Source organism: Xenopus tropicalis, chromosome 3 (genome assembly GCF_000004195.4).
Source record: "Xenopus tropicalis strain Nigerian chromosome 3, UCB_Xtro_10.0, whole genome shotgun sequence".
NCBI lineage: Eukaryota > Metazoa > Chordata > Amphibia > Anura > Pipidae > Xenopus > Xenopus tropicalis.
The window spans coordinates 59,760,802-59,888,050 of record NC_030679.2 but is presented as its reverse complement, the minus strand read 5'-3'; the positions used below and the strand labels follow the sequence as shown (position 1 = coordinate 59,888,050).

Sequence of the window (127,249 nt, the reverse complement as noted above, 5' to 3'; positions counted from 1 at the left end):
AGTTCTTCCCAGAGAAGAAGGGCCACTCACTCATTATGCTCATTCATATTTCCCAGTATGGCTGCCCACAACAAGAGTATGACCCAGCAGAAAATCAAGGCAAAACCCTGGTTGGTAACTCTTCCAAGAAATGGAAGCCTGCATCTCCAGTAGGGAAACTAGAGATGCAGTTAGAAGTGGCAGTTAGAGGTGGACATACCTCTAATACTTAAAACTCCAAGGCCCAAGCATTTTAAGTGCATAATTAGACATGTGTAAAATACATACACTATGCCATTTTGAAGAGCCAGATTTTCAATAATAGTATAAAAAAAAGTAAGTAGTAGAGGCCTCAAGTGGGATGTCCCTTAAAGCTCCAACATACAGATGCAGCCAAGTGCCTTTACCACATTGTTGCTTTATGCCTATTCCAGTTAACATGGGGATGAAAAAAATACCAAAATGCACCACCAGGTGGCGCATGGTCTATGGTGTTTTCTATTATGTTTTGATAGCAACTCTTTGCACTCTAGCACCATCTAGAAGCAGGGAATAACACTGAAAAAATGTTGTCTGGGCATGGTGAGATAAAATGTGAAAACTCGCTGGCTGCATCTGTACCACCAAATTCAAAACAAAACAAAAAAACAAAGTAACATACAACCATTCCTTAAGAAGAGGCCATACAAGAACTATTACAGATGTCTTTAAAATGCAGGAAGTTTAGGATTATTCTGGCATTTGCTATTGTTCTTCTTCACATTTTTCTTCCTAAAGCTTTAATTATGGCTACTTTATTATTTCTCTGTATTATGTATCAAATAATTTGAGACTGTAGCTGGCAGTGTCACCCCTTTCCTTTGCCTTTTCCTGATTATAATGTAGCGAGAAAAATGTGCTAAATTACAACAATAGAAATGTGGCTGCCATCAGAACAGACTTTCTACAGGCTAGGTAGGTCATTGTTAAGGAACGTCTTAATTTGAATTATGCTACATCTGCATTGGATCAGTTGGATTTACATGCTACATAGCTACTATGGCCCATGAGCTAAAGTAATCCCACCAAGATTATAATGATTTCAATCATTTGCTTTCTTCTTGAAGTTTGAAGACATTTGTAACTGTGGTGGATGAAACAAGATTATTTGCAGATCAGAGTATATTTTAAAATATTATTCTTGCTAAATCAATACAGCAACATCTGCTGCAAAAAACAAAAGCAGGCTAAACAGAAAAATAAATCTCAAAATTAAGAAGAGACTTTACATTTTAATGTATATATAATTATTTGTTTTAAGGTGGCCTTTTTAGTATAAACATTACTTGCTTTATAAGAATGTTATTGTATGCGCTGTGCAATGGGTTCTTTGTGCAAAGGAAATATTGTTTGGATTGCTCATCTTTTTCTTCAACAACTCTTATTCTTTTCACCCAGCAGACCATTAAAATTTCTATATAGAAAAATGAAAGAAACTCCCAACATCAAGTAATCCAGGATACTGGCTTCTGTAAACTTCCTATAAAGGGACACCTATAATATATATATATTTCCATTATATATTACTCCCCTATTTTCTTGGATATTATTTAAAAATGTTGCACAAGAGATGAGCATCTTTGCAAATCATTTGAATGAGTAAATCATACAAATTACTGCATGACTCTTGTAGGATCAAAAGATCTCTGAAAATTTCAGAACGTTTGCTGCCTTTCTGGTGATGTCAGTATATTGATATCATAGCCACTCCTAATGCACAAGTGCTGCCCATATGGAAGTCTATACTGATGTCATCAAGGCAAGGCCCCACCCCTGCTGGTATGCACTGGGCTGATGTTAGAGCTGGATCTAGAATGGAACTAGACCCATAGGCCTGTAATGTTGAGGACTGGCTTCTGATTCAAACCATTGGCAGTTCAATCAACTATTTGTAGATGTACTTCAACATTTCAACACAAATTTGCTCTAATCTTGCCTTAGGTTTAATCCTTTCATCTTCTATGGGATTTCTAAATGTTAAGGACTGATTCAAGTGCATGAACTGCCTCACCTCTTTGGGAACTGTGCAGTTTGCATGCCTGCAGGGGTGAGTCACTCTGTACCCAATTACCACAAGCTAAGTTTAGGGAAATTATATTTTCCCTTTTCCACTTTTGGTTACTTAAATGCTTTTATTTCTCTTCCTCAGCTCCTAAATACTCTGGGGGCAATGTGTGAAATACTGCCTTTGGAAAATGTTAGTATTTCAGTCATTATGGTTGCTCTTTAAGTAATTGGTATTGCCTGCTTTCTGTCTTTTCAGTAAAGTCATAAAGTCATGAAATGGGAAAATTGAACTCTGGGGGATCATCTATTAAGGACAAATTGCATCTTCTAGTTGCAATGGATCACTGTAAATTCTAGTGGCTTTTTTGCGTAGGCACAGAAATATCCTTTATTTACCAGAACTGTATTGACAAGATAGTGGGTGCATTAACTATGCTTGTGCAAAAACTATTGAAATGGGGTGGGGTTTGGCCAAAGTTAAGGTTGGCAGATTCCCTAAATGCCTTTAAGACTGGAATAGTTAGCTTTGTTGATATAAGCTGAATGTTGAGCACTGACATCTTTAACAAAAACAGAATAGTCGCAATTACATTTTATTGCAGTAAAAAACTTACACAGAGATAAAAATCACAGTCTTCCAATCATTTTCAATAAGACAAAAAGTCTCAACTGTTTTAATACACTGGATAAAAATAAACTTAAATAAAAATAAAGAAAGGTGCTTGAAATCTGCAGAGATAATTTCCTTTGATTTCTATAGAAACTTGGTAATTGTTTTTTCATGCAAATGTTGACTTTTTTTGCCTGTGGTACCCCTTTTATGATATGGCACCTACACAGGTCATATACACAAAAGGCATTGAATCCAGTAGGCCCATTTGCTATTATCCTCCAAAATTGCTGTGCTGTTGAGGTTATTTTATTGTTTGCACTTCTACTAAAATTAGATGTTTTATTTTTCAAGACAATGAAAATCAATTCAGTGTGGGTGGAAAGGGAGATCTTTTATTCATAATCTCCCTCCTAGTCCCAGGACAGATAATGAACTCTGTATAAGAAGTATTACTCTTTTCTTCCCTCCTGCCTGTGCTCTCCAATTCTTATTATACAGAGTTAAATAAAGTGCAAGAAAAAGAGCAGGGTGCTCATTTTCCAGGATCTAAGTGGATGACATATGGACATATGTTAACCTGTTCAGGTATAGAACCCATTATCCAGAATGCTTGGGACCTTGGGTTTTCAGATAAGGGGTTGTTCCATAATTTGGATCTTAATACATTAACTCTGCTAATAATCATTATAACATTTATTAAAACCAGTAGGATTGTTTTGCCTCCAATAAAGATTAATTATATCCTAGATTGGGTCAAATACAAGATGCTGTCTTATTATTAGAGAAAAAAAGGAAATTAATTTTAAAAATCTTAATTATTTGGTTAAAATGGAGTCTTTACATTACATTACCATTTATTTATAAAGCGCCAACATATTCCACAGCGCTGTACAATAAGTGGGTTTCATACATTGGACATACAGAGTAACATATAAATCAATAACCGATACAAGAGGTGAAGAGAGCCCTGCCCAAAAGAGCTTACAATCTACAAGGAGAAAAGGTTGAGACACAAGGTGTGTGTCTTAGATGGGTTTCCAGATAACGGATCTCATACCTGTATTTATATCACCTCCTCTGTCTCCCAGAAACCAGTAAGTTAGGCCTTTTTTCACATATTTAATTTGAAATCATATTAATAATAATGTCATCAAGCATGTTTTTAGTCTAACTGTTCCATAAAAATAATATATAGTGTAAGGCTTTAGCCTTTTGTCCTGAAAAATAATAATACATATTGATACAGTGAGACACCTGGAGGTAATTATATATAATAAATGGGAAAAATAATTTAAATAGGCAACAATGAATCAGAAGTATGTGTTGGTTACACGAACAGACCCTCAGAGAAGGCATGCTTATGTAAATGCAATCTATAAGCAAAGAGATTTATGTCACTTATACTATATGTTTTTAATAGCAGTATCTCACTGTATTTAAACTGAACTTGTAGAACACTGACAGCATTTGAGATGCACTTTGCTTGTTTTGAACCAATTTCTACATTTTGACCCAACTTTACTCAAGCTGTGTAATAAAAGTCAATCATAAGGTAGACCTGGCCTATGTAGCCTATGGGCCTAAGAAAATACAGTTCTTATTTGCAGCTGTTGCTTATTCAGCATGGTGGTGCATTGGTTAGTATTACTGCATTGCTGGATCCTGGGTTTAATAACGATCAGGGCACTACCTGCATTGAGTTTGTATAACTTTCTGATTAAATTAAACAGTATAGTGCACTGGGGCAGGCTCTGATTTGAATGATACTATACAAATAAAGCATAATAATTCTAGATCTTTGTCTATTTTAGGATATTTTCATGTTGCTACTACAATTAGTGCTTTGCCCAGATCATTGTAGGCCTTCAAGCCACCTTTTGGCTTTTGAGCCACTCCAGTATGTTTGGCTTTATGTTTGATTTGCAGAAAGATTCATTTTTGCCCAAAGCTTTAGTTCTTTTTTTGCAGAGGAAAACAAATTGTGTTGCAGTATTTCCATGTACTGAACATCAGTTTTTTGTCTATTTTAACTGTAAGTTTAAGTGTTCAGTCCCTAATGATGATTGACAGCCTCATAGCACAATGTTATTACTGCTTTCCTACAATATTGGTTTGAGTTTATCGAGGTGATGGCAGTATTAGATTTACACCACAAACAAGTTGCTTTGAACTTCAACCATAAAGCTTGATCTTGCTCTGATCCAATTACAAAACCATTTCCCAAATCATAATTGGGTTATATTTTCTCCCATGCACTATTATGCATTACTCTAAATATGGCTGAGCCATACTTACAAAGAAGTAGGTGGCACCATGCACCCAAAAGCCATATTAAAAAAACTACGATGACCTTTTGGCCACCATAGAACAGTAGAGAAAAGTATATGGAGAAAACAGTGAGAAAGGATGGGAATGAAACAAAGATGATTAAAGCTAGAAGAAAAGAAAGAAGGGTAAAAAAAGGACGAGTAGAAATGATAAATTAATGAAACAACAGGCAATATATACTTAAGAGACAGAAACAAAGAAGGGGAAGACAAAATTATATAAAGCTGAAAAAAAGCAAGGGCAGAGAAGTTTTCTTAGGGAAGATGGATAAAGAGAATATTTGTGCATATGAGGTACATGTGAAACACACCTCTAACAAAGTTCATTCATCTTATTAATATTACTTTCAAAATAAATGACAGCCTTTTTGTACAAGCTACAACAAACCAGGGAAAGCAAAGTGAATTTCATGCTTCAAGTTAATTCTCATCATTTTTTAACACAAGTTTGCCTCGGGCAAGAATCAGTGACAAGGTACGCTATGATAATTAACTTTTTGATATTAGATCCCATCTTCTCAAAGACAAAACAAAGAAAATTGCTATTTATGCTTTAACGCTGAGTGCTTTTTTCCTGTTTTGGGGTAAATCTCAGTGACAGGCTTTATATACATTTACAATGTTCCCTGTTTCATCATTTCAAAAAGGGAATGCCCTGTATGTGCCCTTGCTCAAGCCTTTTCATTATTGCAGGTTTATATCTAACACTACTGCCGTTCAGAATTTGATATTTTGAACTTGTATTAGGAAACTGATTTATACTTTAAAGTCCTAAATATACTTTAAGGCACTTCATTTTAGGTTTACATAAAAAAAAATACATTTATCAAATAAGCTGAAAAAAGGAAAATGCATGAATGCATTAAAATAAAGCATCAACCCCATACTATAAAAAGTCTGCAAGTATTTAAAGCCATACAAATAGGTTCCAATGAAACTTGCTAATTAGGGACAGGGAACCCAATATTATTAACAGTGATATTACTAAAAAGCTCAAATTTATTGGGTGCCTGTACAGAGCATGTTAGCTATGTTCTCATGGTAGGATGTTTGGCTCTCGTGTAGGATGATTAGTAAAGTGACTAATATAGCAATGCTGCAAGCAAGTCAATCATAGTTTTAATTGTATTTTATTAAATAAATAAATATATATATATATATATATATATACAAGTAAATAGGTAGTGATGGGCGAAATGTTTCGCCAGGCATGGATTCACGGCGACTTTCTGCGTTTTGCCATTAGCGGATTGTTTCGCAAAATGGATGAAAAAATTTGCCGCGGAAAAATTCGCTGCACATCCAAAAATTGTCGCGGGCGTCAAAAGAATAGCTGCGTGACGAAATAATAGCCGTGGGCAACAAAAGAATAGCCGCGGGCGAAAAATAATAGCCGTGCGACAGAATAATAGCTGCGGGCGACAAAAGAATAGCTGCGGGTGACAAATATTTTTGCCGCACGGCATTTTTGCCGTTTCCTGGATCTTTTGAAAGATTTGCAAATTTTTCAGCGAAGCGAAACGGAACATCGCTCATCACTACAAATAGGAGACATCATTACATCAGATGGTTAGATTCACTGAAATCTCTGCTGTACCACCACATAAAGGCCTGTTTTTAAAGCTGTGTGATAATTTGCAAATGTTTGTGTTCAATATCTAATGTTTTTAGAAAGCTCCCTTGTAATCTTTACTGTGACTTAATGCCATGCTTTGTTATTATGGAACTCATCCATTGCAAAGAGCAAATCGCTGTATTCCTAGAGATGTATTTAGTTTATGCCAGACTAAGCATCACTCCTTATGATTGCACAGAAGTCAAAAAAGTCTTCCATGGTTCTTCTTTTTAGTAAATTAATTTCTATATGCATGCTGTCTAATGCAGTTCTTTTCATTTAACCCACTTATAGAAACAAATGTAAGTAATTCCACATTTTAATATGCAAATACAACATCAAAAAGTAAGGTATAGTGGTCCCTTAAGTGGACAAGCAACTCTTGGTCAAAAGGAGGAAAGAGAGAGCCAAGATTGTCATTAGGCCATTGCTGAGTGTTATCCAGTGCTGAGTATTTCACATAAGGTCATAGTTTCTACTTTCTTTGTGACCCATTTTACCACTACCTGGAGGACACCATCACTTCTAAATGTCGGTAGAGTCTGTTCCACTGATTAATGTTATACCAGTGAAAGGCATTTCTCAAATAGGTAATTATTATTTAAGCATTAGAAATCAGTATTCTTGTTGATTCCCATTATTGGGCCATCATTGCCTAATTTAATTCCAGATTTCCCCATAGACATGAAAGTTTTCTCATCAAACTGAATCTGCCCCATTATTTGAAAAGTATCTCTTACACTACAGTATCTACAGCTTTGTGTAGGTTGCTTAACTGAAAGCATATGGGTAGATATAAAACATAAGGAACACAACTTCAGAATTGCTTTGTTTATATCCTAACTTAATCTTTTTGAACTTTCTAAAAGATTTCAGTGTGTTGCCAGCCCAGGCATTGCTTCTATTCAAAATTTTGTTTGTAAATTTAAAGGACAATTGATAGGTTGAATTATTGCATTCTTTATTGATTTCCCTTAAGTATACACCAGAGCAAATATTTTAGGTCATAAACATAATATTTGTGTATTACAAAGAATTACGTCTTTTCAGCAATTCCAAATAATTTGGGGATAAATGCAGAAAATATACATCTAAGCCAACCCAAAATTCAGGGCGCGGTACCTAAAAATTGGTTGGGGATCACCAGTCTTAAGTCGTCATCTCTGGTGTCGGTGAATCTGTTCATGTAAACAAAAGAAAGCCTGAAGCAATTAAGCACTCACTTTAATCATTATTTGTCAATCATTTCTGTTGTTACATTACAGCAATGTCATGACATCCAGATGTGTGTGTGTGTGATGTCATCAGTGTGAACCATTATATAATGTGTTTTTTTTTTATTTTATTTTCTGTACTGTGTCAACCATTGTCATGCCCTGGTGGAGAATAATCAAGAGCTCCCATGGCTGGTTAGTCAGCTGTACACCACATGATGGTCAGCTGGCAAAATTGTTTGTAAATGAAACAAGGGGAAGTAGTTGCTTTTGTTTTCCAAAATACCTTTATATCATACTCTAGCCCTACCAACATCCTTATGAGTTAAAGCAATAGTAAACTTTTATACAATAGGTATAGAACACATACAAGTAATTTGATCTATAGCTGTTACAAAGCAGTGTGAAGAGAATTCATTACTTTCATGAGACAGACACTGCCATTTTTCTCCCCTTTGTTGATATTGACTTTCACTGGCCAGTGAGCTTACAAACTAACATTTTCCCATGCAATAGAATTTCATGTTAAAAATGAACAACCATGGTGATGGTAAGGAGAATGTACCAATGCATACAGCCTCACATTGTCTCAGATGGCATTTTGTTAGCACGTCAGCTTATTATTGTATCTCCTTTGCTCCTCTCTCAACAGGCCATGTTAGAGAATTCTGATACCTGTATCCATCAATATCTAGATTTGTGTTCTAGTGTTATTTGGCTATTGTGCCCTGTAACTTTTAGACGGTCTATACATTTTCCTGGCTGCTTAGCCCTGGGCTCTGGACCCTACCTTCCCAACAGAAGCTCAAAAATCCTTAACTGTACAGCCATTTCTATTCCTTGCCTTCCCCTGCGGAAGCATACCATATCAGCCTATTCATTGGGGAGCAGCACAGTGTATTGAGAATAAAAAGACTGCATTAAAACAGCTATTCTGTTGCTACACTTACAAATATTTTCCTGTGCTTTAAGGTCTGCAAATCAAACATGAAACATGCCTAATTTGCCTTAAGCCAGTGCTCAGTAAAGCTGGCCATACCTGAACCGGTAAAATCATACAAAACATAGTTTTGTGTGACTTTTGGACCACATGTGGACCCTGAATTATTGTCCAGATAATTTTTGTACCATGCCGATTGCTCGTTTAGTTGATCAGCCAGGTTAGAAAATTTCAGTCAGCCAACAGAAAAAACCTGCACATGTTTTGTATATCGGACGATATCCTTGGGGTACCTACAATGGTACGATTAGTGTCTACCAACTGTTTCATAGTTGGCAAACATCAATTTGTATTTAATTGCTTTATCCTACATTCAGTCTGAATGTTAATTTCAAATTGTTGCATTTAAACATCTGACTGACATCTAAACATTTGCCAGAAGAAGACTAAAATCGCATATGAGGTGTACTCATAAGAACAGATAAAGGAAAGAACGTATTTATATAAAAATGTATATTTTATAAAATGACTTGGGGCTTAAAAAAATTCCCCTGCACGTGGTAGAATTTTATGAAATATATATGTAGAAATAAAAAATCTGTTTTGTGAGATTTTGGAAATAAAACCACTATACAAAGCTTTACATAGGTGGTAAGTATTTAGTTGTACTCTAACTTCTTTCTGGAAAACAAAAACTAAACCAGCAGCATGCTTCATGGCTGGGATTCTTCATACAAATTAACAAGAGTCCTGGAAGTAGGATGAGCCTTTATCTATTGTCTACAGTCGACTGGATGCCCTGCATGTCAGTGTATACTAAAGATAGGTAGAAAGCCAGTGACATCATTTATATTTGCTTTTCTCAACAAATGGACGGTTTTTAGTGCTATTACATATTTTTGTTGGTTATAGATATCTCTCCTCCTAATGAGCATAAATACTACTGACACGATCAATAAACATTAATATGACTTTACCCAAAGCCCTAAATATAGAGTACAGATATTAAGATGATCTTGTAGGAGTCAGGAAGAAAACTCAATATTTCATCAGAGATTTTATTATAAATTGCATATATTTGTTGTATTCAATAAAAAAAGCAAGCAAGCATATCACCTATGTACAGCTACTAGACATATATATATACAACATATACACATAAGCACCTCAAGAAGAATGACTGAACAGAGAACACATTTTGAAGATATCAGTTCAATGTGTGTCTTTTTATGTTATTGTACCTTTATTAAAGTAATAAATACAGTTCTATATTTACAAATTCCATAAAAAAATTCTGACGTTTTCATTTTTGTTATAACATCTAATCACAATATTTCAAACATGCTTATAAAAATAAAACCTTAGAGTATCTATTTATATGAATAGAGCTTAAAGTGTGGTATGACTTTAAGTGATTTACATGTTTCTACAAAAAAATAAATCTGTTTACATGGTGTAAAACGTTAAATGACTCCTCAGCATGGGATTGTATAGAATCATATGGCAAATCCTCTAGTAGTACCATGCCTCTATTTATTTGGGTTCCAAGTTTCCTTGCAATCTCCGTATTTTGATGGAAATGGGCAATATTTAACCTGCATGCACAACAGAGCTAGCTTTGTCCTATACCAATGCAGAATAAGTATTATAAGCATGCTATAAGTTCTCTGTGAGCACTAGCACACTTATTTCAATGCAATATTATAAAGTAGATAGCCCATTGTTGCTGACATTGGAAAATAATTAAACTTGCTCTAAAATACAGCAATGTCTACAATTCCAACCAAGCAGGACATGCCAGATGGCCACAATAATTTCAAAATAATATTGAATGTCCCACCACCATCCAATAACTGTAGCTTACAGAGTGACAGTAAACAATGACAATTACATTCTGTTTATAGAAACAGTAAAATACTTCTGGTTAAAGGCAATTTACTAACATTACCAAGGACAGACATTCCATGAGTCAAAAGGGGGTTTTGACATAAAATGTTCAATAAAAAGTGGTTTTGGAAAATATTTAGTAGGGCCCATGAGATAAAACAGGAATAAAAAGCTTTCTCACATTGGTGAGTATTCTTAAATGCTGGAATTATGCTACATGATTAAAACTACAAAGTGCAGTTATATGTTGCTTTAAATCTAAAGTAAATCTTAAGCCATCACTGTCATGAGCATAAGATCAGATCACTGGTGATTAGAACCTCAAGGCATGACTTCATAACTACATTGGATGTTACTACCAGTGAACAGTTTAACAATTCCAAAGTTGTACAAACCCCCCTTCCCCCCCCAAATTCTAATATTAACTGGAAGTACAGGCAATCATCAAGGAGAAGCCTTGGCATCTACTATGTAACTACATATGAGGCTGTACATGTCATCTTTCTGACTGGTGGAGCCAATATTTGGTATTTCATATGTTAATAATTAACCAGTGAAGATTAATTAGCTACATAACAAATCAGATTGCTCACATTTCTTTCTGGGCAAATATCTAAACAATTAAATAAAATTGTTGAAACATTCTGTAAATATTCTACAGATTAAAGAGTCTGAAATCCGAGGCGCCCATTTTCAAAAGCCGAAACTGTTGTTACTTTAATCCTACTTCAAAACATTTATGAAATGCACTTTTTTGCGGTAAACACACCTTATTAACGAGGAATGTGAATATGATCATGCCGCATTCCTTATTATTTATACAAATATGAAACATTTGAAATATGTGGCTGAAAAGGAACTTATCACATATTAAACAGATGGACCATGTTAAAATAAAACTAAACAAACACAGCAATGCGTCCGTGCAGTGATCTGGTGAGTCCACTCTTTACCCAGAATTCTTTCTAGAAGCTTGTTTAGTAAGGCACAGAAAGTTCTCGTAGATACTGCTTATGGAAAAATGTATTTCAATAACCAAAACGTAAAGGGATTTAAGACTCTTATGTATTTTTAAAATCCATAACGTTTTAGTTAAATAACTTTAATGAATATTATTTTCCAATGTTTCAGTACACTCAGCCTATGCAGCAACTTAATTAATACCTTATTAATAACTTGAATTTTTATCTTACTTTTCTTTTAAATTGAAGTCTAAAGTTAAACGTCACCTTGAAGACTTTTTGTCTTAATAAATGTGACAATTAGGGTGAAAAAGAGTGTGGTGTAGTGACATTTTACAGCTCTCTGTTCATTTGTGTAGGATCTAACAAAAGAGAGTTTGCTCTATTTTCCACCTGTCACAAATATGCCCCTGGAAAGTTGATTTTAAATTAAATTAGAGAGCTGTAAAATTTCCCTAAGCTGCTATATAGGTTATGGTTAGGCAGAAGACTTCTATTATTAATATTCTTAGGTGAGTTTTGCCAAATGCAAAAGCTTTTAAGCAGGCAGTAACTACAGTGTTCCAGCACTTCCTCCATGGTTCCGTGCTAGTCTAGCATAAAACAAAATACTTGAGTTTCATGTGTTCTTTGTGAGGAACACCTGTAAATCTTATTTATGAACCTCAGGCCCATAAATGTGAAAGGAGCAACCAGAAATCTGTTATTTCAACCTGTTCCAAGTTAGGTGGCTTCCATGCACTCAACAGGCAACTTACCAAACTGTCCCTGGCTACAGCATTTGGCAGTTTTATTTAGATACAGAAGTGGAGTACCCAACTGTACTGGGTCTACACAGTAATGCCAAGTATATGAAAGGGCTGTGCTTTCATCTTATTTGTTTCAAATTTCAGAAAATGATTTAACTTCTCTGACACTTAGAGATGTGGCATAGGATTCAGGAAGGCGTGTATTTTCCTAAATAACTGGCAAAACAACCAGCCGCTGTGCTTTGTAATGTGCTATAATGTTTAGCAGGGACTGGAAGAGATTTAATGCAATCCATTCTGAATATTTGTATCTCTCTAATTAAAAGAAAATCACCAGGAAAAAATAATTTTACTGTAAATTGAAATGTTTTTTTTATTACTCCTAAGTAATAAATGTTGCTGCAGAATTACATTTGGAGTAAATAACTCCCGCAGTGTTTATAAAACAAACTGAGACAGTTATTACTCACTTAACTTTGAACTCTTGAGTTTTTACAAGCGTGGATGCTATTAATTTCAGCCAATAGATTTTGTTTTATTATTTTTTTGTATTATTCTGGAGTCCTGTCTGCCTAGCTGGATGGAAACTATGTAAAGCAATAGTAATTTTCTAAATGTTTAGCTTATTTATTTTATATTATAAAAGGTCTACACAAAGGTCTGGTCTGGAGAATATGCAGGTGTACAAAACACTGGAGAACAGAACTGAATATGTTCTATTCATTTTCTGGAGTTCATTTTGGTTTGCTTTCCATAATAAATGGCATGGTGAAATGCAAGCTATGCTGAAAAAATCAGATCGAGAACCAATTTTGCCGATGACTGACAGAAGGAGTAAGAGAGATTTGATATTTTCTCCCAAATGGTATTAACAGGCACTTTTCTGCTTGCATGTCATTATACTTAGCATCAGCACCTAGGAAACAAGTATTCTTGAATTTCACAAATGATTTTAGTGACAAGGAACAAATGCCACTGCTGAAAGTTTATAGTTGTTAGTCATCTGATAGGATGATGAGGAGCTGGTTGCTGGCAAATCATATGATATGCTGGAGTTTGCAAAGGTTACAAGGGCTTGTGTAGAATCACAGGACTGCTTTTCAGCATCTTCAGAACTGACTGAGGCCAAACTCGTTTGTCTAGATCTACTCCACAGGATATCTCCGTTTTTCAGACTTCCGATATCTTCTTTGAAATGTGGATTAAAAAGGATGTATAGCAGAGGGTTTAAACATGCAGGGAGTGGAATGATCAACAAGAGTATTGACTTATTCACTTCAGGGCTGATGAATGTTAGATTTAACAGTGAGGAAAAAGACAGAAAGGCTACAGGGCAGTATAGGATGCAGTTTGTGAAGAGCAGCAAGGCAATATGTTTCACCATTGAGCAGTCCCATATATTTTCCAATTCGCCTTTTTCTAGAGAGCAGTAGAGTTTTGTATAGGCAATAGTCATTACAAGAAAGCATAATGAGTTTAGAAGAACCAAAGCTACCATAAAGCCCATAGAGGAGGGATCCCCAAAAAGCAGGGGAAAGCACAACGGAGAAGTCCCATAGGTACTACCACTCAGCAAAGGTGAAACTGCAATAACAATGGATAGAAGGAAGCAAAAGACAATGGAAAGTTTGACATTTATAAATGAAGACTTTGTTTCAAATTTTGTAGTACATTTAATGGAGAACCCCCGCTCTAATGCAGCAACAGTAAGGAGAAAGATTGAGGTCTCCGCTGCAAAAACTGACAGAAACCCAGTTATCTGGCAACCTACACCACTTTCCCACCAGGCACCATACTGAGCAAAGTTGCCAAAGGTTAAGGCATCAACAGTCGCTAGCACACCACTGGACAAGCCCATCAGTGTATTCATAATGGCTATTAGGCCAATGAGAAGCTTTATGGAAGGGACATATGACAGAGGTCGGAAGACTGTTGCAATCACCAAAGCATTACAAACAAAAGATAGGAGGACTATAAGCCACACTCCAGTTCTGGTCAGCCAACTTCCAAAAAGGTGATCACAAGGCTTGAAAGGTCCTAGGGAGAAAAGGAAATAATTAACTTTAGGAAGCCTTTAATTATCTAGGGGTAGTAACAATATTTGTTAGAATATTCTTACATAGTATAGGATCTATTACTTGGAATGCTTGTGACCTGGGTTATGGGATCCTTCTCTAGTTTGGATCACTACACCTTACAGCTGCTTAAATGTATCTTAACGTTAAATAAATCCAATAGGATTTGTTTGCCACTAATATGGATTCATATTACCATCAAGCTTAGTTGCCATCAAGAACAGAAATAAATAATAAATATAAAAATTAAGATGCAGTATAGTGATCGCTCACCAGTAGGAACATTAGGTGTTTAAACAAAGTATCTTTATTCAATTTACATGTCCATAATTAGCCTCATGCATTGTAGGCTGCAAGGCACTTACAGGCTGTGAGTAAGTGCTTTGTGGCACAAAATGGGTAAGGCTGATTATGGATATGTAACTTGAATAAATATACTTTTTTTTTATATTGATGGCCAGCTTGTTGGACTTTTTTGGAGTGCCAGCCCACATTATTTTGGCAACTGTTTTATTATTATAGAAAAAAGGGGAATTATATTAAAGAATTAGAATTATTTGCTTATAATGAACTCTATGGGAGATAACCTTCCCATATTTCAAAGTTTTACAGTTAAGGGGTTTCTGGAAAGAAGATCTCATACCTATATTTATATTTTTGTCATAAATAATATAGAAGTCTCAGAATTAGTAATTTTGCAAGTCAAAAAAGTTTTTATTAGTCCACATCTACTGTAATATATATGATTTCAAATTACTTTTTTTATTTTTTACATTTAATAAATGGAACTTTTATTTAGTGCTAGGAAACCACTTGTGTACAACAACTGTATCGATCATGCTTAAAATGATCTCTTCTGATCAGTATCCTTGTTTTTTTATTGAAGGAAATGTCATAAAAGGTACAAGGTGCATGATTTGTGAGAATGCTATGAGTTGTATGGGAAAACTACTATAGTCTACTCATTCTGCTGCTGCTGCTGCTGAAGCAAGCAAAACTTTTGTTAGCCTGACACTGTAAAAATTGAAAGTAGCTTTTACTGTTTTAACATTATCACAAACGTTTCAACTTTCTACCAATGCAAATGCATTCCTACCTACACCGTTAACTTTGTAAGAGCACAGTTTTTATATTTCAGATGTGGAGTTTACCTGCTGATGGTGTACACTGTACTGAATGCAGCACTTTTACATCTTCTTCAAAATCAAGCAAAAAATCTTCAAAGTCTCTGTCATCTGAAAAGACAGAAATGTTGCCCTTTACTTACTCTTCCTTGAAGTTTCAAAAGACTTTAATGCAGTCCCTGACCTGAAACCCAATGCAGGTTCATCGAAAGAAAAGATTCCCAACTGAGTATATAAATAAAACCAGACCTGTGACAGTTTTACAGTATAATGCCTAGAGAGCTGAAATGAACATATAATATTCTCAGAAAATCAAGTCTGGCAGTATTAAGCTGTGGACAATTTTACAGTTACAGGATGCAGGTACAGTATTTATGTAATTGCTATAGTTTAAAAAAAACTGTATGGATAACGTGCCAAGGCCTAAAATGAACATATTGTACATATTTACTGAGAATGATAGATGAAAAAGTGAGAGTCCAGAGCAATATGTATTATCACATCACAGCATTCTGCAGCCATTCATTCTGACACCTCAGTCATTTACTAGATTGCAGTGCAAATAGCAGTGACAAATTGCATTGCATGACCTTACATACTTGTTCAAATACATAATGGAAAACACCTTCAAATTTGCATTGTAAACTAAAATTGTTTGCAGGTATTGTCTATACAGTAACCAATGACAATATATTCTTACACCCATATTGCTCATCTCAGAAAATATGTTTGATTGCTGAGCAGCTGCAAATGGTCATAACAATGATGGTGTCACACAGACTTAGGGGTAGATTTATTATGCTGGGTAAAAAACAGCATCAAAATCCTCCACACCGCCAGGCTTCGCCACATAGAATAAAACAATGTACCGTATATACTCGAGTATAAAAAAATGTGCTTAAAAAGTAAGCATCGGCTTATACTCGAGTATATACGGTAAAACTCGGATATATGCGCTCAAACTACAGGCAATACAGTAGTTGCTCGTGGCCGGCCGTAAGCGGCATGTATACGCGGCGCGATGCACATCGCTGCACATAGGGAGCGGCCATGAGGAGCACCCCGGGGCCCCCTCCTCCCTGGACGACCGTGGCACAGCACATCGCTGCACATAGGGAGCGGCCATGAGGAGCACCCCGGGCCCCCCCTCCCTGGACGACCGTGGCACAGCGCATCGCGTCGCTACACATAGGGAGCGGCCATGAGGAGCACCCCGGAGCCCCCCCCCTCCCTGGACGACCGTGGCAGGAATAAGCAGCATGTGTAGTCACTGGTAACATTCACAGGGACAACTTGCTTATATCTGTGGTTTGAGTAGTGTGTGACACTTGCATAGCATTCATCTGTACCATACATAATTAATATAATACTAAGCCTAAGCCTAGACTGGGTTCTTCATACATTATTGGACACAGTGAGTGGTGCGGTCACAGTGTGTTAAAAAAGAAGCCTTTCTGTCTCTCTCTAAAGATTACTTTCCTTGGCAGGACTGTGATGTTTTATTATGGATAAAGACTAAAAACATAAGCATGTAGCCATTAGAGTCCTGCTGGGCTCCAACATTTGTGGTGTCCCAACTGGGGAAAAGAATCTCTCTAACAAGTGTACCTGCTGTATTTATGAATAGTAAAAAAAAGTACAAAGTGGCCCTGCAAATGAAATTGATGTCTTTGACACAAGAGGCCCCTCTGAAGCTCTTTATGCACATGCAGTTCTTCTCAGGCTTATGTACAGTCACAAATGAAAAAATAAAAAAGAGAGAGAGATGTACTGGTCTCTATATTATGAGAGGTTTACATAACTTGCTAAGCTTTATGGCTAGTGGCACAGTAGTTGTTTTATCAAATTTATATAGAATAATTTTGTATTCATTGAAGTGACATCCAGAACAGCAATTTACTCTATTTAAAGAATACAGAAATGCCATATTTAGTTATGGGATTAAAGATTTTGTATACCGGTATATGGATGCTTTTCATGCTGCACCATTGAGGGGCTTATACTCGAGTCAATACGTTTTTCCAGTTTTCTTAGGTAAAATTAGGTACCTCAGCTTATATTCGGATCGGCTTATACTCGAGTATATACGGTAAGATTGAGGTGCAGAACACAGAGCAGAGAGCAGTGCTAGCAGAAGCCTGTACTTACTACCTGCCATGTACTGGGTTATGGCAGGAATAACTATAGGGTTGGTTCGTGCCTGTCAAATGACTGTTAATACTAAGTTGATTCAGTAACTGGTCTGATTGCCCTTTTGCAGTCAGGAAGGAGGATTTTTCCCCCAGAGGCAATCTGAAGATTTTTTTTTTCATTTCCTCTGGATCAACTAGCAGTTGGGCAGGTTTCACTTAGATAAAAAAGGTCAACTTGATTAATGTGTGTCTTTTTAATTAACCTCATCTACTATGTTAATATGTTAGGTTTAAAGCTTACCTTGAAGGTGCAGCAGCCCTATGTCTTTGCGATAGAAATCATCAGCACTACTGTTTTCATCTTTGTTCATCTGGCCTGAATGCTTAAGATTGTCACAAACCGCAAAGGCACAACACTGGTAGGCATAGGGCATCTCCATGACCCTGTTAATATAATGATTGGCAATTAGTTTGACTATGCAAGGGAAGAAACAGACCTGAATAAAATCAGTTACAAACAGTGGGCTTTATGAATGGTTTAACTATCAATGCAAATTTAGCTTTCCTCATGGGTAATGGAATGTTTTTTTCCCAATACGGCTTTCCCTGAGATAAGACATTGTGCCAAACTTCTGGAAATTGTTACGGATTCCTCATATTCTCATCAGCAGAAATAATAGCATGTGTATAATGGGTAGTTCCATGACCATATAAAAGCAACATGCCAAAGATCAAATGCTTTTACACAGACATCTAATAACCTTACAGTATATATATATATATATATATATATATATAAATATATATATATATACACACAAAACAGGCATAGATATCACACCATATTGTGCCTTTTGGGCCATTTCATCTGACTACACAGGATCACATTAATAAGAACAACAGTAGGTTGGCTTATTTCAGAGGACTAAGTTAGCCTTATGATGATTTTCTTGGGGGTATGTTATTCTGCCATTTGGGCACAAGAGTGGATTTCCAAATTGCATAGCCCCATTTTACTGCTTATATGGGCCTCACTGACCAATTTGTTTTTTGATTTTTAAACAATAATCTATATTGTGGTCACACCTAACTGCAAGAGTTTAGCTCACCTTTGCAGTGCAGGATGGGGGATACAAGCAGACCAACTGGAGAAGAATAGGCAGCATGCTTAATCCCCTTTACCAGTTCTTGATTTGCTTTGATGCCATTTATTATCATTTTAAACATTTTTAATGTAAAAAAGTGTTATAAATAGACAAATTACAGGGTAAATGCTTTTGTTAAACAGTAAATGGCCAGAAAATGCTTTCTGCTGGTTGCTACAAGTTCCAAGACAAATACCAAACTATGCACTTTTTATTAAATAACACCCTAGTATATTGCTGAAGTATACATACAATGAAGTATTCTGTTTTCCTACTCCTTCTGATGGTTTTGTTACGGTGGTTCAGAATATGATATATTTAAAATAAATAGACATAGGGAATGTATAGACCCCTCTATTTCCCAAGTTTTTTGCAATAGAATATTTGAAGCCTTTCCTTTGATTTTCTTTTTTTTTTAACCGAGTGACTTCCATATGCCCTTTTTAATTGCAGCTATTTTATGTAATCTTTAGGTTTAAAGAGCTGTAATAACTACTATTCCGGTTTCAGGCTCTTATAAATCTCTCTACTATCTTTTACATGTTTTCAGCAAGTGGCTGATTTACTGTACCATCATTTACTTAAATGTACAAAGCCACAGAAAGAATGTGTCACTCTTGCTGCATTCCTCTTCTGAATTATGGGTCAGATCAGATAATTGCAATGAATGGACACAGGAAGCAATTATTCTGATTTTACAAGCCCTCCCTCTCCTACTGATGTTATTTTTACAGTGTTACCATTATTTATAAGCTGCGGGACTATCATACATGATTCAGACAGGACTTATCTTTTACCAGAAGAAGCAAGAACAGTTTGCTATTCAGTAGATGAACCACATCATTGCAAATACTTTTCTCTAGTAACAGAACATTTTAATCATTGAAATTTCAAAGGTTGCCTTAATAAAGTGTTATTTTCATTATCTGGGCGCATTACCCCTTTAACTGTTTCATGGTAATGTAACTTTCTCTTCAACCAATGTCTGCATAATTTTGTCACAAATAATTATTTGTGTATGCTACAAACTTTTCCATTTACTAGCAACAGGTCAATGGGATGTTCAGCCACATGTCACATGTGCCTGGCCCCACAGAATGCTACCAATCACAGTTTGGCTCACTAGTCCAAGGTTTCCCCATGCATTATTCTAAATCTGAAAGATTTTAAGGTTAATGTTTAAGAAGTTTGAGATTGTGTATTTTGGTGTCATTTGTTGGAAAAAAGGGCTGCCAAGGACAGTAATGGTCAGGGATAGTATGCCATGGCATAATAACCATTTATTGCACCTAAGGGTACATTCAGTTTTAAAGTATAAAACATATTTTTTTCCATCAGTTTTTAAAATATTATTATTTGTATTGCGGTGTGCAGTGATCTGTTCAGGCTGAACAAAAAAAATCCTACTTTTATGTGGGTCACATTCCACTCCCTTATATTTGTTTTGATCTCATCAATGCTGGAAGCAGAACAAACTGGAGTGGATTTCCTAAAAAAAAAAACCCCAAACACTGAAGTGAAAAATTAAATGGAGTTTCATTTTACCTAATTCATCTGGTTTTTGGGTCCAATGAAATCAGACTGAGTAAACCGCCAATGTGAGCACACCCTAAGGGCTGAAGTTACAGATGAAATTTGTGACTGCCTAATTAATGTTTAAAATCCGGCGCCAAGAATTTATCTTTTCTTTTGTGCTTTGTGTTTAGACAATTACTTTTTATTAAGGAAGTATATTTTAGAATGAGACTATAAATAAACAGGTGACAGCTCTATGAAAAGAATATGTTATCAAAAAAACATTCTAACGGCGCACTACAAATCATATTATGAAAACCCATTCAAGCCTATAGTTTTTGGCTTTTCTTCTTTTTGGAATAGTTCCACTCTATTGTTTATATTATAGAAACAAGCCAGGTAGACTACATAACTAGGTTGATCCATTGTACTAGGTGCACCACAAATTTATCACCTTCATAATATAAGGCTACATAATTCATGATTGATGTGCTCCAGCTTACAATTTTATATTATTCCTGTGAAGAATCTACAGCACCATACACTATACTCACCAAATATTCTGAAAAATAGAAACTACAATACTCAGTTGTAGTATTTAAAGGGATATGTAGCTAAATGCTTTTCCTATTGAAAGGGGTGGTTCACCTTTAAGTTAACTTTCACCCCAATATGTAATAAAGGCACTACGTTTGCCCAGTAGCATGTGTGTGACATAGGGGAGAGGTCGATGCGACTTAACTGCCTATGTCACACGCATACGTATAATGAACAAGTTGTGGCACTCTCTCATTGTGCGCATGTGAGTGCCACAGCATGGCTGCCCGAACGGCGAGCTCCTTCCTGGTGTGGGCAGTATAGCACTGTAGGGGGCTATTTTTTTTTAATTTTTTTTTTTAAATGACTATTGTTTCCCCCAACCAGAGTGCAGGCTCTATTAGCCCACAAATGGTGGGGGAAGCAATATTAGGGTGATAAGTGCCCTTTAAATAGTATGACATAAACTATTTTTCTTTTCTCATTTAAGGAATCATTGTGGGTTAGAGGGCATGATACAGTATTTTAAGGTAAGTTTTCCATGAATTTAGAGGTAAAGCTGTCCTAAGTAATAAAAGACAATCACCCCTACATAATGTATTTCCCTTTCCACTACCTTTGTTTTAAACAAGATTTCTATAACATTAAACTAACCTGAGCTTTGGGAAATGTTCAGATGGGATCAGATCCTGAAGGGCTGAGTTTCCTGTTAGCTTTAGATGAGTTAAACCATGAAGGCCGGTCACAGGGAATGAGGTCAAATGATTGGATGACAGATCCCTATGTAGAAAGAGAAATAGAACAACCTTGTTAAAGACATAGTACTACCTATATATAAACTTTTTCAGCTGTGTGACATTTTCCCCTTGAATTCTTAACGGTTTAGTAACAGGAGAGACTCTGGGAGCCTACCTTGTGCCTAACAGACCTCATGACTTGTGATGCTTGGAACACAGTTAGTAATGGCTGACATTTTGCTATGCTTAACCAGCAAGCTTGTGTTTCACATAGATTATTTCCATGCTTACAGAATTTCATCCCCAATTTATAAGGTCAGTTTCAGTTTTGAAAACTGATCCAGGCTATTATTTTTCATTGAAATTTCCCAGGTTTTAAAACTTGATAATTGCACTGAAGTATTTGATACACTTTTGCCCAAAGGCAATTCTCACGTCTACCCCCTTTCTAGTATCTATATTCTTTTGTATGTCTGTAAGAGAGTTATGGATTTGGGTTGGTGAGAGACAATAAATTATTATGTGCATGAGAGAGAGAGAGGATGCTTTTTTTCTGTCTGTTGCAAAAATGAATTTTTTTGTGCATTATTTTGCTTAGGTGAAGAATTGCTCCATGGGCGGATGCACTAGTGTGTCTGGCGATTGTTACCTGGAAATGCAGTGGTCAGTCTGTCAACTGCCTGTTGCAAGATTGCAGTTCAAATTAATGCAAAGGGATTCCAATCTTTTTATCTTTGTAAATGGAGATATTACAACTCTCAGACTTGGAATTTCAACTGCCATTTACTTGGTAGGGCCACCCTACCCACCATGTAGAAGTTGGGGAATCAATAAAAAACTATATTAAATCAATAATAAAATTTTTTTTTTAAAAGTTTCTTAGAAAGGTTTGCCTATAACATATTAAAAGTTAAAAAAGGTGAAAAGTCAATGGATTATTCATAATAGGATCTGTCTTCTCGTGCATGTTGAATAGTTCTTTTACAATAATTTCTGAAGAGAAAACAGGAAAAGGAGAAACCAAATCAAAGCACAATTATAAGACTGCAATATTGCAGAAATAAAACATGATTACTCACAATTTGATTAAGGAAGGCAAAGAAGAAAAAGAGTTAGGATGGATGACAGCAATCTTGTTCCATGCCAAGTCTCTGAGGATCAAAAAAAAAAGCGATTGTAAATTCTTGCAGATTAAATGGGTGCAACCAAATACATTGCAAGCAGTCTAACTTGGGCAAGAGGAAAACTATATATTTACTGCTATGCAAGTTGTCAGTAATAAGCTCAGTAAAAAGTATATGGTACTGGTGGCCTGTATTCTATAAAGCTTTGGTGAAGCAGACCCAATATATAGGATAAGAGCTGCACTTGTAATCCTGTAAGGTCCACAAACTAGTAGCACTTTAGGTCAGAAAATAATCTTCACCTCCATGTTCTCTGTGACTCTCTCAAAGGAGAAGGAAAGTTACAGTCACTGGGGGGGGGGGGGGGGGGGGCAAAATGTTGAAACCCCCAGCCAGTGCTCCTGTTACAACTAAAATTGCACCAGGCAGGGTGTATGCAAGAAAGTGATCCTCTTCCTTCTTTGGTCTTTGCACATGCAAAGTGGAGAAAGCCAAACTTTCAGCTCAACTGTGCATGCGTGGGCCTTACAAGAAGGAAAAGGAAGAAAGAGAATCGCTCGCCTACATTAACCCCTGGCCAGTGCAGTTTTCTCCTAACAGGAGCACCAGCCAGGTGTTTTTAGGTAAGCAATTGCAATCCCTGGCACCCCCAGTGCAAGGCAGAATTACTGTATTGCCCAGTTATGATGACATGCATTCATTCTAATGAGGTTACAGAACCTTATGTGGCAAAGAGAAAGCTGTGCTGTACTAAGAGGAGGAGGATATTCAACTACAGGAGTCTCATTAGGATGCCTGCTGGACCTAACTGAGGTGCAGTTTCCCTTCTGTTATGACAAAAAGACAGCATTTTTAGATGCAGAAAATATAGAGTAGGTCATACCTTTTACAAGCTAACTAAGTAGATTAAAAAACATGAGCTTACTTAGGTCTCTGCTTCAGGCATGCCCATAGATTTTAATTTACTTAGTTGGCCAATAAAAAGTATCACCTAATCTATAATTTCTGGTTTTATTCTATGGCTCACATGGTAGATGCAGGCTGGAAAGAAGCAAATGCAAATGTATCAAAGGCCATACAAATAAAAACCCAAGACCATTTAAAAAGTGAGTGTAAAATGCTAAGATTCTGAACACATGATTGTTTTATCGTAGGATAAAACCTTTATTGCTATTCCTCTTTAGACTGTTTTGTCAAATCGTTTTAAAAAGAAAATAGACAGGGATTGCTTTAGTTACTGATAGTTAGCACTATTAGTAAAATAAAAAGGCATAGCTCACTATGTGCACAGAAACTTTCTTCTCTTTCCTTATCTGTAAATGGGATCATTTACATTTGGCAAAACAGCATTGCAGCACAAGGTGCAGGTGCAAGAAACACAACAACAGACACAAGCTGCCCAGTTTTGTCACATTTTGCACCCTGCCTCGTGGTCAGTGTCTGTGGGCACAGGTCCTTGTGCACCAAGTACATATAGTGTTGCCTGAATTTGGTAGTGCTGTGTTCTCAAGTGGCAGGCTCATGGATGCACATAGGTGTGCACTATACTGGCCCCTGCTTGCCCCCTAACTTTATACATAAATGTTAAAAGTGCTGGTAGAAACAGGGTGCAAAGGAGCTCTGGGTCACCACTACTGCACTCTGCATCTTGTGCTGCAATGGCTCGGATGTCTGGGTTATTAGTGAATCACTTGTACTGTATTATCAGTCCATTCTCTTGTTACAGACACCAATATCACAATCTCGTAATTTTACTTTATCATTTAAAGAAAATGTCTTTACATATATTGTTAATAAAAGCAATGTGTATTTTACGCAGAAAAATTCTTGGAGTTGTACAATGAGAAGAACTGTGTTTACAAGGCAAATGAAGCATAATACCTTTGTACTAGCGCTTGGAATATTTAATGATAGTGTTTAGGAGACAGGAGCGATAGTAGGATCAAAGAACTCAGGATTAGTAGAGCACTTACAGAGAACGAAGGCCAACCAGCTGCTGAAAGGTGGTGGATCTAATTTCATAGACTTCGTTATGACGCAGATCTCTGAATAGACAGAAACATTATGAAAGATTTCAAATTGCATGAAGTTCTGTGGCTTTTAAAGAGCAAAACAATCCTTTTGTTTTTAACCATCATATAATTTGACCCCAGACAAAGGCCCACCATGTGCAAGTCTCTGATGTCCTAAAAACCCCATCAAAATGGAAGCAATTTAAAGATTTAATTACCAAAGCCATTTGGCAGAAAATACTTAAAATGGCTGAAATCTCTATATAAATAAAACACCTGCACATTTATGTAATACTTACATTTTCTGCAGTCGCTGACAACCGGAGAAGCTTGGCAAATCCTTGATGTGATTATATGACAAGTCCCTAAAACAAGAGAGAGATGTTAAGAATAGCAAGATGGATTCATTCATTATAATGTACATAGAACATAGTGCCTGCACAACAAAATGGCATTACTAACGCCAATGAACGGGTAACTTTATATGTGCTCTGGGCAAAAAAAGAGAATCTGTAGTCACAAAAGGAGAGTCACACTTGTGCTTTATATCAAAAACACACTGTACAAAATTATTATATCCAGTAAAATTTAGCATTTCCAAATTTAGTTTATACAATATTTATTAGTACTATTAGCTAAAGGGAATAATTATGCCTTTTACTGTAACGCCATTTAATTGTTTATACAAGTTTTTATAGTGTTTATTTTGTCACATTAGGGGTTCAGATTTATTATATTAATACACTTTGAAAAGAAGTTCAAATATTTAGTTTACTTTGACTGAGATAAACCTCTTCATATTCACTCATTATTCATTCATTGTTAAGAGCTATGACACAAAGAACTACTTGTAGCCAGCTACTTGCTGTGGCTACAAAATAGACAATACTGATAACTGTCTCTATGTGTGTTTTAGCAAAGACAATTCTCAGTATTGTCTATGACAGGGTATTTTCTGGTGTTTTGTAGCCACAAGTAGCACTATGTGTCATAGCTCTAAACCATCCACAGGTACCTCCACGCTGTATTGTAGCAAATAGTATTGAACCAATCAATGTGAATACTGTTGCTTTGTCTTATGGGATGCTGCCTTTCATTCTGAGATGGATTCCGTAAACTAGATAGGATAGGACATATAATGATTATATCCAGTAAAATTTTGCATTTAGTATTGATTTCTGCAACTTGTGGATCATATTGCCACTACTCACCCCCACTCATATGAATGTGATGCACTATGGGTCCTCAGCACCCACTTTTAGAAAAACACACCAGTGAGATGAAGTAAGCTGCCAGACCACTTTTAAAGTAGAAAGCTTGAAGCCCCCATGGTAACAGTAGTAACCAGTTGTCAGAATTATGGGTAATTTATTAAATAAGCATATTTGGTTTAGTACTTGAGAAACCTCCATAATAAAACAGTGGGCCAGCCTCGAAATTTAAAATAGGAGTTACCCTGCTTCTCCTTCTCAGTATTGTTTATCGTGCTTCATATGTATATAATTTCTATAAAGAAAACAACAACAGTGTACTTTATGGAATATCTTGAAAAATATAACATCAGCAGAATGGCTTAGTGGTTGTTGGGGTCCTGACTTTGATTCTGTCAGGGGTTCTATCTGCGAGGACTTTGTATGTTCTCCCTGTGTGGTTTTCCTCTGGGTACTTTGGTTTCCTTCCATAATCTCAAAACATAAAGGCAGGTTGACTGAATGAATGAATTAGACCCTTATGTGTTATATGTGAATGTGGTAGGAAGCTTATATTGTAAGCACCACTGGGGCAGGGGCTGATGTGAATGAACAGTGTCTACAAAGCACTGCTTAACATGTTTGCGCTATATAAATAAAGGATAATAATAAAATAATAATAACATCTTACAATAACAACTAACACAAATGGAAATATGCTGGCATAGGTTCAAACTGTTATCCTTAAGTGCTCAGGTTTTATATTTTTAGTACTATATTACTTTATATTGTTTTAATAAAAAAAAAGACACAGCCTTTTCAGATTAGACAATTTACGACTTCTACACCGATTTATTTTAGTTTTTAAGAACTTGATTCTGCATGATCTTACGTTACCAGGAATATTCTGTGTATGCTGTTAACTCTTAATCAAATAATACATTTCTACTTCAGTGACAGATTGTTTTAGGTTTATAAGTGAAATGTGTTATGCATGTGTTATCCATATGGGCTTTATAGACAAGGAGGCTATATTCTTAAGAAAATTACACTTTTCCTCTCCTAGCTATGAGCTGTTCAACCTCTTTCCCTCCAACTCACACTGAACTACAGCTTTACCTTTGTACCCAGAGTCAGTCTTTCAGTCTTTCTTTTAGATATTAAGTAACAGCAATGGAAAGTCATTATCCTAATGAATATATAGCAAATCATAACTTTCCAAAGCAATTCATATTATAGAAAAACTGGTCAGACATGTAGTTTAACAAATTATAGAGACATCTGGACTCCATTAAAGGGAAAATGCTCAATAGTTAATTACTAAAATTGTATGTTTCTGAATATAATTACAATTGTGATTTTCATGTAATATCATGTATGAATTAAAATACATTGCATGTGTAATGCCACATTAAAAGTTCCACACTTTAGTGTCCAGTGTATACATGGTAACTTTTCTTCATGGGGTCACATGGCTGATTACTGCCATGAAGAATAACAGCTGTTGATCTCATCTGGGTCAAAATATCAGATTAAATGCATCACTTCATAAAAAAACACATGTTGTAAAGCTCCTGAAGCTTGTTTAAGCAAGAAATCTGCCATTCTTCAAATTATAGCAGCTAAAATATAACTTCTATGTAACTAGAATAATATGTGATCAACTTAAATAATTTGAAAACAAATGACTGCCTAATTATTAATCAATTGTAAATCACAATACCGCCATATTTAACAGTAGGAAGTGTTCTATAACATAACTTAAAATTAAGGTTTGGCCGAAACCTGACAGAATAGACAGCAGGTAGAAGGCAATTAACATTGACAAATACTAAGACATATACACAAACATACCAGCTGTAAAAAACAATATGATAATTTATAGAAAGGATAGATTTTGATAGATAAAAACAGAAATTTCTATACAATATGGGGAAACTGGACACAAGGGGGCTGATTTACTAAGACACGATTTCGAATCCGAATTGGAAAAATTCCAATTGTAAACGAACATTTTGCGACTTTTTCGTATTTTTTGCGATTTTTTCGGCGTCTTTACAATTTTTGTGTAAAAACGCGAGTTTTTCGTAGCCATTACGAAAGTTGCGCAAAGTCGCGATTTTTTCGTAGCGTTAACACTTGCACGCAAAGTCGCGCCTTTTTTGTAGCGTTAAAATTTAAAAGGTGCGACGTTTCGCGCAAGTTTTAACGCTACGAAAAAAATCACAAAAATCGTAAAGACGCCGAAAAACTCGCGTTTTTACGCAAAAATCGTAAAGACGCCGAAAAACTCGCGTTTTTACGCAAAAATCGTAAAGACGCCGAAAAAATCGCAAAATTACCGATCATTACGAAAAAAACGCAATCGGACGCATTCGGCCCGTTCGTGGGTTAGTAAATGTGCCCCAAGGGCTGATTTACGAGAGACCTGCATTTTTATGGTGCTGTCATGTTTAAGAAGTTCTACTTCCCGCTGTAAAAATAATGAAATAGCAGTGTTAAGAAAGAAGCTATGGTGAAGCTAGCCATGCACAAGAAGTCCTGCTAGCTTTTTCAAAGTTGGCCCAAGTGGTGGGCTATTCCAATTATTGGCTGATCACATAGGAAGGCAATTCAGGCTCATCAGGAGAGGATTACATCCACAGTCCAATGTGGTCCTGGCCGAGTGGGATTTTCAAGCCTTCCTACATCATAACTGAATATATATTGAATAAAGTACCCCCTACTGTAAAATATAAGGATATTTTAATTTACAGAGGAGTTCCATGGCCATATAAAAACTTTATATAGGTATGGAACTCAGAAGGGGACTTCTAACAAAAGATACTTCCAGCAAGAGCTACTTCATTTATTATAATACAAAAGTTCAAGTGAGTCGTGTGACGGAAATTACATCACTAAGCACCGATACACCAATAAGGATACAGTTTACAGGATATTTATGGCTCTTGCGAATTGTATATATATATTTATATATCACATTTATACACTAAATTCATACAAAATAAAATGCTTTCCATTTTTGGCACTAGCCAAGTGTGCCATAAATGGATATGGTTTAGCACTGTGGGGTAAAATCTCTATTAGGGTTACCCAACTCTGACCAGCTATTTTTGACGTACAGTTCCTACCTCTCTACACAGGGTATTCCAATATACTATGGTAAATACTATTCAACAACTGAAACAACCAAATTAAAAGCAGCAGTGTTTTGTATAATTATCATAAGCACAAACTTGACCCAGTCTGGTGATCCCTTACTCATCAGTAATAAACTTTGATCAGCTTACAGTGCTGAGAGCAAACTATCTTGCTTGTTATAGGTCACTGGACTAGGAAACATTTTTGCCGATGTTATTACATACGTCTAACACAAATCTGCTGTAACATATCATTGTCTGTATATGGTATATGCACGGCATATAGTTACATAGTTACATAGGGTTGAAAAAAGACCATTGTCCATCAAGTTCAACCCATCTGAGTAAACCTGTCGGTATATGGTATATGCACAAAATATCACTGCTAATGAAAACAAGAAAACTTGATCTGCCAGGAAATGCAAAAATGAATAATAAAAGGCATCAGTAATAAAAACCTTATTTAAAAGGAGAGCTAGACAATAAAATTATAAAGCAGGGCTATGATCTCCTCCCAACTATTCCCAGTTTTGTGAACGTTCCACACTTCTAACTGGTGCTATTCATCTAATTTTACAGTTTTATTTACAAAGTTTGTTTTTGATTTGGGCTATGGGATTTAAAAGAGACATCTTGCATTATGTACAGATACAAGTGGAAGACAAAGAAAACACTGCCAATCTATAAATAAGAGTTTCTTATAAACATGGTATGGTATATTAGTGGAAAGTTTTTACAACATTCCCATTGGTCATAAAGCAATAAATTGTAATCAAGTGTTAATATACTGAGAGCTAAGTAAAGAAATACCTCATCCATCTGCTATGATCTAATAGTTGCTGTTCTAAATTACAATTTTTATTTTTAAAGAGCAAATAAGCCATAACTCTTGGTGTTTTTAAATGGGATGTCAAAGCTTTAGTCATGCATGTCTAATTCTTATCAAACGTCATTTGTACTTAAATATCCAAGTACATTGTGTACTCAGTTCCTATCTTTTCCCAAATTCAGGTCAACAGAGAAGGATTCTTGTATTTAAATTTACATACATGCAGGTTATCTGTTGATATTAGGCAAAATTATTATTTTAATTTGTGGTATATCTGTGGAAAAATGTGATTCTAACTACAAGCCTTCAGGACTATAGCTGGCCATAAACATAACTCCCTTTCTACAATTTTCAGCGTGTGTATGATGGCCCACTACTGCCAACTGATATTCATGTACTGTGGTTTGTATTAGTTGGTTTGAGTATCAGGCATGCTGGGCTTATTTATCAAAATTTGACCATACTTGAATGTTTGCTTATTTATTAAAAAATTTAACAAAATAAACCATGAAAAAACTTGAATATAACTCACTTAAATGTATCCAAGGCTTGTTTATAGATAAATTCTGGGAACCCTAATTCAAATTTGTGAGTTTTAGTGTAAAAATACATAAATGGCAGAAAAAATTCCAATTTGAACATTGATAAATCAGCTTCTTAATCTGCTGATGCCCCATATCTGTAAGTGTATGGTGTATCAGCAGATGAGCAAGTAAAGTGGAGCGGCAACTGCTCTTCGATTTCTGCTGTTCCAAGTTTTTGGGATGTCTACACAAATGATCAGTGCTGTAAAAATGTGGTCATATTTTGTATATTATGTATTTGTTCAGTTTGTACACTGTACACAATGTACACTGTTAGCCACTGTATAGCTACCTTAAAGGGATAGTATACACCTAAAATATGCACATTAAATAGGACATGTGTTGAAATTACATTCTGCCTATTGTTTCAATTTAAATTAAAAAAAAATCCATATTTTCCTATTTTGCCATTATAAAGCACTAAGTTGGGCTATGTTCACTGAACTCACCTTCCCCTTTATAAAGAGGGCAATTTGTTCAAAGCTTTCTAGTAAACTCACTTATTTAAGCATCTCATTATCAGGGGCTTCTCAGTTGACTGATAATTAGTTTTATCAGCTGCTTTAAATTTCTGTGATACTAGAAGTGACGGGAAGTACTACATTAAAACTGGCTTCATATTCTAGATTAGTAGTACAATTAACAGAGACCATAGGTATTTCTTAATTAAAACAATAGATAAAGTATGTTCAGTAATCCATCCCTTTAAGGTTTTAGGTCCCTTCTTCAAGCCGTGTATTAGTTTTATTTTATGTATGTTGTGCTTTTAGCATTTTACCAATGGCAAAAATGGTAAAAACTTTTCTTTCATTTAAGATATGTACCAGACTGATGTGTTTTTATTGATGAGTATGTGCTCTCTAATTAACAAATCATCTTTAAAATAGTTTAATTTTCTTATTTCAGGTATAAAAACACTGTTAAGTGTTAAGTCTTGTGCTTTCATGTTCAACTTTTATATGGGCATACATTCATTAAATTCCCTTAGACTGCGATTAAAATCTTAAGCCCTCATGCATATATGTCTTTCCTTCTGCTTCTGTTGTCTTACTATTGAAGTCTGGGACAGAGCCATAATCTACACAATTACTCAGTGCTTATTAAAAGGACTAAAACCTGACAGATAAACTACTTTCATCATCTTTCACTAGTGCTGCACTAGTCATCACAATGAGGCAGCGTAACTCAGTGGTGCAATTTCTTTCATTTTAGATGTCAAATCATTGGTTACTATCTAGCAATAGTCACACAAGCACATAATAAATAAAACACAGATGTCTTATAAAGTTATTGCATAAGAAATGTATTAAACTGTTTCAGCTATTTTTTTTCAACAGTTCTTGTGATGTTTTTGTAGGGACAATAAATAACAGAAGCAAAATGTGCTCATCAGATAATAAGGCTCACTAACAGCCACAGTCACAGTTGTGGTCACGCAAAGATGGACACATGTCACACTGCACACTTGCACCAATCTGTTTAGGTGAATCTCGCACAAGTGTGCCAACTGGCGCAGGGGGAACACAGGAGCTTATGGTGGATGCATCAGAATTTTGCTAAAAAAATCATGCAGAGTTGCCATTTTAATGCTCAGTGTCAGAAATGACACAATCTTGAATATTGGCACCCACACAATAAGCTTATATGAATATATATATACTCCATTGTCCTTTCCCTTGAGAAAGCTTGCTAAGAGTGACTGAAAGCCTTTCTAATTTTGTTTAGCAAAAGTCCTGGTTGTGTTGAGTCATATTGAGTTATAATCTGTGTTTAGCAATGTCTCTAGTGCAATAACATATTAAAACTTAAAAGTATGATATGCAAATAATATTCTGCCTATTGATAAATATAAGCATATTGATTAATCAATCCCAGAACTCCATGACCCCCATGTAAGGCATTAAGTTTGCCCAGGTGCATTTCATCATAGCAACCAATAAGATGTTTGCTTTTAAGGAGGTGACCAGTAAATTCTACTTGCTAATTGGTTGCTATGGGTTACTGCACCTGGGCAAACGAAGTGTTTTTTATTACATAACCCCACTTGTGCATAATAATGGTCCTGAACATTCATCATGGAGGACCTTCAGATATCCTTATAATTACAAATAGCTGGTAAAATTCCCATCATAATCAATAGGCCAGGGCTAGTTTGATGTTAGCAAACTTGCTAAAGCATACTAGTTAATTAGGGATAAATATATTTATATGTATAGTGAAGCTGGAAAGCTGCATCTCCAGAGAATTTTAATTGCTGCATAAGAATAACAAATTTCACCATGGAACAAGTTACAAAAAGAAAACTTTATGATGTGGAGAAAGCACAGTAACAGTCAATGATTTTCATACACAATGCTCTTTAGCACACAATATGTCTCCAGTAAATGAGCTACTCAGTGCTCTGTATCCTGTGCTACTAATTTTCTTCCTTTTAATTGCTTGGAAGAAAGAACAAGTTATGTCCTTTCATAGCTGCTCTCAACATTTCTTGGCCCATTCATTGCCTTTGAACCGTATCTTAACAAGCACAGACAGATTCCATAAAAAGATTTCCCTGCTCCACTGAGACATTGCATGCATGTAGTAGGGCTTAGCATTTAATGTAGGGCAGATATTCTATAAAACTTCATCACTGCAACTCAAAGACAACCTGCACCCAAGACGGATTCCCCACTCTTTGTGTAGCCCACATGCCAAATTCAGATTGCCAAAAATGGGATTTCACATCAAACCATTTGTCAAATAAATTGAAAAGGATGATTTTTTTTTACATTTTTATCAGGTAGCAAAGATTTTACTGTGTAAAACAAGCCCTTAATTTTTATGAGAAGCGCAGGCAACTCATTGCTAGAATATACTTAGAGACTACTTTTACTATTCATTAATCCCCAAATTGACTCCAGGTTTGCACAAAATCTGGAATAAAATAGCACTGAAAACATGGGGCTCATTTTCGTATCCATTATTTAGCTCACTGGCGAAGGTTCTATCAGGGAAACTTACAGCACTTGGAGGTTGGGCAGCTGAGTGCAGACAGCGCTGGGAAGGTACACAAGCTGCGCTCCTGTAAGAGTCCTGTTGAAAGACAGTAAATACAATCTAAATGACTTATTACCACTTTATTTTCCCTTTTGTTTATACGACATAAAGAAATAGTAACGTACAAACTCTCCAGGCTTGTAGTTCCAGTTAGATCAGGAAATTCTGTGATTTGTGAAGCCCCATTAAGAATCCTTAATACGAAAAAAAAGCAGACGATTAAAGGAAAGCAAAAACATTTTTCTTCAATTAAAGAAGGAATAATTATTGTTGTGTTAATAATAGGCAAGTGGGCCTAATGAATTCAAATTGAAACACATGTGGAAAGTACATGTCCATTTAGCAATACTATTAAAAACGTCTCAAAAAAACTTGTTGGCGTGGTGCTGCCAACCGCTCCGCCTCTACCCCATGTGCACTGTGGCTGGTGCATTTGTTATAAGAGACAAGACCTAAGGGACCACCTATCTCCACACTCTCTGACAAGAGGGATAGTAGTTAAATGTGGATTCAATGTTAATTTATACCACACACCCTGTTGGGCACAAGGTAAGGAGCCGGCAGTCATGACCCCAAGGTTAAAAATGGGTGTGATAGACCCTAAATTGATTCTTTATTTATGTGTAACAGTACAATGTAAAAGAAAACTTATCCAGTTGCTTTAAATTAATATCTCTTAAAATACTACACACAGGAATGGCCCATTAGGTTCTTCTTACATCTAAGGCCCATGTGATTCACTTGTGAGTAGAAGAGTAAATGGAACATGTCTGCCACTGAAAGCTCCCACAGTTCTCTATGAAAGGCTGTGGAAACATCAAAATGCTTGCATTCAATGTGCCCTAATTTTTTTTTTTAGTTAATTAGGCCAGCGTTTTTCAACCACTGAGATGTGGCCTGGTGTGCCGTAGGCAGGGCCGCAATTTTTACTTTAAAAAAAAAATCCGGGCCCTGTCATTGGTTGCGCCCTGTGTGTACGGGTGATGTCAGTACGCACGGGGCGCAACGTTATAAAAGGGCCTGTGTGCGGTCGCGTGTAGGCAGAAGTGCAGAGGCGGCGCGCGTGAGGGGAAGATGCTGCTGAAGCCACCGAAGAGTAAAATGCTGCTGGGCACCAATGTATTAGGGGGGCCACGGGGCACACTGACTTATGGGGGCACTGCTGCTGGGCACCAATGTACTAGGGGGTCTGGCTCTTGGCACCAATGTACTGGGGGGCACTGCTGCTGGGCACCAATGTACTAGGGGGGCACTGCTCTTGGCACCAATATACTAGGGGGGCACTGCTGCTGGGCACCAATGTACTAGGGGGGCACTGCTCTTGGCACCAATATACTAGGGGGGCACTGCTGCTGGGCACCAATGTACTAGGGGGGCACTGCTCTTGGCACCAATGTACTAGGGGGGCACTGCTGCTGGGCACCAGTGTACTAGGGGGGCACTGCTCTTGGCACCAATGTACTAGGGGGGCACTGCTCTTGGCACCAATGTACTAGGGGGGCACTGCTCTTGGCACCAATGTACTAGGGGGGCACTGCTCTTGGCACCAATGTACTAGGGGGGCACTGCTCTTGGCACCAATGTACTAGGGGGGCACTGCTGCTGGGCACCAATGTACTAGGGGGGCACTGCTCTTGGCACCAATGTACTAGGGGGGCACTGCTGCTGGGCACCAGTGTACTAGGGGGGCACTGCTGCTGGGCACAGAGTTAAATTTTTTAACATTTTCTAATGGTGGTGTGCCTCGTGATTTTTTTCATGAAACAAGTGTGCCTTTGCCCAAAAAAGGTTGAAAAACACTGAATTAGGCAACAACAAATGGGCATCCTGATTATCATTTATAGCACCTTGGGGCTTTACGCACATAATGAATTTATTTAATAAAGCACAATATAAAAAGTGTTAACTCTTCATTAGCAAATGTTATGTTTTAGAATAATAACTCACAAAGTTCTAAGCTCAGGCAAATGTTGAAAGGCTGATCTTCCCACATGTTGAATAGGGTTGTCATAAAAGTGACTGTAAAAAAAAATGATTTTAATATTAAAAGGGTACGGTTGGTTACGATGGTTTCAGTAAAGGCTTTTAACGAAATGATTAGCAATTCATGAGCTTTATTACAATATTTATGACTGACAAATTAGTATTTAGTAGCTAACAGCGCTTTCTAGAATGTACATTGTGTCCAACCCACACCTTGTTTTCCTTGAATGGGAGCAGAACATTCTTCTGTACTTCATGTATGTTATGGCTGACTATGGGTGAACTATATCAGGAAGAGCATAACATGTAAAGCTTACAAGACAAAAGAGAGAACGTTGGATATGATATGATAACAGTTTGAAAAGGCAGTATTTCCAGAATGAGAAAAATGCCAAAAACCAAGAGATATAACATTATGTTGGAGGGATAATTACTAAAAGGTACTATTAAAGGGGTTGTGCCCCATAATTTTGCTACAGAAGTTGTCGAAAAATATAATTATAGATTAAAGAAAATTTACCAAAAACCCCATTAGAAATGCAAGAAAAGTGACCAATGAGAACACTGATTCCAAGCATTATGTCAGGCATCTTGCTGTTATCTTACATATAGAGATAATTATGTCATTTTTCCCTTCATTATATGACACTGAAATCAGACATGGGGATAAGGACAGACTTGTTTAGTGCTGGGAAACTGTGTTTAATGCTTCCAACTCCAATTGAAGGAACAAAAACAGGGAGCTAGATTTATACAAATCAGCTGGGATTCTCATTGGACAATTTTTTGCATTTTAATGCAGCCACTGGCCATGGAGATTTGGTAGAACATTTTGGAAAAGTTCTATTTTGCAATATTGCTTTAAGAATACTGGTTTGTAGTCCAGCAACAGTTGAGTAAAGCAGTGCAGTGCAGCAGGGTTTAGGAAGTAAAAAGGAAGAGAAGGTAAACTGCTTACAGATGATGCATATAGAGCAACTTTAAACACTTAAAACTGGATTAAAATAACCAACTGCTTTCTTTATGCTTCCAAATTTTCGATGGTTTGTAATAAACTCAACTGTTCAATGGATATATATGTTTAAAAAAAAAAAAAAAAAAAAAAATATATATATATATAATAACATATACTGTATACATATTTATTATATGTACATATTTTTGCTTCTTTATTTTTGTAGACTTATTACATTTGAGAATTGATATCAGCACATGCATAACATCTCCAACTGGGAATGTTTTTTTAAGACAGGGTGCAGAGAGAAATGACAGCTGTAGCATGACAGGAATGCTGCTATTTGATAACTCTCAGGTGATGGAATTTGCCAATGTGGGAGTCCCAATTTTTGATGGTCTATGTCATTTTACAAAATATGAGGCTTTATTAACTATTTTAAACCAGTACAGTGTGTAAAAAAATAAAATGTAATATCGAGTCTAATTATGCTTTAGTTATCTAGAAGTTGAAACAGAAACAAACTCTGCTTTTGTGGATAAAGCCTTATATGCCAAAAATCCAATCTGATACAGTTAGGGATGGTTAAGTTTAATTGGCTGATCCAAGTCACATGGACATGTTATGGTAATCTTTACAGGCTTCTTATGTGCAAAATATACCCCTCCAGATGACTCTAAGTGCACTACACTGACTGCTAAGTGGGCTAATATATTGGGCTCATATACTGTGCCAATATTTCAGGTTTTTCTCCATTTTAGCTAATTTACTAGGGTGCTCAATTTTCACTTATTTATTGGCAGGAATGCCTTTTCTTTTTATCATCTTGTTCAGTTTCACATTTCTATATTTGCAGTTGGAACAAATAGGTAAATATATTGATTTATATACTACTGTTCCAATTGCCCAATAGGAAAGTTTTGTATTTGAAGTTGAAAGCATTAAGCGGAGATAGCAAAATAAGGCACCAGCACTCCAAAGCAATTCAAATAGGGGACGGGACCTTGCGTTTATTAAATCAATGCAAAATAAGGCCACCGATGAAGGGTCATGCCCTGGATTGGCTTAATAAATGAGGGTCTTGTCCCCCTGTCTGAATCGCCTTGGAGGGACATTGCCTTATTTTGAAAGCATTTTGTGGGGAGTGCGGTCTCCCAAGGATTGGGCACCAAGCGGTAACACTGAATGTGAATTCAGTGTTCTAACATTTAACGGAACAGCATGCTGCAATCTCTGGGTATATTTATGTTAAAATCAATAGCAGCCCTTGTATTGATGGGTTAAAATGTTTTTGACTTTACATTTGGGTGTTCTGACCTTGGGGTTATGCTTTTCAACATCGTGTGCTGTTTAGCATCTGAATTACAATTGTCTTCTTTGATTTACCAGTATTGTGAACTGTTTTATGTCTTGCTCAATTGTCTAATCATTCCAGTGTGGAATGTGGTTTTGGTTATAGGATTATCCAGCCACACTAAGGCAAATTTGTTGTTTTTTTTTTTCTCTTGGTTTCTGTCTCAGTCCCTCAGTTGTGCTCATGAATAATGCAAAGCATGTATTTATTGTCATTAATACTAAATATGCCATTTGTATTTCCTATTTGTATTGTATGCCAATTGCATTCTTATTTAACCCCTTTCTATGCCTAAAATCACCCTAAAATATTTAAAACTTTGTATGGTTAATTACATACAGACAATAGTAGACTCAATCAGGTGCCCTGTAAGTGTGATCAACCTATGGAAGATGCTAGGGGTGAGGGTAATGTCCCATGGGGCGCTGCTACCGTAGGCGACTAATCTCTCTATAAAACCTTTCCAGGGAATTGACATTGGAAATACAAGGAGTGCATTTTCATGCAAGTACCATTAATGCAAGTGGTTTTATGCATTATAAACATAAAAGATTGCATAGATGCAAACTACACAATATGTGTATTTAGTTTACATATTGTATTATAGTATACTCTATTTTACTTACATTGTGATTAGAGAAGGGTTGCCAATGAATGCTTGCTCAGGGATCGATTTGATGTTGTTACTATGAAATCCCCTAGAAAAAAAAGGATGGATGGTAAATAATGGTCTGCAATGCTGTTTTATTTCTGTTTGCTATGCTATTTCTTGGTAGCAATGAGAACAAGCCCTGTGTTCCATATTACAGTTTGTTTAGCAATTTACACTTACAATTCTTTAAGGTTCTTTAGGGTTTTTATGGCAGCAGGAAATTCATCTAAATTATTGTAGTTCAAGTCCCTAAAATAAAGAGAAACAGCATAATTAGCATAAATCAAGTCATATTTTAATGCTGAAGAGGTTTTTTTTTTTTTTTACAAACAGTATATTAGCTCAATAAAACAAGCAGTTAGTAAAGTTCAAACCCATCCTTTGCTGACAAGGCAATATATTTTACAGTTACTGACTGTTGCTGCGTAGATTTATGTTCCATCTTACATGCAAATCACAATAAAGTACTTGCAGCTTTTTGATAATTAACCCTAATTTGGAAGGGCTCCAAGGTAAAGCAGGCCTGTGAAAGGTAAGTTCTTTCTATGGGCGTGATCTTTCAGTCCATCTGCTTCCTATATCTGTAGATTAGCCCTAAGTGCAAGGGCCATGAAGGTTCCAAACATTATTGTATGAGTGCTGAACTAAGTAATGCCACAAGTAAGGAGGGGCTGGGGGGCAGCACTAGACAGTGTACCCATAGTAAAACCTGAAGGGCAGTACGTTGACTTTCATAGATAGGTTTAATCAATATGATAAATCCTAATAAAGTTTTATATATTTAATGCACAATACTGGTAACTTTTTTGAATAGTCCCCACATCATTTTTGAATGCCTGTAGATATGCTCTCCAGAATGAATACACAGAAGGTAGTTCCAGGATGTCAAACTTATCAGTATCTTATCAGTTTTAATTCCTAAAATTGAGTGCAAATCTGTGGACCTAAGCTTATTGCTGTTTCATGAAGTACTTATAGGTGTATTTCAATGGTGTACCATTCTGTTATCTTTTTTTTATAATGAACAAACATACGCTGGAGTGCTGAAACTGTTTGCCTAAAAATCAATAAAGCTTTTAAAATAAATATATGGGTATAAGATTTGTGGGGTATTGTTGCATTGTTTATAGAATAAAGGATGAAGCTGCAAGTGAATGATCATTACACTGTTTTTCCCTGCTTCGGCTAATTTTAGGTTAGAAACTTGAAGTCTCTAATATTACATAAAGCCTTCCCGTTGTACAGCGAGCGTACCATATGCTCCATAAGGAGACTGAAGACCAAAACTAACCCTATAATTTTTTTTTCCTTCTCTTCTGGCTGGCTTCATATTTTTACTACACAGGAAAACACTAGTCATCTCTGGATTTAACAAACATATTATTACAAACATGGTTAGAAAAAAATTACTTTTCAAAGTCTTTCAGAGGCTGTGAAAACCCGTCAGAGGTTTTTTTACATGCAGAATTCTCCTCAGAAAATATGTGACAACTGAGGACAAGTTGCCAAATAAACAAAATATGTACTTTCTGTTAAAGCTTTCTAAGCTTACTGGTGCCAGTTTGGAAGACAGACCAATTATGAGTATAGATATTAAATGTATCCCACTTCTACATGTTTATTTTGCCATGCGATTGAAGAACTGTGCTCATATCTTAAATGCTAAATCTCAATTAAACTCCCAGATTTTACAGTGTCTCTACATCCCATGCACACAAACTGTATTTTTTTTTCTTTCCTGAATTTTACATTTACAGATTTTACAGAGTTTACTCTGTTTTGACACTTTGACGACTTTCCCCTGCCCACCGGTGTCCCTCCCCTTAAGTGTGCTCAGGGGAGGATGTCGGGTGGGTGGCAAGCACCCCTGCAGGGGGGTGCGTTGGGGCCCCTATGGGGGAGCGGGGGACACTGCCAGCAGGGATACCTTGGTGGGGTGCGTGGCCCCTGGGGCGACAGCCTTGGTGGGCCCTACACCCTCCAGTCCGACCCTTTCTTAAAGCTATATAGAGAAAACCATTTTTTCTCTTTTTAAACAGAAGTCCTGTTGTACTGCCTAGGAGTTGAAAAAAAAACTAAAAATAATTTAAATAAGGGAAATTGCGGCAGTCTTAGGGGCACATTTACAAAAGCACAAACGCTCGAGCGTTAATGCGAACGCTCCGAGTGTATTTTTGGCGATTTTTTCGGGCGTCCGCACGACTTTTTCGTACGGCGCACTACTTTTTCGTACAGCGCACGACTTTTTCGGACGTTTGTACGAAAAAATCGGAAAGGTTTTACCGCTGTTTACAATTGTTCGGTACGAAAATTTCGTGATTTTCGGATCGCCAATACGATATTATCGTGACTAATACGATTTTTTCGTTAGCATTTTCGTGATATTTGCGATCTTCCGAAATTTTTGTTTCCAATACGATTTTTTCCCATTCATGATTCGCATTCGTGGATTAGTAAATGTGCCCCTTAGGCTAGCACTGAAGACATGCCAGACAAGAAGGGGTGAGGAAATTATAAGTAACATTGCAAACTGAATTGAGTGTACCTGCACACCCGCTACTCATGTGTATGTGAATTCCACATGCCCATTAGGCCCATGGCACACAGGGTGTATTCTACATAAGTGTTTTTCATCTAGAGAAGAAGTGCTCGCACATGATCATGCAACCTGTGATTTGCTTCTATGGAATCCACCAGTCACTAGCAGCAAAAACCAGAAAATGCTCATGATTCCATTCATGTATACAGGATTTTGAACTGTCACGTTTGGGCTGTGTGCCATGTGCTACTAAAAAACTGATAGTTGATGGATACTTTAGAGCAGTGCTGTCCAACTTCGGCGGTGCCGAGGGCCGGAATTTCTCTCACATACATGGTGGAGGGCCGCTAATGGAAGCCAGTTTTGGCCACTCCCCCATTTTAAACCACACCCACTTCAAACCACACCCATTTTATCACAATGGTCGCTGCAGGGATATCTACCATCATTCATATGTTTAAGAATGATATTATGCCATATTAAGACACACCCTTAAATCCATATGCCGCCTCCTCCTCCCCTGTGGATAGCACAGCAACCCCCAGCATATAATTACACACTTTAGGGACCATTTAATGGCTATTTCCAACTGCTAACAAACTCCCAGACCAAACCCCTGACAAGTTCACCTCCCACAGGCAGCAGAGGGTAGGCAGAATATGGCACACACAGGCAGCATTCTGCCTTTCCTATGCTGCCTGTGTGTGCCATACTCTGCCTGCCCTATGCTGCCTATGTGCCATACTCTGCCAACCCTATGCTGCCTATACACAGGCAGCATAGGCCAGGCAGTACATACAATGTCTGAGGTGTGAATAGGTGAACAATGTGAGTGATTACAGCCTGAGCCTGAGGTGTGAACACTGCAGGGGGTGAACAATGCAGAGATTAAAAGGTGTGAACAACACAGGGGATTACATTTTTAGACAATACAGAGGGATTACAGCCTGAATCTGAGGTGATAACTATGCATGGGTCCAGTTAAGGTTAGTACTGATACCATTTAAAGTTTACACAAAGTTAAGCCATCAAAGCAGCCAGACAGGTGGGGGGCCACACAGAGGGGGGTCGAGGGCCGCCAGTTGGGCAGCACTGCTTTAGAGTATATTAATCAAAAAAAATTTTGTGGAAGCTTGATAGTTGGAGCTTCCTTTTTCATATTCTAGTATCACTTGTAGCAGATGTAGACTGCTGCTCTACCTGCTCTGAATTGTAAAAAAATAATCCAAATGATAAGTTATCACTGTTGCATTTGTGCAATTGTAGTTAGACTCATGTGCAGATTTGGGAGTTATTTTTACAGCTAAAAAAGTATATAATAACGGAAATTTCAGTCAAAATATATCCCAGAATAAACAGGAGCCCCTCCAGCACTACACATTGAGGAATATATATCAAAGAGAAAAAGTAAAGCCCACTACCATTCGCCAAAAGGAAACTGCACAGTTCTCTGTTCACCTAGGATTATAGGGTTTTTAGCAGCATATTTTTCAAAGGGTAAAAAAGAGTGAATTCTCTTTTTAGATAAATAAGCCCTGAAAAATCCTATACAGGTGTACAGAGAGCTGGGCAGTTCCCTCTGGTGAAATGTGCTGAACTATATTTTCACTCTGATAAATATGCCCCAGGCAATTAACAAAAAATACACACAGATGATTTCAGAAACTGAAAATCAATATTACTTACATAAATACTGGCAGAGAGCATTTAATGTGGGTCCCTTCATCTTTTTCAGTGCACACAGCAACGTTTCGGGCATAAACCAGCCCTTTATCAAGAGGCTTGATAAAGGGCTGGTTTATGCCCGAAACGTTGCTGTGTGCACTTGAGTAAAGTCACTTTTTTCTACAACATTTCCGGAGTGCTGCTGTTTTTTCATTTTATCCTGGATATTGTTTTACCCTGGCTGAGGGTTCAGCTTGCACCTGGGGCTACAATTAGCTGGTTTGTCCATTGTGTAGCACACCTTAATCAATTTGTTCATCTTTTTCAGTATAACAAATGGTTTTATACACATTATTAAAAAGTTCATGAAGTTATAGTCTAACATATCTAACACATAATCTAATTTATAGCATAACTTAACCCCTAAATACTCAATTACATAACCATATATTAAGCCCTTGTTGTTCTTTATTTGATGAGAAACAGGCAAATACTGTTACAGTCATACATTTTAGTTTATTTTCCCTGAATTCCAGCACCTCATTGAAGTATACAAATACAGTGTACTGTTTCTACTTCTGCCTTGATAAACCTTTGGAGAAATCATCATATCATTAACCGTAGTAAGAATAAAGCATTGTCATTGACTGGTTAACTTTTTGAAACATAAGCCTCTAATGGAATTAGAAACATAGACAACTAGTGTATTGACTTTCCCATTAGTCACACACCATGGGGCTAATAGGTAAAAGAGTACTAACATGTAACGTACTCTTCGTTTACACCAGCAGAAAAGGCAATTAGGTGGAAATGTATATAGTTGTATGTGGGTTTTTGTTGCACTAATGGACCTTTTTTAGTATGAATAATGGTTCAGATGGCTACAGAAGGCATAACTCAGAGGTACTGTGAATAGGTACAGGATTTGTTTTATACAGTCATCATATGAACAATCATACCAAACACTTGGCAATTAGGCAAGCCAGAAAGCACATTTGCCTTTTGAGCTATTTTTTATTCTTTTTTGAATATCAATGAAAACAGTGAAAAGGTTGAAACAAATAAGAGGTCAACTCACAAAGTCTCCAGACTGTGGAGCCCGTCAAAGCATTTCTTTCCCAGGGAGTAGATTCTATTGTTATGGAGATGGCTGCAGGGGAACATTAAAAGCACAGTCAGAAAGCATGCTGCGCACGGTGAACCTATGCAAACGTCCTCAATGGGCGCTTCTAAAGAAACGTGTTTTCAAGCATGCACTTATTGTATACAAGTCAAGCACTGCCAAAGAATTTATTGGAGGGCATGCACCTCAGGCTTTCACGTTCCTCCCGCAAGAAGATTGGCAGCTGTTTTATGGTTCAGGAATTAATGCATAAGATGCCTTTAATGTCTTCTGTTTTTCACCCAGTTCTGTAATAAAGAGGTAACCTTGCATGCTGTGTTGAAGCAGAAGGCAGATAACCACGAGAACACTGAAATCAGGATACTAGTGAGCGCACATTATAGGCTGCATGAGTTCCTACTGTTTTGTCTACATTGCGATCTGTCTGTTTATACAAAATTTAACATGAGCAATGCAGAAGAGGTTAGACCTACTAAACAGAAGACATTCGCTTATTTTTATAAATATTGTGGCTGCATAAGTTACTCTGCCAAAACTATTATACAAAAAAGCACTTTAGCTAAATGATTCCTCCCTTGAATATACATTTTTAAATAGCAAAAACCCAGCACTTAGAGAAAAGACAAGCTCATTCACTTCATTAATGATCCAACACTGTGTCTGGTTTTCACATCTCAACCTCTTTTATTAAGAACTTATTAAAGTCAAGTGTTAAAATACTCTGTTATGTTATTTGGACACAGAGAGGAAATGTTGTTATTCCATGTTAAAAAGCTACACAGACTTATTATGTGCCTCGTGGGACTCACTACAACAAGACATATTGGGAATTTATATGAGAAAGGAGATGAAAAAAAAATCCAAATGTAATATTTGCCTGCGGCACATTTTACATGGTGGACTATTTCCGCCATTGAGAGATGGAAATTCCTGCTAGGCATACAATTTCCTGAAAACTGAGAAATGCTTTTGTATTTAAAATAAAGCAGAATATTCCGCAAGCCAACATGTTCTACACAGGACAGTTTGAAGGTGCAGTTTCATTTCATTGGTCAAAGCAGCAATGTTTTCATTATCTTAAGATTGTCAGTGGTTTCCTTGGAATTCCCTCCTTGCCAGTAAATGTTCAAGATTTAATCGAATGAGAAATTGGATTTCTTTCCAGACCCTTATGGTGAACTACTTTATGTAAACTAATTTTATTTGTATTTTGCCTGTATAATAATCATGTTAGTCCTTGTGGGAAACCTATTGCACTATATATGTAGATTATTTATATGCGCCAAATGGTGCACTGCTGCCATATAGTGTGGTAAAGCCTTAATGTGCTCATAATGAAAAAAACCTTGACCACACGTCAGTCCTGTACAACAATAAAGAATATGCTATGATAAGTGCATCTGAGAAACCAGCCTTAAAGTCATGTTGTCAACCTTGGCAAATGCCCTGCAACAGGGCTTAAATTTTGTGTAGATAAACTAATAATAATTATAATCACATTTTGCATTGTTAAGCAAAGACCTGATGAGTACTCAAGTTATTTTCCTGGAGATCCTGTACTTCAAATAACACTAACACAATTTGGAAACTTCTGCTGTACCTTTTCCAGGGCCCAATACCTTGGGGATGCAGCATTTTTGTTCAAATGTTTAGGATGCCCTATAAATGTTTTGGTCTAATTCACTACAGAGCACACAAATCCCCCCCCCCCAAAAAAAAATGGGTGAACCCTAGAATACTGAGGTGTCATGAAATGATACAATCTTAAAATGGACCATCGAAGGAAGGAATAATTGACTCTTAAGCCTATATAACTAATCTGTTTGGGGTCTGCACAGTGTTGACTACAGCTGTCATATTTTCCACAAGGACCTATGAATATCTCTACCAATCAGAAGGGCTGGATTAATAATAATGTTGGCCACATGGTTTGCAATATTTGCAAAGGCAGTATTTACCCTAGTAAATAGGCATAGGCATCTTTACTCAGACAAAAGACAGACACAAGGTAGGAGAGTTTGTGGTGGTGAATATGGCACCTTGTATAAACTATACACTGCACCTTTTTTTCTGTTATATTTTAATGGTTTGTGGGGAAGCCAGGAGCATTCTACTTACTGACCCCGCTATAATTATTTTGTGGCTTTTGTACAGGACAGGTGACTATTACTGATCTGGCTGATTCTGAGAAAGATGAAATACTATGCATAAATAGTTAAAGGAAGCTATGCTAAAACATATCTTCACATAATAATTTATCTGTAAGTAAGAAATATAAAACTACATAAAAGGTGTTTCTTCATTTGTATCCTTGTTTTGGGGCCTTGTCATTATGGGAGATAAAATATATTCAAATGGCAATGACCATGGGAAGAAGAATGATCCCTTTAAGCAGGCATAATTTATAAGTGTCATATGGGCGCCATAAATATTAGAAGTCATTGTATTATTATTGCTATATAAAGCTAAACATTTCATTCATGCATCTGTAATGGGTACGGTTCATATAATTCACCAAACTACACTCGCTACATTTTCCTAAAACAAAAGTGATATTCTGAAGCAAACAATTCAATTTGCATATAAACAACTGCAAACCCAATTTAGACTTACAGAACTACCAGACTTGAAAGGTTTCTGAAGGCATAATCTGGTATATGATGAATCTTGTTTAGTGCCAAGGTCATAGCCTGTAATGCAGACAAGCTTTCAAGTGCTCTCACGGGAATCTCAGTCAAAGAATTGTCATCAAGCCAGAGGTGACGGAGGGAAAATAAACCATTGAAAGAGCTTGGTGGAACATAGCTGATATGGTTTGCATCCAAGCGCCTAATAAAAAATACATATAACATTAGTATTGCTAATGAGCTTGAAGAACTTGTTCTGCTTACATTTTTTCCACATTGATTGGCTTTTGATAACTGTATGAAGTGTAACCATTAATGTGCCATATTTATATATATATATACATTTTTCCTATACCTAAGGAACATCATCCAAGACAGTCCTGGCTCACATAAGGCTGGAAAGGTAGAAAGGTAATTCTGGTGGCAAGCCAAACACCTCACTATGACTATGACATACCCATTAAGCGGAGAGGGAATTCATAAACAACCGAGTTATGCTATTACTCCTGACAAGGAAGTAGATAAGAATATGTGTCATGGATCTGTCTTAACATGAATATTAGACATGAATACTTAAAAGTGTGGAAAAAAAAGTTTTTGGCTAAAGCATAGTCAGAGCATGCTATCTTTCATATCAAAGAGTCACTTTATCATGGGATTCTTCTGTTTCTTTATGCTTAGTAAAGGGGATCTATACTGTCACAGTTTTAAGAATGCTTTCTGTATAGTCTAAAGAATTTTTTTGAGTTCATTCTTTTTCCCTGTACATTTTTAAATCAGTATCTCAGGCATCTGTGATTTGTCCAGCCAGTGGGGGTGGGGATATAAGACTAGAATAGTCCATATTGTCCATGTATGGGAGGTGGTTTAGAGCTCACAGAGAGAGAAACTAATGTTATTCTGCAAAACTTTTTAAGAAACAAAGTTCAGGTGCTATAACCAATAACTTAGCTTAAAGTTAAGTTAAATGTACAGTTTTACAGGTTATTTATGACTTTCCTGTATTGCAAAAAAATCTGTTTAATGATATCTCCCTTCTTGTGGATTATGTAGGACACAAGCACTGCTACAAACTGCCTGTTGCATTTGTTACTAGGCTACAGAAGAAGGTGAGCAAAACAAAATGAAATAGCACTAGGTTAACTAAGCAATTCTATTTTTTAGGAAGTCTGTGTTTTAAGAACACACAGCTGGCCATACAGATAATCTAACACCGTATTGCCGGAAAGCTCACAAGGTCTCGCCAGCAGTTATAATGTAGGCGTCAAAATTCTGACACTGTTTGCAATGAAAATGCAGATTATAAATCTAAACAAGTCAAAGTTCTATCAGCAAACAGAAAGCCTGAAATGTTTACAGTACATGCTTCCATGAGACTAACCCTGAGGTAAAGACAATATTCATTTGAGGTAATGGCTTTTGCATGATGTTTTGGACCCACTGTTAGTAGGTTGGTATACATGTATTCTAAACAATGAATATGAGCAAGCTAATTAAGCTCACATTTTACCTGAATGTTTAAGGGGCCGATGGGCTCAAACGGGTATAATGTAGACAGAGCTGTTTACTGATTAAAATAAGAAGAATTCCATTCCTGGAAGATGCCATTCACAAATGTATTGTGCCCAAGGCGACCTAAACACTGTAGCTCAAGTTTACTCTTTTTTCTCTGTTGTTGCTGGACTACAAAACCAGAGCACCTGACGTTAACATATTTTTAGTCTAGTGACATTACGGATATATTCCTAAAGCAGTGTTGTTCAATAAAGCTTTTTCCCAGCTCCCCAGAACTGGTGGCTAAATTATAGTTCAAAATAATCTTCCAATGAGAATCTCACCTAATTTGTAAAAATCTGGCTCCATGCTCTTTGCTCAAGCATTAAATGGTTTTCCTAGCAACACACACTTATGTCCTTCTTTCTCATGATTACAGTGTAATATCACAAAACCAAAGTATCATAATAATATAATATAATATTATAATATAAAAGCATAATTCTGCTTATATAAGGCAAGGGAAGATGACCGACAAACTGCTGGTAAGCAGTCGTCTCATTGGTGAATTATCTTGAATCAGTTTTTGGCCAGCAGATTTCTCATTGGTCAATAAAGTAAATAGGCAATCGTTGTCCATACTGACAAATCACTCTTTGTCAGTTAGTTCTCTTCTTTTGCCATATGATTCTCATGATTCTTTCTTTTAAAGTAAGTGTTTGATTCATTATCTTTTTGCCATTTTTCATTTTGAAATGTAAATAAAGAATAATAATAATAATAATAAATGAAGTACTTTAGAATATGCCAGTCATTTTATAACAGACAAAAGTAATAAAATGCCAAAAAAACGATCATGGTTTTAAAATAGTGACTACAGACAGCAACTTGCTTCAACTTGATTGAGTTGGCCACAATCAATCGTTATCATGTTAAGAGGCTCAGAACTTCTTTCCTCCTTCCCTCCATAAAGGAGAACAGTTTCAAGCAATTTTAGTTTCTTAATGGCAGACAAGATAGTGGCTGTGGCAAGGTAATAACTATTATCGGCATTTCCCATTTAACAGCTGCTCTTTCCTTTTTAAAGAAAGTTACCTGATCTCCATGTATCCTAATTCACAATGGACACAAAACATTACCAACTTCAAATGCTGATGGGAACAAAAGGTTCCATTTGGGTGAAAGCTTTGTGAAAGTTACTTTGTTGCCTTAAAGCCCTTAACCCCATCCACTGTCTTCCTAATTGTTTAACTTGTTTCAGAAATGCATTCCGTGTGTAAATCAGAAATGCAGGAGACACCTGGTGAACAGAAAATTGCTAGACGGCATGAAACAGGAAACTAAAATTCAGCACACCTTTATCTGAAGGGCACAGTGCGGCTCAAATGAACAAAGAAATCCTAGTTTTCTTTTGCTCAAAGACATCATTTGTACCAGTGGTGTTTGCCTGGTCATAGTGCCTTCTCTGTCTTGCTGCTTATCATCCCATCTCATGTCTGATTCCCAGTCATTAAAGGCAACCATTTAGAGCTGTCATGCTTCTTATGTACTTAATAGCTATTTTTTTTAACTCTACTGACTAGTAACTAAAAGGATTTCTTCTCCTCTGTTTCATTAAGTGAACCATACAGGAAGACAAGATATCTTCATATTTAGGGCACAGGGACTCAGGTAAAAACTAAATAAAAGCCAACTTTCACTATCACTTGCTTTTGTTTGGCAAATGCTTGGGATGAGTACATTTCCAGCTAGAGAAGATTAGCTTCCAAAAAGATATTGTGTAGGTTATTATAGAGATATTATAATAATATTCAGTTTTGTCATATGATTACCCTGAAAGATACACAGTGCTGCTAACTGTGCAAATTTTGGTTTTGAAAATAAGGGCTAACCACTCATTCCCAGGACAGAATTATTTTCTGTTTATTGATGGAAAGTACACTTAGATGATTGTGTTCAAGGAACAATACCTGTACCAGGCCACACATAATGGGCAATAGTGCAGCAAATTTTGATCGGACTGGCCTGGCATCAAAAGGACATTCTCAGTTGGACATGTCTACTTGTTGAAGAGAATCTAAGCACAGTTGAACAACCTCACTTCCATTAATTATTGCTGCTGTAGCGGCATGTATAAGGCAGAATATACTATCTGGGAGACACCACAAGCACATATGACTGGAGATAATATACTACTGAGGTCAATGGAGACTATCTTAGCTGAGGCAATCTTTAATAACACAGTATATTTTCATTTGTATGAGCACAGACATGCTTTTTCTATGCTTAAAATAGCATTCTACAGTAGCCTTGACAAGTATTGCACTTACAGAGACTGAAGGCTGCGCAGGTTGTGAAGAGCTTCACTCGGTACCTGCCTTAACAGGTTGTTCTGTAGCATTCTAACAAAGAAAAGAGCAAGGAATAAAGATCAAAGAGGATTATTTCTATTTTTGTGACATGACTAAACATTAAAACACCTCAGCAGAGAATGTAATTTTATTATTTTGCAACAAAAGGCAAGGGAGAATCTTTACATACAGTGTAAACAGAGAGAGGTCTAGTGTTGTAAGTACCATAGAACACATAAATACACAAAAAGAGGTTGTGGGAGCACTCCAAGGCTAAATAAAGTATACAAATACAAGCCCTCTGATTCAAACCAGCCCCCAGGTCAAGAATGGCAATAGTGCACGGGAGTGCCAGCCTTTGAAAAATATGACCAGAGGTAAATAGATAGGGCCACCATACGGGGTTTACCTTGATGTGGTATGGTGGCTTACCAATCTTATGATCATAATTTTGTAACTAAAAACCCCTGTTTCTTGTCAATATACTGTATGCACTAGCATGAAACTAATAGACAATTTACTTATGAAACAGGGGACCAGGGAATGTGCATTGATCAATCCCTTTTGTCTTTCTGTATGTTTACCATAGAACACACACTGCAACCCCATGCCCAGTCTTCTGGGTGGTTCCACTCCCTCAACAGCTAAGGGCACAGATGGGGACCCATTTTTTGCAGGGAGGAGTGGTGTCATGATCATTTTCACAGACCCCTCAATAACTTCATAAATAAGAGCAACAAATAAATTACACTAGGGTACATTTGAAAAATTAGTTTTGATTCTGAACAGTTTGAAATATAATTGCCAGTTCTGCAGACGTGGTAAGGCATGCTTTGACAATAAGTCAATGCATAGTAAGAAAAATCACAAATATACTAGAGAACTTTTTTACTGAATAATATCATGTTACATTTCTTCTACTGATGTTTTGATGTTCGCTGAGCAATTTCAGGCTATAATCTACTTTTTGAGTGCAATGGCAGGAAGTTGATCACAGTGGAGCAGTATTGGACAAAGCACCAAGTAAGACAGTAGCCTAAAGTATGAAAGACCTCTGTGTTATGAGATGCTTTATATTTATATGGCTGACTTTTAGTGAAAGGTTTCAAAGTCTGCTGTATGTATGTATGTATTACAGGAGCAAGCCTTCCTCTGGCTTACCTGCATATTAAGTGGGTCCAGTAAACATTTACTATGAAAGTTTTTTAACCATGGGAATATATTCCACTGTACTGTTACTGCAAGTTCCAATAATTTATGGTCTAAATAATATTTTAGCTGTTGGAAACAGCTTGTTTCGGTGATAACATTTACAGTTCTTCATTAGTACAAAGGGTGTTCTACAGTAATAATAGTAATAGTCAAAGTTATATGTATTAATCTTGTTTTATATAAAGGCACTTTCACTATGTTGTCCCTGTTGGAGACAAGTAATACTGGACACACAAACTGCACATTTTCTAAAGCTTTCATTGGCTACAGATCTTTAGCTATTCCCTTCAATATTTTCTCCCTTGTGAGAATTACACTGTAATATAATAGAGTCAGCATTTCACAATATCCTCTATAAAGTAGGATAACAGCAAGATGACTAACAAAGTGCTAGTAGGCACCATTCTCACTGGTGTTTTCTCTTGCATCTGTAATTAAGGTTTTGTCAACCTTCTCAGAGAGCTAAGGGGGCACAGTGGGATATTTTTATAGAGGGGTTAGATCCCCTTTAGAGAAAATATATCATCACAAATCTTATGGACGCATTCTTAGAAGGATGAAAAGAGCTACATTGTGCAGCCCCTGGGTGAGCCAAAGTGAACAGCCATCTGCTATGTGATAAAGGTCAATGAAACTTCAGAACTGTGCATCAGTGGGCACCCATTCTACTTTATTGGCTCCTTGTATGTCTTTACTTATCATGATTGGAGATCCGTCAGATACTGAAAGCAACAGCCGAGCACCCAAACAAAAACAAAAAAAATAAATAAAGTCCAATTCACCCCAAATGGATGCATTTAGCATTAATATTATTTAGAAGTCAATGCTTTACATTGAAAAAGTTACTATTACACGTATAGTTCTATTTTCTTCCCCAAAAACAGTTTAATTAATGGCCTAAGGAATTGAGAACAGTAAATGGAAATATAGACAACAAATGCTTAGTATACTTACAAAACTTTTAGGCTGCCGAGCCCAGCAAAAGCTCCCTTGGGGATGTATGTCAAGTCATTTCCTGCAAGACGTCTGCAAGGTTGAATTAAGAAAAATAGTCAATACATTTCTCATCATGTGGAACTCATTTAAACAAGATTCATCTCAATATAGCATGACTATATACTGACCAAACATGCCAGGGGTTATTGTTTAACCGTCTTGTTTTGTTACTTTTAAAAAGGAGAGACGTAAATAAATAAATAAAAAATTGTACCGCTAGCTAAGCAGTTGTCTAAGAAATGTAAATGTTTCAGGCTTCCTGTAATTCTGGGACTCTGTGTAGCAACATGCAGCCTTTTAATGTGTGCCAGGAAAAGAAGTCTGTTTCACTCAGCTAGAACTGGCAATGCAGCAGACAGCGAGTATTTCAAGGATGAGTGATTGGCAATAGCCTTCCAAATTTTCAAATTCTTTTGTAGCATTTACAAGTGGTGCTAAATTGTGAAATAAATGAGTGGTTTTATCCTAAATTCCAAGGTACTGGTAACTGAGTGTACAGCATATTGTTACTTGGGATGTCATGATTAGGAGAGTGGCACAGGCACAAATTGAAAGCTATATATATATATATATAAAATGCATTTTGTGTACAGTATGAATTTGATCTTTTAATATACCTTTTGCACTTTAAAGTGTGTGCTGTCCATTCTTGAACTTATTGTATATGCAAGGATATCGGAACCTGTTGGGGACGTGCACCACGTTTTGTTCTATTGCAGGGTGCTGTACTATTACATAAAACAAGTGTTTATATATATATATATATATATATATATATATATATATATATATATATATATAAATACAGTATAAAGAGTTTTAACATTTTAAAGTACTTTATGATAATATAACCCTCAAGCATGTAGTATAAGAATAATCGTATAGGATCCCTATCTAGATAGTCAATCCTCAGCTAAAAAAATTTTAATGTTCATTTAGATATATAGTAAATTACTACTTGATATATCCTCAAATCACAAGTCAACTGCACCCCTCGCTTGGAGTAGAATAAATTCCTTTCTAATCTCAATAAGGAAAACAAATTTCTTCTTTGATCTATATTCTTTAATACCTTTAGTAACTAGAAAGTATTTACAAACTGCCTAAACAAGGATGTCAACAACATTTAAATAACTTTTAATAGAGGCCACTGGCCCAGCCACCCAGTTCCATACTGAATGATCTGGATAAAACTGGATGGACTGAATTTGAATTCAGATGTCTCAAACCGATGGCACCTTGCTGTTGTATTGGTTTAAATCTTTCTGTTTATGCAAAACAATGTATCTATCTTTCTCTCTGTTTTTTTTTAATCTATTTATCTGTCTTGTGAGAGAGATAACCTGCACAAAAACTTTACACTACCTGTGAACCCATCTGTGGGACCTAATGCCTTAGCTGGCTATCACTTTACCTCTGGCAATCCTTACAATAGTACATTAGGTTCTGCTTGGGGGCTAAAGTGCACTGGGTGTGTGAAGGCAGGTGTTGGGATACAACATCTCCTCTCCTTAAGAAACACAATAGGGATGTTTTGTTTTACTTTGGCTCACTGCTCAAGCAATACAACCTCTATTTCCCTGACAATCAAACATTAACCAGAATACTGCAGCTTTTACAATCACTACATTAACATTTCTAGCCTACATTCTCTAAAGCATATCATTTATATAAATTTATATATAAATATATGTATGTACACAAACACTACAGTATATATATATATGCCATACAAGGTTTATTCCTACTCCATGTTCGTTCTTCTTGCTTTTACTTAATGGTTTTATCTAATAACAAACAGTAATGCTTGCTTCATGTTCACTGAATGAGCCTGAAAGCTTTAAACCTCAGTAGCCCGGAAAACAGAGCTCATTTTGCCTATACTCATGAGTCTGAATGGGCTGTTGATTTCCACTGAAAGAAAACAGACTTTGATTTGCCGTATCATATTATAAGAGTAAATGTTTGAAAAGATTTCAAATAGACCGAAGTGCAGAAACGTTTACACCTTCCAAAACCTGATGTGACAAAGATGAAAGGAAAATGATCGTGTAAAGCCCCATTTAACATTTCAATCACCTATGACTCTTTTTAATCTTGTATTGACAGCCAGAGGATAGCAAAGCAGGTGCATGTGCATGACTAGTGTACACAAGATAACACGAAGTGTGTATATAAAAAATATACTTTTTTCATTAAGGGCTCACATTGAGTTTTTTTCCTTAGGTAGTTGGTAAATTCTGAAGGCATAGATTAATTTGTTTAAATGAAACTGAACGTTTGTATTCATATGCTGGTGAATGTCTAATATTGCAACCTACAGAGAGTATCCTAGCTGACTGTGACACTATGGCAATCACCACTCTTCTTCTTTGAAAAGGCATATAAATAGAATATAAATAGAATATAACCATGGCACCCTTTCACAGTATCTTCTTAAATGTAATTACATATCTTAGTTTCCTGTTAAAATACACCAGCAGTTTAAATGTTTCAGTCTAATTGTGTATTAAATGGACTCTATGAACCTTATACAAATAAATTTTCCTAGGAACATCATTGTTAAAATCTAATGGTACAGACATTTTACATTTTTCTTGGTTTTAAAAAAAGCTTAAATTACAACAGAGAATATGGCATTAATTACCGATGGAATAATAAACGTCCAGGGAAAACTACATTGCCTTTCATGCTACATACAAAAATGGATACGCTATTCCAGGAAGGTTCTCCCAGGCTATCTTGTTAAATACCAAAACGATTTCACAAGTGTTTCGCTTTCTCTAGACACAATTCAGCACAGTGTGCAGCCAGCACTCATTGGCTAATTTCTACGGAACTTTCTGGGAGTTTCGCAGGTCAGTTATTGACGTGTATTGTCGGAGCTGTGTGGGAAAACTCTGTTAAGGGCTGCCCGTGTTGTTACTTGAGTGATTTCAGTATTCCACATACTTTATCACTTTTTTTAAACCCCACTTCATCACTTTCACAGAGCTGTAGAATTTCAAAATGGTTTTGTTTGAAGATTATAAAAGCAAACTTGTTTTGTGCCACATGGTCTTTCAAAATTCTAGCGATTTTTGACACTGGGCAAAAGAGTCCAAACTTGGAACAAGACCAAGCATATTGTTTTTCACAACCTAACATGACCTCAGCTAATAGAGAGACTGGGTGAAACAGCTGCTAATTCAAATGCAGAACACTTTAGCAACTAAAAGTATACTGTATTTAATAAACTGACCTAAGAATCTTTCAGATAATACGTTTCAGCCACTAGCCACTGAATCTAGAGAACCACAACTGGCTTATAGTGGAAATCAAGTTTCCTCCTTCATAAGTCAAATGTTCATTCATCTTTGTCAGGTCAAATCAGTAAGTTCAGTTATGTGTATGATATATATATATATATATATATATATATGATCAGGTCACATTCAGATTTATTGATCATATCAAGATGACTACAAAAGCCCTTAAGGGCTCTGGCACACAGGGAGATTAGTCGCCTGTGATAAATCTCCCTTTTCGCGGGCGACTAATCTCCCCGAATTGCCATCCCATCGGCGAAAATGTAATTTGCCGGTGGGATGGCATACGCGGCGCCGAGATTTCAACTAAATTGTGGAAGTTTCCTCTCAAGGCAACTTCCGCGATTGCGCCGCGTATGCCATCCCACCGGCGATTTACATTTTCGCTGGTGGGATAACATTTTCACGGGATTAGTCGCCAGTGAAAAGGGAGATTTGTCACGGGCGACTAATCTCCCCGTATGCCAGAGCCCTAAATAGTAAAGTGAAAATGTTTCAAAAACTGTAGGCTTGTAAGATCAATATGTATTGTTTATTCTTTTGTCTGTTTCACACTAAATCCAATCTAGTTTGGAATCCAGTTAAATAGCTGTTTTTTTTAATTCAACCAAACTATATTAGAACAACATAACTGGGTTGGAAAACAAATGTTTTGAAACTATGATAATAGTGGTTAAATTAGTTATGGCAATTGGGCTAAAGCTATAATATGCAAATAAAGTTTAGTGAATGACAAATGTAAAATAATAAAAAGGGTATGTTATTATTATCTTGGTTCCATAACATTAAAGCCATTATGGTGTATTGTACTTGTGCTTTGGGTCGTATGACTGGATCGCATGTGAACTGGCCACACAAAGTTGGTTGTATGGCATGCTTCCAGTTCTGGGGTAATCACAGCAGAGGTTCATTTGCCAATGTGATTGTTCAGAGGGCAACCCACAATGTCATACAGCTCTGTTAGTAATTGAATGAACTTTATAAGAATTTCTCAACACAAAACATTTTTCATCACACTTCCACAGAATTTTTTCTTGTGGAACTGTTGGTTAGCCTTTGTGGTAGCCAGTAACCACCTACAAGCCCCGAATGGGTCAGCTGTGGGATGGATTTTGCTATCATTTTGGATGCAACCACATCAGGTTTTGATTATTCAAAATGGTCAATCGGTGACCACTCCCCACACACAGCGAAACTTATTTGGTTGACCTGCATGTCCTGTGTGTGGTTTTCTTAAATAATGATTCCTCGAAGAGAAGAGGATGGAGAGGCATGCTGGAGACCAAAGCACTCTAATGACCCCAGACTCCAGTGTTTTTCCTCCAGTTTGTACAGAACTGAGCCTATAGCACACATTCATCAGGAACCACTAGAAGCATGTGATTATAACTAATACCTATGTGCATTTTTAAAAGATAATGAAGCCCATGTTTGTTGCCTGCTGATTCCCACTAATTAACAAAGGCTGTCAATGACAGGAATCCTCTATTATATTATATTATAATCATTATGGCTAACTGTAACTTGTCACACTAGGGGGCACATTTACTAACCCACGAGCTGGCCGAATGCGTCCGATTGCGTTTTTTTCGTAATGATCGGTATTTTGCGATTTTTTCGGAAAATTGTTGCGACTTTTTCGTTACTAATACGATTTGTGCGAAAAAACGCGAGTTTTTCGTAGCCATTCCGAAAGTTGCGCAAAATCTGGCGATTTTTCGTAGCGTTAAAACTTGCGCAAAAAAGTTGCGATTTTTTCGTAGCGTTAAAACTTGCACGAAACGTCGCACCTTTTAAGTTTTAACGCTACGAAAAAGGCACAACTTTTCGCGCAAGTTTTAACGCTACGAAAAAATCGCCAGATTTTGCGCAACTTTCGGAATGGCTACGAAAAACTCGCGTTTTTTCGCGCAAATCGTATTGGTAACGAAAAAGTCGCGACAATTTCCGAAAAGTCGTAAAGACGCCGAAAAAAATCGCAAAAAATACGAAAAAGTCGCAAAATGTTCGTTTTCAAATCGGAATTTTTCCAATTCGGTTCAGATTCGTGTCTTAGTAAATGTGCCCCTTGGGGTGAGGGTCACAATGCGCAATATTTTTTACTGAACCCTGGTTATGGCAAAAAAAAATCTAGCATTTTAGATATAACCATTTGTTTTCTGCACTCAAAAAATCGACTGTGCAGCAGGGCTTGGCATTTCAGCAATAACATTATCTGCTTGAAAAAAATGCATCCGTTTGTTAATCACTGCTGAGAATCCCTATGAATTTATCTGTAGAAATGATAGTAAATTATATCAATGTTTGTTCACCATTTCTTTTTAACACTTCACTAATTCAGCACTTTCCAACCAATTTAATGCATAAACAACAAATTCCATTAAAATATATAAATCCACTGACATTACGTGCCTACAACAATAAGCACAAACACAATGGGAGGAAAATGACCTGGTCACTTTTAAATTGAGGTTTGTGTAAAGAATCTCTCTGATTCCCTGGAAATGGTTTCCACTTGAGCGCTTAACAAAGACAGCTGTAAAATATCAAAGTGAAAAAAATCTGGGAAAAATGTATCTGTAGTATTAAATTTAAATCTTTCCTGAGAATGAAACCTGGTTTGGCATACTGCAGTAATCTACAAGTGTGAGCTGCAAATGATTGAATTGTAAAAGGCATATTGTTCCTGGTTTGTTTTATGGCGGAAGGGAATTGTTTCTTTACACAGTTGAGCTTTATTATGTCTGGTTACAATGTGCCTACAACTTTACAATCATATTGAACTTGTGAAATTTAACCTCTTTCATACCGTGTCACTAGTGGCTGGGAAAGAAAATCAAATTATATGCAAAAAAAAAAAGAAAGGGGGATAGAATAAATATCTCTTGAAAACCTAGAACTCATAAAATGCAGAATTAGGTAGCATATGTTTTTCCAGCAATGGTATATTAACTATAATGATTACCAATTATAGATTATACAGTATATATACTGAATACTGGTTTATATTTTTTAACTTGTGTAAACCATAATAGTAATAGTACCCAATGACTGTTACCATAACCACGGCATGAGTGCTACAATATAAAATGTTTGCTTATTTTTTTAAAAATCCAAATATGAGAAACTCATCAAATAAATTCCTACAAATTTGTAAGTTTACAAGCTCTAATAAAACCCTCTTAAAACTTGAAAATTTTGAATAAAAAAATGGTTTTGAATTAGAAGAATGGAGTTTTACATTCAGGTTCTTTGCACTTAATAAATATCGAACGTTTGAGTTTTTGAACCATAATTCAAACACTGGGAGTTTTATCGCAAAAAAATGTAAATTATGAACAAAAAATTGTATGCAAATGTTGATAAACCACCCCCTTAGTGTACGTAATACATTTGAGTAAAAATAAATTTACCGCGTTTGAAGGCCATTTAAGTTGGACAATATAACAAGGTAGTTTTCAGATGTTTTGCCATTAAACATTTATGATACATCTATCAAACCCTAAAGTTTGGACAAAGTATCATGTGAGGCGTGTAAATTTTTGTGTGCTAAAACTTCCAAAATTTGAGTTATGGTTCAAAAACTCTAATTATTGGTATTTATTGTAAATAAAGTTCAATAATAACATTTTTAAACTTGAAAATTCGAAGTATTCACCTTTTTTTTATTTGAACGAGTTTTCTATATTAATAAATCAGAAAGCATTCAAATTTTTTGAAAATGCAAGTTTATTGGCATTAGAAAAAAACTGTCAAATTCACAAAGTCGAAAACTGATAAATAAACCCATAAGTCTGACCGTATAGAAAATCTGATCTACCAACCAGCCATTATAAATAGTGAGTCAGAATATTTAAAAAGATTTGTTTATTTTTTTTGGACAGACAACTGTGGCTTTTCAGCGCTATAACTCCCAGTGATAGCTGGTAGATTCTGCACGTTATTCTGTAAGTTGCAGTTTAACCATGAATCAAAAACCAAGGCCTCAGCTGAGCCCATTCATCACAAATATATGGTCACCTTTCTGATATTAATCCTATATAATCAATATTGATACCCCAATACCAACTATCATCGTACAGCGCACAACACTACACATTATTTCTACTACTAATGTTTACATTGTCCAAAACTATTATTATTAGCACTGTGTCAGTCATCTTCCATACAGAGATTATTGTAAAACATAATTACACCATAACCATAAACATCGGGATGGAACACATACTGCAGGTTTTGCTGTTCTGTGATAGAAACAACAGTTGAGTTCAAAACTTTCATAGCAGAAGTCTAGAGCTGGCTATCAAACCTGTAATATGTTAACTAATTAATTAATTATTCAGTGAAAGATTCAGTAAAAATCCCAGCAGTATTTATTTATATGGCCCCATTGGTTAGAAATATGTGCTCAGTAGTTCTATTCATTAAGAACTTATTGTATAAGGAGACTATACATGTCCACTGCCTTTAAGCTTTACACTCCTAACTCTAAGCTGATGCACTGCAGATAAAAAATAATAATGTCTGGTGGCTGCCCATGCGTCAAAAGTCTTTCATTGAGAGGCATTTTACATGACATATTCTGTTTCTGTGCGAGATGCTAGATGGTAACTCCAGCCTATGCTAATTGGCAGACATAGTATGGGATGATTTATGAATACAAAGGTTAGCATTTTCTTTTATGAGTGGGTGGTTAACTGAACAATAACTGTCTTGTTCTTCTAGCAAGGGATTTTGTGTGTATCTTGTCTGTTTAAAAAGTAAGTTGTGGGGCACTGCCTTGCATTATCGCAAAATTCTGTCTGATGATGAAAGAATTTACAATGTGTGTCTGGCTCTATGCCTGCAGCATGATATCGCCTAGCATGTACACTGTCAAGGCATGCCAAAAGTATGGCTCAAATACAGAAGAGCAACATATAAGCATGGCAGTTTGTATCTGGAAGAGAAATTGCTATTATGTTTTTCAGCTTGTTTCTCCACACAGATGTACAACACTAACTAGAAATTAAGCAGACCGGTTCTGCCTTTATGTTACATGCATGCAATGCTAAAGAAGTGATTCAGTCTATTGAAGCATTCACTCATTTCTTAAACAATGTAGAGCATATGCACCTATAATTTCTTTCTCTTTCATACTACCACTTAGGGAAAAGAACATGTTTTAAACAGCTTTTAGTTTCTGCCTTGGCTGAAAAGAGTCAACTATTCCTTGGTTCCACATCCTTCTCAGTTCCACTCTTACGCACTTGGTAAAAGGTACTTGAGGTCATAGGCTGAAATGAAGCAACAAGTAGTAAAACACAGAAGGAATTATACATGCAGCTCTGCCTATTCCTGCTAATACCAATCAATTGTATTATGCACATCCATCCTTCAGTGTCTTTTAACATGTGCCACTGAATCTTTGCTACTGTGTATATGCATTCATAATTTTCACAATGTCAGTCCCCCTGTGTTTGTACTACTACTACTATATTTTAACAATTAAGAACTATAATTTAAGATTTTAAAAAAAGTGCTTGGATACACAGTGGCTTACTTGTTCTTAACCTTGGGTCCTCTGACTTTGCTGGAATCCTTCAATATATAATTAAGCAAATGATAATATTATGAGGGTTTTCTTATAGCACTATTATACAGACAGATATAAAAGGAAAAAGATAAAAATGAAGTTGCATGCAGCTGGATAAATCTAAAGACATTTTAATGAAACACTTATCATCACAACAAGCAAAGATACTATCTGCTCATTCTTCACTGGACCTAACAGATGAGGTCATCTGCTGGAGTCCAATATACTGTATTTACCTTCCAGAAATGATCTGGAACCTATTCATTATCCTTCAACAGCTCCACAAGCATTCTGAAATGTAACCCTTGATTTGTTTTTAATTGGATTCTGGCCTGACTCGCTAAGACGCCAAATGTATATTTCCTTTCTTTAGGGCACTGACAGGACACACATATCAAAACACACAACAAATGAAGAAAACGGATTTTAAAAGGCAAAATATGTTTATCTCTCGAAATATTTGTTGTAAGAAGTATTGTACAGTTTTCAGTTTTATATATTTTTCTATTGAAGTTAGATATTCCTATTCATTAGTATCTCAGTAACATCTTTATTTAAAGGATGATCATACAGGATACCCCCAAGCTCAGTAAGCAGAAACAAATGTGAACACTTTCCTTGCTATTTCATAAAAAAGTTTAATTTTGACTAAGAAAGCAGAGCGGATAAATCTCTGTATATAGTTTGGTTAATCAGAAAAATGCTTCATTGTTTTTCTCTGCTAACTGATTTTTTAAAAATTAAAGTAATATGAATGCATAAAATAAAAATATTAAGGGAAAGAAAAAACATAGGCATATTATTGTGTCAAGTCTGTATGGTTTACATTTACGTCAAATAAGATGCTAAAAAGTACTGTTGGGAAGTGCTAATTTACACTTTCCCTGAACACACAACCCTGTGACTTTAAATCTGGGACAACCAAAAACATGGCTGCTGACTGTACTGCAAAGTGACAGATCCCAGTCACAGCCTGGCCCAATCAGCAGGAGGGATTTGCTTCTGACCTTGTGACCCTGCTGAAAGAGGTTTGGAGCCAAAAAGATATGAAAGTGAGGTAGCTCTTGTCCAAGAGAGGAGAAGGAAAGCATGGACTCTGCACAGTAATACTGGGAGCTGCCTAAGATTTCTCCATCTTTCCTGTGAGTGTTCCTGTGATCTGTACAAGTAGGGAGCTAGGGTTCCACCTGTAGAACAACTATCTACAGTATATAGGGAACCCCATAATCAGAGCATAGGGAGTTAGTTAACCCTTCCCATTCAGCCCTTTAATGAATGGGATTACTGCAGCAGGCCTGAGCTATTGTTAGGGCAGTAATCCCTGTAGGATAGTTAGGACTTCAGCCCTGTAGTGAGTTGCCAGCGTGTACACTGGATCTGGATGTGGGATTACCCATCAGCCTCCATGACATCTGCAGTGAATCTCCATCAGGATCCCAAGAAGCCTTTCTCTTCCCCAGCATCTCAAGCTCAGCGAGGATTAAAGCTGCCAGACTGCTCCCTGCCTCTGCTCTGCCCCACAGGATCTATTCCCCTTTTATTGCCACCGGGAGTTTGGTGAGATTTTACAGTTACACAACCCAGGGTGCTGCAACACATAACTCTGCTACCACTACCTTCATACAAGGAGTTAACTTGCGCAGACAAATAGTGTGCACACTCAAGGTTCTTAAAGTGACAGTGGACATATCTTACACAAAGGGGAATATTGTCAAATATTATATGTGTTATGTTGAAACTGTTATTCACTGTTTTCATTTCATTGCATCTTGCATATATATACAATTTATTTCATATCTATCAATTGTGTGGTTTATTTCCTTTACATTTGGTATATTAATCACTGCTGTTGCAGTTCCCAGGGAGTTGTTGCCCACTGGTATATGGTTTAGCCCTGGGTGGAGGCACATAAACTTTCCAAACCCCGCAAATCTCCCACTTAGCGGAGGCTTGGGATTTTTCCTGTTTGTGCCCAGGTGTGGCCCTGGATATCAGTGCCAAGAAAGGGTTACAGTACTACTACCTCCTACCTGCTCTTTTTTATTTCCAGCTGTTTTCTGTTGCACTTGCCTCAAAGTAATTGGAACAGAACTCCTTGTTTGCTAGGTCACACCCTGCTGGCTTCTTAAAGGAAGGATCATCACACTATAGCTGGACTACAGGAGGAGGTAAAGATATTTCTGGCAAGCAGTCAAGGCAGAATCTGCAAGCCAGTAACAAAGATATTGGAGATAATGATATGAGTAATATGAAATTAAAATGTTATATGTTTGAAACTTGTGTGTTTCTATGAGAGATTGTCATACCTTCTGATTGTGCCTATTTAGGTGATACAATTCCAATTCATGTACCTTCACTTCTAAGGATGAGGCTTAGCTAAAGAGTGGGTAGATTTTTGGGCGGATCAGGGACTAAATATGTGTGGCTTCGGTGGTTTAGGGTACAGCCTAAAACACCTCAACCTTTTTATCAACTAGAGCCTATTCATAATATATAACTGATGAATCCACTGAAGAACAACATGGCAGCTCCTATCTATATGACTAAACGCTCATATAAAAACTTTTTTACTACAGCATACAATACAATAAATGAAATTCCATGCTTAGTAGCAAATTTCTCTGTAAAGTGTGGGGACAACCATATTAAGCTCCTAATGGAAGTAATGGCTGCTTTGCTAGCCTTCCTACTTCTAGGTAATAGTGGAGCTCCACTCTTTATGCTCACCTGTGAAACATTTCTCAGGCTGACTAGTCAACTAGTGATTAGTGACATTTTTTGACAGGTTTCACCACAAATAAGTTCCCATAGACTCCAATGGTCACAAAAATGGTCACAAAAAAATTGGCAGTGAAAAAAAACGAAATGGGACAGACTCGCATATCACTAGGCACAAACTATTTTGGGACGAGCAAACTATTTCACCCAAAATTTGCAGTATCAGCAGTGGCATATTAGAATTTTTCCTGCAGTCTGTTTCACTGAAAGAAGCCAAAATGCAGTGTGTTATGCTGGGAAAAAAATGCAGTAGTGAGTATTATCTCTCTCCTTTGGCTTCCACATCAACCAATGGGGTATGGAGCCCCCCAACTTTACACTGTCGTTCTGGTGTCAATGTGTTTGGACGATAATGGGATCAATGCTAGTCCCAACACATCCTGCTGTAATCAGCACAGTACCACCAAAGAGAATGCTGCTTATCAGCACTAGATCAGTTATCTTGCTGTATATTTTGCATACAGAGTTTCTAGTGTAATTTTTGCTGATGACATTACACTGCAATCAAACATCACCAGGGAGGACTAGTGTTTCATTGTTTTGTGAAACTGAATTTAATGCTTTCAGAGCCATTTGCAGGAGCAAAGAACACACAGATCAGGTGGGATTCTCATTGGAGGATTCTCTTTTATTTAAATAAATCTGCAGTCTCTGGAAAGCAGGGGAAGTTTTATCTAATAATATTGCTTAAATAATACAACGCTATTGTTACTGGACAACAGCTGGGATGTTAGGATTTGTACTCCTGCAACAACTGATTATAGTGTAGTTCAGCAACAGTGTTCAGATTCCTATAAATGCATAATTACCAGCACATTACAGCAGCACAAGCTGTGGTTGCTTGATCGCTACCGGCCACTTGTTTTTTTTGCCTAAATCTTACTGACAAATAAACAGAGCACTAATTTGATTGGCTACAGAAAAAAGTAATAGCAATAGCATCTCCCCAGCAGCCCCCTGGCTGGCTTAAAGCCCAGGCTGAAAATGTTGAGTGGCCTGAGATGCCAGGCAAATGTTAAAGAGAATGAAAACACCAAATTATAATCATTATCATAAAAGTGAAATAACTTCAATGATTCTATGTAATGATGTGAGAGACATCAGCAGACTATCTAAAAGCAAATAAAGCTTTTTATTTGGTGCAAGCGGCTGATTTCCTTTAGGAGTCCCGTAAGGCCGGCCAAATTAGGCAGCTTTTGAATGAGTAATTCTCTCCATCTTCCTAAAATAAAAGCTTCAAAGATTTCTCTGCACCTGCACTCAATTTAGATTAAATGTTGATTCCTTATCTTCCTTACAATATTAGAAGGGTGATATTTGGAACTTTAATGAAGTGAATTTGCATTCGGATTGCCTGTGGCACCACCTAGTTGGATCCTCTCGGCAGCGTGTTTTTTTCACTTCATATCTCTCTTGTTCTGTAAATGCACCTGCTTTTAGTGACTAAACAATGGCAGCGAAGAACACAGAATCACCTGGAGTCTTGCCAGCTGCGCCCTACCTTTGTGTAAGCAGAACAAACTCTTCAATATCACAGAAGAAAGTGGATATGTCCCCTTTGAACAATGCTCAACTGTTTTTGGCAGCATATTCTTTTGGCTTTCTCCACTGGACTTCACAGATACTTTCGCTCCCTCAGTCAGGCTTTAGCAGGCAGTGTTTCAAAGTTTCAGTTACTATTGGAAACACTCCGGGAGTCCTTCCTCCGCCTTTCTTGCTAGCGCCTTTCTAATCAGACAGGATATCGGCACTTTGTTTAAACATCAGAAACAAAGAATTTTCATACAACCCTAGATCTGCACAAACAAGTACTTGCTACTGTTGCCTGAGGCCCAGTTTAGTGCTGCACCCCTTCTAAGTAACTTCAATGACTTTAAAGGAGAACTAAACTAAAAATAAACATGTTTTGAAACATTGTATCTTATACTGTATACGGAACTTACTGAATCAGAGGTTCAGCAGCCCTATAACAGCAATGATTCAGGCCTTTAAAGTTGTCCATGGGAGCTGCCGATTTTGGATCTTGTTAGGCCATCATTTAAATGTCAGTGACACCGCACATGCTCAGTGTGCTCTGGCTGGGCAGCTATTGAGATGATAAGCTCAGGGGTTTTTTGAAATCATGAAGTAGAAAATAACGTTCATCTGCCATAGAAGCTTATGCTATATAAATAATTATTTAATTCTGATGCAGAATCCACTGGTTTCTGACTTTTACATTGCATTTATATCGGCAGAGTGAGTATCTCTGTCAGAATCTCTAGCATTAACAGCAGGCAGGTGAATCTGATTTCATTTAGCCGCCTCCAACTTACTGTTTCTCTAAGGGCTCTCACACACATCTTGCATGTATTCCACCTGCGTTTGGTGCTTTGGGAGAGCACTGTGAGTACAAACTAAATAGAAAAGACAGAGCTGAGAAAATTTATGAATTCTCTTGGGGTGGAATGCATGAAAGATCTAATGCAGGGGTTAGAGAGTCGTAACACAGTAGGGGCATGCTCTGAACAAAACAGGTAAAGGACCGCTAAGGTAGTATCAGTTGTTATGGTGAGTTGGTACCAAAGTAGCTGATCAGTGAATTGAAAAGAGAAACCAATGTTTAGATAGACACCTTACAGGAGTAAGATTTATTTTTCTGTTTTGTTTTTGAACCAGTGTACCTGTTCTCTACTGTGAGACAAAAGGTAATATTCTTTCACAGACCTGCTGTCAGATTCCTACAATGCCAATCAGCCAAAATAGATCAAGTATGTAGTGAGTCGGTCCCCAGGCTCAGGTAGCTGACAGCAACCCAGTGCATATTCTGTAAATCAGCAGAAAAGAAAATGGAGGGCTACTGTGGGCATCTTCAGGCACAGCTCTTCACTGCTAAAGGAATTTGGTGGCCTTGGGCTGTTGCAGAACCCCAGAATCATTTTCCTGTTAAAGGGGTAGTTCACCTTTAAATTAATGTTGGTATGATGTAGACATTTGTAAATTTGCAATTGGTCTTCTTTTATGGGTTTTCAGCTGTTTAGCTTTTTGTTCATCAGCTTTACAGTTTGGTATTTTAGCAGCTATCTGAATGTTTGGGTCTTTTTTACCCCAGCTGGCAGGCAGTGGTTTAAACAGGAGATGGGAATAACTATAACAATAAAATTGTAGCCTCACATATATAGGTACCAATGACATTTACTTATCCAGAAAGGCAAGTTGTAAATTCTTATTTTACCATTTAATGAATTTCACAGCAAATCTGAAATATATAAGAACACTAACTTCTGATACACAAATGCCATTTTCACTAACATGCAAAAATGCTGGGAACTGTGAAATTCCTCGTGGCTACTGCATGCCAGAGAGCTGCTCTGTTCTTTTTAAGGTTTTGGTGTCATCTAGTGATCAACTGTAGCTTGTTTAGCTCCAGGAATTGATAAATAATTAGAGGCACACACATGGTGAGAAAAATCAGGACAGAAATGTTTTAAATATTTTGTTTAACAATATTGTAAGATAAATGACATGCTCAATAACTGGTTTCATGCAAGGTACTCAGCAATATTAGTCAGGCTCTTTAACAAGCTTGCATATTAAATTGGAAAAGAAAGAAAGAAAATGACAGCTTGGAAGTAGACAGGGTGTATAAAGATCCAAGTGTTCCTCAGGAACTGGAAACTGGGCTTTTACTGTATGGTCAAATCACATTCCCTCAAGAAATAAAAATGTTCTATTTAAGATACATATTATGAGTACTGTTGAGCATCATAAATACACATTTCTAGCCCTAGGATACAGTACTGACAGTACTATCAATGTAGCCATGTGTTTTGTTAAATGGTTCCTATAAAAATGTAGTGTGACCTTAAGGTTCCAGAAATTGCTGAAGCCTAGACTTCTATATATCCTTGTGCTGACAAGTAAGAAGGAGATTGTAAAATCATGGTGGCATGCTATCAAGAATAAAAGAAAACTGTATCATACGTAAAGCCAGCTACAATTGACTATATATAATTTCCCAATTCCCCATAGACCTCAATGGAATTTTCACAAGATAAACCATGAGATCATCCAACCGAATCTTATAAAAAAATTGATTTTTTAACAAATATTTGGAACCCTCGGGGAAATGTCTAGAGGGCCCCTCCCCCAGTTCTGAATCACAAAACATAACGACATTCCAAAAAGGATCCAACAAGAATGAAACCTCCACAGGTGAACACAGAAAGTAATTCCAGGTGCAGAACAAGATGCAAACGAACCAGAATTATGACAGAGAAAACTAGAAATAAAAAAAAAATAAAGAGAGAAACAGAAAAGTTTGAAAGAAAAAGGGAATGCACACTATTAGAGGCAAGTAGAGGCAAAGTAACAAAACTGAGTATAAACATAGCCTGGCACTATAACTTGGGGGAAAGGTCATTTAAAAATAATAATTCAATAAAAACTGGATAGTAAAAGATATAAGACTTACTCCAGCTACTTACTAGAAAACATTAAAAATAAATGTATACCCAGAAAAAGAGCCCTATGAGAAATAGTCGAGGTAGCAAGACACCCTTAAGGGATAAGAAACCATACTTCATATGAATGATTCCATATAGGGATGCACCACACCCACTATTCTGGGATTTGGCTGAATCCTGAACCAAATCGAAACCCTAATTTGCATATGCTAATTAGAAGAAGAGTTAAAGCTTCCCTGTTCATGTGACAAAAAGCTACATGATTTTAAGGATTCAGATTTGGTTTGGCTGAAAAAGGGATGAAATCTAGCCAAATCCTAAACCGAATCCTGGATTCAGTGTATCCCTGATTCCATATGAATAAGACCTTAATAAAACATGGCAAAAACCTGAAAATACATACATATGTAGCTAAATATTCCTCTTCCTGAAGTACCCCGAGCACAGAGAATATCCTGAAACTTATCCAAGATAAACACTTGAACAACATGAACAGAAAAATGAAAGCACTCAACAAATGACCAACATATATGTACTAATGGTGAAAGCCTGAGAGTCTTGCCTAAGCAAAGAAAGACAGTCTTGCCTAAACAAGGTCAATAATACATTGTTCTATAGCATCAATTATGACCCCAGCACCCATGGTGATTGAGGAGTCCCCATAAAATTTGTATGCACGCATATTTTAATGAGGGGTTCCCAACCTTTTCCCCTCGTGAGCCACATTCAAATGTAAAAAGAGTTGGGGAGCAACACACGCATGAAAAAAGTTTCTGGGACTGCCTAATAAAGGCTGTTATTGGCTATTTGGTAGCCACTATGTGGACTGACAGCCTACAGGAGTTTCTATTTGGCAGTACACCTGATTTTTATACAACCAAAACTTGCTTCCAAGCCAGGAATTTAAAAATAAGCACCTACTTTGAGGCCACTGGGAGCAACGTCCAAGGGGTTGGTGAGCAACATGTTGCTCCAGAGCCACTGGTTGGGGACCACTGCCTTACTGGTTGTTAAAACCTATGTGCACAATGACTACAAGACTAAAGAGAACCAGATGAACTGCACCTTTGTATATGGAGTAAGAGACACCTTGTGAAGAACCCAATTTTGGGGGTCCTTTTTCACTGCCCAGCACCACAGATAAACATGGTTTGTCTGCAAACCATTTCATACATTGAGCTGCTAATCCTCAGAACCACTGTTACCCTTTCTGGATACTGATAAGAGTATCTGATAGATCCTGAAGTCATGGCAATATTTAGATAACTGTATTTATGGAAATAAACTTGCGAGATACTGAGGACCACAATAGTAAAGGACAGGCCTAGTATACAGTTTGCTGAATGAACCAAAAGCATTTATTCCTATATATTTTGTGTCTAAAAGAAAATCACTTTATATGATGCAAAAGTTTAACTGGCCATCTGGAAGATAGTATTTTGATTTAACAAAGTCAGATAGACCGTTAATAGGATTCTTCTGTTTCAATTTTGATAGAATAAACCTAGTTACACAAATCAATAAATCCCGCCCGACATGAGGGTTGTTCCTGCTGTAATTAATCCTTTATTTAATTTCACAAAAAACAAGTGCCACATTTTAAACAAATAGAATCCATTTGTTAGTTCTCATATTGAGATCATATTCACCATATCAGTTGCACAAATGAGTGATGGTCTGAACGATTATGGTATGTTTATACAACCTTTTGTGCCATAATCACTCACTTACTTCATAGGGAAGGAAAAATTCTCAAGGATTTTATTTTTACATTGAAATAGTGGAAGGACAGCGTTTGAAAAAAAAAAAAAACACTCTAGATAGGAGTATAAAAATAAAGTGTTGTTTAATAGATGTTGCAATTTTTAACCCTTTTGTGGCTGCTATGAAAGTACACTATTGGTCCAAAAGTATCCAGGCTCCCTTTTACAAATGCATATGGTCAGTTGGAACACAAACAAGCCCAATATTACCATATACCATGTTTAAGTGATGGTTGGAGTGAAATAAAGTTCACTGCCATTGGACTGTGGAGCAGTGGGAACATTTGCTCTAAGAGTTGTGTCAGTGAACTGCAGGTATAACTTGGAGTAGCAAGGTGTATTGTGGGCATAAACATATTGCATTGCACCTGTTGTTAACACTTTTGCCTCTCTCTCTCTCTCTTTCTCTCTGATTATATATATACAGTGGTGTGAAAAACTATTTGCCCCCTTCCTGATTTCTTATTTGCATGTTTGTCACACTAAATGTTTCTGCTCATCAAAAACCGTTAACTATTAGTCAAAGATAACATAATTGAACACAAAATGCAGTTTTTAAATGAAGGTTTACGTTATTAAGGAAGAAAAAAAACTCCAAATCTACATGGCCCTGTGTGAAAAAGTGATTGCCCCCCTTGTTAAAAAATAACTTAACTGTGGTTTATCACACCTGAGTTCAATTTCTGTAGTCACCCCCAGGTCTGATTACTGCCACACCTGTTTCAATCAAGAAATCACTTAAATAGGAGCTACCTGACACAGAGAAGTAGACCAAAAGCACCTCAAAAGCTAGACATCATGCCAAGATCCAAAGAAATTGAGGAACAAATGAGAACAAAAGTAATTGAGATCTATCAGTCTGGTAAAGGTTATAAAGCCATTTCTAAAGCTTTGGGACTCCAGCGAACCACAGTGAGAGCCATTATCCACAAATGGCAAAAACATGGAACAGTGGTGAACCTTCCCAGGTGTGGCCGGCCGACCAAAATTACCCCAAGAGCGCAGAGACAACTCATCCAAGAGGCCACAAAAGGCCCCAGGACAACATCTAAAGAACTGCAGGCCTCACTTGCCTCAATTAAGGTCAGTGTTCACGACTCCACCATAAGAAAGAGACTGGGCAAAAACGGCCTCCATGGCAGATTTCCAAGGCGCAAACCACTTTTAAGCAAAAAGAACATTAAGGCTCATCTCAATTTTGCTAAAAAACATCTCAATGATTGCCAAGACTTTTGGGAAAATACCTTGTGGACCGACGAGACAAAAGTTGAACTTTTTGGAAGGTGCGTGTCCCGTTACATCTGGCGTAAAAGTAACACAGCATTTCAGAAAAAGAACATCATACCAACAGTAAAATATGATGGTGGTAGTGTGATGGTCTGGGGTTGTTTTGCTGCTTCAGGACCTGGAAGGCTTGCTGTGATAGATGGAACCATGAATTCTACTGTCTACCAAAAAATCCTGAAGGAGAATGTCCGGCCATCTGTTCGTCAACTCAAGCTGAAGCGATCTTGGGTGCTGCAGCAGGACAATGACCCAAAACACACCAGCAAATCCACCTCTGAATGGCTGAAGAAAAACAAAATGAAGACTTTGGAGTGGCCTAGTCAAAGTCCTGACCTGAATCCTATTGAGATGTTGTGGCATGACCTTAAAAAGGCGGTTCATGCTAGAAAACCCTCAAATAAAGCTGAATTACAACAATTCTGCAAAGATGAGTGGGCCAAAATTCCTCCAGAGCGCTGTAAAAGACTCGTTGCAAGTTATCGCAAACGCTTGATTGCAGTTATTGCTGCTAAGGGTGGCCCAACCAGTTATTAGGGCAATTACTTTTTCACACAGGGCCATGTAGGTTTGGATTTTTTTTCTCCCTAAATAATAAAAACCCTCATTTAAAAACTGCATTTTGTGTTTACTTGTGTTATCTTTGACTAATAGTTAAATGTGTTTGATGATCAGAAACATTTTGTGTGACAAACATGCAAAAGAATAAGAAATCAGGAAGGGGGCAAATAGTTTTTCACACCACTGTATATATATATATAATTATATATATATATATATATATATATATATATATATATATATATATATATATATATATAATCTATCAGTGTATTAGATAGCAATCACCTATAAGAGCTGGAAGAAACTCTTTTATAAGTTTGCCCCTTGGAAATGTGATCAACAATCATCTGAAAAGCACTAGTGCCATAATAAAGTAATATGTGGCAATCAAAATTCAACCAGCGGAGTATTATGTTGGTATACTTATTTTACATAAGTATATATGTTTTCCCTGTGTCTGCATGGGTTTCCTTTGGGTAACCCTGTTTATCCCATGGTTCATTAATATACAGACAGCAATAAATGGCTCCCAATAAAAAGTAAAGCTAGAATGTGAATGTGTTTGAAAATGGCAACTGTTGACTCTACTGGGGCAGAAACTGATGTGTATGATATACAATGTCTGTAATATGTTCTGTATATGTGTGAGCACTATAGAAATACAGGGTTTTAACACATAACACATGATTTTAACAGATAATGTTTTAATTGTGACTTTTGCATGACTTCCTAGCATTTTTCTTAATTTGCATTAAATTATATCTGCACATTCCCCCCTCATTCACTTTAAGGATGTTCTGATAGCACTAGGCCAGCAAACACAAACAAAATCAGTATCTGCCCGAACCCAACCAAGATTTTAAAGATATACTTACAGCTCCTCTAAGAAGTGCAGGTTGTGCATTACATTGGAAGGCAGATTGGTAATGTTGTTCATACTTAGATCACTGTAGAGCAAAAGAAAACACTAAAATTAAGAATAGTACTATAATAATAACTACCATATCTAGAGAAAAAGGGAATAATTAGTGTTGCGCATTAAGATAGTTTTTCATTTGTAAAATCAGTTTAGGAAGCAAAATATTATACATGGAGTAGTTTTTTCTCTGTCTGATTTAGTTCCCAGATATTAAAAATATACAGAACACGGAGGAAGCAGTGTTAGGTAGGAAATCAGATACAGAGCTGTAAAACAGCTTTTGGAAATCACAGCAATAACCATTAAGAGAACTGAAGAATATAATTTTACACTGGTGCTTCAATGATTCACTTGAGAATAAAAAATAACAATAAAAAAAAATAAGACAGTTCAGTAAAAAGGGAATATGTTAAAGGGCATGTGCTATGCTGTGTTAGCAGTTGGTTAAGAATTATATGAAACTTTAAACCGTCATCAAAGCAAGACTTTGAAGTGTCATCTATCCTATGTTTTTCCCTCCTCTCTTTGTAAAACTCTGCATTTGCAGAATGGTTCAGTCCAAGAGTCACATACAAAAAAAAATTCATGTAGCTAAGATATAGGAGTAAAAGAGCACATTCATAGTTAGACACATCGGCCTGGATACTAGTGCAGCAGGTTGTAATATGGGCATGCAGGAGAAAATTCTACAATATCTCTCTCACTATATAGAACAGTGAGCAAGACTGCTAAAAGGTGCTTAAAATAATCAAATAATGCATTTAACAGAAAAAGAACACATGTAATATTAGGAAATTTGAATAATTTTATTTTTAGTTCTAAAACATTTTAAGTATATAAATGATGCTATAATCATAAACATTAAACAGACCAAAACAAAAAACAAAGATGCAATAACTCCCTAAAGGAACCATAATGATTGGTAAGGGTAGCTATTTAACCCTCATTATATCCCATACTGCCCTGACTGGGCTTGCATATTACTGTTGAGTTGTGCCAGGTTGAGCTTATCACTGGGGTAGCAATTCACTTATAGCAACTTAAAGACTTTATTTCACTTTATCCCAAGACAGTACAAGAGAAAACAATGCACAAGCAAAATCAGAACCTGAGTGCTACCTTGTGGGAGACACACAATGAATTTATCGCTATAGGACGAGAGGTGGACCGAAATAATGAAATTTGTTTGGAAAGAAAGAAAAGCTAAACATGAGACTTACACAATTTTAAAAGTTTAGAAGAAATGGGACAAGAGGAAAGCAAACAAGTCTGATGCAGAAAGAAACAGATGGAATAGACACAGTGCAGTTCTACTCAGGTTACAGCCCATTTAAAATCTTACTCTCTAAGGAGAAAGAACTGGCAGCAATTTTATTTTCACCCATAAAGGCTAGAATGGTGACAGTCCAGAAGTCTGATCCGGATATTTTCTATTGTATCATTTCAGAACCCTGTAATGCATCCTTTTTCTGGGGAATCATGTGAGAACCACATAGTGCTGACTGCAAAATACTACTCTTTATTTACAGATATAGAAGCAAGCAATGCATTTTTGTACAATAAATATGTTAATATATTCAACAAAACTTGGGATTTTGTGTTAAATATGCAGTTTTTATAATTTATCCATATAGGTGAAATTCTCTTTTACAACATTTCTATAAATCCAAAAGAACACTAAACTATGTTCAAACTTTCACTCTGCTCTTTTTGCAGGTTTTTAGATTGTATTAAATAAATGAAATGAACCATAAAATAAGAGTGTAATGAGATCCTGCTCTGGAACACACTTCCTGATGGGGCCGAACAGTAGTTGCTGGCAAGGAAAACCATTTATTCTCTCCGCAGAACTCAATCAATTTCTGGTTCAGACCTGGTTCCCTGAAACAACATTTTAGTTGTTTCCGTGTTTTTTGGAAGGGTTCCCACTCTGTCTGCCTTGTAACAAAAGAAATAACCTTATGGCTCACACATTATATGTTGCTCTAACAAGGGATTTCTCCTCAATGCCTTGTTATGAAGCTTACAAAAGCCTTTTTATAAACTGTGACATACAGGTGTAATCAAATTATTTTGAATCAGTAACTAGAGAAACGCACTATTCCTTTTAGCAAGGATGGTTGCTAAAAAACTGTTTGTGCCATGAATTGGTTACATTTACTGGAGATGTGGCTGTAAAAAAATGTAGCAAAGTCTGCAACAAAAAAGTTAATTTGTAACTAAACTACTTTTATCATTCCTAAATAAATAATTATAGGAGCTGAGCTTGTAAAATGTATTGTTGGCCTTAATGGCATGCCACCCTGTGCCCCACGTGCCCCCTAATATAACTTCTGGATGCAGCCACTACAAGCCTCTGGTTTAGAGCATGTGCAGTATTGCACTCCGGGGTGCTGGGTACGTAATGCACATTCCATCCTGGGTGGAACTCTGAGCATGTACATCCCAGCAAGCCTTCAGCCATACAGACTCTATTTCCTAGTTCATGAGGCCACCTTTTAAGTTCATCAGTGAAAAAACAAGGATACAGATCAGTAAATGTGATGCCAATTCAGTTAGTATTCAGCCAGTAGGACTAACCTGGGTTATCCCAGCCAGTGACCATAGCTGTCCCTATGTTAAATTACCTTGTGGGAATACACTTTTCACAGAGCAATTGTTTAGCCTATACATATTCCCACCATTGTTTAATCCACAATCGTTCTTCTATATTTTTCCATGTTATACCTACCTTAATACACTCTTCAAACAAGTTTTCTCATCTTGAAACTCCTACACTCTGAGTTATGTCCCTTTTCTCTAGCAGTGATGAGCAAATCTGTCCTGTTTTGCATCACCGAAAAATTAGCAGAACTTTAAAAAAAAATACGTGAAATGCGACTTTTCTTTACGCGACCATGACTTTTTTTGATGCAACCGCAACTTTTTTTACTTGACCACAACTTTTTTTCATGTGGCAAAAATTTGTGCCCATTTTGTGAAAAAATTTGTAGATACTGAAATGAGGAATTTCACTGCGAAACCATGCCTGGCAAAAAAATTCACTCATCACTACTTTCTAGCACTCAGTTCCCATTGCCTCTTGAGGCAACTTCGGCGATTGTGGCAAATCGTTGGCACTGCGTATGCCATCCCACCGTCGATTTACATTCTCGCCGGTGGGATGTTATATTGGGGAGATTAGTTGCCTGCGATAAGGGAGATTTGTCACGGGCGATTAATCTCCCCGTGTGCCACAGCCCTTATGTCTCTTTAGATCCTTTTCATATTATCACCTTCCTTCTACCCATCAACATCTCAAAGAACTATTACCTACCATTGCTCTACCATTATATACAACAGGATACATAATGCTGCACAATTATCAAGTATATATATATATATATATATATATATATAGGAACAAAAATGACAGCACTCACGGGTCTTTCAAAGTTGAGTCAAAGTTGACTCAACTTTGAAAGACCCGTGAGTGCTGTCATTTTTGTTCCTGCATTTCACTTACTGCTCTGGCACCCGGGTATCGTCACTAAGAAGGAGTGCTTCCAAACCTGGACTTCCCTATATATATATATATATATAATATATAATAATGTGTAACGTTTAGTACACAAGGGGGCTGATTTACTAACCCACGAATCCGACCCGAATTGGAAAAGTTCCGACTTGAAAACGAACATTTTGCGACTTTTTCGTATGTTTTGCGATTTTTTCGGATTCTTTACGAATTTTTCGTTACCAATACGTTTTTTGCGTAAAAACGCGAGTTTTTCGTATCCATTACAAAAGTTGCGTAAAAAGTTGCGCTTTTTTCGTAGCGTTAAAACTTACGCGAAAAGTTGCGCATTTTTCGTAGCGTTAAAACTTAAAAGGTGCAAAGTTTCGCGTAAGTTTTAACGCTACGAAAAAAGCGCAACTTTTTGCACAAGTTTTAACGCTATGAAAAATCGCCAGATTTTACGCAACTTTCGTAATGGCTACGAAAAACTCGCGTTTTTACGCAAAAATCGTATTGGTAACGAAAAATTCGTAAAGAATCCGAAAAAATCGCAAAACATACGAAAAAGTCGCAAAATACCGATCATTACGAAAAAAACGCAATCGGACTCATTTCGACCCGTTCGTGGGTAAGTAAATCAGCCCCAAGGTGTTTCAGATATTGAATTGTTAAAAATAAACAGAGAATCTAATCTGTTGCAGGACATAAAACAAGAACTGTAATTGAAAAGCACATAAATTACAGTACTGCTATATGGAAGAGATATTGCTATTCAATTCCACTTATGGAAAAGGATGTGCTATTGGCAATTTTTGTGTAGTCCTTTGAAACTTTAGGAGCTTTAGGCGGCAGCACGGACAATGCCAAAGTGAATGCAAACAATCTATCAGGGCAATCTAATTACCTAGAGGTGGACAGCTAAAAAATATCAGTTTCACTCTTCCTTCATTAGTGAAATCTAATCTGCACCCAAAACAGAGCCATATTCAAAAGAGTGGACATTTGGTCCACAATATTTCTTTTACAAAAAACAATATTAGTTTTCAACTGTGAGATCTCTCCTTTTTTCCCAAATGGCAAAATTACACTTTACAAACCCATGCAGTGAGATCCCACGCCTTTATCTCATGTGTCATATAGCTACATGAGAAACAATTCCTTTACATTTTTCTCATAGGAATATAGGGCCTTGTATTGAATCACATACATTACAGTAAGATGTAAAAAAACAATGAAAATAAAAGAAACACTTTAATAAAGTATTCACAGTAGCTTTTAGTTTCATGGCAGTGAAATGGAATATGCTGATAAAAAGAATGATAGCGTGCCTAATGTATGCTTCTAACAGAAGCAGGGGGTTGTACTGTGTTAGCGGGAATGGATGAGAAAAGAATACAGCTGGGTGATACCTTAACTGACAAACCAAGTTAGGTAACATTGCAAACTTTGAAATCAGGTCAGGGCACTTCTACATGTGATTACATAACAGAAGCTAGCAATGGGAAAACAATCCTGACCAATACAATTACATTACCGGTTAACGTCTTCTATATTTTTGTTACACAACTGAGGAAGATGAGGAAAAGATAGCAAGATAGCCCTGCTCTGTTAGGTAATAATGTTATCACCATAATAAAACTTTAAACACAGAGTAGGTAATGCTTTATAATAATCCACCTCTCCCATCTTGCACTAAAACAGAATTTAACCATTAAAAATAAGTAATGACTCTCATCCCCATTTCTTTATTTTTTGATATCTGTGAAAGTTCCAGGGCAATGCAATGAAATCATTTCTGATTAAAGGTTTTTAAAATTATCATTTGATAAATACTAGGGGCCTCTTTAGAACTCCAAAATCTTCAAATGCTTTTTTCTGAAATAGGCCCTGAAATTTTATATTATTTTCATAAATTATATACCTTAATCACAGCTGTAAGGAGATTAAGTACTTTAAAGTAGAGACATGCCAAGGTTTGTGGGACAGACACTTTCCCATCAAAGGTTTGTAAATGCTGCAGGCGGTATGTCTATTCTCGCTGTATATAGAAGTTAGGTTTGATGTCAGACTGAAAATTGCAGGACAGAAATGGCTGCACAGGTATTCTCAGGTAGTCATGTTATGTACGGTGCTCTAGGGAATATCAATACTCACAGCTCTGAATAAATTATACATAAAGCTCTGAAGTGGGAAAGTAAACATTAATGAGAAAACATAATAATAAGGGCCGGGCAAAACGCGCTGTGCACCTAAGGCAATCCCCTGCCCTGGGTTGCCCCCCACCGAGCATCAGGGGTGATCAGAAGCAGGAATGATGATAAGATGTGTGATTGTGACAAGTGAGGAGCGCAGCGCATTACTACTCATTCAGCTAGCCGAAGCTAGGGGTAGGCGGGTAGCTGAGGAGGTACATACTTAGTGTCCCCCAATAGCATACCACTTGGTGCCACCCTAGGCAGGTGTCTATTCTGCCTAGCCCTAGTTCCAGCCCTTATAATAATTAGAACAGGGTTCACTCTCATTTTAGAGTGTATGTGATATGAGTTAACCAAGTATTTAGAGACACATTTGCCTCTGGATAATTTTTTAAAAAAATGTTTGCAGTGTATATAACTAAATTTTAGTGGCAAAGTTATTTTCTGAAAAAAAAATCACAGTTTTTACAGGTCTTAAAGGACATATAAACCTCCACAAAAAAATTGATCAATGAGCAGCCTCTTTAAAAATCTTTAAATACCTGCTACTCCTGTTGTTTAAAGGTTAATAGTATGGCTGCAGCTTTGGCTCTTGGCTAACTGAACATGCTCAGTTCTTCTCAACTCAGGTTACCAAACCATAGAAACTCTGCTCTAGCTATGCACTCTGATGGAGAAACATGTTTTTTCTCTTAACCTCCTCTCAGCTTAACCACTACAGTGCTCAATGCAAGCAGGACTTTTTATCAAAATAGGTTTTGCCTGTGTACAGGTGTCCATCCATGGGCAGATTTCAATCAGGCAGGTTTGATTTTCCCATCGCATTGGGGACTGCATCTTTGGCTTTTGGCTAACTGTTATGGACTGTATATTCCCACCATTGTTTAATCCACAATCGTTCGTTCCCATCGGATTGGGGACTGCATCTTTGGCTTTTGGCTAACTGTTACGGACTGTAGGGTAGAGGAGCCTGTAAATTGCCAGGAATACCTTTTAGGTGTAGCAGGAGAGCCCTGCCAACTCCAGTGTTCACCAACGCCCTTTTGGGGCCCCGGGGTTTTCTGCAGCGGAGCAAACAGGGATCCTACACACGCCCAAAGTATTAACGCAGTACAAGAAGGGATCAGGAAGAGGCGTAGTCAAGTCAGGCAAAAGTCAGTGGCAGGCAGCAGAGATTCAAGGGTCAAAGTACAGGCAGAAGTCAAAACCAGCAAGGCAAAGAATAAAAGGCTTAAGCTAGGATCAGGAAACACAGAACCAGCTTGGGCAATCCAAAACAAAACAGAAAGCCCTTTTAAATTCAAATTTGGTGCCAAACGGGACGTCAGCGTGATCGCTGACAACACGGCACAGCGCGTAATTGCGCATGCCTGGGCTCAGGAACAGTGTGCGCAGGGATGCACTGAAGAAGGACGCGCCGTAAAGCGCACCTATGTGGAGGAGCCCAGGGACCAGCGTGCATAGAGGTAGGAACACGCGCCGGACGCCCAGGCCTCCTTACACTAACTGAGCAAGCTCAGTTCTTCTGAACTCAGGTTACCAAACCATAGAAACTCTGCTCTAGCTGTGCACTCTGATGGAGAAACATGTTTTTTCTCTTAACCTCCTCTCAAATTAACCACTACAGTGCTTAATCCAAGCAGGACTTTTTATCAAAATAGGTTTTGCCTGTGTACAGGTGTCCATCCATGGGCAGATTTATACCGATTTGAGTCCTTTAGACCAATTTGGCAGCTTATCTGCCCCCAATGGGCCTACCTGATTGATATCTGGCCAAAAATCAACCAGTTGTCGATCAAGCAGGTTTGATTTTCCCATCGGATTGGCGACTGCGTTGGCTCATTGAAACGGTACTTAGTCTAACAGACTCTTATGCCTGTTACTATAATTCAATCATTCAGCCCTAGGGCCAAATGATCGAATTAGCCCCATACTGGCCACCTTAGGTGGAAATATGATGGTGCTGGCAAACAGAGGGGATATATGCAATACACATGGTGGGGTTTAGGTAGGGGAGATGTGCCCAAGTTATATACATGCTAGGAAAATGTAGTTATTGCATCTTGTATTTATAAGTATTTTGCACAATTAAAACTTGCAAACCATTTCATATATAATGAACAACATTAAATTGCAAAATGCAGTTTTTTCCCCTTAAGTTTACACATTTTTATTTTGCTGACAACTTTCATTACGTTTTCTTATCCATTTGTGTTTTACTTCATGTGGCTATCACAAAGCCAATTTTTTTCCTTTGTTCAATATTATGTAGCAAAACAGTTTGTTGTTTGAAGAGGAAGGGAAGGAAGAAAGAGCATAAATACATATACTCTGCTGTATAGTAGTTACACCACCTTCTATAAAGTTAACGCATGTCTCTCACTTCTCTTGTCCACATGGCCACTGGTTATTGATCCCCTGGCAATCACCTCCCCCCCCCCCCATTTTACTGTGGCCTGTTCAGCCTACCCCTGGTTTTGGCCCTGGTTTAGCAAGGAATGAAAATATAATTATAAACTTTTCAGGTAGAAATTGTGCCCAGCGTGTAATATGTCATCACATACAATTAATGTGGTAGAAATTGCATTTGCTGTAGTGCCTTGATATGCAATCTGTCACTTCTGGGGGAAAATAAATGAAGTAGCTCATGAAATCACCCTTTTGGTGGTATTTCCACCAAAAGGTTTACTTTGACGTTCCTAATGATGACAGAATCATGCATATATATAAGGATATACGTGCAAAAGCATCACTGAGCCATGGGACGGGTGATGGGGATTGCAGCTTGTCAAACATTTCTTCTGCTGGTTCCTGTGGTTATGCTTTTTATTACATTTTTACATTTAACTTGGTAGTAAATATTGGTGAATAAAGCTGGTCAACCCTATCAAAGCTTAGAATATATCAATAACAAATATTACCTTGAACTGTTTGCTATCATGACAGGCTTCTGAGGTTTTTGACTTGTGTTGCATAAGGAAAGAATGGGATATTGTTCTTGTACATAAACACTTTGCACACACAGATTATAGTACTATCAATCTCTAAGTATGCATAGAAATGTAAGATATTATAGCCAGTCTTAGCTTGTCTTACAAGCAGGTTGTAAATAAAAGAGCAATTACTTTATTGACTTTTGCTAAGGAACGCTCACTTCACCATTCTGCACAAGGCACTACTAACCCTAAGGTCGGCTCTGTTTGCTACTAAATACCTGCTATATTCAAAGGTTCTGAACGTTCCTTGGAATGTCTGTTGTTCTTCAGAATTCCATCTACTTGGCAAATATAAATTGTTTTTCAGACTCTGATAGCTATAGCTGATCCAAAGCAACCCCATAAAACTGTCTGACTTTGCAAAGAACTGCACGGTTTACCTTTTGTAAAAACCATTAAAAAGAAGGAGAAAAAATAACTTCCTTTGAACTTGAAAGACTGTTTGCATCAAAGAGCTGGTAGTCTAAGCAGAAGCAAGATCTATTTGCGAAGTAAATATCACCTAACTAGTTAATATTTAGGAAGATTTTTTTTAATTTTAATTTTTAGTTGAGCCAAGATTCCAGCAGAGGGAGCAGGCAAACAATTAAGGCCAGAAAGAAAAGACCGCGATGATAAAGGAAGAGATACATAGCTTTTCAGTTAACTGGTTTCTTAAGGTAATTACACCTATAGAAAATGTAGCATCTTTTATTAAATTCCTGCCCTAGACTCAGGTCTTGACTGGAATTCACAATAGGCTCTGGCATTTCAAGTACACAGAGGCCCAAACAGCCCCCTAACAGCCCACTAAATAGTGACTTTCTATGGCATCTTACAGCAGCCCTTCACAGATAGCCAGTCTGGGCCTGCTTGGACTACTAAGACAGAACTATGGATATATAATATGACAGAACTATGGATAGCTATGTTTAATGTTTCATTTGCTAGCTGTGGAAACCCAGCCATAAAGCTCAATGTTTACATTTTGTGTGGTTTAAACTGGGGGAAATGAACCAGGAAGAAGACTGTAACAAAATAGTTTTTTATTCTTATATCTTTGTATAATAAGTAGTCAAGGTACCATACTACATTGCATAAGGGAACATAATTATACCTAGTCATGAGGTTCCAGCTGTCAGTATAGCAAATAATGGTGAGGGGGTTTCTAAACAAATGTCTATTTATTGCTTTAAAGTGAGGGAAAATAAAAGGCAGTGATATTTAATGTTTGTTTGTTTTCTTATTCTAGTCACTTTTCTAGTTCAAACAAATCATTAGGCAATGGAGTTATGCTATAGATAGCATAATGGGTTCAGACAGGTGGCCTAGGCTAGAATCACATGACAAAACAGGTAGACCAATGTACACCACTGACTGAAGTATATGTAAATATGCTGCAATTCTTTGAAATAATGTTGCATTGTGGGTAAAAAAAACAAGGCAAATTGTGCTGTTTTTATTACAGTATTTTAGTAAATGAGCACTTTAGCTTCATTAGTTCTTCTGCATAGGTCATTGAATGGCAAGTCTACTTAGAAAAGTTCTTTATATTTCTACTGTAAAGTTCACTAGTTTAGGAAATTCTTGTGTACTACAAACACTGTAATAGATCAAAAACTGTTCAGCTTGGATCAAGCGCACACATTATCTTCATTTCCTCATATCATTCATCTTTAGCTTGACGAGAACACAGCCAGATCATCAGCGCTGGCAAACCCCAGAGGCAATTCAGTCTTGAAACGAAAAGAAAAAGCTCAAGAGTTTACACAATACAATGTATTTTCTCATTCACAAAAAAACAGGCCTCCTATCATGTACCTTTTATTAACCACCTCCCTGACTTTGATCAGTCATCACTTGCTGTCTAGTGCAGTGAAACTAAAAAGACATTTTTGATTGCTTTACCTGGCAAGCAATATAACAAATGAATGCGCTGGTATGCCTTGTTTGTCAGTAAGTCATTCTAATTTCAATATAAACTGAGGTCCTATGGATTTTACTTTTCAGCACGAAAAAGCTGTATTCTCCATACAACTCATTTTGCCAAATGTAGACATTAACACATAATTATTTTCTTCTTTCCAACAGTCTAGGTAATATTATTTTTTCATGTGTGCACGTCTTTTGCCCCACTTAACATTAACTACAGCGCACTAAAAGGTTTTTGTACGATGAAAGAAAAATGTAATGCTAAGCAACTTCCCTATACACTTTGTATACTTTTATCATTAAACATATTTCAGTAGTTTTCAAATGAATTGTAAATGTAATTGTCATTGAAAGCAGTTGTTTATTCCTTTCTGTTATCTGGTTCTGACTCCTAAGGGCTCTGGCACATGGGGAGATTAGTCGCCCGCGACAAATCTCCCTGTTCGCGGGCGACTAATCTCCCCGTGTGCCAGAGCCCTAAAATGATGAATGAGTTCTTCTCCAGGTCTATTATCACTACTCAGTTCTGATACTAATGGTTTAGGTGAACAAGTAGTGCAGCCAATGTAAATATTCAGACAGATACTACTCTTCATAACAATTATATTTACAACTTCAGACCATTAAAACATTTTATGTACATTGTTTAGTTGTTTATTATTATATTTTTTGTAAAACAAAAAAAATTGGGGGGGTAAAGGACCCCTTTAAATTCGAACCTTTGAAAATTACCCTAAGGGGCCACTCGTTTCTCATGTTTTTTAATTTTTAAAATTCGAGTAAGTCCACAAATATCTTTTTTTATTTACTAAAAAGTGTAAACTGAAAAAGTCTGCACAAGAAAAGTCACAAAGATCTTAACATTTTCATAGCACAAAAAAACAGCATCAGCACCTCTACAGTTCTGATCTTTCAGGGAAGGGAAGGGACATCTGCCATAGACTTCTACACAATCTCGGCAAATTGTCAAATTTGGATTTTTAGCCATTTGGTCGCATAGTAAATCTCAAAAAAGTTGACAACGTGACTTTTAGTGCTAAAAATCCAAATCAGGAAAAAAATATATAGGCATTAGTTAATGGCCCCCTTAGAGTTTGCAATGTAAGCTGCAATCAGACAGATGTAATGGTGTATATTTTTAGAATTTACATTAGAACACATTATATTAGCTCATTTTTTGTTTTTTCACATTCATTGTTAGGTGTGAGCTCTCAGTACCACCTTGCTAGGGCTAGTAATCTATCTCCATAATCCCTAGCCACGTGTTTCAGAATCCCATGCACTGAGGGGAGCCAGTGAAAAGAAGCTACCAAAGAGATCCTTTAAAGTTGCCTTTTTTCTTTAGTGGGCGGGGGTCCCTCACAATCCTTTTCAATTGCATATTAATAGCACTGAAAACTAAAATGGAATTTGCTCACAATAAGAGAATCCTTAAGTTTTTTCATTGCAAATTGCTCCATCCCAAGCCCCAGCTTATTCCTTACATCTGTATTTAAGGCCAGTGAAAACAGGATAATGCTTGGATTAAAGGCCTCTTCTGAGGCAAAGCTTTAGCATTCACCTTGTGTACATAGCCATTTCATAGCCATTCACAGGTTTTTTTCAGCTTAAAGGCAGAGCTACAAACAAGACATTCTGAAACAAAGGCCTAGGAGATGCATTCATTGGTGAATTGGTAAAACCTAAATTCCCCCCATCTCTCAGATTTTCTTATTTCATTTTTATCCAAAACATCCAGTCAGTATAGGAATTTTCTAGTGATCACATCAGCAGTTTTAAAGGACATACCTGTATGTATGTCTCCTCGTATGTGAATAACGTGCCAATAAGAACACGAGATCTTTTTAGAACTTATTTTACATTTCTTTGCATAAGAATCTGGGAGTTTTTGTATGTATTTTATGCTGATGCAGATAGCTGACACACACATATGCTATAAAGCACTTGTCTCGTGGGATTCAATAAAGTGAAAAGCTGTTAATATGTTTAGTTGATGTTTTGGTCACCCCTGGCCTTTCATCATTTTAATGACTAAGATGAGATGTTTATAAGAGAACTAATTTGGTATCTCCTAGTTTTTCTAGAATACTGTTACCTGTACCTGCGGCTTTACATTTTTGCTCACATTTTCTTTCAGGTCCCTCATTTTCCAAAACATTACACAGATGGCTCTGACCTATAATGATGATATACAGCAGCATACATGTCCTTGCTGCGCCACAACATTGCTCTTGTTTATGGGAAATAAATGAATCTCTTTATATGAATATGTGTAATAAACTATACAGGTATTGGATGGTTATCCAGAAAGCACCAAATTACAGGAAGAGAACCTCCCATAGACTCAATTATAAACAAAAAATTCACAACTTTTACAACTTTTTATCTGTAATAATAAGACAGTACCTTACACTTGATCCCAACTGAATATATAATTAGTCTATACTGGAGGCAAAACAATCCTTTTAGGTTTATTTAATGTTTAAATGGTACCTTAGCAGGCTTGTATGGTTTATTTAATGTTTAAATGGTGCCTTAGTAGGCTTGTATGGAGATGCAAATTACAGAAAGATCCCATATCTGGAAAACCCCACATCCCAAGCATTCTGTATAATAGGTTTCATAACTGTACTTCAAATAGTGGGATACTGACCCAGAAATATGTATTGATTATATCACTGTGCTGGGCATTTGAAATTGAATTGTTTATGATGTAATAAATTATGTATTCCAATATGATTGGTTTTTACTTTGCGGGGTTTTGGGCCCATTATAAACTGACACTTATGTAATGTCAACCTGTTTGCTATGGTTAAGCGCTTGGTAAGCGTGAAACATGTTAGACTAATAGGGGCAGTGTAGATATTAACGGATATGCAATAAAATTTAATTTTTTACTTTTAATTAAAATGTAATACCCATTTTTGCTGTTATGGGGTTTCTGTGCACAAACATATTTAGTTACGTTTTTTAACTGCCTCTGCTTGGTTTGTAACCGAAATGTCACTCAAAGAAGTTTGACATGCTTTTGCACTTCTTACCCTGTTAAGACCTAACGCCGCCTGAGGCGGCTTTCCCAATGCTGCCCCCCATGCTCACCTGAATTGCGCCAGAGGGGGGTTAGGGGGGCCGTATCACTAGTGCAGAGAGCACAATTGCACTTCCTGCACTAGAAGAGCCAAATGTCAGGTTTAAAAAAATGGAAATTCAGCTCATAAAGTTATCAGGAGCGGCTTTTCATCACCCCTAGTAACTTGCGAGCACTGCCATCTGATGGGGAGGCCTGGTCATACCAAATGAGCCCTTATGACTGCACACATGAGTCTCCATGGATCTAGTGGCAGTTACTATTTAGCTTTGGGTGGGGGCACTTAATGTATCCAAACCCTGCCATATTCTCACTAACAGTGGCTCTGCATCTAATCTTTTTGAACCCCAGTAAAGCCCTGAAACTAGTGCCAAGAAAGGATAACATACAGATAGAAAATAATTGCCACAAATGCCACAAAAAAATTCTGTCATGGACATGTTCCCTAGGCCTTAATTTATTTGGCACTTGTGTCAGTGAAAGACTTAACAGTGTTTGGTCCATGGGGATTTAACTGATGATAAACATCTCAATGTCTGCTGCTGCTGGTGAAGGTCTGTGTCCATTTTCAGTTCTACATTTATTCCTTTAGTGAGTTTCTGAATAACACATTATGGGCTCTTTCACACTAAACAGGTTTAAGAGCATCTACAGGAGTTCCAGATCGGTTATTTTCAATAGCAGGAATGCTAATATATGCAGTTGATCACTTTATATCATGCATAATGTTTAAAATCCTTCTTATGGCTCACCCTGCAAAATGTGTGAAACTGTTGCTTCGCTCAGCCTTGTTAGCACAAGATTTAGGATTCATTTATCACAATAACGCTACTAGGTTACTACATTTTTCTGTTTTGACCTACTCACAAAAATTTACTTTGCCTCACTTTGTGTTCACATTATTTTAAGAGGTTTATAAACATTAATGTGGCTTACTCCTATTTTTGTATTCAATCCTATCCTTTTTCACAAGTTCTACAGCACTAAGTGGTACAAAAATTGCGCCAATTAGCTATTCATACATATGCCTGTATTTGATGTACAGCTGCTTTCTTTTAGAGCCAAATACTTCAATTGTGGCTTCATTTCTACATTGGAGGAATGGCTTTTCGGTCACAACCCATCCATGAGGAGACCATTTTTAAGAGTTTTTTGCACTATAAATGCCTATACCAGGGTCCCAGCAGTTTTTGCTAGTTCTGAAAAAAACTGCATTTCTAGTCCTCACCCTAGTCTGTTTGTGCCTCAGCACAAGAACTTGGACAGCACATCTGAAAAACACCTGTCTGCCATGAAAAATCTGCCACAGTGATTTTGCCACCACATCTACCATGACCTCACCTTTATAGTACATTTGTCCCTTGACCAGTTGTACCCCCCTCAGACAGCCGTTTCTGTTGATTTAATCTGCACATTATATCACTGATTATTAAAAAAAAGTTATTTTTGCTTAATATTCCTTCAAAAAGCTCACCATTTTTTTTTACTGGAAAGTGGTCTACTGTATTATTATATGAATTTTTAAAAATATATTATAGTATCACTTCACTTTTTGCAAAAGGCATGTTTAGAACTCTAACATATGCTCTTTTCCTTTGAGACCCTAATGCAAAAAGCATAAAAAGACATATCTATTGCACTTGAGATTTTTGTAGAGTACTGTACTGTACAGAAAAATCTGCCTCTTACAAATTATTTGAAATTAAGAGGGATTTACAAACACAGTTCAGCATGCAAAGGGAACATTTAAAAAACAATTTTTAAAAGTCCTATAAAAATCTAGGTAAAATCTAATCTAACTGTCCCTAATGTTGAGCTTCATAACCATCAAGGACACAAACAGGTATTCTCCACAGTTCTTACCCTAAGTAGCCTTTTAGGCTAGCCGCACCCAGCCAATGTTTAGGGCCCCATAAGGAGGCTAGCCCAGTGGTTTTAGAACCGCTACCCTTGGTAGTGCCTTCTTGAGATAGGTTGTTGCTTATGGTCACAAAACTAAATCTTTCTAAATGCTATGTTAATGATGTAGTGCTCATTAGGCTGAATGATGTTCAGGAAAAATAAATGTTGCATGAGAATTTAACTTTGGTGCCAGGAAATGAAACACTGGTCAGGGGAACAGATTTTTGTTCAGGAAATGGACTTGTGCTCAGGGAAGCAGAATGGAATAAAGCAAGTAGAAAACTGACCAAGAAATTGAATACTGTTCACAACATGGAATACTGATCAGTGTTTCTCAGGAAGCTGAAAGTTGATCAGGAAATTGAAATGTTAGTTAGGAAACTGGAAAATGAATATTGCAAATGAAATGGAATTTGCTCAAAAAGGTTGCATGTTTTTAGTGAAGCTGGATGTTGCTATGAGAAAAAGAATGGACTCAGGAAGAAAAAATTTGGCCATGCTTACAGAAATTAAACACTGCTCAGTACTGAGTGGAAAGAGAAATGTGAAGTGCTAAGAAGAGTGCATGTTGCTCAGGAAAATTGTCAGCATTTGCCACTGCTGGAAGACTACAATTTATTATTTTAGGGGTCATTTATGACTATAATCATTCCAGTGTTTGGTGTTAACATTTTTAGGTCCAAATATTGACTATTATTGTAGGCTGCTGTGGGAACTTGGAGCTGCCACCACCTTGAGGTAGCTGCTGGCTATGGAGACTTGGAGAATTCAACAATAAAAACAAAGATCAACAAAGAAAAAAAAAAGCTTTTTTTAAAACTCATGAAATAGCCTATGTCTTCTATGTGAACTTATTGGCAGTTTATATACATTATTTATATTCTGAAATTCTAGATCCCTTATGTAGGATGAACCCATATGACATGGATTTACATATACAGTGCAATTATTTGCAATGTAATTGCTGTGTCAAGTGAACTCAGTTACTGAGCCTTGAATTTGTTTTGTCCAAATGAGTTGTTTATTTATTTAGAAAACAGCCCATAAATAATCATACCGCTTAGGAGTTTTGAAAGGATATTTTGTTAAACTTAACCTATTTTTATAACCAGGCCACAATTCATTTAAATTGTGTGCCAGGACATGGAAGGGGCTGCAGTTTGGGACTACTTTGTATCGCACATAGTGCTTTTTCCTAACAACAATGGTCTTAGATGAGCCGAAAAACATGTACTTTGGTCCCACCACTGCTATTCCTACTCTCCCTTTCTGCACTCTTTTCAAGCAACATGAAAGCACTGGATTGCTAATTACTTTGATCCAGCATACAGCAAAATGAGTTTATCTTCCTGATCAAAGCAAATTACGCAGATCATGGCTGATTAGAATGCAACAGTAAAATCTCCATACTTTCTCTGTTCTGCCGCCTTTTCTCTCAAAAACGGGGCTTGTGTCAGATATGTAGGTATTTCCCACGGCCAGGCCAGACTCTGCTTCCAACAAACTCTGCCTTAGAGACAATGGTGCTTACAGACACTAAAGTTCTTTAGTTCAATCATTGTATAAAGAAAGAACTGCTAACCCTTTAGCCAGTATTTAATAAAACATCTAAATTTACATATTGCTCATATTGTATTTTTTAATTGTAAGATTTATCTCTGCATCATTAAATATCCTCTTTATTCCTCACTGAAACTGAACAAATAGGGTAATGGATTTGCTGCAGTCCCACGCAGATGACATCATAGACATATCCGAGTTTAGCAACAAATAAAAACAAAAGGTAAATGACAATTTTAATTCAATAGAAGGTGGTGTTAAGTGTGCAGGCATGTGTCTAACAAACAGAAAGTTTTTCCTGTACATTACTCCGCAAATAATGATTTGTTTCATTGTGAAACACATATGGAACCATTATATTTTTATAAGTGAAAATGTTTCCTGCAACATCAGCGTTTTATGTTGTAAAAAGCCCACAAAAATTATATGCCCCTCTCACTCAAGCCCAATGCATTTGTACCTCTGCCGAAAGGATGTGGTCTAGATTAGCACAACCTTTATTTATAATCAATTACAAGAAATTAATGGCAAACTTACATTTAGTTCCATTTAATGTACCCTTGCCAGCTGCCTATTTGAAAATTAAATTGTTGCCTTTTTTTCACATCCCCAGGCTCAATACAAAACATCTATTGAGCACTGCTTTTTATTTCAGCTGCTGACTTTTAACAAACCAACCAAGCGGAAGAACAATGCTGCGGCAACATTTTATGGTATTTCTGTTTGTCTTTTTCTTACACTGAAGGTGTTAATTGGGAATCAAAGTCTATGATCCTGCCAAGGTTTTCTTCACAAAATACACACTGGCTTCTGCGGGTCTAAAGGATAAAACACGCTAAATCTAATAAAAAATGCGTTTGTAGCAGTGGTAACATGTTTAACACAATATTGATCGGGGGTCTTTTGTAGCAAGTTCAGTGCTTTTGTAGTCTTTTAAAATCTTTAACCACTTCTGGTAAGCATTGATTCCACAATCTCAAAACTTCAGATGGGTCTACAAGATGAAATGCAACCCTGTCTTAACAAGTTGTTGAACAAAGGTTAGTACAGTTATATCAGACTGACTTTTGTTAGTAGATTGCAAATTTATTACAGTTTAAAATTGAGCAAACTTAAACTACTGAATTACATAATTCTATTCAAGGGAGTATGTAAATGTATTTTTTATTTTTTGCTTGCTAAACAGTGAGTTTACATTTGTTGGAGATTATATACAGAACAACCTATAAATATACACAGTATAATTAGTAGTATAAAGTATATGCAGGCCTGAGAAGAGGGAGTTTATGGAAAATAGAAGCGGTTTTGAGCATATCTGAGCAGCTGGAATGCCCTTCACAAAGGACTGTGTTCTAGAATGTTGGGTTTCCTCACAAACCTGTATGGTTATTACCTTTCCTCTTGCTTGAATCTGGCCAGTAATATCACAAAGGAGGGGTAGTGGCAACAGTTGGTTAGGCAATAGTCAAAAAATATTTTAGAACTCTTGTGGAAGAGTTTTGTTTAGGTTGTATCTATCTGCTTGTATCTAAGAAAGAAATGTGCAGCCTTTGCCTTTAAAAAGCTATTATATCCATAAAAATCTATACAGGAGAATGTGTTAGATGTAGTCAAATCAAAGGATCTAAAAATAATGGAACTGATTAAAATTTAAACTGTAAATTACATAATAAACTCCATTTATAGCTGTAGAACAGTTATTTATTAATAACTATATAAACTACAATGGTTTGTCACAGGCTCACTTCATATGTAATGCCAGAATAACTGTTGAATTGATGCTTTCATTTGGATATGTTTATTCATATATAAATAATATTTGATCCATGGGCATAGTATCGTACCCTAAAAGGTAGCAGCATGAAGTCATTACCTTGAAACTTAAAAAGAAAATATAGTAATGAAGATAGCACCAGTGGGAATAAATGAAGCTTGCTTAGTTTCCTATTGAGAGGCTGTGTTGCTAGCTGTACGAGTCCTGCCAAAATCAATTATCCCAGCCACAGTAAGACGCCCAGAAGCTCTGCTTGTTGATTTAATGTTAACAAACTGATCGGACATCTGAGGCTACCTGCAGTGTACGCGAAATGAAGAAAACAAATTAAGTCATTTGGAATAACTGTCAAAAATGTAAATATTAGGAGAGCAGGGGAAAAATCAACCTGGCAAGAAAAATGGAAACAAAATAAAACCACAGCCATCTTTTAAACAAAAAGTTCAGCCTGGTGAGTATGTAACTTTAATATAATATTTTTTTTTACACTGCAGTCTATAGTAATATATGGCACATTTTCATGGAAATGCTTTAAAGACTCCTCCCCCAGCTTTGCAAATTCACCCCCCCCCACATTACTTCCCCTTCACTAAGAACTAATGCTAAAAAGTACTTTGTTGCTAGAAAACAATGTGGTTTGCCTCAAGATGATGAAGTTGATCCATGCACAGTGAATTACCCTAAATGTTCCACAGTGAGTATTTAAATCACAATCATCCACCAAGGTCTACTTGCGAGTCAATGACTCATGTGCCACAGCCCTAATAAAGCTCAGAATATTTTTCAAAGATTATGCAAAAATGAGAGCACTCAGAAACACTAAATTATAGGTATGGGATCTGTTATCTAAAAACCAGTTATCCAGGAAGCTCTGAATTTTGGGACAGCCATCTTCCATAGAGTCCATTTTTAATCAATTAATTAAAATTTTGAAAATGACTTACTTTTTCTCTGTAATAATAAAACAGTACCTTCTACCTGATCCCAACTAAGATATCATTAATCTTTATTGAAGGCAAAACAATGATATTGGGTTTAATTAATATTTTTAATAGTCTAAAGATCCCTTTTCTAGAATTCCCCAGGTCCAAAGCATTCTAGATAACAAGCCCTATATCTGCACCGAGCTCTGAAACCATAAAATATTCTATATGCCCAGACAGTACTGCTCTGGACCCTGAGTGACCATTTCAGAAAGCCACTACAACATGGAAATCAATGGAACTTCTACTGACAAGGCCAAGCTGCCTACAAGCTGTCTAATAAACAAATGGTAAAAGTAATTCCAGATGACTGATTTAAAAAGGGGTATTAACTGACACACAAAGGGTGCAGCATTTAGCATTGCAAGGGAACCCTCAGGTCTCCATCTAAAAAGGACACAATGCACTCAAATATTACTTCAGAAACATTTGTTAGCATAATTTTATGATACCTTTGAAAAAACCCAGAGGCTAATCCCTTCTAAGAATAGTTCTTTTTATAGCTCTGTTCATAACGCCTAAAATTATGTTAGGGCCATTCCTCTTTTGCCTTCTTATTGGGGAATAAACTGCAAACTAAGCCAGCCAATCTTTCCACATGACAAAAAAAATTCCATAGTGGCTATAATAAAATGCATAAATGTAGAAAGATCACATGTTCAAAGTGGAGAACATCAAAGTCAAGTGGAATGTGGATGATTTAGGAACATCTTTCGGACAACTGATTATGCCAAAGTAAGTATTCTGACAATAGGGATTTATTTAACAACTTACCTTGATCAGGTTAACCCATGTCCCCCTCAATTAGGCAAAGTCAGAGCAGCATAAGGCCCATGTCTTCCTTCATGGTCAACATTGTGCTAACTGACAATATGATTTAAGTTATACAAATGAACAATGGAAGGGTTGTGCAAAGAATGTATGCTGCCCTGACTAATGCTGCTGAACTCTGCATGAAGGTAGTAGAGATAGGCTTGGCATCCCCTTCCAGTGTCGGACTGGCCCACCAGGATACCAGGAAAACTATCGGTGGGCCCAGGTGTCAGTGGGCCCCCTTGCTTCTATCTATTTAGCCTATTTCATGGTCATCCCTATTTCTGTATGGGAACAAAGAAGCTTGATAGATGGAAGACTAGAGTATAGTATGTAGAGAAAAGAGATTAGGATAATAAAGAGTTTGAGGGAGGCCAGGAGGAATTAAAGTTCTGAGAGTGGGCCCATGGTCCAGGGTTTTCTGGAGGGCCCCTGCCATCTCAGTCCGACAATGTCCCCTTCTTCCAGTGGAACAGTGCAGAATGTCAAGACTGAGTAAACTCAGATTATATAAAAAAAAAAAAAATTAAACATCCATGAGTTTTTCCAAATTTGCACTTTTTATTCAGAGGAAAGAAAAGAAATTCCTTCAAAATAGAAAAATAAAACTTTCTTAGCTCTTAACATTTTGTTTAAACCATTACAAAAAAATATATATATCTATCAATATGTGTATATATAGATATATATCTATGAGGTATTCCGACAGGGCAACACAAACTACAGAGAATTTGTTCGCTTTTTCACAAAGAAGTCCACTTTATGCCACTGGCTTAGAACAAGTTGCTTCTGATCTAAAGACATGAGCTCTTTTCATAATGCAATTCTGTGACTGAATAAGTCTCCAGAGAGCTGTCTGTATTGACCTCTAACATATTTGCAGAGCGTTACCGTATCATTTTTCAAGCAACTCTTCTCCAGAGAAAACAAACTCAGCATAGATCAAACTGAATGAAACCCTATTGCTGCAGTACATGCTCCCCTAGGTGCAAAATTCATAAATAAAGAATTGTCCTGGTTTCGTATAAACTAACATTTTAAATCTATGAAGCTAGACGGAAAGAGTCTTCTTATGCATTAAAACCTTCATTTGGGCAGCATTCAGTCACACAATTCATGCACAGAACAAGACTGTCTGGACCCCAGAGCTCTTGAGCCATTATTTTACAGAAACTTACTAGAAAATCAATGAATGTAACAATATCTGAAACTCAATGGCCCCCTAACCGTGCCCCAGTTCTGTTTACGGATTGCCCACTTTTAGATAGCCACATTCTCTGCTAACATGTAACATCTAAAAAAGTTGCGGTTGTGTCAAATACATTTCGGTCACGTCCAAAAAGTTGTGGTCACATCAAATACATTGTGCTCGTGTCAAAGTCAGGGTCAAGTAAAAAAATTTTCAGTCATGTCAGAAAAAGTTGTGCATGTCAAAAAAGTAGCACGGTTCGCGTATTTTATACTATTTTTTTATGAAACGGACAGATTCGCTCATAACTAATTACCGGTGAGGTTTGTCTCCAATGTTAATAAATACGACCCTTAATGTAGTTAGAGACAAGAAGAAAACTAAGAAGGGTCTGAATCTGCTAAAAAATATAGATTATCATCTACAGATTTTCTAGTTTTTTTATGTAAGAAATCAAAATGAGAAAAAAGGGTAGGTTTAGTGTCCCATGAAAGATACAGATAATACAGATACTAAGCAGCACTTCCTGGAAAATCAATATTCGTGTCTGCAAACATTACTTGGACTTGCATGAGAATGAGAATGTTTCCACATGAGGTGTGAGTTTTCATTGCTCTGACTGTGTGTGAATATCAGTATTTTAATTCCACTTCAAATGTGTAATTATCTTTAACTAAAGCTCCCACCATCCACAGCCAGTTACTACATTCTGTTCTATTAAGGGTGTTGAAATATTTTTATAGATTATACTGTAGTGGATTTACCCCTGCCCACAAATATAAAGCTGCAAAGAATCTTTTCCATTACAGTCTGTGTTTATAGTATGCTCATTGTCAGCTGTATTCATGTCAGGGCCTGTGCTGGATTAGATAGCTATCTGCTCCTAATTTCCTTAGACGGGATAGTCATAGTACAGCACATCACTGTAAACTGTGTAGGGTCCAAACTTATTTCAGAATGACAAATAGGCCAGGAACGGATGCTTTGCACAGCAGAGGGTGAAATCATTGGTTGGATTTTACACAGATTTGTATGTAATGTTTGGTTGTTCTAGCCTTCTGATTCAGTGCAGTAACCATTTATTGAAGAGGAATTGCAAAAAGTATCTCCCACATAGACATCTGATATTAATAGTCTGGGCAAAGGTTTAGCAATTCCTCAACTGTACAACATTTTAATTAATATGTCTTTTTCTTAATGAAAACAAAATCTATTTAACCACAGCTAATATTGGAAAAATTATGAGAAGCAGTCATGCAGCAGTTTCCAAACTTGTTCTAGTCTGCAAGATGGCTTTTAGGACTGTTCTTAAAGTGTAAGGAAATGAAAATGGGGGTATTATTTTCAACTAATCAAATTTGTTCATATAAATAGGCCTTTTGAAACAATTTTCTAGAACTTTAGCATGAACAATATACTGGTACTTCGTTACTACTGTATGGCACAAAATTTGCGAACAGTAGTGTTAAAAGTCAAGTGCATACAGCACACAATTCCCATATTTTTACTTATACATCCAGGTTTAAAGGGCATTTTACTTTTTTACCAGAAGAATCTGTCTACACTGGTCAAAAGCCCCCTTCCTTCATTCTGTAGACTTCTTTTTGGGTTATAATGCCATAGAAATAGCCAGGCAGTCTAGTTTGTGATGTGGCATGACATCATTTGGGGGGGGGGGGAATGGCAAGCTTTGGCCCTTTTCATAGTAAGGTGTAGATAAATGCACTATGTATATATGCCAGCATAGGTATTTAACTTTACTATGCACCTGTGCAAACAAGGGGTGGATTTTGGCACAAAGTATGCCATGTATAACACTACAAGCCATAGTAGTTTACCCATTCACTGCTCACCCATTGTCCCTGCTGGAAGTGCAGGAACTTCCAGGAACCTAACTACTCTGATGCTTCTCTGTCAGAAAGGTGTTTAGGTACTAGGCAAGCAGGGCTGGACAGGGCTTGAAGAATACTTGGGTTCGTATTACTCACAACATTTTTACTACGGATTTGAAAGTTGCTAGCTGCACAATTCTAGTGCAATGGTGGCAATTGCTCGTTTACTACAACCCCAATGTTATAGATTATGGCAAAATGGGCCAAATTATGGACCCCAGGAAGAAAGCTCTTTGAGCAGACGAGAGATGTGTCTGGGAGAGACTAGGTATGGTCATGGGAAATCCAGACATAGTGTAAAATGTCCACATTTTTACATTTTATATGTTGGGAGGTTTGAATTACATAGTTTATTTACATGAATAATAGTTGTAAAATGTGGGTGTGATAGGTCTAATTACGTAAAGAAACAATATGTTCTTTAATCATAATATATGAGGTACAATAATTATCGGCTAAAACTTTCCCCACTGTATTAAAAACACAAATCAATCATCTTTGAATACAATTATAACCTTGAAAGAAAACTAAGGAACATGTTGCCCCTTAGAGAAAAAGTATTTGGTAACATTCTTAATTGTTTATGTAATAGTTTTCATGTCTTTGCAGACCTTACATTTGCATTTTAAATGTTTTCCCTTTATACTTGTTGATAGTTAAACTGGTTAAGACTTCCTTTCCATAGTTAAATGAATTATTCAGTCATATTTTTACTAGATCCTTACAATATCACACAGGAGGGAGCAGCTTTTGTGTCTGAGAACAAAGGTAATCTGTCAGTTCTGGGAGAACCAATAGGGTTTATAAAATATTAAGATAATTAAAGGAGACATATAGGATGAATGAAAAAACTTTAATATTGTAGAAAATTATATATATAAAATATATTTTGTTGTTTTTACTTTGGTCTAAAAAGTGATAGTATCTGTAAAAATGTCCCCTTTAGGGCTCTGGCACACGGGGGAGATTAGTCGCCCGCGATAAAACTCCCTGTTCGCGGGCGACTAATCTCCCCGAGTTGCCTACCCCTGCCATCCCACCGGCGAACATGTAAGTCGCCGGCGGGATAGCAGACGCGGCGGGGCGATTTCCTGAAATCGCCGAAAAAGACTTGCGAGTCTTTTTCGGCGATTTGCGCGAAATCGCGCCGCCGCGTCTGCCATCCCGCCGGCGACTTACATGTTCACCGGTGGGATGCCAGGGCTAGGCAACTCGGGGAGATTAGTCGCCCGCGAACAGGGAGTTAATCGCGGGCGACTAATCTTCCCCGTGTGCCAGAGCCCTTATTGCAGCTCCTTATTGATTGTCTCGGGTCCCTGTCTGTGTTTTAAATGAGGGGGGGGCGTGTCCTAACAGTCCCAGCTAGAAGCACAGTATGAGAGGTACAGCGAATCACAGCCCAGCAGTCACACAAGCAAAGACAGGCTTCTCTTCCCTATCAGGTCAGCCTAGCTGCTGATTGGTTCCTATCCTAGAGTGCACTGCTGAGTGCCGCCGCCCCCCCTGCATTAACGCTCCACTCTGCACCTGGGAAAGGAGGCAGCAAGTCCGAAACACCACTTTTTAAAGCACATTCCTTCTATATTTAGATGAGTACAATTCATTGGCACAATGCTGTTTTTCACACAATTTGTCCCCTTTAAGGAAAACACATGCATGTTTAATTTAGAATGTTACAAAGTAATTGGTAATTGTTATAGGATAATACAAAATATTTCTATATCTAGTTGAAACTTGCAATCCTTGGCTGAACTCAACTGTAAAAGCCAGGCAATAAAACCAGCGAGATATTTACTAGTGCTCATATGAAACATAATGGAAGGACAGTTTAACAAACAGTTTAATAAAAGGTTCAGAGGTTTCCCAATACCTATTACTTAGGCATTTCTAACACTGCTTGCAAGCTGTTTTGTCTTTTCTTTGCCATTTCTCTTGTCCTCTTATGTCCCTGCCAAAATGCTAGCCCCCCCCCAAGTGATTGTAATCAATTACCTTATACCCTGCGCTGGTTCCCTTGTCAGCAGAAATTTGCACCAGCTCGGGGGGTACCTGCACGCAAGTGATCCTCTTCGTCCTGACGATCCCAGGGCCCGTGCATGTGTAGTTCAGTGAAAAAGCCGGCTTTTTTGTTAAAGTTCATCTTTTCACTCTGCCACACATCCCCAAGCGGCACGAAGACAGAAGAAGGAAGAGAGTCACTCGCTCACACGTACCCCAGGCCCGTGCCAGTTTCTGCTAACAGGAGCACTGACCCAGGGTATCAGGTAAGTAATTTCAATCACTGGGGGTGCCTAACATTTTGACACCCCCAATTATTATACCTTTCCTTCTCCTTTAAGGCACCATTCTATGGGAACATGGGCAGCACAGTGGCTGAGGTCCTAAATTTCAGTCTGGGCACTGTTTGAAACTGTTTTCTCATGTCTGTTAGCGTGTCCTCCAGTTACTCTCTTTAACTCCACTTTTGTCTGATAAAATTGTTCCATGTGTAAATGTGATAGGGATCTTAGATTGTAAGCTTTTAAAGCACTGGGTAAAAGTGCCTAAGAGATAATAATTTGGTTTCTGGAATGTCTCTACTCTCTCCGCCATTGCCACCCTGTGTGTAGCATTCCATATGGTATGGGGTCCATTATCTGCAAGCCCATTATCTAAAAAGCTCCGAATTACAGAAAGGCCATCTCCCATAGAGTCAATTTGAAGCAAATAATTCAAATTTGTAAATATGATTTTCTTTTACTCTGAAAAAATAAAACAGTACCTGTACTTGATCTCAACTAAGATATAATTAACCCTTATTGGAGCCAAAACAATCGAGTAGGGATTGATTTAATGCTAATTAATTTAATGTTTTAATGATTTTTTAATCATTAAATTACAGAAAGATCCCTGGAAAACCCCAAATCCCAAGCATTCTAGATAACAGGTCCCATACCTAGATTACAAAGTGCAGCTTTCACAACATGTAATGTAAGAGATGGCAAACACCAGAAAAAATGTTAGGCATTATGGGTATTTTCTGCACCCTCTATAAAGAATAATGAAATCATTTTATAAAGTCCATCTTAGTAATATTGGTAATATGTTTAAAAATTTGTTTACAACTACTTGTTAAAAAAACTATTCATAAGTTAAGACAACAGGCAGCTTTTATTTATTAGCATAAATACATCATTCTCATTACTATGTTAGTGTTATATATAAGTAACTAGCTTTTCAAACACGCTGGAAAATAAAGCTGGTTTCTGTTACCTCTTCTGTCCTTGTCTATGTCACCTGTGGATTCACTGCTAAGCATGGAGCTGACCCACAATGGAAGATAAAGAGGACCACACATGCAATGCTTGTTTTCTCATGTTTTTGTAATTTGATGTTAACACCAACTTGGGAACTAAGCAAAATGTCTGGTTTGTGTCTTTCCTCTTATTTGAGGAAATATGATGGCAGCCTACGGCAATATGTTTTCAATTGTAGCATTTTTCCACTATTTAACAGCCAAGCAAATTTGATGCAGATCACTAATCTATATAAACAGGTTTACACAGACATCAGGGTGTGGTTACACTAATTCTAAGAATGGCAAAAACTATCAAGCAAACCGTATTGTAGTGGGGAAATCCATAAATATTAAAATGCCTCATTTAATTATATTTAACTCCAAGATAACTAAACTGACTGTTTATGCTCTGTAGTACACTGGAATGAAAGAATAAATCAAATTGATTTTTGTTGTGTTTTAGAAAGCTATAACCAATTGGTTTGCTTCCATAGAGAAGAATGGAATCAGTTCATTAACCCTCTTATAGTTATAAACTCACAAAGTAGCAATGGGGCATAGGCCAATGACATTAGGGGTTGAACCACAGCAGTTAAAATCATATTTGCCTAGAATTATGGTCTACAAACTGTAGCTCAAAATAATCAGTCACCACACATCAGTCTTACACTTAGGGGCACATTTACTAACCCACGAACGGGCCGAATACGTCCGATTGCGTTTTTTTCGTAATGATTGGTAATTTTGCGTTTTTTTCGGCGTCTTTACGATTTTTGCGTAAAAACGCGAGTTTTTCGGCGTCTTTACGATTTTTGCGTAAAAACGCGAGTTTTTCGGCGTCTTTACGAAAGTTGCGCAAAGTCGCGATTTTTTCGTAGCGTTAAAACTTGCGCGAAACGTCGCGCCTTTTAAGTTTTAACGCTACGAAGAAATCGCGACTTTGCGCAACTTTTGTAAAGACGCCAAAAAACTCGCGTTTTTACGCAAAAATCGTAAAGACGCCGAAAAACTCGCGTTTTTACGCAAAAATCGTAAAGACGCCGAAAAAATCGCAAAAAATACGAAAAAGTCGCAAAATGTTCGTTTCCAACCGGAATTTTTCCAATTCGGATTCGAAATCGTGTCTTAGTAAATCAGCCCCTTAGACTTATTGATAAGTCTAGAGAATATGTACAGTATATAAGATATTAGCCTTTACAAATAAAAAGAAAATATATCAGTACCTATCTATCTAGTATATATCGTAGATGGATTGGTTTTTTGTCACCCTCCACTACTATGTAACTCATTAACATGTTAATATGTTAATATTTGAATGGATGTCTTATTGCGGCTGGCCTCCTAATCACATTTTATGAATTTCTAGTGCTTTGTAAGCTGGTTCTAACAATACAGAATCTAGACTTTAATACAGGTATCTTAGAATTGCCATTTCGTGCACAGCATACACGTTTGGTCTTGGTCTGCATTTCTTTTACATATTTATTAATGTATAAAGACAGTTGGAAACCGATTTTGTGGTCAGAGTTGCTCCCAGTGATTTCATTGCAAGATTCCTTCCACTAATTCCTGCTATGACATATCTAGGAAAGAGTTCCAAGCACTCTTTAATTGTTCCAAAAACACTACCATTAAGATTAAAAGAAAAAAACATGTGTACATTTAAAATGTTTAAACAGTGCACTAGCACTCGCATAAAAAAGCCGCTGCTGGTTTGTGTTAGCCAATTTAATGCGCTGCTGGCAAAATCACCTAAGCAGAGTTGACAGTGCCACTCATGTTCTATTAATTCCCAGTGAACAGGATAAGTAGAAAAAAATCCTCAGCAAACTACCCGTGCTTTTGTGACTATAGTCAGAGCAACAATATTAACAAAAAAAAAAAATCTTAAAATTTCAAATAAAAATAAACAAAAATGTATCATGAACAGATTGTTAAAAGAAATATTATACAGGTAGTGACTAAATATGGATATACATTAAACGTTTTAAGTATTATCAAGTACACATTTTATTTTGTGTTCATTTATCTATGAGATACAGTTTAGCAAAATCTATGTCTAATTTACAAACTAAACATAACAGAAATAGCAGCTCAGAAGCACCCTCTTAATTTAGTCTAAAATGCTACAACTCTCAGTAGACTGCAACTGATATTGTACTGAAGTTCAGATCTCTATACAAAATATCTAAACCAGTCCATATTTAGAGCAGAACTTAGCACCCCCTCAAACCCGAGCTTCCCCTTAACTGGCCTCCACTGGACCCCCTCCCTGCTACCTGTCTGCACAGTATATTCCATTCTAAAGTGCTTGTGAACCTGTCTTAAACATGTAAAGGTGCACAAAGTTGAAGCTGCTCCTAGACCTAGCTTCAACTGTGCATGCCTCTGCAGGCTACGGGTCTGTAAAGGATCTGTAGGATCCATACTGTGTGGGGAGGTAGCAGAGAGGGGGGCCATTTGAGGGGAGCTGGGGTTAAAGGGATGGTTCAAAGAGCACAGTGACCAAAGGATCTATGCAGTATTACCTTTGGAGGTAGATATTTTGAAAACTATCCCTTTTTTAAATTAAACCAAACTGCAAGCATTATTTAAATTACCATATCTCTATATTTTATCAAAGCTGTAATAAAGGTGAACCACTCCTTTAAGTTATCTTTTAAAACTGTTTCATAAACAGTAGTGTGTGTCAGTGTGTGCCATTGGATAATCTCTAATATGAGGTACTTGGCTCAGGAAATAAATAAATGCATATAAATGCTAGTTTACAGTGATATCAACCAATAAATGGACATAGAAGCGTTTTACTCCCACACTTCTTCCTGGTACAGTTAGAGCTGCTCTTCGACAATATATTATGCAAAACCCACCAGAAAAAGAAATGGCATTACTTTCATCTTCTGACATTTCAAGAGAATAAGTGCCTGTTCTTACTGTAGAAGATCTGGTAAGCAATATTATTGGAAACTGTTTTGAAAATACAGAAACATGCGGTGGTGGGTCCAAACAGCAGACTGTGATGAAGACACTAGTGATGTGAACTGCATTTATATCACCCTAAAATGCTAAAATTAATGATGAGCGAAATTTTTCACAGGCATGGATTTGCAGCGAAATTCTGCATTTTGACATTGGTGGATTTTTTTGCAAAACAGTTGCAAAATTGCATTGCAGAAAATTTCCAGTCGCATCTGAAACCATTGCAGTCATGCCAAAAATTGTTGCGGGTGCGTCTGTTAGCATCTAGCTTTCTTCCAGAAAGGACCCCTGTTTTATAGAAGAATATGTGATATTCAAAGTGGTTCCACTGGGATACCATATATAAATAAATTCTAAGTCCCCATTTCTAGAGCTGTCTTCTATAAAACCATTTTGTATACTCATGTCAGTATAACAGTTATTTACATTAATACATTCTTACACCCCACAAAGATTTAAAAGACAAAAATAAATATATCCCACAATCCAGGCCAGGGTTCTTCCATGAAAAATGAAAAGGCAGCAAACAAATAAGAAAAATATATACTAAGACTTATATACAAATGATAGACAACATTCTAAAAACAAACACATAAGGCTCATAAAGAGAATGTAAAGAAACACAGTTTGTGCAAAAAGAAAAAAAAAAAAGAAATTGCTAGAGAGCAGATGACAAACGAGGAGAAAATATGTCAAGCTAGGACAAATATATTTAGAGATAAATTATAGTATTTGTCATTTTATTTTTATTCTGAAAATTACTATTTTTCTTCAAGAATCCCTATAATTGAAACATTCCCATTTTGCTTGTTACGCTTTATAAAGTCTACTGTTACCATCTTCAGTGGAAAATAACATTGCAGGAAAACTATTTAGTGTGCATCCAAAGTAAAATTATTTAGGCCTGAGTGCTTACCCGAAATTCCAGTAAGGTATTCGTTAGAATTGTAAAAATGGTTAGATCAGTGTTTTGATTGGTGTTGCTCAACCTGTTTCCATGTATCTTTTATTCTTTCACCCAAACTATTTTAATTATATCCACGTTCAGGGAGAGGGGCATATTTATTTACCCAATCACAGTCTGCCATGTATGGCCAGGGTCGGACTGGGCCGCCGGGACACCGGGAAAAATCCCGGTGGGCCCCGGCGGCCCAGACCCGACCCTTGCGGCACTCCCCCTGCCCGAACGCTCCTGCCCCGACGCGTTATATTTACGCGCTCGGGGAAGGTCGTCGGGTGGGGGGCCCTGCGAGGTGGGTTAGGGGGGCCCTGCGAGGGGGGTTGGGGGGCCCTCGGGGGGAGGGGTACGCTATGGGCGCGGGCCCCGGTGGGCCCTTCACAGCCCAGTCCGACCCTGTGTATGGCTTCAGAGGTACATAATGTAGATTAATAGGTGCTGTATAGAAAATGTAACATGTAAAGACACCATATGCTTAGTTAAGGTTAAGGTCAGACAGACATGCAATTTTAGTCCATACAAATAGCTTGGAAGGCCTCAGCCAACACACATCAGTTGGTTTACTAATTAAAAATCTGTTTTGAATCATATTGACTAAGCAAACAGCAGAGGGCCCATGTGATCTAGTTGTTTGGTTGAAGGCCTATACAGCCATATTAGTAAGGATTTATATCAACATTAATGGAAATGCTTATACTTTTGGTCAACCTCACTTACACAGCACTGCATACTTACATATGCAGTTAACATATTATCAATGGATAATGCAAGAACAGCAGCTATATGTTCTCCATTCTGATGTTTTATTACAGGTTAATATCATTAATCCAATATTACACAATAACCTTTGTATATGAAATAACAGCAAGATACAGTAACTGACAAAAGTGCTGGTAATTAGCATTCTCATCTAATTCAGATACTATATAGGGTTTAGATTGGCTTTAATATGGACATAGAGGTGTTTGCTGACAAAGTTGATAAACTATATCTACTTAGAAGGGGTGGTCCTGCCATGAAACAATGTAATAGCCTTATGGCATATCTGGTTAAGCTCTGTAGGATCAAAGTGGTAAAAGTCCCTCACACCTTGCTGGCAAGTAAAAGAAATAACACATTAAGTAAAAATCTCCTCTTAAATGGAACTCCCTTGGCACCCAGTGCCAATATAACTACATGTCAGTTAGTTAAGGTGTGCCTTACCACGCAGGCAGTACAATTTGTACATGTGTGTGGCTTTGCCTTGCCCTCATGCAAATCATATGCAAAATATGGTTAACATCACCTAGATGGCCATATTTTCTTTATTTTACAGTGTGTGCTGTGTATGTTCTGTTCTATTCCATAATCACGTTGAACAGTGGCATTTGCAAATCTTCAAAGCAAACACAAGTCAATGTAAGCATGCATCACCTTTTTCAGTTATACTGCCAATTTGGGAAGTTTGCTGAATATTTTCTAAAACCTGTTAGTCATTATTTCACTTAGGACATTAGAGGGAGTTTATCGTGAAACTGTGGAAAGTTTTACCCTATAAAACTGAATCCATTACTTTCATCTTGAAGAAAAGGAGGTGAGGATAAGAACAGCCTGGCTTGCCATAGTGAAGTGACGCTTGCAAAAAGCTAAGTTAACAAGCGAGAACGTTACTACAGCCTAATCTTAGTTGGCATGTAGACTGAAAAGGTCAGCTTGGTGCACGCGTTCTCTGCTGGACGCAGGCTTCCTATGTCAGGAGATTTGTACTCCAAATTTAAGGCCCCAAAACAGCTTTAGTTATCTTTTTGTTATGCAATCTCTCAAACGAACAGCACGATACTGTCCCGATACAGCCCATAATTATTCCTGAAATATATGTATTTTATAGTTCACGCTTTTGCATCACAGCACATATGAAACAAGCTTGTGCCTGGCTTTAGTTAGCTAAGAACTTCCTTCCACAAAAACCAGACAGAATAATTCTCAGATTCTCAGATTTAAAACAATTATATTGCTTGAGTCAGATATATAACCTCAAAGCATCTTTGCTCTGGATATAAAAACATAAAAAATAGATCTGCTGTTAATTAGTATGTCCCCCTATCATTTAGATCTCTGCTTATATATTCCCATTACAAAAAACCCTGCTACATTACAGCAATGGCTCAGCCCAGGGTTTACTTCTACTTTCTCTGTAATTGTTTACTCTTTACTCTGGCTGCCAGTTTTCTTCCAGGTGCTATAGAACTACAACTCCCAGAATTCCACCCACAGATGAAGGCTGTCGGTGGGTGATAGATGGTGTGGGTTTAAAACCATCTTGCAGGCTTTAGGTTTCCCCAGTATAGTTAATATCATTTTTGAGCATTTGTATGGTATTGAATATGGATAAATGTTAAGAGGCATATTTATGTAGGGAGTAGTTCTTGGAGAATTCTATAGAGATTGTTTTCTTCCCCCTTTCATAAATATGCCCTTAACATGGACAAAGAGGAGTATGATTTATATGTGTGGTAAATTACCAGGTATTAAAAGGATCAAAGGATAGAGGGGTTTGCATATAGAAATATACACCTAGAGCTAAGCATAAAACCACCTGAAATCTTGCCAAAAAAAAAACTCCCTGTCTATAGGCTTTTCTTGGCAATATTTACTACATTTCCAAACTGCCACTAAATATATAGCAATAATTAAGCAGGGATTTTTCTTTGTTTAATTCCTTTTAAAAAAGTAAACAAAAAGTAAGAGAGAGCCTTTCTAAATAAGGTTGACAAATTTCCTTTTAAAACTAAATAGTCAATCAATATCCTACATGGTTAATTACAAAATTATTAACATAAAAGCTTCATGGTTGCAAATAAACCAATACAGGTTGCAGCAAGTATGTACAAAGATTTCTAATCAGACTTACAGCATGTAGATTGAAGGGGTGAAATGACAATATTATATGTGAAATTATACTTAAAAATATGCAAAGATTTGGGACTGCCATCTGTTTCTTGAATATGGGGTACAGTTCAGGGCTAAGTTTAGAGACAAATATTGTAAAGAACAATCAAAAATCAGAAAAAAAAACAAGATCACTTGGAGCTCAAGTACATATTAAAAATGGACTTTGTTGCTGTAGCACTTAAATGTGCTTAAATGTATAAATGTCCCGCTTCTCATGATAATGAGGTCCCTTTACTAGTCATTCCATATATTTGGTATCCCTTGCTTACGTAGATGCTTCTTATACATGGCAATACTTCTATCAAAAAAGGGAAATATGACTTAAAGACAAAAAGACTGAAGTTAACTGTAAAATAATATCAGCTCCATGCCTTGCTGGACTTATTTTTCAGACAAGCTGCATTTTGACTGAACAGAAGAGTCAGAAAGAAAATAATATGCTTGTCCTTTGTTAAATAATATACATTAACTGCATGACATTCCTCTGCACAAGGTCAGGAAGTATTCATTTAGTTTATTTCAAACATTCAACACATTAGTGCTATGGCAGCAACTCTCCAAAACACGTGAAGAGAAAAAAAAAAAGCTGTACTATTGCAATACCATCTACAAGGCAATAAATTGTAATTCATTAACAGTAATCTCTGCATTTAGAAGTATGATCAATAACCCAGCCGAGCCTCTCCTTACTCTTAGCTGGCACATGGAAATACTACAAAGTAAATGATTATGCAACTTACTATGAATACCATGAGCTCCAGAGAAAAATATACAAACAAAAGGCAGCCTAAAGCACACTTTGACGGAAGATGGAATTTAAACCTGTTGTTGCACAAATAACAAGCCTCCTAAAGGTGTGGATAGAACATAATAGATGGCACAATGACACTTACTATACTGGAGAATGTCCCAATATTATGTTTGTTAAAGCAAGTTGCATTTTGTGAACCCATTAGCACTGCTTAGTATAAGTGTCTGTTTGTCAGTATGTACTTTACACATATCTAATGCAGATGCTGCTTTGCTACCATCATTCCAAAATATAAAAATATTTGCCTACAGTGTAGGCTTTACAGAAACTCAGCATTGTTCTGGGATAAAAAATTGGACAATATATTCATAGTTCATGGCTAATACAGTCTGCAGCATTTATCTAAGAAGCCATGTAGCATGTCAATTGTATCTGTCCTGGTTTCATGTAATAACCTTCCAGCACAATTAAAGGATAAATATGATCACATCTACACTAAACTTTTTGTGGAATGAGGCCTTAGGTGGGTGACAGAATGAAAAGCTACTTGAGGGAATAGTTATATAGCTATGCAACACCATAATTGGCTTGTCACTGAAGAGGTTAAATAATCTGCCCCATGATGCTTTTTAGATTTGATGCCTCTGAAAGTCACACAAGGCTCACAAGAATTTGTGCTGTCAGTTTCCATTTCAGTCACAAATACTGAGTCTATTTTGGGTTTGGTGCTAAATTTTAAGTAACACAGATACATTCTTCCAGGGAGTAGAAACAGATTATTTTGGAAAAACTGAATCTGACCACCATCTACTTTCTGAAAAAAAAAAGAGAGGCAGGCGATGTTTGTTTGGGAATGAGTGATATTTAAAACATGGAATACAACAAACTTTCCTTCCAACACAAACAAGCAGTGTCGGCCATCGGACCTCCAGTAAGGTTATTCGGCATTTACGTATGATAGAATGTTAAAGAAACATTCTATCAGAACCAGCCTTGCATTAGATGTTTCAGCTTTCCCAGTCATGTAAATGGTTTCTCTTGTAGACCTTTAAATGTACCATATACTCGCTTAATTGTGCTTTTTCTTTAACATCAGGTTGGATTAATAACAAAGGTTAAGTTGAATGTTGATTCATACCCAGCAGAGTACACACTTTTGTGCAAGGTAATCCGTTCCATTTTGCCCCTTCATGGGTGGTGTGGGTAAATAGTTAGCGCTCTGCCTAAAGCTAGATGTTTAATGTCTTTTAGTCTAGACTTTAAATAAGTCAACAAATTCTATATAGTTTAGGCTCCTGAATATATTTGTGTGTTTTTATCACCTTGGTACCTAATTTTCCCATATTGGACAAAAACAAGAATGCTAATAAGAGGATGTATTTTATATGACAGTATGGAAACTTTCATCTACATTTCATATAAGAGCCTGTCTCATTAGATTAGTGTGTGTAAATTATAAGGAAAATGATTTTATAAATTACAAGGAAAGGATTTGATTTACAGTTTTACCTCTGCTAATCCCAGAGTCAGCTTCTTGTGATCTTTGGCAAGTTATTTATGCATAAAGTGCTTCAGGCTGCAGTTATTAATCTGTGCTTGATACATGCTTTAAGGTAGGAACTTCTCTTGACATGCTAAGGGAAACATTAATGCTGGGGCAGTAGCAAACTTATCTGGAGCTCTGTTGCCCTGTCCTGGGCAACCTTAAAGAGATACTGACACCAGAAAGTAAATCTTTTTTTACATCTATCATAACATATTTGTCTGTTAGCATTAGAAGCTATAACTGACAGGTTGGGAAGGGACAGTCAGGTTGGCGAAACAGTAAGGTTTAGGAACTTCAAGTAACAATTACTTACAAAACCAAACCTGTCAGCGAAAAAACATCAACACGACCTATAGGTAGCTTTTTATGTATATTCATATTTTGAAAAGTAGTTTTTTCGTGTCAGTATCACTTTAAGAAAAAATGTGTTCCCTCTCAGGAGTTGAGAAGGATTTTCCAGCAGTTATATAAAGATTAATTAAAGGCATAATGTTTGTTCCAGGTCTTGTAATAAAAAAAAAATCAAAGGTCAAAGTTACATCAATAAGCACTGATTATAACAGATGACATCACTAAGCACCATTTATAAGGATATCATTTACATATACTATATATTTGTATTCATCCACTGCTCCTTGTGATGTTAGCACCCAAGGCAAATGCCCTCCTAATGCTTTTCCTTACCTACCCTAAAACAGGCCCTGCTTGTAATCACTTGCAATACTACTTGTCACCTATATAGCTGGGAGGCAAATCTTTTCCATTAGCTGGGGCAGAACAGTGCCACAGACTAGAACTGCAGGCGAAAAATCTGATGCAATAACTTTTTAATGTAGCATGTCCTAAAAACAGCAGATCCTTCATTTTAATTAGCTGGAAGAGTTCTACAACATGTCTTTTTCATAAAAACAGTAAATTGCCTTTTTAATAAGACTTGTTTGAAAGTGAATGCATTGTCTCCCAAGGGAGAACTATTCCTAGGGAATGAAGTGCAGAGCAGCTTCTGGCTCAAGGCTCCTTTTTCCAATGAGAAAGCAAATTCAATGCCTGTAATTAGACATTACTTGCAAACCTTATCAATAAAGATAAGCAAATTCACACAGAGTGTCAGACACCACAAAAGTTTGCCAATCTGCAGGCTGAATTGCGTGTTCATAATTAAAGTGGCATTACAAATTGTTTTAAATGTTAACACTGCTTGCAATTACTACTACTAAAATACTGCAGATGGAGACAGCAGAAAATGTTAGCATTACAAAAAATGCTGTTTGGCATATTTATTCAAGCTTATAAGGCAGCAATAATATTCTTTTAGGTTTCAAAAGTAAAGAATAATGTCTACAGAGACACCTGAGTATCTTTAAAGCACTTTGATCCATTTGTTAGTAAAGGTCTCATATTTACTCTCATATTTACTCTGCCAATTGTTATTCTTGTCCTGACTAATGAAAGCCCTCTGCAGTCTTTGTACCAGCTCATCTGAGATCCCACTGAAAAAGGGGAGAAATGAAACAACCCTACATAAACAAAAAGCCACAGCATCTGGACTTTTCAGAGTTGTTCGGCAAAAAAACCAACAAAAGACAAAAATACAGAACTGTAGGATTAGGGAATCAAAACAAACACACAGCATTTAAATAGGATGCTAGTTGCGACCACACGTGCACGAAGGCAGGGAGCTGAAAGCCTAATTGCACTTCAGATCACAAGGTAGTGTCCACTTGCATTTGAGAAAAGGCAGAAAAACTGCAGACCCCTCATTGTGTATTCAGCAAGCTGTGACAGACTTTAATAAACAGCTAAGGAACTAAACTTACCTACAGTATAGGGACTGGCAACTAGTCTGTGGAAATGCTACTTACAGTCATGCTGAGAGCAGTCAAGAAACTTCACTTCAGGTCCACTCCCTTTCCCCCAGGTACAGCAAATAGCCAATGGACCCTAAAGTAATTAGAAATAAACTTCCAAATGTTGGATAGGTAAGCAGTCTTCATTAGTGAACCAGACTGCTGAGCAGGTGAAAATGAAAAACAGAAGGAGGAGAGTTGGGTTTATTTATTATATACTTACAAGCTGTAATTTATATAGCACTGACATATTTAGTGCTTTCCTGAGATTATACATTATCCATCAATTCCTGCCCTAATGGAGCTTGTAGTCTAAAGGCTCAGATATTGGTCGTACATTTAAATTCAAGGATCTGAAACTAACATTCAACTGAAATTGTAGGATGTTATTAACATGAAATAGTTGGCAGACACCAATCGTACAAATGTGACTTCCATTGTAGGTCCCCCAAGGACATCGTCAGATACACAATACATGCGCAGATTTTTTCGTTAGCTGACCAAAACTTTTTAACCTGGTAGATCGACTAAACGACCAGTCTCCATAGTGAGAAAATTATGGGGACGATCACACACATAGTCTGAAAATAGTACAAAACTAGGTTACATACAATTATATCGGTATGTGTATGGCCAGCTTTAGGTCTCTCTCACTTTCTCACAAAGCAAGGTCAATGTTATCAGGGGCCAATTAACCTGCCTGTATGTTTTTGGTTATGGTCTAGATTATAGCATTCATGTGCTGATGAGGGACAAAAAAAAACCCTCAGAGGGTCTCATCTGACTCATGACCCCCACCATGGAGAGCCCTTATACAGGTGATCAATATGTTTATGTGCAAGAGTGATAGGCTGGCTCCTGTGTAAGCCTCTTTGCACATATGTATGTATAACTCTATTTGTATAGCACCAGTTATGTACATTGTGCTTTAGTTACTTTGTAACAGAAACAACAAGAGTAGGTGTAAAGCTGGCCATACACGTGGCGATCTCACGATGTTTCGTACGACCGTCGGTCGCACGAAACATCGTCAGATCCGCCACACACCATTCAGGGCTGAATCGGCAGGTAAGGAGGTAGAAACAATAGGATTTCTACCTCCTTCTGCCGATTCAGCTCTGAAGGGAGAATTTTGGTCAGGCGCCTTCTATGGCGCCCGATCAAAATTTTCTAACTTGGCCGATCGGCGAGCCGACCGATTTCAGCAGCTTCCTGCGATATCGGTCGGCTCGCTGACATGCCATACACGCACCGATTATCGTACGAAACGAGGTTTCGTACGATAATATCGGTGCGTGAATGGCCACCTTAAGACTGAATAAACACCAACAGTTCAAATATAACCCTAACCTGTAAGTATAAGGTTAAGGGACTTGAGATGTTACTTTACCCCTTTCTTGTTTTCAGTCTAGATGTATGTGGACCCATGATCCTCAAACTCTGGAACTAAACCCCCCATGTGTGTTGAAAACAAGGAATGGGTAGCCCTGCTTGAAGGCCAACAGGAATGAGATTTTATAGTGTAAGCATACTGGCTTAAATATTACTGTCCTTAGATATTATAGTATAAGGAATGACTGTTAAAACAATAAATTGTTGCAGGTCCATTTTCACTGATAGCAATGGAACAGTGGAAATGGCATTGAGCAACCCTCAGCCAGTATTAGCGGATGAAAATGCACAATACAGAACGCTTTTTTCAAAAAGTTTTATTTGACTTTTAATAAAACTTAAGCAAATAAAAGTGCAAAAAAAGTTTAAACAATATAGGACAGAATACTTGGTGATGGCCATCAAAGAGCAGGGTTTTTTTTTAGAATAAAGGGAATGCAAATCATGTACATTCAATATTCTGCGTATCTTCATGTTTCACCAAATAAAAATTCCAATTCTTCTACGTCTGCTAGTTATCACTTTGAGTGTTTAAAGACATTCTGATATCCTGGCTCCATGAAATTACATAACAATTGGCTCCTGAAGGGATGTTTTCACACTAGTTGAAATATAATACTAAAGGGCATGTTAAATTCTATGTGTTGCTTCACGGGTGTGCATGAAAGATGGCAATGGAAAAATACTGAAGAAAAATAATAAGTTACAACACCTCAAAAAACCTTTGCACAATGATAAATGTCATGGTAACCTGTTATAAGGCAATATCTGATTGGTTGCTATATGTTACTAGACCTGGTGGGATTTTTGCATTATAATTAGGGCATATGAACACTGATGTATACCATACAACTCTCAACTTTTCTTCAGCAAGTTTTTCAAAACAATATGGGAGATTTAACTATGCATTCTCTGGAGTGTGAGTGGTTACTTATTCCTGTTCTAAAGCATGCTAGGAGCTGTAGTTAGATGGGATCTGAATCAGTGGTAAAAAAAAACTATATTTAAAGTATAACAATAGGTACTGGAACTTGGTAAGTTGATAGTGGCCAGTTGTTGTAACAGACTGTTAGGTTTCCCAGTTTAGTTTAGATTTTCTAAATACAGGTCATATTTCCCGCCATATTCACAGCACTGCATGTTCAATTCAGCCTTTGTTCTTCACAACTCAGTTAAATATTACTTCCACAGTTCAAAGCCTTGTTCAATAAACCAAAGGTAGAGATAAACACGTCGCAGCTCTAATCAATGTTTCCTCTCGCCTTACTTTATATAACCCTGCCAAGGAGTCAGCATATTGCAGCTCACAGACAAGTATCATGTACATGCACCTCGGATTTATAGTACAGTGGTATAACAAACATTATCACAACATTATTGGTACTCATGCTGATGGGTAGTGTAATAGCAGAGAACACACTTATAAATACATAAATATAACTGTCCAAAGTAAATACAATTTCCTTAACATATTCTGAAAATACCCACAAAGCCTAACTAAATTGGGTGTGAAAGTATTGTATAGAAAACTTTGTGCAAAACTGTTTCCCACCCTTTTGTATATATGCCTTTAGGTCTCTTTTTTTGATTCTGGATAATTATAGGTGACATGTATATACATTATTTAATCTTTTGATGTTGGCTTTGCTTAATCCATGAAGTGGCAGAGAACATTGTAACAGCAAGACGAAATGACCCTTTCCATTCCTCATCCTCTCATTTATGTTGTACATGTTTTTATATAAACTTATATGGCTGCTCACAGAACATAATAGCTTCAACTGATTAAAGCGTAAACACAAATTATATATATGTGTATATAAAACACCGGTGTTTTAAATGAAACCGTTTAAGAGATCATCTCCTTTTAATAGACCACAAACAGCCAACAATGGCTTAATCCTGAGTTGTTATCATTGCAAAAATATTTGAAAGTGGAAAATGTGACTATTTTTGAAGTGGGCACGGCCTCTTTATTTACACTGGGGTTGCTAGTGAACTTGACCTATGATCAGTAACTTATCAATGGACCTCCTTTTAATGTGACAAACTGATTTATCCAAGTGGTCCACACAGCACGTATCTTTCTGATTTCAGTGACTGACTGGTGCTTGATTTACAAGTGGGCTTTGGCTGATTTTACTCTCTGATCTGATTTATAGCAAGACTGCTCTTGATGTTACTGACCAATTCCTGGCTTAATCAAACACTCCCTCCTGGATATGCTTTGTGATCTTATCCCTGACCTACTCGAGCAGCTGTTGTGTAGTAAATATGCCCTGTAGATTTAAAATTATGCCTTTGGTGTCAATGCCAAACCTATACATACACTATCTTACAGGGACATCCAAAAATGTTTGTTCCCAAAAGTATTTCAAGGCATCCATGATACACTAGCCAGTAAAATGCAAATATTATCCTTACCGTGGAATTGCTAACAGAGCAGTTAGGAATGAGTAGTTAGAAATGTCTAACTAACAAGTACACTGCAAGCTAGCAAGCAGAGGCAGCAGTGTTGACAAACACTTACAGAACGTATTGCAATTGTTGTTGACATGCAGTAAAACATGAACAATACAATAGGTTCATCTGTGCCAAAGAAGTCCCCCTTTTCCATAAAATTAATAATACTGTAGCTTTATTAGCTCAGAAAAACCTCATACACTTTTTAGAGTCAGGAGTGGACAAGACATATTATCCCAAGTGTGATATAAATCAGCCCCTCTAGTGATAACATTGCTTGTCAAGAGTTATATAATCAGCACAACTGGTTAATCACTCTCTCTTTGAAGCTGTGTTTGTCCAATAATGACTAAACCGCTCAGTAGTAAACAGTAGTAAACTTGCTGGAATCTATCTGAAAGGAAACGCTGCCGCCTAAAATCACAGATTAAGTTGATGATGCTGTTTATATAAACCAGGGAAGTAGGAAAGGGAAAAGGGTGTTAAGGTCTGTAGCCAATCGGAGTATTAGCAGATACCTGGGTAGTAAAGGCAACAGCTGTGTAAAGTGTAATGACTCCGTGAGCAGTCCCTTCTTCAGGTGAATGACAGTTATAGATCTGCTTCCTCAGAGCTTACAATACAATTACTTTTGTTTAGACAGGTGCCACCTTAGTGCTTTTATTGTTGCTAGATATAGAAATTAAAAAGGAATTTACGGCAAAAGATAACCAGTCACTGTAGTATAAGTTAAGGTTTAAACTTAAAGGGACTCAATTTACTCTCTATTCAGTGTACAAGATATGAAACCTATCTTACTATAGACAACCACACACCAAAGCTAACTGGTTTATTAATGGATCTGGCATATAATTAAATAATAGTTAACCTTCAAGTGCTGTCAGTAAAAGTCCAACAATGTATTCTGACCAGATAATTACAACTATTCCCACTGATCACTTAGTGCATTTTCTGACATTCTACTAAAGATTGTACCCCATGACCCAGTCCGATCATAAGACATGCCCAGTCTGCCATCCTCCAGCTGCTGCCCAGCCTGCCACATTCCAGCTGTGCTAAACTGGTAGTTCAGCTATAGATGGACAGCAGCAGCTTAGAGATACAGTATGTCACCTATAAAGGTGATATGGGATAATGGACATGTATATCTCAATGGGACACAACTTCTTAAAACACTGTATAACAAGATGTAAAGTGAGAGCATTGTGCTTGCAAGCTGCATGGCAAGGTAACTAGAGACAGCCCTGCAGCACTAACTGAGAAGGGCTCGCACGATGAAGAGTGCATATGAAAGTTACAAAGTCAGTGCTGAAGAAGCTGCCCATACAATCATACATCCATAGATTTAGCGCAATTTATCAAGCTCAAGTCCCACCGTCACGGAACTGCTATTGCGCGAGTACCTGAATGATACCTTGGGCACAGGTACAGAGCCAATATCCCCAGGCAGAGCATGTATGTACTGTGTATGTACTATGTATGTGTATACTCATGAGTCCCCAAAGCTGCTGGCTGTACTTACAGGTAAGACGTGAAGATGCTGAGGTTCCTGGGCAGGCTAGTCAGTGCCCGATCCGAGCAGTCCACTCGCACCAACATCCCCTCCTGTTCGCACTCACATGGAGTCGGGCAGCTTCTCTGCTGTTTGCCAGGCCGAGCAGCGCCGACCAATTGCAAGCTGCACAGCACCGAGAACAAGAAGAAGCTGGTCTTGGAGGTGTCCATGGTGCCGATCAGATCCTGGATAGTGTGCGCAGCGCTGCTCTAATGGTGCAGGCTAAAGTGCATTGCCCCCGGGGGGTAACACTGGAGAGCGGTATGGGCTGAGCAGGGCTTGGAGTTGCTATAAGTCAGAGCTGCGCGCACGAAACTCTGCTGCACAATCGCTGCCTCACTCTCTGCCTCACTCCCGCTGCTTCTTCTCTCACTTTGCTGCCCGGAGCATCTCACGTTGCTTTAAAGAGCTCAAAAGGCTGCGCGCTGGGTGACGTCACGGCGGGCTGTGGAGCCGCTCGGGTTGAGGAGTGTGCGCTGCTGGGCGCGGACTGTGAGGGAGCCTCCGGGTTACTGGCGGGTTACTGGCGGGTTACTGGCAGGTTACTGGCAGGTTACTGACGGGTTACTGGAGCCTCCGGGTTACTGGGGGGTTACTGGAGCCTACGGGTTACTGGCGCAACTACACACACCTGCATGCTTTAACCTACAACTACTACCACTTGGCCGCACTCTCGCTGCTCGCTTAGCCTTGAGGTAGACCTAATATCTTCATCCTAATCCACAGTTTTACGTTCTTTAAACACTCCGTGTTATAACTTTGCGCTGCTTTAGCGCCGCTAACTATTGGTAAGTGTAAGTTACGGTTTGCCTATGAGCCATTTTCTACTATGCTACTGACATCAAAGGCAAGTGCTGCTTGTGGTCACAGGTAGTCACTTTTCACCCCAAGGATGTACATTGTCCGAAACACTCACTATATGCCAAGGGCTGGGATTAAGCCGTTATTATTGCAGACGGTAATTACCAATATTGGGCATTGAGATCGCTCCTTGTAGAGGCCAGTTCCATTGTTATGGTTGTAGTATAAAACAAATGCACATATGCACTAATATTGGTGCTACCTGTTATAGGTGGAAAGCAAATGGCTGAAAAGGGTTAATGCTGGTGGTGCCAGCTGGTTCTCACCACATTTATGAACTAAAATACAGCATATTGCATTTAGGATTGGCATTTGGTATGTATTGGTTGTAAGGTTAATTTAGCTATACTATAAATCACTTGGACACCCATGTACCCAATGTACCCAGCGAATGTTTTCTGCTGCCTTTTTTTTTTTAAGATTTCTCAGGTGCCTGATTCCCCTTCCCCTCCACTCCTTCCTTCATTTATCCTATCTCTTCTCCCTCTTTTCACCTTTCTGTTTACCTGTAAAAATATTCTGGACACTAATTAGTTGGGTATAGGTCATACCCATAGCTGGCATGGCTGTATAATTACTTGTAATTACAAAGCTATGAAGAGTCCATATTGAGTTTCATTGCAAAACCATCAGAGAATTTCATCTTTCCAACTTGTCCATTTTTCAAATGTCTGCCCTGCTTGAGCTGCCAAGATCAACTGTAGGCAAAGTGAATATGAAGTGGAGACATCTAGGAGTAACAACTTCTCAGTCATGAAGTGGCAGGCTATATAAACACACATAAAGGGACTGCTGAGTTCAGAAGTATGTAGTACATAAACATTGCTCAGATTGAACACTTACTGCTGAGTTTAAAGTTTAAAGAAACATCAAGCAACTGTTCCTCAAGAACTTAACTTGGTGGGTTTTCATGGGTGAGCAACTGCACACAAGCCTAACACCACGTAACAATATTTATAAATAGTGGGCTAAGATGGGAATGAAAGAACTTGATTGGCGTGCAGAAAACCCTGCCCTCAACCCAACCGAACGCCTGTAGGATGTATTGTAGTTTGGAGTACCTACTGTGAGCCCAACTGATCCCCAACCTCAGTGCCCAGCTTCAATAATGTTATAACTGATGAGTGGAAGCAAATCCCACTAACAATTTTCTAGCTTTATTTGGTTTTAGAATAAAATGTTGTAATAGCAGTTGTCTGGATACTGCTGGCCATATAGTGTATTTCTGGCACAGGACTGTTTTAGTTAAATAGAGCTAGGCTATGGCATACACATATTTATATACGAAAGTTGCTAGAATCTTGAAATATTCTAGAAATAGATTTGTAAACCTTCAACTTTGACAGAACTATATAATTTGTTATTTCATATTTTATATTTAATGCTCATGCTTTTAGACTCATGTTGGCATATTTATAAAGTCATTTGACATTGTGTTTGCCTTGAATATGCTTAGAATTATGCTGGCAAACTCAGACCTGGCTACATTTCCAGTAGAAGGATAAACACTTTTTGGTCAAGTTTGATTCCTGATTGATGTTTTGTGAGCCATAAATCATGTTGCAGTAATCATTAAAATGCTATTGACATACTGGGATTTCATCAACATTATACTGCTCCGATTAAGCTTTCATTACTACATTATCACCTAATTCCTCATCTGTTTGAATTTGAGAAAGACTTTTGCAGGTTTATAAATAGACATTTAAACACTGAAAGACGTTAGTTAGGCATAATCAAAATAGTAAGCATTTCTGCATTAATGCTTTATAAATTGGGCCTTATGTTACAAACATCTTTAGTCTGTCTTGGGCATTAAAAATGTTCCAAGGCACTAGGCTTTTACCCACAACTACAAAATCCAGAGCAATTGTTGCAAAAAGCAGGCAAAAAATTGTGATTCAAATACTGGAAGGGCAAAAAATTATATCTTGAGCCTGTGAGGGAAGGGGACAGGATATGAGCACCTGTACACCCTTTATTTGCCAGTGATTCTACTGACACATTATAGAGTGACTAAAGTTGCAACATACAAATGGAGCACTGTGCACTACCATAAATTAGCACAATTTAGTAACATGTTGTTTTAATATACACAATTCAACACTCACTTTTACTCTTATCATTGCATGTAGTAATTAAAAATAAGTCTTTTATTGTTAGTAACTCATGCTGAGTACAAAATCAGATAACCTACGATACTTGTGCTATCCAATGTTAAAGACTATAGGAGAAATGGAGATATATTTCTTTATCTGGTGCCAGTGTGGGAAACTCCAGTGCTTATGGAAGCAGAGCTATTATTTTCATTATCATCTCACTAACTGTATTAACACCCAAGCGTAATCAGTGATTAGTTTTAATCAGTCTACTGCCAGTTAAGGACCATTGTTATGGACCATTGCTTTTCTCAAATTCAACACTTTTTTTAGTAAATCAACCCCTATGTCCAGTTGTTCACTATTTCATGTCCATTGCTGCCTTCTAGAATATAATTCTAAGAGGTAGGCGTTGAAAGTTTGTGTGAAAAATGGAGTCTAATAAGTAAAGGGTCAAATCCCAAAATGAGCTAGTAACACCTTCAGTAAGGTTAGACAAAAATTGGAAAATAATACATTTACCACTTCATATTTGCATTAGATAAATGCAATGGGGGCAATAAAGTACAGTACAATGGGAATGTAATGTCAGTTGAAGGCTATACAAAGCAAATGTTTGTCACAAAAAGATTTATTAGTACAGTTATGGGACCTGTTATCCAAAATGCTCAGGGCCTGGGGTTTTCTGGATAAGGGGCCTTTCCATAGTTTGTATCTCCATATCTTAATTCTACTAAAAAATAATTTAAACATTAAATAAACCCAATAGGATTATTTTGCCTCCAATAAGGATTATATCTTAGTTAGGATCAAGTTTAAGCTACTGTTTTATTATTACAGAGAAAAAGGGAATCCTTTTTAAAAATTAGAATTATTTGCTTATAATGAAGTCTATGGGAGGTGGCCTTACAGTAATTTGGAATTTTTGGATAACAGGTTTCCAGATAAGGGATCCCATTCCTGTAATAAGATATAGAATAACTAAATATTGCATTATTTATAGTTTCTCTGTAAGGCAATACAGTAGGTATTTCAAAACCTTTAACTGCAATATAATGCATCCCAAGAAGATATTATGAGCTGTGCAACTCAATTTTATTCTAGTATATAAGTGACATTTAACATCCCTTATGTATAAACTTCGCCAACATCTTAATAAAATCTTTCATAAATGACTTATTAGCAAGTTCCACTGTAAACTTGAGCTGATAACATTTATTTCATTTAGAATAATATTTTTCTTGGTTTATTTTTCTTTTGGGTTGCCAGAAAATGTATAGAGACAAGGGAGCACTATATAAAATGTATATATTTAATAGGTAGTATATTTTCTTTGGAGTATTCTGTGAAACAGCCCAAAATTATTTTCATTTAAAAATCTTTGAGGGCTTTGAAAGACAAATTTGTTTTAAAAATATATTAATCCCCTTTAAGGCCACATTCCATTCCACAGTTTCACAGCTCTCGCTGTAAAAACCCTATTTGTGTTTTAAGGTTAAGACTCCTTTCTAATTTAAATAAATGTCCTCTTCTCTGCTGGAAGGACCTATTGCTTCTCATGAATAAAGCATGAGAGAATTTATTGTGTGGTCCCCGTGTATATTTATATATAATTATCATGTTCCCCATTATGCACCTCTTTTCAGAAATATCCCTTTTGAACCCTGCAGACATAAACTTCACCTGATATTCTAGATTGTGCCTTACCAGTGCTTTGTAAAGGGGAAGAATGACCCCCCTCCTCCCAGTTTAAATGCCAATACTGAGACTGCACAACACTTGCAGTTAGGCAGCAGAGCCTACCCCATTTTATAGTGTATAACCACAAGAGCAGCATTATGGTAGGACAGGCCCTCCCTTGAGACCCTCCACAATAAATGGGGCAAGATTCCCTGCATAATTGTAAGTGCCATGCGGTCTTGTTTTCTGCATTTAAACTGTTGATGGGTTGTTGATATATGTCCAGAGACCTAGCACCACTGTTCTATTCTGGTGGTTATGGAAAGGCAAACGTGAACCTCTGCTTCCAATGTCACCACAATTACTCTTGAGTCAACATTTTCCTACAGCAACTTAAATTTATTCAGTGAGTGATTCAGTATAATGTTGGGCCAACTTGTTTTGCCTTGGCAAATGGCCTTTCTACACCATTAAGCATTTTAGGTTCAGAGCTAAAAAGGTCCTTTATTTTCAACTGCACAATTTAACTCACAACACAAGTTTTTTTTTACATTCATAATAAAATGGAAAAGAAAGTCTTTGGCTTTGGCTTTACAATAAAACATTTTGTGTAATTGAATTCCCTGAATCAGATCCTAGTATCGTACTCATGAAGTCACATAAGACATAAGAGGTTATGTCAAAAAATGAAAATGTATGTTGCTTTAATTGAGTACAAAAGCTTAAAGTGAAATTATACACCTCTTTTCAACATGAATAAAGCTAGTGCTGAACAAACTTTTTGTATGTTGTTTTAATTAAGAAATATGTATAGGTTTTATTCATTTTGGCACTAAACAAGAATATGAAACCAGTTTATCACTTCCTGTCCCACAGAGCAATGGAGGATCTGATAATTAATTAAACTAATTAATTGTCCACTGAGAAGCCCCTGATAATAAGCTGCACAAAGGCTGCTGCTTAAGGCTAAAAAGGTAGCAAAAATGGGTGTGGTCAAAATTTTTTGCCACGATATACGCCACATTTCTTTTTGTCCCTCTTTCCATTTTTCAAATGTTGGGAGGTATGACTACTTATCTAGTAAGTAACTGTGAAATTGGGCTTCTCCCCAATTCTCAGCAGAAATATTAGCTAAGACAAGCACTTAGCATTTGTGGGAGCAGGGCTGCTGAGGACTTTGGCCATCCCCTTTGGGACTGTTGGCATCATTGTCAAATGAATGGAAGTAACAGAAAATAATGACTACCTCTCTTCATAAGTATTAATAGAGTTCTAATCCATCAGCCTCATTAGTTCACATTATCTACACATTTGTGGAAAAGGCATGGCACAAAATTTTATTTTAATGCATCCAGGGAGCACATCCTTATGAGAGTGAAAAGCCTAATTTGCACTCAAGTTCAAAAGATAAAAGCAAATATATTTCCCAGTAATAATGCAACATTCGTAGTTTGTATATAGGATAAATGGAAGAAGTACGTCAGGCTACAAGCTCATACAAACATACGCCAAATGGTTAAAACAACCCTATCCCTTAAAAACATTGCTAAACCTGTGAAAGGGGCTCCTCATCATATAATCAGAATATTGTGAATAATGCTATTTGAGATACAGCATTACGGTGGCCAGACACAGCCAAATGGTAGCTAATCTCTCCCCCAATATGCCAACCTTGGGTGGGCAATATCGTGCTAATGCATTGCAGTCTGTTGGCCCCAGGGCCAAACGATTGCATTACAATGATGGGGATACAAAAAGTCGGAGCGAGGACCTCATGAACGAGCCATTGCAGCTCTTAATCCGACATTAAAATCAAGCCTGCCTAATTGAAATCCGCCAATTTTTGGCCAGATATCGGTTGGGGAAGTCTGTTGGAGGGCCCCATTCATGGGCAGATAAGCTGCCAATTCTGTCTAAAGGACTTGAATTGGCAGCTTAAATCTGCCCATGTATGGCCACCTTAAAGGAAAACTATACCCCGAAACAATGTAGGTCTCTATAAAAATATATTGCATTACACAACTCATATGAAAAACCCTGTTTCATTTAAATAAACCATTTTCAGAAAAATACTCTTAGAAAAAAATACTCAAAATACTCACGCTAGGCTACATCAGCCAATGAATGGACAGAGTTCTGCCTTTTGCCCCCACACTTCGTCCTGTTACAGTTAGAGCTGCATTATTTCTGGTCATGTGATCTCTGAGGGAGCACACAGCCCATCACTAAATGATGGCTCAAGGGAAAGGATGTAAAAGGGCAATATTTACTGATATATATATATATTTTAGTTTGGTGAGATTTTTTAATAGGTCACTTAACATATTATAAATTATACATTATACATTATCTGATGGTTAAGTATTCATTCTGGGGGTATAGTTTTGCTTCAATGAAAAATTGACACTGCTGCAGCTTCAATAAGACTGACCAAATCATGCAACTGTGCTTCTATACTAGTACCTGTATACCCAAACATGCATCTATACCACTACACATACACATGGTACACATTAGTTACACAGTACATTAGTACACAGTAATATAATGTGACCAAACCCTATAGGCATAAAGATGTTATCCATAACTAAAAATTTAATCTGCGGATATGTGTACAGACACTGTTAAATAAGGTGAGCACTAAAACTTTATGGTAACCTTACTATAACCTTATTTTTAAAAATTGAAAGGAACACTATCACAAGGTAATATATGTTTTACTGAGTGAGGAAAAGATTACATTCTTTTTGTGCTTTTCATTTAAGTGGGGCTCACACATCATTAGAAGTGTTTATTTAAACCATAGTCATCTCTGAGATGTTCTTTTACTCCACTGTTTTTTCATTTAAGCCCCAATAAACAAACTGCCTATGGGTGATGAGATTCCTATCCATTCCAGTTATGCTGCCTTGTATTTACCAGGACAGAACGAAAAACAAGATATGACATGGATGTCATAGACATCAAATTATTTCTACCCAACATTTCCATGTCACATCCACTAAAGACATGCTTGAAATGTGATAATATCAGTTGGTCTGTATAGTAAAGTTACTATGATTATTACAGTAAAAATAACTGGAAAATTCCCAAGGCACTATTAGTTTTTTGTATCTTGTGCTTTTTAAAAAACAAAAATATAGGTAAGGGGCTTGTTTATTTGTTTCAGTAATTGCTACTCTGCATTCAGAACGGCCAGGTTTACTGTAGACTACTTCACAGTCAATCAATGGGTAGTACAGGAAGTACCTCTAGGAAAGGGAGTGTCCTTCAAAATGTTCTTCTAATTATTTTGGACAACAGTCAAGGCTCTAGGGATTATGGCACATCCCATTCTCAACATTATAAGGTGGCTTGTTCCAAACCTCAGTATGTTGGTTACTGCTACTCACTAGTAAAGGCAACAAATGTGCTCTAACATTATACATGATTTCTTCCTTTGTCTCCATTTTAAGGGAAAGTCAAATTGCAACTGTACTCCTGAACATTGCAGGTCCATATAAACAGTTTACATTTCAAATGATGCAGAAAGAGAAGAAATGTTTTGCAGCTGGATTTCAGCATATAAATATGGTATTTATTCATACTTTTTCAAGGAACAGATTACAGTGATTGGTACAGTATATTAGGGTTTTTTGTGTTGTGTGGGGCTCTTTAACAAATTTTGGTTTGGAAGCCATAGTTCCCCTTCAACCTCAGATGAGATGCAACTCTCTAAATCTAAAGGATTCTTATGGGACACGTAGTGTCTAATTATTCCATAAACCCTTAGGTTTTGGGCAACCCGTGCATCACTAGTGTATGTGTAGGGACCCATAGGTATTAAGCTCCCTATGGCATTAGCCCTACACTGTGCTAACTGCTGTTACTGAGCAGATTGTAATGTTGCCACTTTAGTTATGTGTCACTATGCACCTATTGGCCCTTAGTTAGGATGACCACTTCCTGCACACTGTAATATAGTGATTTGCAGGGTGTGGGCACTTCCTCTTTGGCATTCCTACCCTCCAGAGCAGGTTGCACATTGAGCCTGGGACCTCAACTAGGCCCAGAAGTCTGTGCCCTAGAGGAAGCCAATTCATCTAGTGATTCTAAGTCGGGGATCAGGGACCCTGTGAATGAGGTGTAGTCATTTGCAGGTTCGACTCTGTTATAGCACGCTTTAGGAGTGTGACTTAGTTCAGGGCTATTTAGTATGAGCAGTTATACGCTCCCACACAGGAGAAATTAGAGGGTTTAGTACACCCAAGGCTCTGCTGCCTTACTGTAGGGACCGCAGTGTCAGACATAGGATTCAGGCTGTTATTAACTCCTGAACCACCGTCGCTGTAGGGATCCGGTCCAGATAAGGCAGACACCCCCTCGGGACTCCTGGCTATCCCCTATACCTATCTCCACAGTGGTGCCATACTATTCCTGCTATCTGCAACTGCATTTCACATTTGTGTGCTATTCTACCTCAAAGCTGTAAGTATTAACCCTGCATATGCTGTGTACCATCAATAAACCAAGTTCTAGTTCAATGCAAAAGAACCTCTGGCGTCCATAATTACTTTATACACACGTTGTGGCAGTGGAGAGTTGTAGTTCCGCAACACCTCACAAGTGTAATTCTTCCGTTTTGCGAAGGCCCAGCCTGTGTGTTGGAGTCACATGTACCCGTGCTCATACCTACTAGCCGGTACTGGCAAAAACTAGCCAGAATAGGGTTACATATGTTTAACAGTATAACAAAATAAAATCTACTCCTCTAGGACAATGCTGTGCCATTAAGCTCAACATACTAGCTGAGCTAGAAATGACACAGTCCTGGTGGAGAAGAGCAAGTGCAATTGTGCATATTTTTACACATCAAACCCAATTACGTCAGGTGCATCTTTTCCCTTGTGACTGCACTTACATTGGAATCATGGGGAATCATGAGTAGGAAATAGACCTTGCCGCATACTGTTGTACTGTACAGTAATGTCGAACACAACTTACAAGCAACATAAAAGTACAAACCGGATTCCAAAAAAGTTGGGACACTTAACAAATTGTGAATAAAAACTGAATGCAATGATGTGGAGGTGCCAACTTCTAATATTTTATTCAGAATAGAACATAAATCACGGAACAAAAGTTTAAACTGAGAAAATGTACAATTTTAAGGGAAAAATATGTTGATTCAGAATTTCATGGTTTCAACAAATCCCAAAAAAGTTGGGACAAGGCCATTTTCACCACTGTGTGGCATCTCCCCTACTTCTTACAACACTCAACAGACGTCTGGGGACCGAGGAGACCAGTTTCTCAAGTTTAGGAATAACTGTTCTAACTGTTCAATCGTCTTGGGCCTTCTTTGTCGCACCTTCCTCTTTATGATGCGCTAAATGTTCTCTATAGGTGAAAGATCTGGACTGCAGACTGGCCATTTCAGTACCCGGATCCTTCTCCTACGCAGCCATGATGTTGTGATTGATGCAGAATGTGGTCTGGCATTATCTTGTTGAAAAATGCAGGGTCTTCCCTGAAAGAGATGACATCTGGATGGGAGCATATGTTGTTCTAGAACCTGAATATATTTTTCTGCATTGATGCTGCCTTTCCAGACATACAAGCTGCCCATGCCACACGCACTCATGCAACCCCATACCATCAGAGATGCAGGCTTCTGAACTGAGCGTTGATAACAACTTGGGTTGTCCTTGTCCTCTTTGGTCCGGATGACATGGCGTCCCAGATTTCCAAAAAGAACTTTGAATCGTGACTCGTCTGACCACAGAACAGTCTTCCATTTTGCCACACTCCATTTTAAATGATCCCTGGCCCAGTGAAAACGCATGAGCTTGTGGATCTTGCTTAGAAATGGCTTCTTCTTTGCACTGTAGAGTTTCAGCTGGCAACGGTGGATGAAACGGTGGATTGTGTTCACTGACAATGGTTTCTGGAAGTATTCCTGAGCCCATTCTGTGATTTCCTTTACAGTAGCATTCCTGTTTGTGGTGCAGTGTCGTTTAAGGGCCC

At 37.2% G+C, this 127,249-nt stretch overlaps 1 protein-coding gene across 1 annotated transcript; it reads right to left on the bottom strand.

Annotated features, from left to right (window-relative positions):
* Nucleotides 1-9,778: 9,778 nt before the first annotated feature.
* lgr5 (leucine-rich repeat containing G protein-coupled receptor 5) lies at nt 9,779-117,053 on the bottom strand. The gene is made up of 18 exons (XM_002940173.5): nt 116,571-117,053; nt 73,059-73,130; nt 52,425-52,496; nt 50,238-50,309; nt 46,400-46,615; nt 43,742-43,813; nt 38,640-38,708; nt 38,434-38,505; nt 35,463-35,534; nt 33,641-33,709; nt 33,480-33,551; nt 25,033-25,098; nt 24,695-24,766; nt 22,677-22,748; nt 21,515-21,640; nt 17,965-18,107; nt 15,559-15,642; nt 9,779-14,369 (listed from the first exon to the last, which is right to left on the bottom strand). Exons 1-18 carry the CDS (start codon nt 116,771-116,773, stop codon nt 13,285-13,287), a joined length of 2,709 nt encoding a protein of 902 aa, XP_002940219.2. The 5' UTR covers nt 116,774-117,053; the 3' UTR covers nt 9,779-13,284.
* Between the last annotated feature and the right edge of the window lie 10,196 nt (nt 117,054-127,249).

Bases quoted from the DNA above. Each gene is read 5' to 3' on its own strand.
- lgr5 (XM_002940173.5), bottom strand. From the start codon at position 116,773: ATGGACACCTCCAAGACCAGCTTCTTCTTGTTCTCGGTGCTGTGCAGC. The intron at 43,814-46,399 runs GTAAGTCTAAAT...GTTCCCCTGCAG, and splicing joins CTTTCAAGTCTGGTAGTTCT to CCATCTCCATAACAATAGAA. The intron at 35,535-38,433 runs GTAAGTAAAATA...TTTTTTTTACAG, and splicing joins AACCCTTCTCTAATCACAAT to TCACTTTTATGACAACCCTA.